The sequence below is a fragment of the Enoplosus armatus genome, chromosome 21, assembly GCF_043641665.1.
Source record: "Enoplosus armatus isolate fEnoArm2 chromosome 21, fEnoArm2.hap1, whole genome shotgun sequence".
Taxonomy (NCBI): domain Eukaryota; kingdom Metazoa; phylum Chordata; class Actinopteri; order Centrarchiformes; family Enoplosidae; genus Enoplosus; species Enoplosus armatus.
Genome location: NC_092200.1, coordinates 12,437,813 through 12,551,411, shown reverse-complemented (window position 1 = coordinate 12,551,411; position 113,599 = coordinate 12,437,813). Strand labels below are relative to the sequence as shown.

General features: G+C 40.9%; 2 protein-coding genes and 1 non-coding gene across 4 annotated transcripts; 2 read left to right on the top strand and 1 right to left on the bottom strand.

Moving 5' to 3' along the window:
* Positions 1-17,746: 17,746 nt before the first annotated feature.
* pex2 (peroxisomal biogenesis factor 2) lies at positions 17,747-25,347 on the bottom strand. Of its 2 annotated transcripts, XM_070928332.1 has the most exons (3): positions 25,316-25,347; positions 18,952-19,394; positions 17,747-18,918 (listed from the first exon to the last, which is right to left on the bottom strand). In XM_070928332.1, exons 1-3 carry the CDS (start codon positions 25,317-25,319, stop codon positions 18,406-18,408), a joined length of 960 nt encoding a protein of 319 aa, XP_070784433.1. In that variant the 5' UTR covers positions 25,320-25,347; the 3' UTR covers positions 17,747-18,405. The 2 variants fall into 2 exon arrangements, with proteins under 2 accessions (XP_070784433.1, XP_070784432.1); XM_070928331.1 differs by having other exon boundaries at positions 17,747-19,394.
* Positions 25,348-25,828: 481 nt separating this feature from the next.
* LOC139304590 (putative uncharacterized protein MYH16) lies at positions 25,829-110,971 on the top strand. Its single transcript, XM_070928523.1, has 27 exons — positions 25,829-26,068; positions 29,181-29,330; positions 39,540-39,610; positions 44,787-44,910; positions 46,596-46,775; positions 47,781-48,071; positions 63,961-64,080; positions 68,738-68,905; positions 70,700-70,870; positions 75,162-75,245; positions 75,619-75,786; positions 75,917-76,000; positions 76,802-76,969; positions 78,961-79,191; positions 79,379-79,609; positions 81,188-81,289; positions 81,546-81,622; positions 81,930-82,074; positions 83,058-83,295; positions 89,035-89,119; positions 91,748-91,859; positions 100,938-101,071; positions 101,320-101,394; positions 102,560-102,653; positions 102,757-102,797; positions 107,306-107,408; positions 110,585-110,971. The coding sequence occupies exons 1-27, from the start codon at positions 25,829-25,831 to the stop codon at positions 110,969-110,971; spliced, it is 4,074 nt and encodes a 1,357-aa protein (XP_070784624.1).
* trnal-uag (transfer RNA leucine (anticodon UAG)) lies at positions 26,105-26,186 on the top strand. The gene has a single exon. It is a non-coding gene; the product is annotated as a tRNA-Leu (tRNA).
* Positions 110,972-113,599: the final 2,628 nt, after the last annotated feature.

Genomic DNA, 113,599 nt, shown 5'->3' with positions numbered 1-113,599 from the left:
ACGATCCAGAACCCTCAAAGAGAATCTCTCTTAGTTTAGATAGGTGTAATTCAGTAGCTTTAAATTCTCAGGTCAGAACATAACATTTCTCATTTGTTAAAGCAGCAACAAGCCTGGGTACACTTGGCTTATAACCAAAACATGTCAAGCTTTATCGGACGCATTTCCTTGATGTGTATAGAGTACCAAGAGACAATATTACTGTTACAGTGGACGATGTGCATATCCTTTTAGTTTTGCCCTACAAAGACAGTATGGTTTTGCCACTGAGGGAATTTAGAATGGTGAAGTAAATGTGTATGATGCCCCTGTGTTTGCCAGTTTGTATTACAACAAGCTGTATCTATTTCCCACCCCCTTTTTTCTTGTAGTATATACTAATCTGTGCCAACTCTTACCCTCTTACTTTTACCTCTGCTCACACCCTTTTCTGAAGAGGTAATAACTCTAGTTTTGATAGACTCTCTCGGATTATGTGAATATAACATTTTTCATTTGTGAATTGCTGTACTGTTACGGTACCTGCTTGTGTCTGGACTATAGTGCACTTATTTTGTTTTTATTTGTCTTTTTATTATTTGAGTAGGCCATTTGTTAATTTAATAGAATTTTTCTGTATGTATGTATGTTTGTGTTTTAATTATTATTTGTGTCTATTGCAGCAGCATATTGGTCCATATTTGTTACAGGATTGATGCCTAACAATCTAGAGACCTATTTAACAATTGGTGCATCCATGAAAGCAGTACTGTATACTTGAAACTGTTAAGGTACAAGTTGGTCACAATGTTAAAAAAGGTATGATCATTTGCTATACGTTTGCAAATATGCTGCTTTAAAAGGGGGACAACAGCATTTTTGTTGTATATTAAAAACATTTTCATGTGCTTGTAGGACTTAAAACAGTGTTACACCTATACACAGCCATTTAGGTGCATAGGTTGACGTCCTCCCATCAATTCTCTGGGCACTTCTGATGATCTACAGTCAAAATCAACATTTTAATTTTTCCATATTTAGTGATTTCAACATTGCAAAGTATTACCTTACAAAGTTTTGCTGCTACTGTGTAATGTTATTTTGCTTGCCATAAATTCCCTCAACTTTCTACCAGACATAATACTGATCCATTAATTGCTTTGCTTTGCTATTTTTTATTTTATATTATTTTGTTATTTTGCTGTGGAACTAAGAATGTGAAAGCTGTCAAAGGGTGTTCAATTTTTTACGAATCACTTTCTAGTTTGGTAATTGAAACCAATGTGATTCATTCCAAAGTAACAGAAGGCTATTTGTATGAAAGAAAAAGGCTTGTGAACAAAGAAAGCTAAGCTGTTGTACATATTCGTAGTTGGCTGTGCATGGTACAAATTTATTAATATGAAGAAATGCAAAAATGTATTGCTTTTGGTATTTCCTATTCTGAGATGAGCAAGTAGCATGTAATGCAACTGTTTGACAGGTTAAATCAAATCATGCTTAGTTATTGTTTCAAACAATGAAATCAAGTAACATTTCCTCTTATGTTTTATTATTGTAAAGGTGTTTTTTTTTTTCAAAGTTTTTTTAATTTTCTGCGTGAGCTTTTTAAATGTCATTATTTGGATTTTTAGTATTTTAACATTTACTTTAATCCTGAAGACACTTTTCGATTGTGTTTCATAAGAGACATCCTGGCCTCCCAAGGTGCAATTCTGCCATTGTACAAACATGAGCGACTGTCCTGATTCCAAAGGCTTTCACAACTCTGGCTTTTTGCCTTCCCCCACTCTGTGGCTCAGCATTATAAGACTGAACTGTCAGCTAGCATCATGTGCTAAGATGTTAGCATCAGACAGGACGCTTTCCACACCAAGGACTGGTAAAAGCTAACAAACCAACAAAAAGGATGGTCCAACAATATAACTGTACATAGATATTGCAACTGCACAGCAGCCAAAAAGAAAAAAAAAAGGACTTTTTAAAAAAAATGGATGGATTGTGTCATGTTTATGGGGACAGCCTTCAAAAGGTTGAAATTGGAATTGTTCTTCTGGATGTCAAAGGGATTTTCATGGCGCAATCATATCCTACACAATATGTACTCTTCAACATCTGGGTTACATAGGAAATGCACCCTGAGGTTTTAATAAGAAGAAGCCCCTATGGCTAAAACTTTAAATAAACTAAACCAAAAATGTTATTGATGTTTTATATATAGAGAGTAGTCGCATTAGTTTTTGTTACTGTACTGTTTGAGGTCTCAACTGTACCGTATCACGGTAATAACATGGTTTTGAAACCTTTTTTTTATTTTGTCACAGACCTGTTGTCATAGTTGAAATGACGTTTATTGTAGATGGTATTTGAACAACTTCTGGAAATAGTTCATCAAGTATGTTTGTTGCTCATTGTTGTGATACATTAAAAACTGTATCTGCAAACCAGTCTGGTCTCATCAAATATTCTTTATTTCATGGTCACTCTTTCATGTTCTAATCACCTAATTATTATTATGAAGTTTCATTACTTTAGCTTTTTACATTTAACTCAATGTTTTACACACACACATCTTTTTCCACAACTTTCAAGTATACCTTTATCATACTGTTAACAAAATATGTATTGTATCGACATCCCTGTAATAATTGTCATTCCAGTCCCTGACGGACTAAAATTTTAAATCATATAATGGGTATTTCCCCTCATTACGCTATTTGTGGTAATCTGACTCTAAACAGATGCAAGGGATTATGTTTGGAAGTGTCTGCTAATCTGGATCTGATCAGGTGCAGCTCTAGACCCCTCCCATTAAAAGGGAAAAGTCCACAATAATAAATCGCATTCATGGATAAACAAACGTACAGCCACAACAGAGAGCAAAGAACATCTGTTATTACCTAAAATTGGTAAGGTTGATCCTCTCATTACAGGTATGTAAACCCATGCTGATGTGCTGAACACAGTGTATACCATTGGCAATTGAAGCATGGCATCAAAGGGCAGAAGTACATTTTAAACCTAGATTTCCGGTTGTATAGACAGATAAATAGATGAGAATTTGTGTTTTGTGCTACCGACTATATACTGCTTTTAAAATTATATTTAGAAGCAAGATGCATGCCAGTGTTAGACTGCAGGGTGACTTTTTAGATGTGAGGTCAACAGATGCTGTCACATTAAAAATTGCACCTCAGGAACACCTCAACACAATACATCACACCCTGCCAGCGAGACATGTCCGCCACCAGTGTCAGGGTCACGGAGAAAGCCGACATTCACAAGTCGTTAAATCCACCTAATGGAATTTCACAAGGGCAGCAAAAATGAAGGGGAAGATGAGGATCTTTTCACTCCTGCAGAATCGGTTGTGTCCTTTATTGTTTCGCTTAACACACTTCAGTGTGCAGTGAAACAACCTCAACATGTAAAAGCCTCAAAAACAGCTTTTTTTCTCCCCCCTTCTGACTTCACTCCTCGCCCTTGACGAATGTGCTAGGCTCACAGGGTGCAACTGTTCTGCTGAATGGCCCTTTCCTGTTGCTCACCCTCAAAGCGCAGGCGGTTGCCGAGGTAGGCCCCCCCCCGACCATATTATGGGATTGAATTGCGTTTGACCTTTGTGGAGAACAATGGCTGAAGGCCTTTCATTTTTCTGGCCTTCACAGTGCCTAGAAGAAGGACCTCTTTACTCTGTGTTTTCACTGTGGTCTGCCAGTAATTCACAAGCAGGATGACAGGGTGATCTATGCACAGTAAATGTGTGTGCGTGTGTGTTTGTGTACACAAGGGTGTGTATATATATATATATATATATATATATATATATATATATAAATATATATATTGTTTGCCAGTTCTGACTGATATCTACTGAAATTACATACATACACACAATACAACCTTAAAAAAAGAACATTTTGATGTGACCGTATTCTGGGGGCCACCCAATTTTGCTACCTAACTGCACTGTCCTAGAATAAAAAGGCCCTCTGAAAAGAAGAGTAGTTCATAGTAGTTCAGACACAGTTTTGCTAAAGAGGCCGCAGCAGTGAGCGGTCTTGCCCTGAATACACGATAAAAGGTTTACTGTAAATTCTAAATGCCGTTTTCTGCAACCCATACATCACTCATGACCATTAGGTTCCACCCTCACTGCACAGCGCACCCTTCTAGCCACAGCTTTCCAGATGATACAGTACAGAGGCTGCAGTTCAGGCAGATCTGCCTTTGAATAGCCTGCAGCCAATGGATTTTCTCTGGATAATACAATGTTTGGGACAGAGAGGCAGGGATTAGTCCAGACGGATACATCCACCACCCCCCACATGCCCAATCTAATTAGACTGGAATCAGTTTAAGATGAAAGCAAGCCCTAGCATCACCGCACTAAATACTGGAATTAGTATTCCCCGCATGGGAATTTAATGACGGAGACTGAAAATCCAATCACATTCACTCCCAGTTTAGCCCCTCATGCATTGGGCCTGGACAATGACGAAACGAAAGAACAACAACAATGATTTGTCTGTCAATAGATATTGACCAACATCACATCTGAGGCCACTTGCGTATTGGCGTTACTATGTTGTCATCATTTAACGAGGATAAACAGCTTATAATCAGATATTTAGTCTGTTTCTGATGTAAACCTTTGTCACATTCTGACTCTTCGAGGGGCCATAACAGGAATGAACTGAGGAAAACAGAGCATGTTTTAGGACAAACACACTTGTAGTTTTGTGTTTCTGTTTATTTACAATAGTTTAAGGTATGAGTTCATCTATGGAATTCAAATCAAAAGTGCATGCGCACATACACACATGTTCCATTCATTCATGTTGTGTTTCTGGCCCTGCAAGAAAAAGTTAACCTGTGTTGTGAAAAAAGAGTGACTTTGCTTGTCCTCGCTCATTTATTCTTCTTCCTTAGAAGGCTGCGTTTGGACATAAAATCCTTTTACAGGCATTGGTGAAGTTAGTTATTAATCAGCTCCTTACATCAAAGCCCTGATTGCTGCATAGGAATAGAAACTGTCAAATTATTGCTATCAGGCAGACAGCATCAGATCCTTTTTAGTTTCTATTATCTTACAGACTTTGAGCCTACATTCGCTGATAAAACAGAACACATTTTTGAAACATTCTCACAGTCTCTTGGCTTTATCTTGCCCTTATTATTATTATTTCTCCACCTAAGTATATGCAGTCAAGGGAACTCTATTTTAAAACCACTAAAATGTGAGTCATATTTCAGCGTCGGGTTGGTGATTAACGGCACAGACCAGAAATACCTCTGGCACCTGGGTTCCATCCAGCACACAATATCTCCTACACCTGCGATTCATCCACCAAAGCATTACACCTGAGAAATCAGGAAACCATTGTCCCCTGTGCACAAATACTCAACATGAAATCTTATTATTTATTGCTGGCTGTATTTGGAGGTATGCACCAAAACAGAACCTGTTGTTTTTCAGCTAACAGGTGTAATGCAACTTTTCAACTCATCCAACAACTGATTCTGCAAAACTTTGCTACTTTTTACCCCCAGGAGGAAATTCAGTGTGCTTTTTTAGTAAATGAGGAGATAAATATTGTTTGCGCAGTTGGCAGCACTGCATCAGTGGGGAAGAGGACACAGCAATAGGAAACAGAAGGCACAATTCTTGTAGTGGTGCATTCTTTAAGATGGGAAATAAACATTAACAGCATTTTCCCTGGATTTTCCCAGGTGTCAACAAATGCCACACACAAACTAACATATGAAAAAGGCAATCAAATTTTTTTCTATATGTCTTTCCTTTGGCCGTCCTGCTTTTAGTGTTTACTGCTGCAATACCTCATTTCTGAGGTACAAAAGGAAAGACGGAAGGTGAGGAAAATGGAGGGGGCAGGAGTACACCTGCCTTATTATTGCCTTGCGGATGAAGGATACAATCACTGCTGGCATTTCTACAAGACACACAGCCAACTAACACGTATTTTAAAGTGAAAGAGAAGGAGGAGGAGGTGTGAGGGAGAAAGGGAGGCAGGCCCGGGAGAGAAAAAAAGAAAAAGAGAGGCCAACAGGCTGATAGAGACGGAGTGTCAGGGACAGAGAGAAAGAAAGAAAGTAGGTGATATAGACAGCAAAATGAGCAAGTGATAGAAGTGAAGTGAGAGTGAGAGCAGGAGAGAAAGAAAAGGAGGGGCGACCTGAGAGAAATCAAACATGGGCTCTGTGCAACAGAGGTACGTCGGCAAACGAGCATGTTATGGCAGCCCGCTGGGACTTCCCCAGCAGATCGTTTGTGCTGTTTCCCAATCTGTTCTGAGGAGCAGCACAGCCCCACATGGGGATGTGTGAAGGCGTCAAGATGGGATTGCTTAAGACAGATGAAACAAGGTGTTTTTTTGATGCCATCTCGAGCGGACAAAAGCCTGATTTCCTGTTTTGCCTGTGACACAAAGGGTGCTGTGTAGTTTGTGAACAGTTCAAGGCTTTTTGTTGTCAGGGCTGTAAATAACTAAACACACGAGAGGTGGAGTTATGGATCCACATGCCAAAAACTGAAAAATATGTGGCACATTTTCTCTCTCTTTTTTTGGGGGCATTTATAATACCTTAACACCTGTAACAAACAAACAATATTACAGTTCTCTCATCAGTTCCTTACATATTTTCTTTCAGTGTGAGAACAACCTGAAAAGTGAATATCCTGGCACACACCCATTTAGCTTTGGACAGCCACGGCTTTCTTTACATTCACTGGACCCCTGAAACAATACCATAGTAACAGAGATCAAAGTGTCAGGCTTCGTAATATTGCTTTACATTTTAAAGGGCGCTGAGCAGCCAGGCTAAGGTTTTTACAAGGCGCACGGAGTCGTTGGGGAAATAAGGGAGCAATGGAGGAGGGAATGAAGGAATTTTAGGGGGTGATGGGATATGTCTCACTCTTTGTTCGTGTACACACACACACACATACACTCCCAAACTAAAATCATACCATGTGCAGTGGAAGAGCAGGCGGTGAGGAAATAGAAGCTAAATATAAAGTGACACGCTGCATTCCCCAGGTCATTCACAGGCCCTGCACCAAATCACAATGCTCCACAGCTCGTCATTTATCACACATGCACACGAGCCTGAGTCTCACGAAGAAAATTATAAAGCAGCCAAATAAGCATGCCTTGTAATTTACAGAATCACTGATGAAGGGATGAGGAGATGCATTGACATCAAATTGGCTCAGATGCTGGGGATTCTAACGGCCCTCTTTGTGTGTCAACTCAGCATCCTGGCAGGGACATTTGTAACAAAAAGCTTTTTTAATGTTTAAATGAAAATTTTAATGAGGCCCTGTGTTCCTTTTCCTTTCGAGTCTTTAAGAGCCCTCTAAATCATTAAAACTTGCTCTTTCTTTGATTTCAAGGTCATTTGAAGAAATAAGGCAGCCTTAAGTGGCCCTCGGACCAAAAGTGGCCTATATGCCAAAGACCGCAAATGAATGTAGCCTAATGCTTTTTAATTTGCATTCATCTTTAAAAACACAGAAGAGCCATCTCTAAGTTATAATAGGCTGAGATGGCAGTTGGAGGCCCTCTAGTCATTAGTAGCAATGCAGCTCCTCTAAAATGAAGGCCTTTCTCATCTTGTTTTAACTTAAGCCCATTACTATAAGGATACATTAGCCCGCTGTCCATTGCCTGTTTGTCTGCACACAATATTTCCGTCGTAGTACGTGTGTGTGTGCGTGCCCACATACAGCATGTTAACATATATGCATAGATTCACCTCCGTTTCCTCCCCATGAGCGGGAACACATGCAACAGCGCTATTCAGCCAACACATGCATGAAAACAAAAAGACGCTAGAAACGGGGACCTTAGGAGGAGACGACATGCATTGTTTGTTTAATCACGTGTTATGAGATGACTCTGTAATTATGTTGTCATCTGCCCGCTTCAACACAGCAAAACTGGGCCGCCACAGCACGCCTTGCTCCTCGCTCATAATTCCACATTTCAAGCTTTAACGGTCAAAAGCGACAAAATGTGTTTTTTTTTCTTCCAGTCTTTCATCTTTATTCCTTTTTTTTATTACAAACACCACTGTGTAGAGATTGAAACTGTGGCTCTTTTTTTCTGCAGTCACATAAAGCCTGTTTGACAGGCACTCTGTGTCAACTCCTAGGGCACATGAGTGTAGGGCAACAGATGAACAGTTTTTACGTACTATATTGAACTGATGAGACAGCAAATAACAGTGTGTCCTATTAAACACAGCAAGACGGGTCTTTCTTATTTTCTCTCATTCCCCCCATCCTTCCCTTTCAATTCTGCTTCATGTTTCCTTCTCCTCCCTGTTCCATTTCCTCGTCCTTCGTTTTCCTCTTTCTTTATCTTCCTCTGTTCTGTGTATGTGTGTCTTTCCCTCTTCCTTCTTCTTTTCCCCTTCTCTCTCTCTCTCTCTCTCTCTCTCTCTCTCTCTCTCTCTCTGTGAGGATAGGTGGTGTGTGTCTGTGAAAAAGTGAACATCTCCAGTGAAATTGGTTTTCTGTGGAGAAACTGATGGATCACTCTGTGTTCCTGACAGGAGAAGGGGATTGTTTATGCCATACGGACAAAAACATGTATACACACATGCATACACACACATATGTAGGGGTGAGAGGACAAGGGGATTGTTTATGCTGGAGCAGAATTAATTTTTATGAGCTGTAGATGGCTGTTTATGGGAAAATACACTTTTAAGCTGGAAGAGATATAATCTAGATTGTAGCATTCCCAACAATGAATTATGGTTTTGGAGGCAACAGCTGCAGCAGCCTTCCTCTTAGCCTTTATTTCCTCAGCACACACACACACACACACACACACACACACAAACACAGATTAGTCGCAAAATGTTACTGCTTTCAAAAACAAATGACTTCATATGCCCGGCAAATCAAGCACATGCATATAAACACACACAGATCATGAGCATCTAACTGTAAACTAGTGAATGGCAGTGAGATGCAGCTGATCTGAAATTGTGAATTTTGCTGCTATGACAAACACACACACACACACACAGACAAAAAACATATGTGAAAGAGCTTGTGCTAAAATGTCATTTGATTATTTATTATATGGATGTAAATAGTAATAAATAGTGCAATGGCAATACAATTTGAGTTTCTCAGTGCTATAATGTGATTCACCGATTTGAATAAGCACTGAAGTTAAACAAAGGATTTATTTCCATTTTCAACCTGAACAGTGTTATTATCATCTATCCTTTAACACCAGCAACCTCTATTACAAGAAGTGAGAAATTATTCCATTACGAGCAATCTCTCCTCCTCCGCAAACACACGCATGCAGTACTACACACCCTCTGTGAATGATGGAGGCGAAGCTTGCTTATGTTATTATTCCAGCATCTCAGGTAGCAATGGCTAACGTGTGCAAACAAAAGGTCTAAATTTCACATCTTCACAGCTCATCAAATACGTGCTTGGATGCACACAAGCTAAGACATCCTCAAGACTAATTACAGGAAATTACAAGACAAGGCTTGCTAGAAAATAAAAGAGGCCTCACTTTTACCATTATGTTCCAACTCTCTCCGCTGACCTCATCTCAGCTTTGCAGTTCCCAAAATGTTTTATCTACTGCTCTGGTTGTCACTCATTTTTTAGAATTATTGGATTTTTAAATAAATGTCATATAATTGTCCTTAATAATGATATACATAAAGACACTGTAGAGTATAAAAACAACTACAAAACAAATTATAATCCAGTTTGGATAAATTTTAATGAAAGCAATTCTGCATTTTAAAGTTTCATTTTGTTTGCGTTGAAACAAAATCTTGTGGATAAAAATAACCAGCAGTTTGCAGGTGTGAACAAGCACTCAAGCATCAATGAACAGATTCATTAGTTTTATATTTTTCCACACTGAAGGAAGTATTGAATGACAGCCAGGAAAACTGTGTCCTGTCCTGTTCATGACTAAATGTGCCACTGTAGTCAGTCTCATGCAAACGACACCCTTTATTTCACCTGGGGTATCATGACTGAACAGGGGTTGAATAAAATACTACAATGAAGATTAGTAATGCTAAACATATAACATCTTGTGCAGTCAACTTGTAGTAATGTGTGTTGGAAATAACAGTTTTTATTCAGAGATTAAATTCATTCCCTGTGTCTCTTTTTTTTTTTGGTTTCCAGTTTTTATCAGCACTCATGCAATAACTCGAGCGGAGATGGAGCAAATGTATTCCACCCATATGTATGAATGAATGAATGAATATGATTACAAAGTCTTGGACCTTCTCAAGGACAAAGTGCTGTGTTCTTCCTGTGTGTGCTTGTTGACAGCCTTGTGTGTGTGTGTGTGTGTGTGTGTGTGTGTGTGTGTGTGTGTGTGTGCGTATCTTTGTATTTGTTGTAATGCATTTTAAAACCGGCTTTCACCTTTGTCCATGTCTCAGTTTAAGGTGTATGCATGCAGCTTTGAATTAGAAATTTGTGAGCGTATTTTTCTTCTCCTTGTCTGTGTGTATGTGTGTGTGTGGGTGTCTTCATGTGCAATTAAAGGTTCAAATAGTGTATGTGTGTGTGCCGAGGCTGGTTGTTGTGGTGTTATGACAATCTACTTCCTCCCACAGTGCACACACCATCTTTTCCTGCTCTCCTCCCTCACCTCCTCAGTGACTGTCACATTCAAATGCAGCCATTTGCAGGTGACGTACCCAGGAAATGCTGTCCTGTAATTGTGTCGCTCTGTCTTCCTGTGGTGAGGTCGCCGGTGGCTTGCCGCCTGCCTGCCTGCAACACACCAGAATTACCAGCTGAGGGAAGAAAGGGGTGAATGGAAGAGAGGAGGGGTACCATTAAAATGCAAAATCACCACTGCGGTGCAGTGCGGTGCCTCGCTCCCTCACTCTTTCTCCGAGGCAGCCATCTTATGATGGAACGAGTATGTGTTTGATGGTGTGTGAATGTGTGTCCATTTGAGTCTGTGTGTGTGTGCGCGCGCATGCATCTATATGTCTGTGTGTTTGATAGAGTGTAGAGTCGAGCTGCGGCGAGGAATGGTGAGATGGCGTGGGGTTGGCAGGAGAGTTTGTGTGTGTGTGATTGTGTGTGTGTGTGTGTGTGTGTGTGTGTGTGTGAGGCAGGGGTGATAAATCAGAGCAAGGTAAAGGCTTTTTAATGCAGCGGACCCCTCTCCCAGCCTCCATCTTCTGTCAGGGCTCAGTAAAAGATGAGAGCCCCCTGGGGAACGGCACTAGCCCGCAGCATAGCAGGACTACGCCGCAGGTCACACACACACATATATAAACGCACACGCACACAGGGGCCTGACGCATAGCCACCGACTAGGCCTTGTGAATGAGTGAATACATGAATAACTGAATGTATTGAATGCATGAATATATAAATAAGGACAGGAGCCACATTTATTGATGACCCCCCCCCCCCCCCCCCCCCCCCCCAAATATATGTGTTTTTCAAATGATTTCCAAATGAATTCCTAAATGATTTATGGCCGGTGATATTGCATTTATATCAGAGAAAATATTTTCGTAGAAAACAGAATGGATATTTGGTTCATTTCTGCCTGTGCTCCTAAGGTCAAACAGAGTCTTTGTCGATGATGTGCCTTGAGTCTTGAAGCGGCCCCAAGTTTCAGGGGGCCGGATATGAAAAATATGTGGAATTTGCCAACATCTGACAATACTTAGTCGGCAATATATCTCCTGTCTGATAGAAAAATGTGTTCTGAATTGCAGATACGCTCTCTTTTCTGGCATACCTTTTTAATTTGACTTTGAGGGAAAACACGCCGGGCTCCTAGATAGACAGGCAGAGATATGACTGCTGAATGTTGTGTAGGCCTTTGTGGATGGGGCAGAGAGGACTCCAGCAGCTTGGCGCAGAAGACAAGCACAAACACTTGAGAACATAATACTTGACAACGAGCCCGGAGTGTCAGTTAGAGGCCCTACAGAGAGAGAGTCTGGCATGTTTGTGAAGAGGATGAAAACAGAGACTATGAAAATGCCAGAGAGCTGATTCTTAGTTAGAATTTCAGATTTCATATATATATATAAGACATAAATTGAGGCCCCAGATTTTCTGATATATATATCATGTTATCTACTTAACTTATTACTTCCCAGAGGAGGCCATTCCACTTTTGCCAAACCACGAAAAATGTGGTTTTATTTAAAGGATTTAGTTGAAATTATGTAAAAAAATTAATAATAATAATTAAAAAAAAAGCATAATGTGAGGCACAGACTAACAGGCACAGGCTGTATGTTGTATATTATGCCACACTATACTTGACCCTGCTCTAACAGGGTCAGTTAGAGTGTGCGTATATATTAATTTGGTGGGTGCTACAGGAATAAGAATGAATAATTTAGTTGACATGGTCCCAGTTGGAACAATCCTCCATCCGTGGCTTAATGCTCTAGATATTAAGCACATGATTTGCCTGAGAGTGAGTGAGAATGGGCTAAAACATCTCTGAAATCATATCTTAACCTCTATCAAAAATTATGGAATCAAATGATAAAAAGACATGGCAGCTGATAATTATTAATTAAGAGCACTACACCAGAGAAAATAGACTCCACCACATACAGAGTATAGTAAGTATAGTACAGTATTAGAGTCTTTGGTAAGGAGGACTTTTGGAAAACAAACTCCACAGTGGAGGTTTAGACCTCATGCAGTACAACAGAACAACATGGTAATCAAAGTTTTGTCATCGGGTTGCAGCTCGGTGTTCACTCAAGAGCTCCAACAATGCGCAGCTCTCCATACAACCTGTGTGTTTGTGGGTTTAGAAACTGCAGTTCGGTTTGTGTACCATACTCTGCGTCGAGATGAGAAGGTTAATGTGCATGTTTGTGTGTGTTTATTATTCTTTCTTGTGCATGTGTGTCTCTGTGCATCTGTTGGACTGAGCAGGTTAATGCTGGTTGACACACGCGGTTCACTGATCTCCTAGAGGAGTCGAGACTCGCAGCAAAAACCTTCACACGCAGGTATCCATGGCAACCACAAAAATTATATTTCTTCCTTCCCCGGCAAGCCGGAGATTCCAAGATGCTGAAATGCACAAATACATTGTCATTACCCGGCAGCCTCATACTTAACAGGGTTAGGCTTTTTCTGCCTGCTGTTCTCATTGTTCAGTGTGTTGCCTACACATGTAATTTAGAAATTCCTCTTGTTACCTTTCCCAGATAGAAACCCCATATTATCTTTACATGCAGGGTCGGCGCTTCTCTCTATGCTCACATGAGGCTGCTTTATTGAAAATTCTTTCCATTCACAGCCATTATTGTGTTTCTGTTTTACATTTACATATTTTTCTTCTCAACTTGGCTCTGAGATTTGAAATATTAGATTTTGCAATGAATTGAAGTAATGGTAGTAAGACTGGCAGGACATTATCAAATATTCATGTCACTTTACATGTGCTCCTGCTTGCATTTGGGTTGCTTGTGTGGATTGAGTGCCTTGTAGTAGCATTGACTGACAGCATTGACTGACTGCATCATCATCATCAACAGTACATATTTATGGATATGAGTCTATAGCATGAGCTCCAACAATATAAAATCTATCTACAAACAATATTGCTGGTGCAAAAAGAAACAAAAACAAAGACTTCTCCATTTTTTGCATGTGATTTAACTTTTAATCAGTACATTATATAACTGGAGAAAAACTGGTGTTCATCTTATGATAATTTTATCATTACAGTATATAGACTATAAAATGCTGCAACTTAAAAAGCCTATGAGAATAATTTTATTTCAAAATGTAATCTCTCAGCTTTTACACCACATGCCAAACATCTTTCTCTAACAATCCTCTTAGAAAGTGCACATGACAACATTGTACCAAAAGGTACTAGTACCAAAGCCAAGCGCATGCCTCCTTTTTCATCTCTTTGAGGGGAAATAGGAATAAGCACATTGTGTCCTGCACCACATTCCTGAACAAGCAGAGGTTCAATCACATTTGCAGAAGTTATCAAAACTTTCAAAGAGCTCAGCTGGCGCCTTAAGCCACAGGAAATTCACTGGGACATCTGGAGGGATGTGTGCAGATTATTGCTCATTTAGTCTGTTCTAGACATCAGTAGGAAGAGGACTGAGATGGCTAAACATACTGGAGGATGCACACACACATACGCACACAAACAGGCTTGGCTTTGGCAGATCTTACCCAAGGCGCACCACAGCACACCTGTGTATAATCCCCCATGATGCCCTCTGGTCGTTTGTCCAATCCCCTCACTACTCCTGCCCTAGCTCATCCAATCAGAGAACAGGTCAGGTAAAGTTTGCTCCCATCTCTTTAGCCCTGTGTTAGTGTAAGAGGAAGTCAAATATAAAATATGTCGAATAACACACTGCTGGTGTGTGTTTGGTGTTCTTATTTGATGTCGTCTCAAATACCTCATGTGTCCAGTAATTTTGCAATGCAATTTAATGTTCAGCCCGAGTGTACTTCTCAGCCTCTGGAAAAACTGAAATATATAATGTGATGTAAAGATGTCAAGACCAGACAGATTGTTTGTAGAATGTTTTAAAAGGGGGATGAACTATATTATATTAATATCAACTATTACAAATAACAGTATGAACACTGGTTGATGAAAATAACCATCCACCAAATTTTGAAAATTGGTTTATAAAAGTGGATAAATAAACAGATATGATATTGAGTTTATATGAATCTCCCCTCCACATCTGTGTCTGTATGCATGCATGCTGTCAGGGAGATCTTTGTGCTGTGGAGGAGGAGGATACAGCCTACATTTAAACTTTTTTAAGTTATACAGGGGCACAACCTTCATCGACGTGTATCATAAGATACAAGACTTTGCAGTGTATTTTTTTGATCTTTGTATCTGCTCTTCCAAACTACACATATTGAGGTGAACATATAGATCCTTTATAGATCCCAAAATTATACTGGGTCTCGAGAACAAAAAGGGAAAGGCCAAATTGTATATATTCCCAAACCAGTGCTGCTCCATCTTTCTCAAGGTGTGAAATGCAACCAGACAAAACCTCAACACCACGATAAAAGCTCAGGAAATTACTTCCTTATTTTAGGTGTGATTGATTGTCCCCCTGACCTGTTAGACTGAAGAGGTGGTTAAGAAGAGGAGGCAGACTAAGATAATTGGGCCCGGTGGTATCCAAAGCCCGGCAGGCGTTGAAAGAACTCTCATAACACAGGTACCTGCAGCGGCTGCAGCCCTGAACTCGAGCACACCTAGGATTTCGCTACCTTGGAGGAATTTTGGTGTTTTATGTTTGGTATGTCTTTTATTGAATAGATGAAATATGAGAGATACTTGTAACTCCTATTGACATATTGGACATGCCACAAAAAAAAAGTATACAGGTGTCAGAAATCCTCCGAGGTGTCAACAAATAAATGGTGCATTTTTTGTTTCATCTTTTCTTGGCATGAAAATAATGTCATTCGCTCTTTGAAAGTGATGTCAGTTGTTCAAAATATCTCCCCATCACAACGGGGATGTAATTCCCTTACCTGTTGAAAAGTAGGTAAAAGCTTACACCATGAGCAAAAGGATCAGAGATGGAATTTTGTTGAAGTGAAAAAGCACAGGTGTTTTTACTCTTTAATTTCATTAGCGATGCATGGGGCTTTTGGAGTCCTTCTAGCCATTTCAAATGAAGAGGTAAAAGCCAGGCATAAGCTTAAATGATAACATTCTTTCTCAGAGAAAAATATGCATGTACGAATCAAAGCTATTGTACTATCCTTATTATTATCTGCAGGCCAAGGGCTCTGTTCCAATTAAAGAATACCACAGATGGACCATTCAACAAGCATGCACACAAACGAACCTGCAATAGGTACAGTAAAGTACCCAGTATTACAGAGCCCAGAGAAGAGCTTTTTACTTTAAAAACTATTTAATCAGGAAAATCAACGCCTCACATCAAAGAAATGGAGATGAGGGACAGGCGGATAAAGAGGCTCATCAAAGAAGGAGATCTAGTTAGGGATTCAACGCCCTAATTCCCTTTCTCTTAAAACCTTCGTCAGAGGGGGCACAGGGCCAATTTGCTCCCTAAATGGCTGCGTGTGAATGTGCAGATTGCTTTGCATAGCCGCTGGGAATCTGGGCTTCTTCCTCTTTTTCTTCTCCACACGGAGCCTGTGAATTAGAAAAGATCCAAAGACAGATAGGCTTAACAGAGCCCCAGCTACCTTCCTTAAGTCCAGAGCCCTGTTCCAACTTCCAACTAATTCAATCCATGGCCTAACTCAATTAATAGACTTTAATGCACTGTTTCTTCTTTATCTTTTTTCCCTTTCCTGGGGATTGGGGACTTCAGTTAGAGTTGTAGAATAATATCTGCAAAAAGGTTTGGATTGTAAGTCTGCCTGAGTGTTGAGACAGTGACATGTCCCAGTGGCATTACGGTTGATCATATATGCATCCTTAATCTCGCTTTCTGGGACTTCCCGTACATTAATGTAATGTAGTGCATAAAATATTGACAAATGGTCTTCTCTGTCTCGGGCTTTATATGCATGGCTATAGGATTCATTAGTCAAAATGTCCTTGCTGTGAGAGAGCACCTCAGAGTATCCACATTATGTTTTTTTATATAATGTCAAAACCAATCATCATCAAGAATTGTAACCCCCACCTCAAGGTGTACATTTTCTTTTAATCCAACAAGGGGCTATTTCAATACTTCTCTATGTGCTTTAAACTGTACAATTCATTAATTTTGGCCTTGCATTACCTCCAAGGACATATACTCTAGCACATAAAGTCTACAGACCTGCGGAAGGTCTGGGAGAAATAAAGATCACATCGGTCAGTAACATAAATAATTTAAGATCCTGGCAGTACTCCTACCCAGTATTCTTCAGGGCATTCATGCACCTCATAAGGACAAATTCTTCATGCTTTATCCTCTCCACTCAACAGAAACATTAACCTCATCTGAGTGCAAATGTGTGTACGTCTTTTCTGAGCTGGTAGATCTGAGACCAGCTATCAGCAATAGGCTTTCTATCACGCCTGCAGTTCCGATTGATCGTCTCGGCAATCAGCAATTAAGCCCTAGTGATCAGAGCTGGAGAGGGGAGGAAGGAGGAGGGAAGGAGAGGTGGGAGGTAGCCCCCCTCCCCATACCACCACCACCACCACCACACCCCACTCCTCTCTTGTCAGCCCAGGAAAGGCTTCACTCAGCTGGGGTGCGTTTGGCCCGGGGCTGGGCTCACTGGTGGAGGTTAACTCCAGAATAAATAAGCATCTTTGGACTCATTACAGGGATTAGAGAGTAATTCGCCTGCGAGGAAGGAGACGACTGCCAGGGTTTTGGTACAGTTTACTACAGTCTTATAGGGGCGAGGGCCCTAGAGATTACAGAGGGAGAGAGAGATGGAAAGGCAGCAAAAGAGAGAAAGGCCAAGGGAAAAGAGAGGCTGGCTGTCAAGTGTGTGCCTGTGTGTGTGTGAGAGAGAGTCAATCCAAGCCCCCGGCTGCCCCCTTGATCTTGAGCATGTTGGGGTGCTGTGAAAACGGATAATAGGAGTTAGAACGACCGGGCCTGTCTAGAGAGAAGTGTGCTGATTGTTATAACTTTCCCTCATCTCTCTCTCCTCCACTTAACTAAATAAACACCCAAGAGGTAGCACTCTATCAATTTTAATGATGTTGAAATACAATTTAGGCACAAAATACACAACAAATGCTAATTTGGCCATGATGAGAGGCATCAGAAATTCCTCCCATTATTTATTCAGCTGACTTTCTGCATTTTTCATCAGAACAAATATTCCCATTTCAACAAACACACACACACACATACACACACATGTGCTAACACACAGCCAATTTGGAGCATAAATCAACACGTTCACTCATCAAATATATGCTCTGTGTGGTTCTCTGTAGTCTGTCCAGTGCACCAAAGACAAATAGTTCTGTCCAAAGTCCAGCCGGAGAAATGAAAGAGACAGAGGATTGTCAATATATGCACACATACATTAAACATAGCAGGTCGATGTGTGTTCAGAAAAGACACAGACATCATAAAGACTGAAGTCCAGTCATAAACTCATACACGACTACCTTGTGAAAAAGGAGGGCTGCTCACAGAACAGGGACTGTTAAACCCCTTTCTTCATGTTTTAATATCATTCCGTCTTTACAAAATATTTTTTTAATACATTTTCATCAAAATGCGGTAAGATATATTTACATAATCACACAAAGGTGGTTAGTCATGAGTCTCTTCACTGCATATGTGTATTCCATTCGTTCAGCTAGAAAGATATGAACCACCATTTTTATTTCAATAAATCCCTGCTATTTCAAAACTAACTGCAGCCATGACAGCTTTTTCATCCCATCACCTGCCAGTCATCTCCACCTCCATCTTGACCGGCTCAGGCAGTCCTGCTTCTGCACCACATTTGGGGCAGGTGAGGTAAGCGTCTGCAATGCTGAGGCTTTTTATGCAGTAGTAGCAGAAAACATGTTGGCAGCCCACTGTATGAGGCATGGTCGGCCACTCCGCGCACAGTCCACACTCTTTCCACACCCCTTGCCCTTCTGTAACTCCCTCCCCATCAGCACCTTCTCCCCCAAAAACAACTGAAGACAGTGTTGCCTTCAGTTTCCTTGTATTGATTAGTGGTAACAGGTAGATGAGGAACTCAGCAAAACCGTGCCAGAGCAGCTCACGGTTCATGTACTGGTAGGTTATGTCCCGGACCACATTGGGCTTGCTGAAAATCGCCCGGGCTCCCACAATCCTTTCAGCCAAGACAGGATGGTGACCTTTCCTTAGGAACACCAGGAAGTTGATGAGACCTGCGAGCTGGGCGATGGTAGAAACGAGGGTCAGGCAATTGCGGAGGCCCTGTTGGAGTAAACCAACGTCTCTTTCAGACACAGGCCCTCCTGAACTCAACCCCAAGCACAGCAGCAGGCTGTGGAAACGCTCCTGGAGCCAGCGTGGCCCTGCGGTTAGCAGGGCCAGACCCAACGTCTGCCTGCGGGACAGACGTCTGTAACGGGAAGACGAGGAAAGGACGTTATGATAACGCAGGCTCAGTAAAGACTGGCCCACAGTGGCGCTGCTGGAATACAATGTAAACCTCCACAGGAGCAGTTGGAGCAGAGCCCTCAGTTCAGGCTCAAGCGGGGTGAGCAGCCCCGGGCGGCAGTTCTGGAAGCACTGGGAGAACTGGGTCCATATCAGCTGCTCAAGGGCTGAGTCTAGCTCGAGGGCATCCAGTTGGCTGATGCGCAAGACCGGGCTCTGCGGGTCAACATCCGATTCTGGACCAGAACTTCCAGCTGTCCTTTTTTGGCTGTCCTCGCTTTCAAAGCCTGCTGGAAAAATACGAACAACAAGATGACATACGTTAATCATGTTTTTCAGTATTGCCATGAGTGGCTCAAAGAAAGGGGCTCAAGAGTCAAGTAAACATGTTTTAAACAAAAGAAACAGGAGAAAAGGCTATCCCCAATGCAAAAACAAAATCCCCCCAAAAAACAACTGAATTCTCCCTAAAACTGGCAAGAATCAAGTCCATAAATGTCTCATGACTTTACATTATTAAATACCTCATTAACGTATAGGCAACACCATACCTGATCTATTAAAGTGATGAACATGAACAAAATATATACAGAGGCACTACTAGTAAAGGACAGCTGGGTTGTTGGGAGGAATGAGGCCCCGGAGGTGAGGCCCATCCTGTTAGGAAGGTTATTTTTTCTTTATACATACGAACGGAAATCACTTTTCACATGTAAAACCCGTCCTTAATGCAACCTTTGAGCTGCGCAATGCAGAGGAGCAGGGGGTCTTAGACTGCTCTCTCCAGTGTATAAACACACACAATCCAACACACACACACACACGCACACACACACACACACACACACACACACACAGGAGGCGAAGCCCAGGGGCTCTTGGTGCCTGCTCCCTCTGGAGATAGGGGTGTGTGTACAAATCACATCACTAGGGATTAGGCTAACGGCACAGTCTCTGGTACACCGTAAACATCTGCCAAATGTGGAACAATTTTCCTCCCCCTAGAGTCGACTCCATATGGGATCTCACCATTGTGACGTCTGGGCTATTTCGCGCTGCATACGTTTCCAAACTGCTCACAGTTCCCCCAGTTTTATCTGCCCTTTCCTCAAATGAAACGCTTAAGAAGTGGGAGACTAACTAACGCAAGGAGAGACAGAGCAAGAGGCCCAGAGAGAGAGAGAGAGAGAGACAGAGAGGCCTTTTTTTGACAGTGGCTTTTGTGTCTCGCTGAACAGGATTTGTCACGAGGCTTTAAAAGAGATTTCAGCCGGGTAAATATGGCAGTTTTGACAGAAAGAGAGAGAGATGATGGTCACTTTAGACGTTTCTCGAGGAGGTAAAAAAAACATTCTAATATGTGGTGGCAATGCTCGGGTTTATTGTGGTGCACAGGACCATCTGCGTATTCATGATGTTTCAATAGAGCCAGGATACACCGTCCAACTAAGTTAGAATTAGCAAATGAATGAAAAAAGAGTGAATTCACGCTGAAGTAAGCAGGTGTGACAAATTCATTGAGCTGTATTTGAAATGCTGCCATGTTTAGTGACTAGAACCTCGCCTGTGACGGAAGTAGAGTTTGGATTAAAAAAAAATAGAGGTAGTCTGAGTGTGTATGGTAACCAATAAACAGGCTCCATTTGTTTAGTTTAATCGGAAAGTTTTTCCTTGATGGGAGAAAATGTGCAGATTATGTGCTTGTGCTTGTGCTTGTGTGTGTGTGTGTGTGTGTGTGTGTGAGACTACGTATGTATGTCAAGGGGAGCCTTGATCTATGCAGCGCTCTAATACAGAGCTAAATTAATCTATCAGTCCATAGTTACACACACAGCCAGGTGGTGGAAATCCCCGTCACAGCAGCAGCCCTCTCGGGAGAGTAAACCCGGCCGGGTCCAATATTCTTTTCAAAGCCTTTTATCGAGCAGTTTACAAGTTATGAATGAATATGTTTTATTTGGGGAAACACGGTATTGACAGCCACCTATCAATAGTAATGTGACTATTGTCAAGGGTCTGTCAATATTAATGTAATTATGATGTAGAGGGATCAGAGGGATGCCGGAGTCGGGGCCAAGTAACATCTCCTGCCCACTGCCATATCAATAGCTGGGATTGCTATTGACAGCTTCCCTTCAGACTTGCAGCACTTGCCAAATATATAACAAGCAGACACTTCAGTCAATGCCGGGCTGCCTATAAAAATTAAGCATTTGAATTTACAGGCCTTTTACCGTGGACAGCTGGAAATCCATGTTCCTTATGTAATAGTCAAAAGTCACAGTCAATGCCAGTGTTTACAGAGCACTGGCACGGTGTGTGTTAGGAGACACACACTACAGAATTTGCACACAAAATATTATACACAGATACAAGCAGACAGACTCTTTCTCTGATGTACTCACTCACACACACACCTGATGAGATATATTGACTCGATTCTCTCGTGGGTCAGCCAACCAACAGACCCAGAGACAAAATGCCCTCTCTTGGAGAGTCGGCAGCTGACAACCAACAGTGTCAGAAAGCAGGTTAGAGAGAAATTCACCTGAAAAGTCTGGGGTCTTGCTTTTCTATCAGAGCTGTATAAAATACTTTTAAATCATCTTCCTTGGAATATTAAAGGGTATTTTGATTCAGGTCAGATGAGTTTTTCTTTTTCCCCTTGTTCCCTTGGCCTGTGCATCTTGTTCAGACAAAGATAGTGCACTGACTAAAGGCTGACTGCCATAGCTTACAGACAACAACAACAACAACAATATCCAATCTAACAGGAAACATGCTGCAACATAGCTTCAAGGCAAAAGGGGCCATGACCAGTGTGAGGAAGGAGAGACGAGGCAACAAAAAGCGTACAGAGCATCAGACTGAAGCCTCGCAGCTGCACCGGGTACACTGGAAACTAGACAACGGGCTATAATGACAGCTACCCAACAGAAAGACGGATAGACAAAGAGATAGACAAAAAAAGACAGACACGTCAGACAACACGTCATGAAACCCCCAGCTGGGAGCTCTGAACTACTGTCTACTGATACAGTGAAGGGGAAAAACTGGGGGCAAAGATAGCTAAGGAGGAAAAATGAGGGAGGGGAAAAATAGATAAGCATGAACCTCTCCCTAGGAGCTGACCTTGAGACTGACGGTCACAATAAAGGAGGAGGGAACATTCCTGAAGCACACGCGGCTCAGTTATACGGAGGTGCGGGCATCCAGGGAATAGCCTATAGACAGAGGAAGAGAAAGCACTTTCTTCTTGACCTTGACTTTGGTGTCTAGGGAGGGGGATGAGGGTGTTTAGGACAGGGGACTAAAGACTGAGGGATGCTGGGAAGGTGGAGTATCTCTGGGGGATTGCGTTTTTGCTTTTTCTGCGGTGGACAAGGGCTCTGAGGCTGCTCACAAGGCTATCATTCCATGCCAGTTGGAAACTGTGTGTCCAAAAGTCTCGATTTAGCTCCTGGCGTGGTGCAGTGCTCAAATTCCTAAGCACTTAGCTATGGTTGTTAGCATAATATACTTGCTGAAATAATGCATAAACGTTCACTTGGCTTTCTATGATGCTTGTAGCGAGAAATAGGCTATGCATTGGCAAAGCATGCTGGATTACAACTTTACATTTTCTTCTCTCGCTCATGTAAATTAATTTGTGTAAAAGCTCTGGTGAATAAAACCTATTTCTCTGAGCACTCCAGTCTCTTTTTTTCTCTCTCTCTCCCACTCCCTCACTTTATTGCCCTTCTTTCGCCAGGAACGAGTGCGGGCCTATTAGCCATGGCCTGCTAATGTCCTCACTATGAAAACGGATGAGAATGTCAGATTTAGAACTTTTAAGAGAGTGATGTCATACAGCAGACCACAGGCATTACGGGGACGCTAAGATTACCCAGGCGGTAACCAGACTAATTGTTATGAGTCTGTTTCATGAAAAATTAATGTGTGCAAATGCACAGAGGGGTCTTCAGGCTGTGTGTGTGTGAGTGTGTGTGTGTCACACACTAATGCTTTATCAAGGCTCTCCTCTTTCTCTAATCACCCAAGACTCCTCCGAGCCATGGGGTGAGGGCCAAGTTAATGCCTGAACACAAAAAAAATACACATCAGTTAGAACAGCACATCTGACACACAAAAAAATGTGCTCTGCTTAATCGGGTTTGCTCAGAAGGTAAATTATTTAAGAGAATTAATTGATTTCATGAGTACGAAGGTTGAGTACGCTAAGGCCGTGTGAGTAATAAGTACAGGGGTTTGCAAAAAAACAACTTAAAAAGTAATGAAACATTTAGAGGGCAGAGAGGCACAATGAATGTGGAAGAAAAAGCGGAACAGCTAATAAATGAGAGAACCGAAGTTGTGTCTTTCTTGGGAGTCAATGAGAGAGCACTGAGGCCTCACCTCATGCAAATAAAATGTGCTATGCTGAGGAATATTTGATCAGCACAATTCTTAGTTCCTCTTTATGCATGAAAACCACGAGCATAATAAAAGTGAAAACATTTTGTCTGTTTTTTAATCTCTGCAACAATTAAAATGTGAGTGGAAAATTTGAAACTGAGGGGAAGCCCAGGAAGTCCAGTAAATCTATGTGAATGGGAAGGCCACTGCAGGATGAGAGATTTAAGAGTTTGCCACAACAGTCAAGGCCACTGTACAGATGCTACTTTTAGGAATTCATCCTTTATATGTATCTGTGAATCAATTTGGGGAATTGGATTGCTGCCGCTACAAATTGCACATGTTGACATGCTATACTTTCATCTGAATTTGGAAGTTAATGCCTTGATTTCCTGCAAAAATAAGGAAAAATGTGCCTTCTGGCAATGTACGTTACGACTAGTGCACTGCAAATATGGAAAAAAAATCTTCTGATACTTAGAGATAGCTGAATATGATGTATAGACTTTTACACATATAATTTAGCACACTGGTGTTTAGAGAATATCAGCTAGCAGCTGGTTTTGTGTCTGCCAATTCCTATCAGTCTATAAAGCTGGTAAGTATGGATTCTAGAGTTGCACTGAAATGACAGTAATAATAATACAATTGAAAATTAACAGATGACATGATAAGATAATCAATGAATTGTTAGTAATGTAGTCATGCCTAATATTTGCTGATTAGAGCCTCTAAAATTGAAATATTTGAAATTTAAAACCTTGGTCAGAAAAAAATATAGCCATTAGTTGTAGCCCTTTTTCTTCATGAAATAGGTCATAGTGTATCTGCAATATAATGTTTTTTGTTTTATGAGTAAAATTATAAAGCTAATCCATCTAGGGTGGAATTCTTTCTGAATAAGCGCACAGATAACCCCACTGCCTTTATCACTTGCCTTCATCTGGAAAACTGTATAAAATGACCTTCTGACCCCAGAGTGAGATCACAGCCCAATTTAACTTCAGTGACTCCCTTAAAAACACACTCATTACACTAAGTGTGTAGCTCCAGAGCCACACGCCTATACTTCAATCTCATGCAATCAGCCGCTCCACATTCACCTCATAATGACATTGTCTCTTAATTTTTTAGCCCATGCCCATCAGTCTTTAACAACAACAAAACCCAAATCTGCCCCATTTTGATAATAAGGCAAGAGCATTATGTGATAATCACAGTGGGGATTAGGTTTTGGCAGAGTGTGCAAGAGCGGTGCAGTCAAAGCCACTGGAAAAGAGAGATATAACTAAGAGACAGATAAGAGTAGAGGAGTGATGATTGGGATGAGAGAAATGAAGTGAGTAGCCTCTTGAAAATCAATAAGATCAACTTTGCCTTGAATCTCAATGTGGAAGGTTTTGATCTCTGGCACTGATTATTTAGAGGAATAATGGAATTATGTGCGGAGCTGTATAACATACTCTTGAAGGAACACGCTCTCACAAGGTTACCATCCAAAGTTGCAGATGGTAAATACACCTGGAGAGGACTCGTGATGAATACCAATCATACCATTCACAACAATTGGACATTTGAATCGTATGCACATCGATAGACATCAACAATCGATTTGATTTTAAATGCAAATATCGCTTTAAAACTAAAACTGTCTAGTGACAGGGACAGCAACAATAATAACATTATACCACGAGCCTTTACGCCGTTCAAAAGAAGCAAACGAGCCGCATTTGAGCTTCCTGCGGACATACCAGGATATGGAAGAAAATAATGCCGACTTGAATGTTCGCTACACAATGAATATAGCTATATTTACCCATTTCTTTTCAGGGGAAAGGTGAACTCAATGTGGTCCAGTACTCCCTGCCTGATACGACGAAAACGATCTATATTTCCGGGTTGTAAAAATGCACCCCGCCTCTTAAGGAAAACTCACCAATTGTGTGTAGGTACGTCACGATTACGACACCAATCTTCAGAATTGGCCAATCACATCACACAGCGACAACGCAGCGGCAAACTGCAGGGGGAAGCGTCGGTCTGTAGAGAAATAATAGTCCCAGCGCAGTCCTCCGTTGTAGTAACGGCACATAGCGACCAAGCTGTTGGTGAAGCCACGGTAATTCACATACAGTAACACAGATAACGTCTAACATGCAGTTAAAATGCATTGCTATACAGTTGTCTAATAATGTAAACTATAAGGCTGTGCAAAGAGTGACATGCCATGATTTTGAGTGTTAGCTAGGTAGCCTTTTTAAGCCTGCGTGGTTTGATTCATAAACGGTGCATGTACTTTATTCGAGCAATGCTGAAAACTTGCACAACCATGAGCCATAAGACAACATCACCAGAGTCAGGGGACAACTCGAAGCTGTCGGGACAGGGAAGTGATACTTTGAACCTGCCCTCTTCCTCAGGCGAAGAAGAGCTGAAAGTTGCCATCCAGGGTCCTGGGACTGAGACAAACAACTTTAGACAGCTTCTAAACGAGTTCAAAGGACTTTACGAGCAGAGGTTGAGATCCGTGGAGCTGGACACAACTGTAACCCGAGAGGAACTGTTGCAGGTGAGTTGTGATGACCTTCAGTAAGTAGGGTCCATCGGTAGCGTGGCCGAGCGGTCTAAGGCGCTGGATTTAGGCTCCAGTCTCTCTGGAGGCGTGGGTTCGAATCCCACCGCTGCCATTATGACCTTAAGGGTGACATTTATGAGTCGTGATACAGTCAAACCTTTGCAAGAGTATGTGAGGTATATGTGGCTTATGTAAATGTGTACCATCCCGAGACACTTCTCTGGAGTGATATTCACATAAAGGACGAGATTATGATGACAGTCAAATATTTACCCCCAGTTAATACTGTAACTTGTAGTGACTAAATTAACACTGAAAGCAAAATGGTCCACATTTTACTGCAGAAACTCTGCAGGGTTCTGGACACTGGGTTACATTCATGGGTCCAGTCAAAAGCATAAATTATGTTAAAAAAACATTATTGAGGACCCCATCCAGACCCAAAGTCTCTACAAGATGTGTAATTTTCTGCAGACATCTATTGTCATTAGGTTATCATCCATCCAATACAAATCAAAGAGCATCCTGTCCACCGTGACTCAGGCATCAGAAGATGACCTCCATCCTGTCAGACAAATGACAGGAGGAAGCGCAGGGGTGCTTTCATAAAGCCGCAGCACTTGTAACAGGTGGCAAATTGCATTATGTTTCCATCTGAGCGGCAGAGATCAGGAACACAGATCCACACTCATATTTAAAAAAGAGAGGTTTCTAATCATCAGGATTGTCATGTGACATCATTTAGCTACAGAATGTAGCCTGTGTGAGCTGGGCTGTGCATCAAAGCAGGGGTAACAAGGTTTCAGAGATGGGTTTCGGTCTGCCGGCCCCAGTCGCGGGCCTGCTTAACAAGGTTATGTGTTTAGAACCCAGGAGCTCCCAAGTCCTAAAGGTTGATGTGCACAGTTAATCATGAAGCTTGTCCATTGAAAACACAGCACTCATTCATCCATGAACCCATTGTAGGTTTAGGATGTTTCCTAACATGTTAGAACACTTCCCAATTAAATAATTCATATAAAAAATAGTTTTTCTTATGCTTTAGGGCAGTGATCATGAATAGCTGCTCCAAAGCTAGAAAACAGTAAACAAACATGCTGTTGAGTTTTATATAACGGATGCATTTTTAGTTCCACACCTTAAAATACAATGTCAACCCTAAAATGTTATCTTAGATACTGTCACATCTACCTTCTTTGTAAGGTTACTCTCCCTGAAGCTATACATCAGTGTTATATTATGCACCAGGGGACGGTATAAACTGCTTGTTGACTTTTTTTGGCTGTAGGGGACAGACGTTTATGAACACAGGCGTACAGGTGCTCCTCTAAGGCAAAATAATTCTGAAATTCAGTGGCACTCCCTTTTATCAGAGCTGCAATCGTTGTACATGTAGGCTATCTGGCTACCTGTACAATCCCTTTACTGAGATAAAAGACTGACCTGAAAGACTGTACTGAAGAACTGTGAGGATTTGATATATTATATTAGTCAGCTGTGGAGCATGTTCAGGTGACCTATTTTTTGTAAACAGTAAAATGTTAAGTTACAAGTTCATTCCTCCAGACACAAAGCACCAACAGGGAACAACACCTTCCTGAGCCTGCCCTAACCCCTGACCAACTACGTACTCTTGCCTGCTCATGAAGTATTCCTTTCTGATAATACAGTTCAGAGGGCATCTATTGTGAGTCCTAGGTGGGCTGCTGTATGAAAGCCAAGAGTATCTGACCTCCTTGTCTGGCAGGGCTAGTTTTATATAGAGGTCTTGGGTTCTGGAAAGTAAAAACAATGTTTTAAATTTCAAAACCAACTCAATACTCCTCATGAAGGTGATGGTTCATGCTGAAAGTAGGGCAATGACAGGAAATTGACCTGTTATTAAACTAAACGTGAAAATTTACCACAATAAGCAGTAAAGCTGCCATAAACCTGATGTAAAGCATAATTCGCTTTGATGATGTTATCTTGGGCTATTACACATCTCAACTTCCCTCACAGGCAAGGTGTTGCTGCTCTGGTTTTGTGAGTCTTACTCTTGATGTTAAAAATGCATATACTACTTGTTGTAGTGGAATGAGAGCTTCTGACCATCAGCGGTAGATTTCACCGTCACCACAATTTTTTTGTCACAAAGTAAAAGAATCACAACCTGCCCTGCAAGACTTTTGACTTCCCATTGCATGTTAAATCAGATTCTTAATCTCAATGTGACTACATTGAGGGTTAAATAAACCTAAAGAAAACATACATTTTCAGATTGTGTTGTCTTGTTTGTCTGGGGAGCTCTCATGTTTCCTTTCTGAGGCCATCGTTGGAGGCATATAGGTCCCTGTTTTTCTGCTCATTCAGTTGTGTGTCAAAGTGACATCTGACATAACTTTGACGGGAAATTATGCATCTCACTTCTGTAATCTGTCAATTTCAAAAACATTGATTTGCCAAGAGGGAGTACTACATTTATAGGTCAGGGAAGATGTCGTACTGTCTTTGCAACTCTGTCTCTTAGGAATTACATTCATATTGCAGTTAATTTGCAATAGTGATTTATGTTCATTGGCAACTTTTGGCCCCGATGTAGGAGGTAGTCAGATGTTCTTATAGCTCAGTGAAAAGTTGCATGTTTGTCAATGATCTGTTTTATTTGCCTAAACATAATCATAAATATATAATAATAATAATAATAATAATAATAATAATAATAATAATAATATATGGATATTGCAGGGAAAACTAATGAAAAAATGTGCCAGTGAAACTTTGGCAGATACTTATGAAGATTGTGTTTATATGTTCATAAAAATGTAATTGTTTTCCCTAAAGCATACAAAGCTATAGAAAATAGTTTTATATCATTGTAATTCTTTGGAAAATGGCTGGATTTTGTTTCTGAGTGACCCAAGTTGTACATCATTTTTGATGCACCAATCATGTGTTTACTGCTCTCTCTTTCTAAACGGTAATTTTAGTTTGTCATTGATTTGACTGACTCAATAAAATAAAACAATTTGTATTATAGAAAGAAAACTGATTGGTTCTACTGTCAGCTTGTTAAAACAGAGCAAATAACCCACTGTTTGATCCTGCTGTGCTGTTGTTCTTGTAGAAGAAAGTAAATTTCCTGCGGTCTTATGTGAATGACCTCGCAGACCAGAACCAGGTGCTGGTTCAGACCATTGAGGAGCTGCAGAAGGAAGCTGACCACAAAGTTTACAACCGGAGAATGAAGCTAGGCATCTCTGATCGTATTTTGGAGGTAAGATTTTACAAATGTTTTTATAGCATTTTGGCTTAATGAAATAGTTGGCCCAAATACAGTATAATTGTTTTCTTTGATATTTCTGTATTTAAACAAATAACCTTTTAAACTGTAATCTTTATGGTATTTATTTCCTTAACAGATATTAATATCACCAGGAGAACCATCTGCAGAAAATACTCTCCCTATGATAAATGGTTTCATTACATAAAGAGCTTTAGTATATTGTTAGAGTCATGTTTCCCAGTATACCGGCAATGGCAAAAATTTTATTGTACATGCAAACACTTGTTCAGGGGCTGATAAAGCACAAGTTTGGAAATTTGGATAGTAATGTATACAGTATGTTTTAGTGCATGGAAACTACAACCTGAAGATACCCACGACTCCCCTTGTGTATGCCCACACATGTATGAAACAAGAGCATGAAATACTTGTAAATGCAAAGGAAAAGTAAAAGAAAAATCGGGCTCAGCTGTCCAGGGGAAACCCAGCAAAGATTTGTAACATGAACTTTGGGTGCAAACCCGATTTATATCCTTTGGATATATACAGATAAATGTACTTACTTACACATTACCTTCCTGTTACCAATCTGCAGTAAGTGGAGCAGCATATGTCAATAGAATGAATGCCTACTCATAAACAGCATCTGTATACAAATATCAAGCATGCATAAACATGACAGTGGTAAGAATTTATTCAAAAGAGAGAAAACAAGAGAGAATAACAGCTCATGGCTTTCTTTTCTATTATGCACCACCATTGTCTCCAAGATCTTTTGTTTGTGTACACTACTCGAGGCCAAGGCCTCTTCGACTTTACAGAATCCAATCAGTGGAGATCACAATGAATATGTTTAACAGTTAAGTCCATGACTCATTGTTTAGACAGAATTATATCATATATAGAATAATGGCAATAGAGAAAAGCAACTAGGACGAGCATGGAGCGGTTCCACAGTTTTCTGTTTTTAAGCATAATGGCAGGAATTCTTTTTTGAGACCTGGTGTGAAAGATACAGCAAACTCTAATAGTAAGCTGCATGTAAACTGTAAAAGGAGTCAAGCAAACAAAGGTCCTCTGTTATTATCTTTTAAGTTTGTGGCCCCCACCATTTTCCGGAGGAAACCACAAATTAGCATTCATTCTTAGTGGACTGGGGGTGGAAAGCTGAGTGCAAATATGCTCTACCAAAGTGTTTTTCTTCTTTTATTTCCAAGATTGCATCAACACAAGGCAGTACTATAAAGACATCGTCATCACTTGATGTAGTGACCTTAAGGTATTGTTCGGTTTTAGTTATGGCCAGGCTTCTGTCAATATTTGCTCTTCTGAGTGGATTTTGCACACAGAAAAGTAATTATGGCTTATTGTGCATCAAGGTACTTATCTGCTATTATAGAGAAGGTCAGAGGGCTAACTGTATGCTCTCTACATTGGTAACAAAGGTCAGTGTAATACAATGCAATACATTCAAAACTGTCGATTTTTTACTTTCATCAATTTAAAACTTAATTTAAATACCAGCATCTACATAGTTTCTGTTCTGTAGAGCTTTGTCAGATGCCTTCACTGAATAGGCTGTATAATACATATGTTTCTCGCAAGCTATGGCACAGTACCTGCCTACTGAATGGTGAGAATGGCCACGATTAGTTTCCAGATGAGTTATTGTCAGTAATGGAATTTTAGGCACTTTATTTATTTGGCTCTGTTGTGCAGATTACAAAAACTCACAGCTAATGGGTAAAAGGTGAAGAAAAAATGTGTAAAACCGACGTTCTCTTAGTTGCCAAGAGTCCTTTAGTTCATCCGGTTGCACATTTTTGTTATTGTTTGTGACAACAACAGCTTCTTTCGGCAGACAAAGAGACACAGCGTGAGGGGACATGATAATTTGTTGCCGTGCCATCGACCCATCTTCTGAGCATTTGAATCTCAATTTTCACCTGTCTTAAACAATGCTCTCACTATCTCTTTATGTTACTTTGTACGTTTTCGAGGTCTAGATTGGTAAACAAATACAAACAAATGGACTGCCTCACTCAACAGTCTATTAGGATAGTCAGGGGACAACAGTGTGTTTCTGCTCTGATGTCCATAATGTGAAATCCAATCAAATGAAGAGCATTTAGAGCTACTTATGGACTGTTCCACCATGTAAACGATGCAATGAGCTCTGTAATAGGAGCTTGGCGAACGTCTGATTGAATCGTAGTGTATGGTCTTGTTGACGTACAATAGGGTTGAACTGTAATGGACACTAAACAGAGTTTGTTTTGTGGTCATAATATCATGAAATCAAAGGCATGTATTGTCTGTTCTAGACTGCTGCAATTAGCCTGTTGTCTATTTATCATCCATAGGCAGACGGATGTAGCATCATCTTGTTCCCTGCATACAATACAAAACTGAATTAAACTGTACTTGGTGAATAATACTGAACATCTGTAACCTGTAGTACCCTTTAAGTGGTTACAGGACAATACCTTAAGTATGTGGAAGATCAAGTCGATGTGGAATAAGGGAATAATTTAAAAACCCATTCAACTTCTCTACTATTAATAGCCAATGGGACACTATTGTCCTCACCTGGCAACCCCCCAATTAGCAATTCTGTGCAAATACTATTTGACCAAGGTCTTCATATTGAGGTTCATGTAAGCTGTAGCAACAAACTGTAACAGCAAAGGATTTCATTCTCTTCAGTAGTGTAGTATTCATTGACACGGGACAGTTTGGATTTAGATGTAGATGCGTATTTGGTGTTTCACTCAGAGAATCTGTATTAGTGTTAGGATGTAGACTTCCAGTCCTTGTGGTGATCTTGTCAGCTAGTGAAAAGATTTTCGGAAAATGCTGAACTTTCTTTGTGTCAATTGGTTACAATAAAAACCAATATTGTGAGGAGTCATTTCCTTCAATCTCGGTCTCTGTAGAAATGTTTTTTTTTCCACTTGCGTTACTCCAGGCAGGTCAAAGGCACCAGTGCAGCTCCAGAACAACTCCTGGAGCTGGCAGGGATTCAGTATCTTGCTTGAAGATACTTTTGTTGGCCAGATGGTTGCCAACTTTCAATGGCAGTTAGAAGATGAATAAAGCCTTTAATTTAAGACGTATAATTAGGAAAGGGAAAATAACCAGTCTCACTCTTAATGTGTCAGTTCATGTCATCATATATTTTTGGTCAGTAGTTGTTTGTCGAACTCTTTTGTCCAGAGATAGTTTGTCTACGGTCGGTCCAAGATTTCTCAACAGTTATTGAAAGAATTTGTTACAAATAATTGAGGATCACTGGTGTAAATTCCTATTTAGGTCACTGTCTGACCTTTTGTCTGTCAGAATTTGAGGTCAGACTTGAACTCTGTTACACAATTCATCCTGCAAAGTTAACCCATGCACAACGTTGATGTTTTCTGTTATCTCTTGGTTCTTTATGTTTGTGTTCAAGTGTTTTTGTGCTTTTTTCAATTGACATGTCTTTGTATATATTTGCAATTTTGCTTTTGTGTGTGTGTGTGCATTATGTGCAGTCTTTCTGTGTGTGTTTGTCTGTTGGGTAGATTTTTTAATTCCCAGAGTTTAGCCCCTGGCCTGCAGGGCAGTATGGGGGACTGTGAAGGCCTGAGGGGGATCAGAGTAGATCAGAACAGATCAGTAGGGATCATTTGGGATCACTGGCCTTCTCTTTGATCCACTCATCCTGTCATCTCACCATTCCCACACAATTTTCAAACTATTACCATACCAGGCATAGTCCAAATGCCCACACGTTAGTAAACAGATTTTTGCGACTCTGTGTCCGTACTCGAGATGTGTGGTATTCTGTTGTGCTGTGGCTTAAATTAGAAGTATCCCATTAGCTATGCTTGTTAGCTTCCATTGTTTGTGAAAGACAGGGTTAAGAAGACCTAATTTTCTTTTGTCTTATTTGTATCTGAGAAGAAACAACTAGGTTATAATAAGTGTCGACTACAAATTTGCTAACTGAGTGCTGGGAAATATCTCCAGCTGTGGAAAGAGTGTTCAATTTTTTTTTGTGTGATTCAAAAAGTGACTGTTTATGACATTCCCCATAAACGACAGAACAGGGGCTATTAAAATCTCAAGGCCCAGGAACCAAATGAGAAAATTGGTCTCATGACTTAATCCATGCTAATGAGAACATAATTTTCCCTGTCATGAGGAGCACCGTGCACAGTAGCACTCTTAAGACCCATTTTGCTTCCTGACTGTAGCTCAACAAACCAGTACATAAAAGATGAAATCAGTAAGTTATGGCGTAGCTGTTGGATGAAAACCTCTTGATCTCCAAGAGAGGAACTTTTCTGCCATCAACAAAACGGCCCTCTTTTCACGGTGACCACAACTTTTTTAATTCATACACACTGCTTCTCAACCACACATACAGATGCATTAAAATGAAGCTTTAAACTGTCTCCATGTCACAGGAGCGACACAAATACATTAGCAATTCAGTGAGGCTAATTCTAATAGCATTATTGATATTAAGAAGAGAATTAGACTGGCTAACCTGTATACTGTTCATGCTTTGGACAAAATGCAAAAAAAGCAGTTGCTCCAAACCTGGCTGACCCTGCAGTGACTGCTCCGCTCAAGTCAGAAGGTGGAAACTCAATTCAGGTCTGCATTAAAAACGGTCTCTGAACTGTGACCTTTATCACCCCCCACACACTCCTCTCTCTCTCTCTCTCTCTCACGCACACACATACATTTGCTTGTGTAGCAGCTGCTCTGAGGGAGAGCGGGAGTGAGAGTGAGAAAGAGAGAGCAGGGGAGGTCAGGGGGTTGCGATGGTTGACTATGCTAATGCTGTTGTTAATGACTTTGCTGTGAGTGATAATTGATCGTCTTCATTACCATATTAACTTCACTGCCCCCACCAGTCCCCGACCCCCTCAAACCCCCAGTCTCTCTCTATGCAGTCATGGATGCCCCTGTTTGATCCTTCAAATAACGAACTAATTAGCTTAATTAAAATCAATAGAGGTGCCAATACCAGGTTAGACATTTCAGGGATGCCGTCTCTATCTGCAGGGAAAGGAATTTTCAGAAAGACAGGATGGATGGCAGGAGGTTAGAGGAGCAATACATAAACAACAGGAAGGGTGGGAAAAGGTGAGGAGCAAGAGGAAGAAAAGCAAGAGAGACAGACAGACAGACAGGGACAGATAGAAGAAAGCGAAGCAGTTATTTGAAAAGAGAGAAGGATATGAACAAAAATAGCGTGAGGTGGGTATGTACAAACAGACAAGGAGGAAGTAAGTGGGATGATAGGAGTTGCAAGTGTAATGACGAGGTAAAATGTAAAAATGAGTGGACAAGGACAAAGACAAGAAAGCATGAGAGAAAGAGAGTGAAAATATCAGAGGAAAGGCGGGAGCCAGAGAGAGGGGATACTAAACGAGAGAGAGAGAGGGCGAAAGAGGTTCCTAATGCTGATTTATGAGTGCTTGACGGTCGTTAGCTGGAATAAATGGCTTGTAGGAGTGGCTGCAGCATTACTCCCTGTACAGGATACTAAGTGCATTGTAAGGTCAGCCATAAGGCCAAACTTACATATGTAGTGCTCTGCCCTTGTAAACCTTTGTTAATATATCAGCCACAGGATGGGACTGTAACTAGTCCATCTGATACACCGAGATGACTCTGGCTCCCTAACCTGTATGGTAATTATTTTATTTCAGTTTTGTTTTAAGGACAGAACTTTTTTATCTATCTTGGACACAAAACTTTAAAGCACCTACTGTGTTTGGTGTGAATATGCCTATTTGCTACAATGTAGTGCTGAAATGATTAGTCAATTAATTGATGAGCAGATGGTCGGAAAGTTAATCTATAACAATTTTATTAATGATTTATAATTTAAGTTCCAGGTTCTCAAATGTGAGGATTTGCTGCTTTCAGAATCAGAATCAGAATCAGAATCAGAAACTGTTAATTGCCAAGTAACATACATTACAGGGAATTTGCCGTGGTCTGATGGTGCTTTAACATATAATCTGACAGACAACATACATGTAAAAATATAAAGGTAAATTTTTGAAATTGAAAAAGCTGAGTATTTACAGGTAGTGTAAAGTGAATATCGGATGTGGACTGTCAGCCAAAACAAGCAATTTGAAGATGTCACTTTGGCCACTGTGACACTGTAATTGGTATTTTCACTTTTCATTTTTCTTTTATAAACTAAACAATTAATTGATGAATTGCAAAAATAGAAGCATTTTAATTGATGATAAAACACATAAAGTTGAAGTTATTTGCAGCCCTGCTACAGTCCATGCTAATGATTTAGCATTTGTTGCTAGCAGTGAAGCAACATAAAAGCACTGCAGCACACCATTTGCTGAATGTAAAAATGCTTCTTCTTTCAATGGACAGAGAGCAGGTTCATAAAAAGAGTTTATTGTGCAAATGTTTTGCATAATCTATAAACCAGGCAGACATCTGCCACTGTGGGTTTGGTATCGCCTCCCCAGGTTATAAGTAAGCTTTATATACATTCTCCCAATCATTCTGCAATGAATCGGGGTGGTAGGGAAATTTCATATTTTAAAGCAACTGCCAGTAGAATTTGTAACATGATAACTTTGTGACCACTTGAGTCCCTTTACAATCAAGTCTTGCATCACTATTGTAAATACGACTCCCGCTGTGCAGATTGCACAGATAGGACGAATATATTTTCAGAAGATGTCGTAAGAAACTGTCCGAATGTAAAATGTAAAATGGAATAAACTTGTGTGGGTATATATATATTCTGTACATTTATATATAGGTTCATCGAGTGCATTTTGATGCCATGCAGTATCTTTTCAATATGGCACAGAGAAAAGCCCTGAATATAAGGCAGCAGATGTGTGTGTTTTCCTGTAGGCTATCATCATAGTTGCATCACTTTACACTCGCATCAAGCTCACACTGGACAAAATTAAAGTCCACATTTTTAGTACACACTTACTCTAAACATGTGAGCTTTGACATAGTAGAACAAGACGCTGGCATGTTCCTTCCAGTCACCATCACAAACTACGAGTCGCATTATCCTATTTTTTTTTTCACTCCTCGCTTTCTGTTGTGATCTCGTGACTCACGCACACACGTTCCTGCTTTTGTTTTTTCTCCTCTGTTGCTTTCAGTTGACCTAGCTCCAGACAAAAGGAATGGAGGGGAGTGGAAAAATGGAATGATTGCGTAAATGGAGGGCTATTTTCAGATAGAAAAGAAACAAGAAAAGCAAAAGTGAGGTGGGGAAGGAAAAAAGAAAAAAAGAACAGGAAAGAGGAGGCGAGGGTGAGGGGCAAGTGGATGAGACAGGAGGAGACAAGAGAATGTGAGAGAGGTTGGAGGCGGGAAACAAAAGAATAGAAATGGAGGGCAAAGGAAAGAAAAAGAGGGACAGTGACAGTGGAGAGAGAAAGTGAACCGATTATGTGAAAGACTGTTGCCACAATAAGTTTTCTTTGTTTCTTCCTATCTTAGTAGAAGTACTGCTGCCATTTCTACTTTTAATACTATGTACTTTGACTACAAGTACTGCTGCAGTATATCTGCCACTATTATTGCCTTTCCTCCGGTGTCTATCAGTGAACAGGCTCATAGTGACAGCTTTTGTGTGACTATTTTCCACATCCCTGCCTCCTCTACTGGAGACTGAGACGTGATCACTTTGGAAGAAGCAGTCCTGCTTGTTATAGACAGAGCACCTTCTGTAACAATGCATTGCATATGCCTGTTCTGTTTGTCTTAAAACAGAGTGAGAAAACGAAGTGATGCAACAGCCGTGTAATGCGCTCTTTGTTTCTCTCACTCTCGTACTTCTTTTTCTCTCACTCATGCACTCTGCTGATTTTGACCATTACTTTAATAGTATATATCCTCACCACCCTTTAATGGTATAGTTGTATTACACATAACAAAAACACACACACACACACACACATATATACGCACAAGCCCTCCCTCTAACAAATGAGTTTACCGTGGTCATAACCTTCACAGGGCTCATTATCATAGATTGCAGGCCTTTTCATAAAGCTGAGACCACTGGTGACGGATTACTAACAGGATGGACACACACACACTGTGATCCGTAATGAGACCTTATTCCGGACACCCAACCCAGCTGCCTGTAAATTGCAGCCGCCACTCTGCCATACATACTTAATCAGCTAATGTTGTTTTATTCCATATTATTAATTTGCCCCTGTTTCTGATTTATCTAAAGCGCTCTGCATCACACCAATATTTTGTCTCCTTTACAGTTCAGAGAGGCAGAGAGAGAGAGAGAGTAAGCCGTGTGCTTATTCATGTACTTAGGGGATTGCATCTGTAATGAATGGACTGGCTGTTTAGGCATACATAAGGCAGCCCACTACTCACCTTAATAATGTAAGCAGGTCGTAACTCCTGCTAACCCAAGGGTATATAAGGCATGCATACACACACACACACACACATATATTGACACTGCCAAACACACACAGCCTACCTATATTAGCCACTGACCTCTGTGTGTGCCAGGTCTTCTCATTGTCACATTGCGGCTGCATTGGAATATGAATGTTTTATGATTGGGGGAGAAAATATTGTGTGTATGCGTAATTGTGTGCCTTTATTTATGTTGTTTTGGGGGACAACTAAGCCCACTTTATTTTGATGAATAAGAGATACTACTAAAGATAATATACACTATAAAATTCAAACAACAGCTGTCTTATAAAAAAAGATCTTCATGCTTCTTGGAAAAGGTTGTACAGTGGAGTCAGGTAGAGGAACTAAACAAGTCTGTCTGTGTTTATCAGTTGTTGTTTCCTGTATTTTAAAGTGGTGTCCTAAAAAGCAACGTGTTCACTTGGCAGACATAAAGGTAGCCAGTCTGCCCGCATCATGCATCAAATATTAACTTCACATATAATGGCTCCATCCGCTCCAGCTCCTCTTTTTTTTGATGCTTTTGTGTGTTCTTGTGTGGTTACTGTTTCACTACCCCATATCCTGCATCCACACATTTGCACACATACACATACTTAACACTTAGCGTATGCATAATTTAAAAACACACACACGCAAGCCCATACTTAAAGCACACACACAAACAGACGCATACACATACATGTGTTGACCTGTGAGTCATTGCTGTCAGCATTGATTTCCTTTTCCCAGAGTGACCCCTGTCACCACAGCGATAGAGTGGCCGATATTTCACCAATACTGCTAGGTCTCTCTCCTTCTTCCAAGCCCCCTTTCTTTTTTCTCTCTCTCTTTGTACTTGCATCTCCCTCTTTACTCTTTTCAACTGCCTGTCCGTCCCTCTTGTCCTTTGTCCCCTTGTGTTTGTTCTCTCTTTTTAATCGTCCTGTGTAATGAAAAAGCTGGGCCCACTGTAGCTGTTTACCTCTCTTTTGCGCTAGGTTCATTTGTATTCTTTCTTTATGTACTTTTTTTGCACAGATACAGTATGAATTGACCTCACAATAACATTGCTGACCTGTATTTCCCACACATCCTCCACAGACCAATGTTCAGTCAGTAAAAGAGACAGAGAGAGACAGGCAGACAGGCTAATGGCCAGGGTTATTTGAGTCCAAGGAGTTGCACTGTATCTGAGAATGAACAGGAGACCACATGTCTTTGCATCTACAAATGTACTATCTCTTCTTCTCAATGTCCTTTCAGAGCAAGTGACTTCCTGTGCTACTATTGCATTAAATATATATTTTTCAATCCCTAAAGAGGAAAGCCAAATTAAGTCATTAGAGTAATCAAATTTCATCTTCGATTCTTTCTTCTGTATTTGAAATTGTCAGCGCTCTCATTAGATAATGTTGATTTGTGCACTTTTGGCCCTGTTTTGAAAACGAGCAGAGCAGAAGCAATTAGTCAGGGGTGACACACTTCACACCTCTGTTCCTGTGTACTGTCAAACTTCATCACAGTTTATAGCACTTGAGAATTGTTTCTCTTTATTGAGTGTCTAATTAATAAATAGTCAAAGTGGTATTATTGTGAATATGTCAGAGTTAGTTATATTTCAGAAACTCAAGTACAGTGTTTTTTCCCATATGATAATGTACTCTGTCATTAAAATTCACTTCAAGCTGCACATTACACAATCTCCTCATGTCCATAGCAAATGAATAATCATTGCTGCAAATGCCCCATGTGTTTCTCTCCCAGATGTCTGAGGTTGATCTGAAGGCTTTGTTGCTGGATGAGCTTGTTGGACCTCCGGCTCACATCCCACACAGGTATGTATAGCCAGACATGCTGTATGGATGACTTCTAATGATTATTAGTTACTCAGCTCTTACTCTTTTTTTCTCAGGAAAAGTTTACTCTTGACTCAAATAACTAATAACTTCTTTATAATATCGCCATGAATTGACCACACACATACACCCAGTGTAGAGAAAGGTAACAGAGTTGGCCTCAGGGACTCTGTCTCTCCTTAGGGAGGTTGAGCTCCTTAGGGAGTCGCTGCAACACCACTGTCCCCATGGCAATATGCAAATCCCCATGTGATATTTCCCACCATGCAGTGCTCCAAGGCCCCTAAAGACCTGTTCCGTTTCTACTTTACACCTTTCTGGAAAGACAGATTTTTCTCTTAAGTTGCACGCATTTTGACAAAACTAATGAAATAAGCATTTTCTGAATCTAAATATTCATGCTCATACATATGTACCTATTCCCGATTTTTCCATCCCAAGATAGACACCCGGACTCACCAGACCAGGGAGAGGTTTGATATGAAAATGACTTGAGTTCTGATAATCTCTATTGCTTGCTGAAGCTAGTTACCTGGTGACAATTTTCAAAATGTTTAGTTTTGGCTGTATGGTAGAGGCCTTTAGCAGTGTGATACATTTGAGAAGGTGACTTTTGTCAGTGAAAACTATCCTGCGAATAAGACAATGAAATGTAACAACCATGCACTTTAATACTACTTATTCACATCAACTATCCATTGAGGTCTTGCCCTGACAACATGTTAAGTAATAGGTCTCTGTCAAATACTACATCGTAAAAGTGGACGTAACTTAAGTGTGATTACATAAAATAAATAAATTGATTTTGAAACATAGGGATGAAATTACTGTCAATATTTGTTTTTTCAGAAGCTGTCATATGAAAAGTAAGAACACATCCAAGTATGGTCGGAAGTAACCAGTCAGTAGTTTGACAGCCTGCAGTGCAGCCAATTAAAGCACCCAGCCAAGCAGGAATTGGTGGTCTGGCACAAAGTGGCACAATTGAGTTTGTGGCTGTACGGGTTTTCTTTGCCATTCCCGCGAAAGGCACTGAAGGGCGTGATGGATCCTCAGTCGGCGTACTCGCTGTCAGAGGCGCGGGGATTTGCATCACACCTTGAGCGTTTTAAATGGCTGCACATATAATAATAATAAAAAAAAATGAAATAAATGAAATGAGTAAATCAGGTCTCATGAAATGAAATGACAGGCAGGTTGAAACAGCGGGTGAGTGTGTGTGTTTCTTGCCACCAGCGTCAACATTAAACACATCAGATTGAAGCCACCCTCCAGGGTAGCATCACTCAGCCAGGTGTGTGTGTGTATGTGTGCGTGTGCATGGTGAAACCTAAGTCTTTTATCTACTTTTCCATTTCCTCTGGTTTTTTGTTTATCTACAGATTTATTTATATATTTCAGCTGAAATGGCGTACAAGAACACACACACACACACACACATTGATCTATCGATGTATTGATGTGTGAGTGGGTGTCAGTTTTTTATTTTCCATCTCCCTCCAATTTTTTAATTATTTTCCCTTAGTATAATCTCCTGCAGAGTTTTTTACACTTGAGTTAACTTGAGTGCTGTTTTCCTTTGCCAAAAGCAGTCAAAAGTTAGTTAGGTAAAAAAGGAGCTTTGACAGAATATCCTGATTCTCATTTGGGAAAGGTAGGAACTTAACTTATTTCACACTCCGGCAGTATCCCTCAGTGTAACTGTTCTAATTCAAAACTCCAAACTTTTCTTTGTTAACAAAAGTGATAAGGTATTAAGGCTTAGGAGACTGGAGATTCATTATTGTTAAATTATTATTTTTCTCATGGCTTTGCTTGTTTTTCTACTGTCCAGCTGTTTTCCTGACAGTCCCCTGAGTCTCCCCTTACCAGTTTCTTCTTTGCAGTGACAGTAGTAGATGCACATTACTTTCTATCTCTGTCCCTATACCCCCCCCCCCCCCCCCCACACACACACACACGCACTTCTCTCCCAGGACAGGAGGAGGATATGTCTCTTTTTCTCCATATTGACTTTCCCAGGTCAGGCTCCTCTTCTCCTATTAGGCCAAGCTAACTGATCAATACGCGGGCCTGGTGGTCTGCTGTGTGGACATGCAGACAGACATACACAGCGGGCCGTGCCCCAGCCAAGTGCCACGCTCATTAACACACACACACACACGTGCAGTACACATAGCTCCCCAATCGCACACTCTCATAAGTAGGTCTGTTTATAAAATTCATAATGATACAACTGACTGTAGAAACTTGTATCTGTACTGTAATAAAAAAGATATTTTAAGATCAATATAATGACTAAATCAATCAATCGTGTATGAATCTATAAATCTCCATCCAGCTGGTTGCTTCTCTGTCAAATATGGAGATGTAACAAACTCCTCCTCTCCTCTGAAACCTTCTCCTCTCTTCTCCTCCCCTGCTGTTTTCCCAGCTGGTGAGTTGTGACATCTGCAGTGCTGCGACATGGATAAGCAGCTGCCAGAGATGGAGGGAGGGAGGGAGGGAAGATGGGAAGGATGGAGAGCCATAGAAGACAGTGCAGGAGGGAAGTGAAGAGGGAGGGGGATGCCTGAGGGAGGGGTGAGGGGCACTGACAACCAGCAACAGTTAGGTGTACAGCAGGGGGAGACAAGATTGTGTGTGCGTGCGCTTGCATAAATGTGTATATGTGCATATCTATGTGTGAGAGTGTGTATCTGTGAATGTACTACTGTATGTGTGCACATGTGCGTGTGTGTGCATGGCAGCGTGCCAGGCGGTGCCATCTGGCTGCTTGACAGAGCTCTTCTCATTAACAGGGAGGTTAATTGCTGTGGCAGCACCCAGGCTGTGTTAAACATCACCCTGGGGACATGGGGGCAACAGACAATCTACATGTTTGCGTACACACACATGTGCAAATGTGTGTGTGTGTTAGTGTGTTTAAGCATAACATGTGGCAGTGGAAAGCCTAAAACTCTTTTCTCAACATAAAATGTTTAACAACAACCTGCAGTACGTTAGCCCTGGCATGTAAAGAGGCCGGCGTAGGTGTGTGTGTGTGCATGTGCATGTACTCTATGCCAGGCTACATGCATGTTTATATTATTCGTATGAATTATGTCTTGTCGCTGTAATGATGTAGAAAGAATTGGGTTTACAGAGCCAATGTCTATAGCCCTGAGGGCAAACACACATACACGCTTACATATATGCACACACACACACACACACACACACACACACACACACACACACACACACACACGCACACACACACACACACACACACAGGGCAGGAGGAAGGGTGGCAATTTGCATGTTATTACTGCATATTCATGACTAATTTTGTTAGCCTTGCCTAATAGGCTTGAGTGACAGCTTGAGATATTGAGAGCCTGCTTTAATATTACACACTCACGGTGATACACGCACACACACACACATGCACACACACACTCTTCAGTCACATTCACTCGCCCTGCTCTCTCTGTCCGCACACTAATCATAACAACACTTATGGCTCTAAATAGGAATTCCCTGTTCATCTGTTGGTTTGACATTGTGTCATTTGTTTAGCACAACTACTGTATTGTGTGTGAGTGTGTGTGTTCATATAGTACAAATATGCATGTATACACACACATATACGCACAGCACTCTAAACCCACCACCCCACTGTGCAGGTGAAAATAGGGATGAAATTGGCTGCAGTTACTTTTCATTCAAAACCATCTTTCGATTTTCAACTTGTTCCCATTTCAGACCATTCGTCTTTAAAGAATCTCTCCTAAATTTGGGGTGATTTAAGTATTTTTCCACCAGACTGACAGGGAAATAAGTTTTGAAAATGCTAATAAATAGACCAAGCTTTTCCCCTCCACCGAAAAGGCCCTAAAATAATAAGAAAAAACCATGTTATAATGCAACTGTCTATCTGTTTGTCTTTTGTAAAAGTTGGGGATTGAAATTTGTGCATTTCTTTAGGGAGAGATCGTCTTTGTCTACACATTTATATACATCTAAAGGCTTCTGTGAATGCTTAGGAGTACACACAGTTTTTGTACATTCTTTTTTAAACAGATTTTCTACGTGAAATGCTCAGCAAAGTGATAATTCGTAACAAAGGAACACTGTAGTTAGAGTGGAATAAAAAAAATCAAGTGAATTGATAGCACAGCAGCACACACACTTTCCCATTCTCTTCTAGAGACAGAAACAGACTATAATCTAAAGTCATTTTTTTCCACACTCTCCTCTGTGGCTTTTACTCCATTTGACTGAAAAGTTTTTTTTTTCCTGAAGTGAAAGATTTAACTCTCAGCGCTCTCTATCCACTCACATGTCACTTTTGTCAAATCTTGCCTTTCCGTCGCTGCTTGGTGCGAACGTGTAGACACGCTTGATCAAATGTGAGTTTAACATTTTTAATCTGCGCAAAGTTTCATCAGAATAACTCATCTCATGAGGCTGGTAAATATGAAATTGTGTGTGTACGTGCATGTGTGTTTGTGAAGAGTACTGCACAGTACCGTGTGATCTGTTTTTTTCTTCTTTTTTTTCCTCCTTCCATCTTGGGTGTGTGACAGCTGTCACTGGTGACTCAGAAAGGTGTCTGGGCAGAGTTAACGTATTTTCACCGCTGGGAAATACACACTCACACACACACACAGACGCATATCAGCTCCAGTTGCTGTCACCTAGCACAAATTTCACCAGGCTCAGCATCTCTTTGCTGCTCTTGAATTAGATTTTTTTTCTGGATCACATTGTATACACACTGCATGCCGTTTCCATAGTGTTCCATACTTATTTTATGTTATAAAGCATTACATGATTTATTTAAGCATCTTCATTAACCATCAAGGTTCATTCAGGGTTCGTTTTGTGATACGTTTCTCATGTTTCTAATTTATAATACAGTAAACCAGCATGAAGACTGGCCTAGAAAAACATTGCCATATGCTAGATCTTTCATGGTGTTTGTCCATAAGCATTTACTGTATTTGGATAATATCATAATAATTAGGCACCTCTGTAATTCAGATCACATTTGTAACTTATTCAATACACATACTGGAAATTGTACCATATATCAGCAGTTGATCATGTTTTTCTTGTAATTCTTTGTCATCTAACATCCTCCTTTTCTCTCTCTGTCTTTCTGCTATAGTGCCGGTTCCTTGGTCAAGATTGCATCTGAGTTAGAAGACCTGAAAATCCAGTTGCAAACCAAGGACATGGTCATCTCTGATCTGGAGAGGAAGCTCAGAGAGAGTTTCCAGCTAAAGCAAAAGGTAATCACCTGGACTGGTCCTCTATTTGAGCTTATTACGAAGGATAAACTCAAGATCAAGATCATCTGTCCAGTCTTAAAACTAGTGAAAAAAAGTGAACATATATTCCTATTGGTTAAGATAATACGCATTCTCTCCTCTGTTTCTCAAATTTAATTGAATGCAGTATATTGCATACACCCACATGTATTTGGACTGACATCCCTCATTTTAACGTGTTGTCACAGGTTTCAAGGTACTTCCTAAAATAAGTAAGCCTGCAATGTAAACTAAGACATTGAATCTTATCGTTTTAGCAGAATGTTTCCACCACACTTCTAAGACTGCCTACACAATTAAATTACTTGTTAAGGTGATTTTTTTGCAGCGTGCTTGTTATTGTTTAGAAGGCTGTCTGAGAGGCAGAGAAGTCTTTTTTTTTTTTACGATATTGGTTTGGCAGCTGTGCTAGAAGCGCTCCATGTGCAGCCAGGTTTAACAGGAAGCTGAGGCGTGTGTGATGAATTACCAGCATATCTCAGAGCCCTGGGTAACAAACATGGCGTTGCCGGCCGGGATTAAAAGGGAGAGTTTTTTATGGCCTTCCCACACCTCCTTACAGGGTGTCACTAAATTATACCCACTGCTGTTTTACTGTCTTCTGTGGCTTACGGTTAAGACACGTAAACACACACAGGCTTGCAGAAATGAACACGCACATGCACACACACACACACACACATACATTTTGTGGTAAACCCGGCTTGTTGGTTGTTTATGTGTGTGTTGGCTGGTTACTGTTTATTTATGCTGCTTGTGAGTTGACTCATTTGCACTGCCACTAATTAGTGGTTTGTGTGATTACAGAGCCTTAGAGAAACAAGTAGAGTAAGTGGAGCTTGTTTTGTTAATCACATTTTCAACAAATGTTGATATATTTCTTTAATTCTGCTTGTGTGTCTGTTTAACTGGTACGTCTGCAATGCAGATGTACAGATAGATCTGCTGTCACAGACTCTCTCGCTCTCTCTCACACACACACACACGCACACATACACACACACACACACACAGCCAGGATAAAGATGATTGCCACAGAATTTCATCTTTGTTTCTTAGCAATAATGTATGAACTGAATAAGTTTACCAGAATCTGACACCTGTGAGGCCCAATTAAAACAACTGCATATCCTTAACAATGAAAACAATACATGTATTTAATTCCTTTGAATTTGTCAGTGTGGAATGTTTTCATGCGTAATGATACGTGAATCACTAACATTGCAGTGTTTCCTTTACATAACCCATACCACTGTCATCATTATTTTATAGTGGTTCATGTTTTCCTCTGCTTGATCTCCTCTGTACAGTCTGACATCACCATAAATCACAAGGATTTAAGACATAAACTTCTGTTTTACTTGGAGAGGACTAAATATAAACATTTTAATAAATTACACTTATGCTAGATGACAATCTTCCATAATTACAGAGTTCTATTTTAAAATGAGATATTAACAATTCATATAAAAATGTATATGAAATGCTACTGTTTTGTTAGATAGCTTCATATGCATGCATGACATTTGTGAAGAAGTAATTAACACATTTCTGAAACGCAGCATGAAGATAATTAGTCACACTCACTGAAAATAAATTTCTTCCTTTGAAAGAATCTTTAATATTTGAACTCCTTCGTTGCCCAGACTGCAACGCAGGCGCTGGGGAGTAGTGAGAGGCTGGTGCACCTGCAGAGCGAGCTCTCTTGTCTGCAGCAGATCCAGAAAGACAGCTCGAAGGAGATTGCTGAAAAAGACATCTGCATCACCAAACTGCAAGTGAACATTCAGTTGCTGCAACAAGAGGGGGCCGACACACATGCTCAGGTGGGCACAGAGTAGTGGAAGAAGTATTTAAAGTACCAATGCAAAAATGTAGAAATATTCCATGACAAGTAAAAGTCCCGCCTTTACAATCCTACTAAAGTACAAAAGTATTATCAGCAAAATATACTTAGAGTATCAAAAATAAAAGTAGTTATTCTGCAGTAAAATGTCCCCTATGACTGATTTATTATTATAAATTACATCACTAGATTATCAATACTGATGCATCCATATGTAAGCAGCATTTTTGTCATTTGTTGTTGATCAAGGTGGAGCTACTTTTAACTACTTTATATACAGTTAGGAAGTTTAGTCCAGTGGTTCCCAACCCAGGGGTTTCTGGGGTTATTTTTTGAGTTACTGAAATGAAACCATGTAAGAAGTTTAGAGGGGAAATATTTTTTTGATGAAACTGCTAACTCATTGACAGCTGAAATGTTATAAGGGTCCCCAACTAAACACTGATTTTATGAGGTCACAAGTCAAAAGGTTTGGAAACCACTGGTTTAATATTCAAAATGTTGCATTAAAAGAAAATATTTATGTAAAATCTTGACCTGGAAAGTAACTAGTAACTACACCTGTCAAATACATGTAGTGGAGTAAAAAGTTCCCTCTGGAATGTAGCGGAGCAGAAGTATAATGTAGTTTAAAATGGAAATACTCAAGTAAAGTACAGCATTTAAGTAAATGTATTTACTTTCCACCACTGATTAGTTGGGATTCCTTTTTGTACACGTATGCTTCCACATGCACAGTAGATACTGTACATGAAAAATAGGTTATAATGTAAACATAAGTGCACTCACTTGCTGTCAATCAGTTACTTCAGATGTCTTTTTTTAACCTCTTTTCTCCGTAGCTGTCTTACCAGATGCTGCCTTGCAATGGGCCTTTTGATGTTTCCGATTAGTTTTTAGATTAAGTGACTGCTACCTCATTTGTTTTACAGAGTGCAGAGATGTGACTGCCTGCACATTTTTCTTTTTTTCTGTCTGACTTCAGCTTTCCCAGCTGAGCGTGAGAGCGAGGGAGCTTCAGGAGGAGTTGAAGACAAAAGAGGAGGAATGGAGGCAAAGAGAAGAGGAGCGGAGACTGAATTATGAAAAGGAGCATCGAAAAGCAGACGAGAGGAGAGGGCAGGAGCAACAGAAGAGAGAGGAGGAGTGGGTGAAGAAAGTGGAGGAGGAGAAGAGGAGGGAAGAAGAGTTGAAGAGGGGGATTGAGGAGGAGAGAAAGGCCCATGCTCAAGCCATTAGAAAGTGGGCTGAGAAGGCAGCTATTTTGAATTCTGAGGTGAGTATATTAATGTACTAAGTAGATATAATTGACTCACTTCATTGCGTTCCCTCATTTTAATTCTCATGTATGAAATGATGCTTCTTTTGAAAATAGTGAGGATACGTACCTCCAAATCAAAGAATTGAAACCAAGGCAAAATATCACACATAATAACCTTCATCCACAATTAATAGATGACTTTTACCTTTTTGTCTTTTTAGGCGCTAATTGACAACTTTTAGTCATATTTTGTAAGATGAAGTTTTATTAATTGAGTGGTTTTAGTATGTTTACTTGCAGCAGTACAGACGACAACATATTTACACGCATGCATGTACACGCACTTACACAGAAAAAACAAAAACAAAACACTTAACCTTAATTCAGACCTCAGACACTCTCCCCTTTCCTATACCCCCCCCCCATCCTGCCATCTCGCCACAACCGCCCCAAATTAATCTGCAAAATATTGATTTGAGGAGCAAGGGGGTGGGGGGTGGGGGCGCACGATTGCGGCCACATATTAATATGAACGGGCCGCTCTTCGTCTCTCCTCTATACTTTAAGATCCTCATATCTTCATAATTGATTAATGTTCCTTTGTGAAGTGGGGATGAATAATACATTAGTGGGCCTGCTGCACCCTCAGGCTGATGAGAAAATGTTTAATTTCAGTAAATGTAGCGCTCCCGCTCTCTTTCTCTCTCTTTCATTTTCCCTCTCTGGTTATTTGTGAGTGTTGGAGTGTGTTTGTGAGTTTTCACTTGTGAGCTGAAGACTAGAGGAGTGCTGTTGATTTGCTTTTTTTGTGTTTACTGCCGGCTTGAAGCGCATGTTAAGCATCGCAAACAAAAGGCAGCATCTGCATTTGCAAACATGAATGAATAAATTGGTGAAATGAGCTCAGTATTGTTCCATTTCCATTAACTGATATAACTGCAGGAGCTGTGTCACTTTACAAGCTGTTTGCCTTTCAAAAAAAGGAATCACCCCTTTGGACATTTTTGCACATTGCATCAGAATGCACTGTGAACATCAGCTGCTACATTATCCATCAGCAATCAGTGCAAACATGCAAATGTGCCATAAACCCACCTGATGGGGACAAGTAGCCTCTTCAGCAGTCTGGAAAGGTGCCGGGAGGGTGACATATGTCAGTTGCTGTGACTGGCACAGCCTGGCTCGGCTCAGCTCATCTGGTTAACAATGCTAATTATGCTAAACAGAAGCCTAATGATGATGATTAGGGATTTAAGAGCTGCTGCATAGCAAGCTTGGTGTGTGTGTGTATGGGGTGTCTGGCACCTGATGGTGAGCATCTGTGTGTAGAATAGATAAATGATGAAGTGAACACACACACACACACACACACACACACACACACACACACACACACACCAACAGTTCTCACTTCATGCCTACTTAGCTTTGCTTCATTTTCATTTGAACTTGTGCCAGTGATGAAGGGGATCTATACACATGCTCAGCTTCATACATACACACAGAGCACTAATTGAATAAATAATACTTATCTGTTAACAAGCATCCTAATTAGTTATGCTAATCAGCCTAGATAACCCAATTAATCTCATAGAGTGAGGCAGGGAGGGCTCTTCTTTGTGTTTATATGTGGGTGTGGATTTATATGCCTGAGAGCATATCAGAGACACTCAAGAAAACACATTTGCCTAATTAGTTTTCAATGACATAGACAAGCATTTATGTTTTTTCATGTCCTTATTGTTCTGCTTTTGAATGCAAGGTAATAGGCTTTCCACACCAAGGAAATAAGCGGTATTGAATTCGTGTAAACAGTGTTTTCCGACATGCATATGCATTCATACATATTTCTGTCTGCCCTCTGCCAGCCTGTCTCTCAGTTAGATCCACATGGACATGTATATTTTTACAACTATTATGGTAGTTTAAACAGTGTGTATTTGTTCAGAGAAAGTCGGCCTGTTCCATTAGTTTATGTCCTTGGAAATACAATTTGGCCTCAAGTTCTCTCCGTTTATTTAAAACCTTCAGTCAGCGTTCCCATCCTAATAGTGAGCAGTGTTTCCTCTCGTTTAGCTTCACCACTCATTATCCGGGCCACGAGGAAGAGACGGTGTTTAGAGAGGCGAGGCAGAGAGACTTGGAGTGGGACAGAGGGAGATAGGAAGAGGGAGGGGAGAAAATGAGTAAAACGCCAGAGCAAAGTAGAAAGAGAAAGACAGAGGGAATGAATGAGTGACTGAAAGAGGGAGAATGTAGATTTTCTTTGAACCTGACCACAGCTTCTGGTGCTTCTAATGAATGGTGAGGAGAGAGAAGGGAGGGAGACACCCAGACAAGACTGTCTTTGTTGTGCCTATGCAAGAGAGACTAGAGAGAGGGAGAACACAACAGATAACAGGAAGTCTCCCAGATTTGTGGTGTCGCAAACCGCCTACCCCAAGACAACTGCATGCTCTGGCTTTTAATTAATAGTCAGCTTAAGTTTCTGTGTGCGCCTTTGAGTGTATGTTTGTAATTACGTGTGTGTATATCTGTTTGCCTCTGTGGCATGTGCCTGTGCGCCTGTGTTTAGGCATGCAGTTTATCATGTGGAGTTTGTAGATGAGAATTAGCTTTGACAGAGTAGTGCTCATCTGCTTCTCTGGTTTGGTCTGCACGGCTGTCAGGGAGCGAGCTTCAATTAAAATACAGCGTCAGAATTACTTGACATGATGAGTTAGAGCTGCATTGTGTGTTGGAGCGCAGACAAGCAATTGAGATGTTTTCTCATCTTAAGGCATACAACCACCTTTCAGCTGCATGCTATCTGTATGTTATTTTTTCATTTATTTGTAATGCCCTTGGTTTCCTTTCTTTTTTTTTTTTTAAACAGTGGCTATCCTCAGAATTGTCTTAAGGTGTTTTAAGAAACACTGTACCCAACATTAGCAGTAGGTCATGGCACCTTTGCTAATGTGCTAATAGCATTCACTGTGGTGAGCTAAACTGCGGGGCTTAACATCCAAAGCCTGCACTTTTGTAATGGGAAGACCAAACTCTGGATGCTACTCTGTGCAGTGCAGGTCTTGAATGGGGGTGAGGTGCTAATATTAGCTTATGCTCACATCAGCTGAGTCATCTCCTCTGTGTCCTTGGCTTATTAACTGATTTAAGACTGATTAGATCAGTCTTGCACAAACATGCGCTGGCACGCATACACACATACACACCAAATTTGAATATCAAAATGGAATTGCTTGACCAGTGGAAACTAGATTAAATCAAAACGTTTGCATCAAGGTGTAGCTAAAAGCGATGACATTGCATATTTTTAATGCACCGTGCGGCATTTAAAACCATTTATGACATTATCTAAAGCTCATGTTATGCAAACACATTTTGCAAGTCAAAGCTACTTATGTTGAGAATACGTGATGCTCCTCTTTTTCCTTTGCCTTGACTTGACTTCATGAGATCATCAGCATAGGTATTGATTTTGCACTCCATTTGATGGAGTTTTAGTGAGCTAACGTGTATACCTCTTCCGTAATAACAGGCCACAGTAACAAAATAAGGATGTCGCTATGTGCTTTTCATCAAAAGCTACAGATAAACATACCTCAGATATGTTGATAGGACTTAGGTAAGAGATTAAAAGAAATCTTTACACCTTGCATTTTTAGAGGACAGTGTTCACCCATTTACCACAGCACTGTTTTTTTTCAGCCTCCTACCTGTTAAAGTGTCTCTTCATCTAGCTTCTTCAAGGTTATGTAAACAGATTGGCCATTGCTCTGCTCCCAACAAAAGCTGCAAATAGTGCTTCTTCTCTCTAGTCTTTAGGAACTGTCAAGAGACTGCACTGTTGCTACCAGGTCAAATCTCCTGACAACCTAACAGCATAGTAGGTGATGTAAGTTTGGCCTAGAAACCTCCCACATCCCTATTCTTCCTTTGAAAAATCATTTCTATTGTGTCATTGTTGTGGTTGATGTGAGAACCCATTGCACTCCTGTTTCTTCCTATTTGAATGTGTTGCTCACTTCTACTGTGAGCTATTTGATCAGCTCAGAACATGATGTTACACTTTCAGATAGTTGCTCTGGTAAACAAGAGAAAGTTGTTTTGCTATCTGTTCGAGTTTGAAAGTAGAGTGTCATTTTCACTTAGTACTTTTCATGTTAGATGTAAGGTGGTGAAGAGTACGCAGCCAATGTAAAATGTGTACGTTTGTGTGTGCTCATGCACAGGGCCGAGTGTTTCTACCTCTCTTTATGTGTGTGTCTGTGACAGTTTCCTCTCAAGATGTTAATTCCTCTCCTCCCTGTTGTTGTCATGCTTACACCAGCAGTGTCTGCACCAGGGAGACGAAGACATATTGGTGTTAATGAAAAGCCCTCCTAAACTCTCCTCCCCGCATGAATGTTTAAACATGCTTGTCATAACATTCGTTCGCTCACAGATGACAGCTAGCATCTGCAGCTGCCTTGCTCGCCCTCAATATTTTATCATACCATCTCCCCTAACCCCACACTAGCACAATGGATGTCTGTTAGCAAACTGAATTATAATGACTCAAAACAGGCCGTGTTCAGACTCACTGCCAGCACAGGCCATACATAATGGATTCAGCAACACCACAGGTCTCATAATGGTACAATTAGTCAATCTTAAATATGAAAGAACGAGAGAGAGGCCAAATGAGGGAAATGTGGTTATACATAAAGGGCAAGAAAAACAGAAAAAGAGAGGGATAAACAAAGATGATGAGAGAAAAGAAAGACAGAAAGAAGAAGAAAGGAGAATAGCAAAACAGAAAGCTGGGGGGGTGGGGGTGTGTAAAGAAAGAAAAGAAAATAAAAGAAGGAAAAGAACAAAGAAGCAAAGAAAGAAAGAGAGATATCCTTATGTCCATATACAGTATGCTATTCAGAAGTCCCACAACACTGCAGGTCAGCAGTTGTGACCTTGGTGGTTTTGACAGAAGTGGTTCACCATGGTAACGGTTGGTCTGCAACCCTCAGAACACCCCCGCACCCCTCATCTCTCCCCAACCTCCCTTACTGCCTCTCTGCCAATTTGATTGGACGCACAATTGAAATGTCATGCCTCAGCAACACACATGCACACGCACCAGATCAACCAGACTGAAACAGTGGGATGAAAGAAAACACAGAGCGTTTTGTATAAGTCACAATGAGAGAAACCAGAGACAAAAGTAACACACTAAGAGGGGAGAAGGGTTTTAGTTGAGCTTTATATCACGGTAGTCTTTCAGATAGCAGGAAAAAGTGGGGTTAACATTGTGTGGTGGACAAGGAGACCTAGGCACAGAGCATCAAAGCAGAGAGGCTTGTCATAGCTGCTGAATACAGAATCAAATGAATATTAACGTGGAACCAATTACCTCAGGGAAATGTTGTCTGTAGGTTAGCTTTACTAACGCATGTGTCTCACCTTTAGCAAAGTAGAAACAGTGGGGGAGAAAGCCTGGAGGGTGGACAGCACTGATATATTCGTTTTCCCCCTAACAAGCTTGTCTACCCCTGCTAAAATAGAATTGTCCACGACACAGCTCCGCCCCTCCCCTCTCCTCATTTCACCTCAATGCAAACTGCAATTTTTTTTTATGAATTATAGAGAGAATATATGATACAATTCTTCAACAATGCCTATGGCTAAGAGGGAGTTAATATTGGCGCCATGCCTGACAACATTGTTTGTTTGCAAACATTTGATAAGCAACTACAATTATTGCTACAATATTGGCTCAAGTTTTTTTTTTTCCATATCAAGCGCAGTTAAATGATAGAACTTTTGAACATAACATAAGCCAATAAATAAAAATGGGCTTTTAAAGTCCCTTAGGAGCAAATTTCATTTCATTTTCAACAATTAAAAAAGTCCCCCTTCTTTCCCTGTATGCAGCAGATTTGAGGCTCTGTGGTGGTAACATGTATACTACCTTGTTGTGTGAGCAGCTTAGCACAGTGCAGCACTGATCTGTGCAGGTCTCTAGCTGCTGCTGATCTGCATAAGTGACTGTGCCACACTTAAAGCCACTGGCTCCTTAAAGCCCCTTCTAAATCAGTGTTAAAGCCTTGATAATAGACCTCACTGACCAATTGATTGGCCTTCATATGTTTACAGCTCACTTTAATTGCCTCAAAAATACCATTTATCAGCCATGTGTGTCCATGTATGTATGTATGTGTGTGTGCAAGCATGCCTGTCCATCGACAAAAAGGCCTATTGATTTATCAGCATCGGGATTTGTCCCGTTCACCGTACATAAAACCCCTGCGTATGTGCTGTTCAAAATGGGAAATGGCCCCATCGATTCCCTTAAGTTGGAGCCCAAATGCTAAAGATTTTTGGATAAGCTTTCTCATTATTTAAGCTGAAATCAATAGGGGAGAGCATGGGTCTAATGAATGAACGGGCCACAGATCAGATGGGGTGTGCTCATCCCTGGCCTGTCCTGGTCGATCTGTGTGGGTGCATGTGAGTTTGTGCGTGAGAGAGAGAGAGAGAGGGAGAGACAGAAAGAGAGAGAGAAAGAACCTGACTATTTGTACATCACAAACCTTTTTCTTTGGCACTCTGTAGGTCCATCTGTGTGTCCAACATTGTGCCTGAACTGTGACAAAAACACATGATTTTTCGTTTTAATTATTTGTTATTGTTATTATTGAGCCGTTTCCCATCACACACTCTCTGTCTCGCTGTAGTTGAAGGTCAGCAGGAAGCAGGTGGAGCGACAGAACAGGGAACTGTCAGAGTTTCACCAGAAGGAGGAGACGCTTCTCTCTGAGGTATGGAAAACACGAGAAAAAAAAAACATTCTCTGCATTCATGTGTGTCACTGTTGTCTTTACATTCATTTAGCTGTGGTTCCCCACTCATCCTTAGCTTGAAAAGTGACTCCACAGCCCGAAAAATGTAAATGCAATGAAAATTCGTCGACTGGCCTCATCTGGCCTCATAAGTCCCAGTTTCCCCATGGGGGTCAGAGTAGTTTGATCTTATCTTTTTGCTCAGACCACATCCAAGTGGGAATACATTACAAAATAAAATGTATACAGCAGCAATACCTACTACAAGTGGAGTAAAGATTTAAAAAACGAAATGACTCCTGATACTCAACATCTACAAATGAAATCTAGATTAAACATAAATCTACATGGGGATAGAATATGCATGCGGCTGTATGTGTCAGCCAGCCAGATGTAGACAAATACACACACACACACACACACACACACACACATACACACACACACACACATACAAAGAGCCTACCCCGCCCAACCACAACCCCTTTGGCTGACTTTTTGGTTTTTCCACTTTCCATTCTTTCCACTCTGAAATATCAAAACGATACAGAGTGGTGTATCTCTAGGAAATTGTCTTTGGCTGAACATGCAGACTCTGCCTTTCAGGGTACATTTACCAGACAACTGCTGAGAGTTTCACTTTGTGGTTTGGCCAACTCATGGAATTAACTACATTAATTAGCTACAGCTGATATTGCAGACAGTTGTCATTTCAGCTGGTGAAACCGACACTCAGAAATTAAAAATGAGAAGCCTGCAGACAATCGAAGATAATAAATTCATAACATCAGCATCATTGAATACATGTGAAGTGGGATACTTAACAACTATTGAGTGGATTTCTGCCATGTGGCTTCAAATAAGAAGAACAATGAGTAATTTGTGCATATCAACAATATCAACAAAGAAGGCGACTCTGGAGTGCAAATATCACTAACAGCCTAATTTTTAAATAGTAAACTCCCTGTCCCTTCCCCTCACTCCCCTCTAAGGTGTCCCGCCTTTTCAACTCATAAATATGGAAGGCGAAAGATGATGAGATTCACGGACAAGAAAGGAATCAAAATCTATTGTTGCGTGTCCTTTTCCCCGTGTAAAGTTTGGATTAAATGTCACACATTAGCATGTGAACTTTTAAATGAGCTTGTTTGCTCTCCGCGGTGTGGGGCATGTAAATACCCATCTTGAGTATGGAATGGGGATTGCTTTGTGGAGGGGGGGGTTCACGAGAATTGGGAAGTGTAGTGTGCATATTTGAGTGTTACACCGGCAATTAGGCCACAGCGAGGGACCGGAGTACCAAACAGCTCTATTGACTGGTTGCGTCTGGCTGGTGTTCCACACCTGAAGTGGCAGATAGTGGCAGATGGGAAAGCTCCCTGATGGCTATGGCTTCTGGTGATTTGAGGGAGGGAGATGATTGACAGGCACTCCCAAAATGAGATGATTGACATGCACTGTCAAAATGAATCTACTCACGGGCAAATTCAGGTGTGAGTGGAAAGAATTGTGTGTAATACACATGGATATGGAGTGTAACACTGAGACACTGACCATCAAAGATTTCACATATCAGCTGCCTAAAGTATACTTCTGCGCTATTGTTCTATTCTATTTTTAGTATTTAACTTCCAGAGATTCATCTATAAAAACAGGCATATAGCAATGACTATATTTAAAATATAAATATGTCCATGAATCAGTTTTGTTTAAAAAGAAGTCAGACAGAACCTCGTGTTTCTGAGCTCACAGTGTGTCATGATGATGCACATGTGTGTTTGCATTTGATAGTAACCAAACACCATTCTATATTTGCACGTTTTTTTTCATTGACTTTGATTCTCTTTGTTTTAGAATGTGAGGCTGCTTATTTATTGACATAATTTCCTCTCAGTGACGGGCTTGTGTCTGTAAAACACATTAAAATCATAATGCAATCTTTGCTAACCCAGGAGCAACGTTATTGTTCTATTATACTCACCGAACAACAGCATCCCAGCCAGTTTATCAATCCAATATCTCATAATGTGCTCTCTGCCTGGTCATTTTGAATATAAAAAGATCTCACACTGTTATTGTACCATATTTCCTATATTTAGTATTAATCTCTTGTTCTGACATGCATCTGACACATCCAATATGATATTTGATTAGTTGTTGGAGGGTTTTTTTGTTTATTTTTTTTTTCATAGTCTCCAGGTGATATTGGATACATGTGCAGAGCTGGTATTATGTTGGCTGGGTATAAAAATGATTTAGTGTGTACTCAGCACGCAGTGTCATTGACTAGCTTTAATTTCACTGCAAGGGTGGGCTTTATTACTCTGCTACTCGCTGAATGTGTGTGTGTGTGTGAGAGAGAGAGAGAGGGAGAGAGAAGGAGAGAGAGAACGAATGTTTCTGTGCATATATATTTGTGTGTTTTCATGCTCGCTGGTGTAGCAGCTTGCCACACCTGTTCACACACATGCACTTGTGCATATCTCTGTATATCTCTCCATGCCTGCTGTACATCCAGCATCTTCAGCATGTAATTACCATTCAATGGAAGAATCAACTAAACCAACACGTGGAACAGCTCTCACATCACACTCAGGCCAAACTGGTGGTCCCAGTGCAAGAAACAGAGGGGCTCCACTTTGCCGTGACAAACCTTACTTCTGATCAAATGCTACAGAGCCATAATCATGTTTGTGCCACTGAATTCTTTAACCTTTCTGTGACCCTGCTGAATGCCAGCGGCCCAATCATAGAACCTAATTGAATCTGCTCGGCGGCGCCCCCCCGACTGATGAAAAAATAAAATTGGAGGTGAAAAATGAATACAGCAGCAGAGAGAGAGAGAGAGAGAGAGAGAGAGAGAGAGAGAGAGAGGGAGGTGATGCTGGTGGTGGAGGGGGGTTCGCACTACAGTTTTATAAATACACAGATGTGCTCACAAACACACACCCAGACACGTACACACAGTCATACCTTTTTCAATCCCGCAGGAGAATGGGGAGTGGAAAATGACAGAGAGAGAGAAAGGGAAGGAGGGAGCGAGAGAGAGGTTGGGCCCAGGTTTCTCATTACCCCCTCGGCCCATTCGGAGGATATTCCTATAAGATAATCTGATTTATTTGCAATTTTCCTTTAAGCGGCTTAGTGTTTACCTCCAAGATTAATATTTTTCTCTGTTATTAATATCAGACTGTAATTAGGAGTGATGTGTCTCGCCCTGCACAGTTCTGTGGCCGCCAGGCAGCTAGCTAGATGAAACTCTTGCTGCGACTCTGTGATCCTGTTTTCACAAGACAAAAAAAGAGAGAAAAGGGATGGAAGTTTTAAAAGGAGGCAAGAGGCTGCAGGGTGGGGATGTAGAATTACAATTGTGGCATACCTGTCTTTGTGTTTACGGGTGTGTGTGTGGGTGCAGGACTGTACGAATATGCGAGTGTGTATTTCTTTAGTTTATGTGCGCGTGTGTGACAGTGTGATGGTCCCCTCTGATTGATAAGGTGTCTGTGCCGGCTGCAGATTGCTCTTGCTGATTGCTTCTGAGAGCTCCAGCTGATTTATAATCAGAGCAGGATGAAGGATTGAGCTGTGGATTGCTTATCTGTTTAGCCCCCTCACAACATAAACTGACAAATTATCATGTTGAACACACACACACACACACACACAGACACACACACACGCAAGCACGTGAAAGAAAAAAAAAACGTAATAACGTGGACCTTCTTATTAAACACACACAGACACACTATCACATCAATATAATTTTGCAGACAGACACACACACACACACACACACACACACACACACTCCGGTGGTCACACAGAACATAGACAGGTTTATTCATCAGCACAGTCACATTTTCATGATTGCCCAAAAGAGTGCAATCAGTCTCATTTGTTTACATGTCAGTATCAGATATATGTAAGTCAAGGTAAGTTGCAATTAACTTGTTTTATGCACTGAGAGTTTTGATTTTGTCCTTACTGAAGAATTATTTGGAAGATTCCGCACCATGTGGATGTTCTTCTTTTTGGGGTTTTTTTACACACATTTCCTTGCTGCGTATTTTACCTGATATTTAACTGCTTTTCTGTATGCAGAATCACATCCCTAATATCTGCACCGTGGGAATAGTGGCTAAAACACCTCAGACAAACTAACAAATACACATACTTTTATTCTACCAGGTGAAGAGATTAGGATTGTGTTTAAAATATTATATTCATATAGTATACCTAAAGTAGGTGTTTGTTGTTTTCAATAAAGAGGCTGGCACATTATGTGAGACTAATTCCACTTGGCAAGCTAGAGTACAAGCCAGCAGGTTTAAATGCTGACAGGTTTAGTATGCCCTATGGCACTGTGACAGTTCTGTGTGTGTGTGTGTGTCTCTGCGTCTTTCTGTCTTTCCCTCCCTTCCCATTCTTACCTGTCTGTCTGATTATCTGTTACTTTCTCTCTTTTCACCGCAGTTGTTTGTAAATGCACAGTGACAGAATCACGAAAGGAACACAAACACACAAAGTACAGGAGCACTTGGCATACACAGACACACACACACACTGACGAATGGCAGCAATTAGATGGGGAAACCAAGCATGTGAGGACAGAGGAGCGCTGAGGGGCTGCAGCCGCTGTATGGAACGTGTGTGTGCGTGCATGTTGTACATGTGGGTGTGCATTTGGAAGGTTTTTATCCTTCTAATGCACCATCCATCTGTCTAAATATCAACACTATCTCGTACGTCACCTGACAGTGGCTGTGGGGGGTGCAGTATGTTGTGGGGTGTTTGCAATCAAGGACCAAATAAGAAAGGACTGAACTACAACATTATCACTTTGCAAAAGTTAATTTCTTAAGGGGACTAAAGCTGGAACAGAATTGCTTTTGTATTTGGCAGCAGACACACTTACTGTACAAAAACATTAGGAAATGGTACAGACAGAAAAGAACAGAAATGCTTGTAATTTCTGTTTTCTCTTGCTCCTGTTCCATGTTGACACTGAGGCCTTGAGTTTTCTCAGCTCCTCTACTCGTCCTCCCATCGGGAGAATAACCTTCTTACTCCAGTCAGAGCAGCAGCCACTTCTCATCTTCCCTCTTAATGTGAGAATTCATCTTTTCAAGAAATTCTTCACAGCACCCTGTCTTCTCCAAATCAATGACATCTGTTCACTCCAATTGCTATCTAATAAACAAATATCTATCCTTACCAAGCTCTGTATCTTTCCTAGGATTTTCCTGCTTTTATTGAACATTTCAATGGCTTTTTACTTACACGTTGTCACAGACATAATGCACAGGTAATATGGTCTTGTCTCATGCAGGAAGCCTTTCTTTTAGCTCCTATTTCATATTTTTTAGTGCTAAATGAGATGGCATTGCCGGATTGCACATTTGAAAGTCACTATTCGTAATATACAATAGTCAAGTAATAAAACAAAGCCAAGACAAGCCAGATTTATTTATATAAAAAGATTAAGAGACATTGTAAAAACACTTTAATCAAGGTACGGCAGCAGTGTGTGCATAACACTCATCTTAAAACAAACTCATATTGACAACACCGGTGATTTGTTTCCCAGGCTTCACAGATGTGAATAGGGCTACATTGAATCCAACTTTCCCAAAACATATCATGTGTCTGTCCGTTTTTTTTTTATTCCAAGTATTTGTGGAAGGTGTGATGCGTGTGAGAGCACATTTGTGTGGGGTTGTGTTATTAACGGTTTTGCCTTCATGCCAACTTTTTAGCGCGTCTGATTTATTCTCTCCTGTGTGGGATTGTGCGGATTTAACAAGCAGGTGTATGTGTGTGCGTGTGTGTGTAGATTTGTATTTATGACCAGTGGAGATGTGTGTTAGAAGCAGCTACTGATGAATTACTTCACTTCTGATTGCTTACATCACAAATCATCCCTATATTATAACCCTTCTCATGCAAATAAGCGCCACAGTGTGCGTGAGTGTCTGTGTGTGTGTGTGAGAGAGAAAGAGAGAGAGAGAGAGAGAGAGGGTATGGATATGTGCCTACAAAATAATGCAAGCTGTTATTTACATATAAACTAAATGTACACTGTGAGTTCATATATGTAGCCCATGTATAGTATCTGTGTGTGTGTATTATGAATGAGTATGTGTGTGTGTGTGTGTGTGTGTGTGTGTGTGTGTGTGTGTGGTAACCCTGTATCGCTGGCGAGCTCATTTCTCTCAGAAATCAAAGTTAAATGGGTCATCTATCATGAGAATATGTGACTGGGACACTTGTCTCTGCCACGTGTGTGTGTGTGTGTGTGTGTGTGTGTGTGTGTGTGTGCGCAAATATGCACACAAATGCAAGGTATGTGGTGCAAGGGCAGCCTATGTGTGCTTCTGCAGCTGTGTGCACCCTCTTGCTTGTGTGCAAGTGTCTGCGTGTGTGTGCATGTGTGTATGTGGTGGCCTCTTGTCTTTGCCTGCTCTATGATTAATGGTTTACATTGGGCTGTTCAGCCATGCATGTTTCTTGGTTTATCGTTTTATGCTGTCTCCAATTAAAGCTCCATAACTTGAGTGATGGCTTCACGGCAGTGTCCATCAATAGAGGCCATCAGTGGCCTTATGCATTCAGGATATGGAAGCCACACACTAAGTAATATCCTCTTGTGTCAGAGCCAGTGGGCAGTCTGTGTGTGTGAATATGCAGATGTCTGTGTGTGTGTGTGTGTACACATAGAGTGAAAAATATTGATTTTAACTGATCTAACCAATAACCCTTTCAAGTAAAATCTTATCTTAACACAAATGGAATAAATTGTCAGAGGGGTAAAGTACTACTACTACTACTTTTTAATCTAATCAATATCAATCAGCAAGTAAGCAATCAATTAATCGTTCTGAACAAGTGGAATCTTCTCATCTCAATGGCTGTTTCTTTTTTTTGACATTATAAGGACAGCACAACTAAAAGTCGTTATACAGGAATAATTTATTGCAGTGTGTGCATGCATACAGAATTTAGCATCTTTGTGTCACCGTGTGTGTGTGTGTGTGTGTGTGTGTGTGTGTGTGTGTGTGTGTGTGTGTGTGTGTGTGTGTGTGTGGAGGCCTGTCTGTGCCAGGAAAGTGGTGGGCGATACATACATCTGGACACGCCAGCTCGTTCATGCGTGCACCACACAGGCATGCACGCGCCATGCAATATCATTTTACGCAATATTATTTCTCATATAGCTGTAATAACATTAGGCCGATATGTTGATTATACTGTTGGCAAACAGCAGCCCGCTGATTGGGTTAGCATATTACCTTATATCACATCTCTCCATTCATCCCTGTGTTTTTTTTTTTATTGCCCTCATTTTTCCAAATCACTTCCCCAGTTTCCAGGGCGAGGTTCCAGGCTATGCAAGCAGGTGATGTGGAGTAATATGTTGATAGGAAGGCACAACAATGCGAGAGAGGAAAAGCTATAAACCTGAGAGCAGCTGTTGTAGGACAAAGCCTGGTGATAGGATGGAAAAGTGTTAACTTGTGTGCAAATACAGGGGTTTATAAATATTTAATCACTGACAAAAACACAAATGGGTGCACACACAGGTTGTGCGTGTGATGGTTTCTGGTCAGCATGTGTTTTGAATGAAGGATAGAGTAAAGGGTGTGCGGGTTGGTAAAGAAGAAATAGGGTGTGATTTAGTGAAGACCCAAAAGTAGGGGGCTAGGGAGGTGGAATGCAGAGAGCTATTTCAGAGTGGGCTACTCAAATTGTTCGACAGAATGAGATTTCATTTGCAGCGGGGACACTGAGTGATGACACCCCGTGGTGTGTGTCTGTGTGTGTGTTTGTGTCCACATGTGTGCACACGTTAATGGCTGAGTGAGTATTTGCACACACACAATGATATATATATACGTATATATGTATATATACTGTACATTGTACAAACTGCAGGATTGCTGTTTCCTCTCTCTACGTCAGTTACCTCTTTAACATCAGTCTCTAAGTAGTAGAGCTCGGTGGCAAAAATCACTAAGAAAAAAAACACTACAGCGGTATAGATTCACCTGTCCTCTCATTCTCCCTGGCCAACGTGCACACAAAAAAATACATATACACTCAAACACAGACTTCATTATTAACTAGCAGGAAACAAACCCCACACAAAACACCACAGGCAATATTTATGGTATGGTGAAACAGAGACTTTTGTTGCTGCTGTCAAGATAGGAAATTTCACTGCAAATTACTAATGGTGTTATTCGATATTTGTACCACATGTGCAGGTAATGATTTAGCCATGCGTACTGTACAGTCGGACACACAGGCAGTAAATGGAAAAAAGATAACAATAACAATAACTCACATCAGCCGTCCCTAATATACAGGCTGCTACACCGTGTCATGGCTATATGACACTTGGAGAAAAATGAACTGTGGTTGTCTGGAAATTAAAAAAAAAGGACTAATTTAATATTCAACAGTGGCTGAAGGGGCTGGGGGAAGGGAGAGGCGGACCTATGGATGGGGGAGGGAGTGAAGGCAATGAAGACGGAGGAAATTAATCAGTGGTATCATCTCCACGGGAGTTTAGCTAACCACCGACCTCAGCGCTTTATCAGCTTATGAGGGAGCTTCCACTGTAGCTGCTGCCATAACAAACCAAACCCACCAAATGACCATACACTTCCACACAAAGACACACACTCACACATCAGACTTACAAGCCCATCACCTTCAGACATACCACGTGTCATCAGAAGTCTCACTCTGCTATGTTTGCATGTGTTTGTGTATGAGCGTGCATGTGTAGACTCAAGCAAAATGTACAGTAGGTATAGTGCATACTGTCCCTCCTTATGTGTATGGACAATATCTGTATTGTCTATTGTGTGTGTGCAGAGTGAGAAAATCAAATCAAGGTAACAATGTCTCTTGTCTTCTCATGAGGATAATTTGCTCATAACTGATTCTTTGTCAATTTTCACAATAGAGCATCTTTACATGGAGGTAATACACAAGCAAAGAAGTGAGCTAGCTGAAAATGCCACAGCTCTGTCTACATTTGAATGACCGTGAAAGAATACGAACCATTGACTGTGTTCCAGGCCGAGGCCAAAATGGTGTCTTTGAGGGGCGAGCTCAGCGCCTTATATGATAGAAGGATGGAGGAGAAAGAGGCGAGGATGAACCGACTAACTGAAGAGCTGAATGCAGTGCGACAAAAGGTAAGATTGTGTAAGAAGTGTTTCCAATGCTTTTGTTGTTTATATAAAATCTAATGATTTTATGTTAGATAGTACAAATTCTAAAATGAATGTGTCCTGTTTTTAGACTGGCAAAAGTATTATTGCTGCTTACTTGATAGTAATATGAATGTGAATGTAGACTGCCAAGTACTGGACCAGTAGACAAAGACAAACTCAGTACTTTTCACATGCAGCTCAGAGCTTTTTTTGTCAAACATTCAAGTACATGATTGTATAATATTGAAAATCTTTGGAGCAAATTAAAAATTGTATTGCATTGTGAAACTTTGGCTTTTAGTTGACCCCTGGGATTCTGTTAATTTGACTATGCTATCATAGTGCTTCAATCACTTTTTCACCCTCTTATTTTATACCCTTTCAATTATACAGATTACCAATGCAGCTAGAGCTTATTGCACTTTTGATCTAAAAGCACACCGGCCCATTGAAGCACAAGCACTGGCAGAAATACGCGCACAAACACACAAGTACACACCACTTGATCTGCATACCATTATGCTTTTGATCAAATGCCAAGGTTTTGCTGAGAAAGACATCAGAGTCAAATGGAGTGAACATGTACACAACACCTGTAGGATTTGTGCGTGTGTGCGTGTGTGTGTGTGTGTGTGTGTGTGCCCGTGAGAGAGGCAGCTGTGAAATCTGCACCTGTTTAATTGAATTAGCCTCGTTAATGTATTCACACCGGCTGCCAAAAAAGCCCGGCTTTAACGAGCTTGTTAGACCAATTAGTTAATTAATTGTCTGTATAGCAGCGGCTTCCCAAAGAGCTGCGTCTTCATTATCTGATGGCTGCCGCCTGTTGGATCATTGAATGAGAGCTGATAATGTATTGCTGTCACACTGCACTCGTGTGTGTGTGTGTGTGTGTGTGTGCTTGTGTGTCTCTCCAAATGCCACATATTCCTACATATTTGGGTGTATATATATATATATATATATATATATATATATGGGTTCTTTTGGGTGCAAACGTGTAGAGACACGGGTACGGATGCTTGTGTATATGTGTATTTACCTGTGCGTGTGTGGTATACTCAGAATATGGCGGCCAATATCAGTGTGCATATTGCAGTGAAAGGTTATGTGGGGGCCGTCACTCCCACAGGTAAAGACAGAGCAGTCCTCCTAGCCACTTTCTAATCTCTCTTTTATTAGAAGTTAATATCTCGCCTGCTCTTTCTCACTCCACACTCCCATCTGCTTAGAAATGGCCCCGCTCCATCTTTTTAATTCAATTATATTAGCCACCCTCTCTCTCTCTCTCTCTCTGTGCCCATAACTCTGCAACTCACATCTCTCTCTCACACTCACACTCTCTTTCTCTCTCTGTCTCTTCCCATCTCACCCCTCCTTCCTTTGTCCTCAAATGTTCCATTTCTATTCGTAATCCTAGATGGAGGATAGACTTTGGCCAATCAAGGATTTGTGCAAGCCGCTCTCCCTTTCTCCTCTCCTCCGCCTTGGTGGCAAAAACATATGATGGCTAGGAGGAGAGAATAAAGGGAAGGAGACAGGAGGGGGAGGTGGAGGAGGGGAGGACCCCAAGGGTGAAACTTTAATTGCTAAAGTAATGAGACTTGATCAGATTGAGGTTTCTCTCTCAATAGGGACTCTACTAATATGAAAGTCCAGGGCTTAAGCTCTAATTTGAAATAAAATCACAAATCTGATATTCATTCTCCAGGACTTCCAGCCAAGGTCCTATACTCCCCCACTGGAGAATTAAGACTTTACACAGACCACATGGGGACCTATAATCATCTCTGATGGTGGCAGATTTGGAGATGATAAATATCACTGTAATGTATTAATTATGTAACAATATTATGGAGTTCTGAAAGTCAGTGCCGTAAAGACCTTGGGCTATAGGAGGGATTTTGACAAACACTGTGATCTTTAACCAGCTGCCTCATGGATAGATAGCAGTGACCATACTGTGGGTGGAATTGGGAAAAATTCATATGACTTAGTCTGACTATGACAGACTACAATTGCAAAAAGTTACAGATTACAGATTATCACTATTTGATCTTCAAGAACCAACATAAGAGTGACCAGGTCATTTAGAGGCTCTTACAGCCCCGAATATACTGTAACATTGGTGATAATACTCAAGACATGATATAGCAAAATACTGTATGTCACCAGCTACGTTCCAGGAATAAAATCGCAATCAGAAAAGTTTAAGTACCCATATTACTAGTTATTTTACATTGCCCTATTTGTTGTCCTGCAGGCACTTGGCCATGGGAGAATCCAGGCTGCCACTGACACCTTAATTCACAGCTGAGATGTCAAAACCTAACTCAATATCTGAGGCTGCACACCATGCAGATACCAACATAAAATTTCGCATTCTTAAAGTGGTAGACCTGCTTAATGGTTGACCAGAGTATTCTAAACACCCGCTCTCTCCATATTGCTTTTCACATGACATATTTGCTAAATACTGTCTCATGAAGTAACAGGGAGAAGTTGAGAATGGTCAGTTAAAATTTGAAACAGGGCCACAAAACATACTGTAGAAATTAAATTAACCAATTGTGTAGTTTACCTGACACATCCAAATACAAACATGATTTGATTTTTGACAAAAAGTTATTATTTGAAAATGGCTGTTTGGGGTTTATTTTTATGTGTAGGCCTATGTGAATGTGTATGCATCTTACCTGCCCCGCATGGCTTTCAGTTTAGCAAAATACTTAAAACGATTCTGTTAGTCTTTCATTCTTTACAGAAACAATGTCTAAGTTTGGCCCTCACAGAGTTGCCCTGCTTTCTTGTGAGTATTTGCACTCACTGAGCTCAGAACTGGCAGTACCTTAGACCCTGCTGGTACCTTAGACCTATTTTCTAGATACACATCCTCAAGTATATGCTTTGCACACATGTTAAACACATAATAATATGGATTGATGGTGGCAATTGTAGAATCTTTTTATGTAATATTTGGATATACTGTATAATATGTCTATTGCATATGAAATATCATTTGTGTTTTATAGCATGAATTGTAGTCATAAGTAAGTACAGTAAAACAGTTACAGTAGCTGAATTTAGGAGATATCAGTGCTCTAACTTGGTTTAATTAAAATGCCTAGAAAATGTGCTCTTTTGCTTCATAATCATTTTTCATCTGAAATCCCTCTTGCACTATAGATGGATTAACATAAAGAAGATCTTTTGCCCACTTACGTAATGTTGAACTTGGCTGAAGCACTGAAATTCACACGTTATTGTTTCAATTTTGTAAAACTTATTTTATTTCCCAATAGTCACACTAAAATTGGTGCAATATCCAGATAAAAGAGTAATTTTAATTCAGTGTCGGGCTGCCCCATTGCTTATAATTGTTGCCATCCATTAGCCATGCTCTAGATGAGTTAACTGCATAAATGACCACCTTTTGCTCACTGTTACAATACGTTGGATGATATATGTACTGAATAGTCTGGAGAGCTCGCTGAAGGGGGCAGAGGTGGGCTGTATCAGTGCCAAGACACAAGTCCAAAACCACAGTCTGCTGTTAGAGGAGGTGACGGAAGAGCTAGAGAGAGGTCAGAAGTTAAGAAGGATGCTGCACTGTAGGTACCCACTGTGTGTGTGTGTGTGTGTGTTTGAGTCTATATTGTGCGTGGTTATATCTGCGCATGGCCTTCCTGTCTCACCAATCTTAAATCATCTGATATGCAAGGGTGTGTACTTGTGCGCGCATGTGTGGAGAAAAGTGTGTATGCCTGTTTATATATAAAAGTGTTTGTGTGTGTTTGTATGTGTGCTGACTGTCTGCGGAGCCTCCTTACTAATCTAACACAGGGCTCATTTCACACAGTGCTAATGAATAGGGGCTTTGATTTGGCTAGGGGTTCTGAACCACAGGCCCACACACACTCACATTCATGCATGGGGTGAGGAGTTCAGCCACTGTCTGCTTCCTTAGAAATAATCAGTCTCTTTCCCCCAATAATTACTAAAGCACTAATTTGTGTACACTAACACACAGCAACAATTTTGTTTTAGTTTTCAGGTACACATAAATAATCTTTGCGTGTTTTATTCCATCTTACTGAAAAATAATGGTGCCCTAGGTGATGAGGTACAATTTAAATTTGTGAGGTTGATGACAAGAATAATGATGTGTCAGTATTATGTGTTACTGTACATTTCAAATAACAATGGTTAGACTAGAGTTTTGACATTTGTCAAACGAAATATCGGAGACTAATAGACCTCGCACAAAACATGATAAAGCTGTTGTTTTCACATTAAATTATCTTTAGTACATCTGCCAACAACATTGTTGGGCAGCCTTCCCACAGTAATCAGTTAGAACTGGTACTCTAGAGATCTGGTTGCACACAAGAGACTATTACAAGATCTTTGGCACAAGATGTTTTCTTGTACTTATTCAATGGTTTCTAATGCGTACAAGAAAACAAAAATTTGTAAAAGAAAATCAACACTTTTGTTTGCCCTTTTGGTGTTTGCATAGACACAAGGCAGGTAGAATCTATATAAGTTGTATATATGTATGTACCCTACAGACGGTTCTGTTTTCTGTGTGTGTGTGTGTGTGTGTGTGTGTGTGTGTGTGTGTGTGTGTGTGTGTTAGATGAAAGCGAGAGAGGAGCATGTGAGGCATCTGGACCAGGATGCGGTTAGTTTGCGAGCCACACAGGACTCTCTGAAGAGAACCTTGGCTATGAAGGAGAAACACACACAGCAGCTGGTCCAAGACAACTCACAGCTCAAAGGAAGCCTGGCTTCACTGCAGAGCAAAGTAGGTAACACACTCTCTCTCATACACACACACACACACAGACACAGGAGGGGTGCTCTTCTTAAATAAGGAACAGAATTGGGCAACCTTCTCTAAATCAAATCCAGTCAGGTACATCGGGGAATTCTCCTCATTTTTTACTTCCTTCACAGTTAATCATCCGTCCTTCTTCCCCTCCTCCTCTGCCTTCCCCCTCTCGCCCTCTCTCCATATTTAATAACTCATCGCCACCATCTTAGCTCCGCAGAGGGTTAGCTCGTTGTACAATAAAGAACCATGTTCGTATGAATATCACTTAGCCAAGAGAGGGGCTGAGAGTGGGGGAGGGGTTAATTCTCTTTATTTTGTCCATTCATTAGTTTTCCTCAGACCATTCTTTCTTGCTTTCTTTATTTCTCTCTTTCTTATCTTTCTTTTTCCCTCTCATCTCCCCCGTCCAGTCTGGCCCTCGCCCCAATGAGAACCATTGGTAATGTATGGGAACATTAAAGAGTCATACGCGTGATGAATGGAATGGCCTTTAGGTTTCTCCCGTTGTCCTTTTCCCATTCTTTCTTTTCATTCTCTCCCTGTCTCTGTCTCACTCACATTGTATTTCTCTCTCCCTCTGTCCCTCTTTTCCTCCTCCACTCGCCCCTCTAGGTATATCAGAGCGGCGTGTGGTAGTGATGTGTTTTAGGCTTAAATTAACCCATTTGCTGTGTCCTTGACCAAACCCAGTCATTCATCTGCTACCAGTGTTTCAGTGGTGCGGGTGCCCGCCAGCCAACTAAACGAAGCATATTCAATATAAAAGCATGTCAGTTACTTGACTTAGGGAATACTTGAAATACCTGAAACAGATTCTGACTTCATGCCCTCACTTTTCTAACACTAACTTGATTTCTCTGTTAGCATATTGACATCGCTTGTGTATTCTGGAGGTGGCAGCCGTTTCAGTGTGATCATTGTAATTTCATTTTCAAGTGCTGGAGCTCACTTTGCATACTTTCAATGTCACAGGTCCGGTGGTTTATTGTCTGTTTTTCTTTTTCTTTTACTGATCTAAAGGTTGTTCATATCAGAATCCAAATTAATTTGGGCACACAAGGAGTTACAGTTATACAGTTAATACTGTTACAGTTGTACAGTGAGTGCACGGTTGACTCGAAGCTGATGGACACAACTAAACAGTAGCTCACATACAGTGTACTACTATTTATACCTTTACAGTGTTATTCGTGACACATAAGATATTTGGCCATTATTTGGGTGTACATAGAATAGTACAGTAGCCCAGTGAAACATCTAGAGTGAGGAAGTTGCTTTAAAGAAATGTGGTGTTTTTAATAAAAGAGTATTGTTTCTGTTGGTCTGATGGGGAGCAGATAGAACAAGGACCACAGCTCTCTGTGAGCCTTGTTTCAAGGTTAAAGAAGCAGTAGTCTACAGTTAGTGTCCTACAACTTTATGATGTGTAGTCAAGCAGTTTTATTGGTCCTGAGTCAAAGCAGTGGCTGTAGGGTTTCCCAGCCTGGCACAGAGCCTTTATGATGTTCCTTTTCACTGCTATGGAGACAGAGCGGAGGCAAACGTCCCTAAATTATACTCTCATCCACCTCTTCTCCTGCTTGTATCTTGTTGGAACGGTTCACCCATTGTTCTCCTCATGTGTCTGTCCTCCTCAGCTCTCTCTCCAGCTGTCTGCCTGCCTTTGACTGTCCCTCTCTCAGCCTTCGGAGAAGGTTCAAACCAGACATACTGTGCTTATTCGTCATCTCTCTCCCCTTCTTTCTATCTCTGCTCACCCCTCAGTTACAAACGAGTGAGTGCATGTTGAGTGACATCAGTCAAACCCTGGATCAGACCAAATCCAGCCTGAACACGGAGAGACAGCAGAGGCAGCAGATCCAGGACCAGTTGCACCATGCAAACAAAGACCTGCAGCAGGAAGTGACGCATGTGCGTCGCACCACTGAAAAGAAGGTAACTGGTTTCTTCCTCAAGGTCTTCATTCAAAAGTTGAATTATAAATTCTTACAAAACCTTGCTTGTCCAACTTTGCAGTTTTATTGTAACACTTGACAATGTGCGTTTCACTCCTCTGTTGTTGGACATGTATTATTGACACTGACACATTATTAGTGAATTCTCTTGCTCACAAGGTCAAGAAACATTTTCTTCTCAAAGTGGACAATGTCAGGGAAAAAAATGGTTAAACTGAAAATACGCAATTTCTACAGGATGGAGATTAAATATAATATTCACTTTAATGTAATGCATTGTCTTTCCCCACAATGGGGCTGATAAGAAGGGTCGCTCAGGTGAGGGATTCATTTAAATATTCAATTTTCAAATGTAATATTCACTGTGACAGGCATTGTCTATTTCTACAATGGTGCTGATAATAAGGTTTTAGATAATGGGTAATGGGATGTTCTGATATTTAGAGCCTTATTAAAAACACACACTTTTGATGAAGACAGACTTGACAAAAATTTGGATTATTCTGCTAAAATGGCTTTTTTTTTTTTCAGCTAGGACTTCAGTAAAACACACGTTCATACCTGTATGCTATATTTCTTTTTAGATATTTTTATCATCTGCCCTTTCTGTGATGTACCAGCAACATATGTTAATACTTAGTGGTTTGTATTTAACCTTCAATAAACCAGGTTGGAAAGACACTTTTCACTAAGCCATTGGTGAATTTCAAGGGCTTGGATTTGTAAAAAAGCACACGAGGTTCAGTCCTTTTCACTGGCAAGCCTCTTCACTGACAATACACATTTCAGAATATTTTTAGGGTTAGGGTTAAGGTCAGTATTTTGTTGGCTATCACTTAGGCTATTGTTACAACAGTCTCCCTGTTTATAGAGTGCAAATTTAAAAGACCACATGCTCTATAGCTCATGTTATAGGTCAGCGGCTTTGGTACTGAAAAATAACATATTTTAATTAAGAGCATAATTTTAACCTCTTGTAATTCACTGGCGTGGAGTAATTCAGTTGTCTGCCTGCAGGATGGAAGCAAACTGCTAAATTGGGATTTCACTTGTAGTGTAGGATAAGTTAATATCATATACAACTGTGTGAGATGTTTGTTTGTGCATGTGTGTTTGGTTGTGAATGAACAGTGTATGCTATTAGCTATAATGTATGTCTGTGTGGGTGTGTACACATGTGTATAAATGTGTGTGTGAGGTTGTGTCTTTCATGTTTGGATTGGCTTAGTCAACGGATGGACCATTACACTCTGTCCAGAGATCTGGTTTCTGCTCCACATCTGGCCCTGCTTTATGCACCAAAACTGTTCTTTCTCTGATCTATTACAAGCTCTCTCTCTCTCTCTCTCTCTCTCTCTCTCTCTCTCTCTCTCTCTCTCTCTCTCTCTCTCTCTCTCTCTCTCTCACACACACACACACACACACACACACACACTTAGAGCTTTGCATTCACTCATGCGCACTTCATCCCGTCATTGTATGGACGGCGGTGGTAGTAGGTGTGTGTAAAAGAGAATGGGTGTGCCTGCTCCCACTTGAATATAAGTGAAACTGAGAGAACTTTGCGTTAAGTATTTTCCTCTGCAGCTCTAAATGTCCTAACATTAGCACAGCTGAACAAATACTGTCAACACTCTCCTTCATCCCAAATGTACTGTGCTGATTCACTCTCCCCCCCCAACCACCACCACCACTTAGACTTCTTTGCTCAGAAGAATAGGAAAGCAGTTTGCCTTTTCTGTAGAGAATGAGTTGTCCTCTCACTTGGTTTTTTTTTTTTGTAGATCTAATCACTGAAACTGCTGCGAAGTAGAGGAGTGGAAGCACTGGTCTGACTTGAGTCCTGGGGATTATAGAGACCACTCGACGTCTGTATCTTTGGGCATGAGTTAACATTTCTTTATTTAGAAGATTAATTCTGTGAGGGGCAATTTAACGACATCCGTCTAATCAGTGGTAAATAGCTTTTTCCACACAGGCCCAGATAGGCATTAAGCCTGCATTTCACATGAACAATGGTACATTCCATACTTACATTATGATGTGGTGCGTACTTTACAGCTGGAAGTTAAAAAACATTGTTTTTATTATATTTTATGAATGAATAGCTGTTTTTTTCCTCGTTATCATTTGATAACTTTCTTGACGGGACCGTTGAAATAATACCAGGCCAAATACTGATTTTGATATTCAGAACATACAGTCCAGTTGCGGTCCACTGTTGATTGTTTTGTGGAGAACACAACAAAGTGAAGTGAGAAGTGAGAAAGCAAGCAAGAATGAGAGGAGACAGAAGGAATGGTACAGTGGAAGGTAAGCAGCATTGTGGAAGGTTGTTCAAGCCTTCAAGGTTGGACTTGGACAAACATTGGTCCTGCTCACAATGCTTTACAACCATCAGAATAGCTTTCTGATTTTCTCTTTCCCTGCTTTCTCTCTTGATCTCGCTTATTGCTCATTTCTTTTCTTGCCTTGCCACTTGTCTCTTTCTTCCCCCCCCCCCCCCCCCCCCCCCCCCCGTCGCCACCCCCCCCACCCCCAACTGTTCAAATATTATTTCTCCCCCTCCTGTCGTCCTCTCCCCCTTTTTTCCTCCCTCTCTTTATCTTGTCATTGCCTGTCAGTAGGGATTCTATCTTGCGCTGAGTGTTGTGTGCGTGTGTATCTGTGAACACATTGAGACTGAGATACACTTAAGAGCTCATTGATTTAAAAATACCTTCGATATTGGAGGTCCCCTCCTGCAGATTCGTTCAGAAGCTTATCACACACACATAGACATCCACGTAGAGATATGCATAAACCAAAGCTCCACTCCAAAGTTTCTCCTTAAACTTTGTGATTGACCTAGTTAGCGTTGCGTTTTGACAAGTTGTCTGTTTTGACACGACATCCTCCGGTGTTTATCAACATCCATTCTGCCTATCACACGCTCACATTGGGAATTCATGCACACACACACACACACACACACACATACTCAAAGATAAATCAAGCTAAGATTTAAAAATTGGCACGAAGTAAGTGTTGTGCTTGCTATGGGTAAGTGGAATGACTTGCATTTGTAACATGAATAAAAGCCCTGGTCATTTTTTTGTGTGCACAAATGTGTTTGTTCTATTTTATCTGATGCCTATGGAATGCAAAACACAACCTGTATTCTTCCTGTCCAGGAAGAATTATATGAGTGTTTACATGAGAGCTCATTTGTGATTTAGCTGCTACGTGCATGGCAGTGTGTATGCAGGGTGTTTTTTTTTTTCTTCCTCCCCTTGCCGTAGCTCAGGTTTAGTGTGTTTAGCGAGCCTGGCCGCTGACAGCCAGAGGTGAGAGGTCAAAGAGCCAAGTTAACTCCATCAATCCCCCCGGACAGTTACAAACGAGCCCTCAACTCTGGTCAAAACAATCCCTGGATCATGCAGGGCGGACAGGAGGTTGGGAGGGATGGAGAAACAGAGAGCGAGGATTCAACTCATTTGACATGAAGCACTCTTATGTGTATATATAAATCCAAAGTGGAAACTATGTCTGCATCAAATGTGTATACCAGTAATAAATGTGCAGTGCAAATTCAATTAAATTAGATTGCATTTCTCCATTATTTATTTATTTTTTACATTGTGGAGTAACACAAGGCTGTGGTCTTATCCCTATCTTATTCAGTATATACAGAAAATTAACTCACCTATATATATTACCCCAGTGCCGTGACATTGGAGACCTATTCGGCTAAAAAAACCCAGCACACAACGGCAAATACCTGGCCATTTCGACTGACCTCAAACAGAGAAAAACCTTAACAAGATATAGACGCGGTGGCAGACAGAAGAGAAGTCAAAAACATTTCCCCAGCAAACTTGTGTGGAATCACACCCACATGAAAGCGTGTGCAGACATGCACACACAAAGACAACATTTGGCAGAGCACTGAAGTGGGTAATTAGGGAAGGTCACCAAGGAAACAGACAAACACAAGCAATTGTCAGACATACCGTATACACAAGAGAAGCATAAACAACCGCTTCTCTGTACGTGGCGGCATCCGCCACCATTACCTTAAACACAAACATGAAAACAAGACTGGAATATTTTATCTGAAGTTTTGTTGACAGCGTTCTCCTCCTTCCTGAGATACAGTTTGTGTTGCCAATGATTCAAGGAGATCCTCAATATATTGTTACTTTGTCATCAAAAAGACTATCTCTGTTTTGCAATTAAAAAGAGCATTGTCCAACGTCCTTAAACCATAGAAATGTGTTTTTATATTCCAGATTCAGAAGAGGGAGATTAAGATGTGCGCGCTGGTGAAGGAGCTCACAAAGAGTAAGAAGCAGCACTCTGAATGTCAGAAAGAGGTAAAAACAATGACTTCATTATTCACCAGATTATTTTTAATGCTCGTGATTCATATTAATGTTAACTGTGTTAAAAGAACATTTGCTTGTTGATTCCACTATCAAATAAAAAGAGTTACTGTTTTATTTGATAATGGAAACCAAATTAGAATCAATTTAATTACTCTTTTCTTGTGTTGTATGTTAGATAATGTTGAGTGAGTTTTGTGATCCTGGACTTAATATTATTTTATTACATTTACTTATTACGGTGTTATTTAAAGTTAATTATGATTTTTTTAAATTCTTTTGCTGCCCTAATGTGGATGGGTGTGGGTGTACTGTTAGATTGTAGCACTGATTTAGTGGCTTAGCTTTATTGCATATTTCCCAGTTTCTCCGAAGAGAGATGGCTTCGGAGAAACTGTGCGCGGAAAGGGATGAGCTGAGAGCCAAGATGGAGGACCGGAGCAGAGAGTTAATCCACCTCAACCGGACCAAAGAGAGACTGGAGGCTGACTTGGCTCTGAGCCATGAGAAAGTCCACACTTCACACCTGGAGGTCCATCTCTCTCTGCCTCTGTGTGCATGTGGTCACGCTATTAACCAACTATTTAACCAAAGGAACACAAAAATGCCAACATACGCAATTCATTTAAATGTACTTTTAAGTGTATTTGCTGTGTGTTTAGGTTCTAAGCAGAAATCAGTTAATTCTGCAGTTAAGAGCTGAAATGAAGACAGCTGAACATATGCATCACAGGACACAGGAGGAGGTGTGGTGGCTTGTGATTGTATCACTTTTCCTATGATTTATATCTATTTATGTCCTTATCAGGGCTTTCAGATTGCATTTCTTATTATCTGTTTTCTGATTATTTGTGTGTGGTGTGAGTATATTTTCAGATTATAATATTGCAATTTTGACAGATTTCACTGAACACAGTACAATTTATAAAAGATCATACTTGTACATTTTAATATTGCAAATTTTGCATTAGGTGCGTTTCATGAGAAATAGTTTGAGTTTTTCATATTTGCCTCTTTTTTTGGGTTTAAAATTTGTCTCAGGGCTTAAATTCAGTTCTAGGTGGTGCTACAAGGGTCTCAAACCTGTCTTACTATTTTTTGGTTTTTCCTTTCATATGCTGAGGCTAGGTTGAGTGAGCACCCTTGTGTTTTGCTTTTTTCCCAACAATGACCTGCTTTACACCCACAGAGTTGCACACATCCACTCAAGGGAAGTGCCCAAACCAGCAGCACTGCTCTACTGTTGGCTACTGAGCAGCTCCATTAGAGCAGTGGGAGGCGTAGCACCTTGCTCAAATGCTCCTCGAAAGTTGGAGCTAAGGAAAGGGGAATCGTTACTCATTCATGTCTGCTGTGCCCACATTTCCCAGCTGGTCCTGAGACTAAACTGGGAAACTCTCTGACTCAAGCTTGATTCCCTCACTTTTAGGCTCCTGCCGCCCCCTCGCTGTCTTTACTGTCTGTCTGTGTGTGCTTTGTATGCCTACATAAAGTTATCAATTTTCATCCTTTTCAGTTTTCCTCACTTTCACTGTCTTCTTGCTCAGGTGGCAGCACTGGAGGGTGAGGTAAGACACTTGAAACACAAGGTCAGAGGACAGCAGGAAGAGGCCTGTCACTTAAACGAAAAGCTCAGAGATATCGAGCTCCTTAAAGACCAGAAGGAGAAAGAACAACAGCAGCTACACAATCAGCTCCATATTGGTCAGCAACAGGTAAGGAAGGACTCCTCTCCTCTCCTCTTCACCTTTGCGCATCTCCACCTCCCCTACAGGTGAAATCTCTGGTGAAATCTATGGATCAGTTGAACTCTGACCTGGAAGCTGTGAAACAGGCTCATGAGATTGATGCGGAACGCTGGAGCCAGAGGAGTGTCCTGCTTCACAGTCGACTGAAGCAGAACAATTCTGACCTCAGCCAAACACAGAGCAAGCTGAAGGATCGAGAGTCAGAGGTCACGAAGCTCAAGGACAGTTTAAGTCAGCAGCACATAGCCACAGAGAAGAGAGCAAGAGTATTTTATGTGTTCAGTTGTCAATCGGTTGAACCATGATTCTACAGCAAAACAATCTATGCTGTTAATCCAGTGGACAGTGTAAAATAAAATCAGATGCGTTTATCCATTTGAGTGCAAGTGATCTAAATCACAGCAGACAATCAAGTAGTCAGAGTCTTCTGCCAGGAACAACAAACTGACCGGTTTGCAGCAGACAAGCTTTATTTTGCAGTCAACTTACATATATCGCCATCTACATCATCTGAATTAACAAACAAGACAAGATGACCCCTCTGTTTGTCAACCTCTCACATCCAATTAGACCCAAACATGAATACAGAGAGGGAAAGACACACCAAGAGATCCAAAAAAAGAATAACGTTATTATCAACCAAGGGTCGACTTGGGTAGTCATGTGACAGCCGCGAATACTCAAATGGCAGGCCAAATGAGGGTCAAAGCGATGTGTTTTCCATCATATCTAATGAGGGTTGTTTGTTTCCCCAAAGCACAAGCTCCTGATTATGGTCACAAGAAAGCCATGGTGTTCCCATTAAGCCTTGTTATAAGGCCTTTCATCCAGCGACGGAAAGAAACGCTAAATCCACCATTAGTGTTTGGACTGCAGGGTAGTGAATACATTACAGGGAAAGAAATACTATCACAGAGAGCAAGTAAGATATACAGCTATAATAGGTAAAGTTGGCATATGACACCTTAGTTTATATTGTGTGTGTGTGTGTGTGTGTGTTTCAAAGTGTGACTTTAAAACTGTTACCTTAGGTAACCTTGGCTAAAACATTTGCCATCACACTCGAATAGTCAATGGTTTTAAACACACACACGCACATACACCTACACAGGTTGTTCAGTTTTTGAGTCTAAAGTAGAGAATGGAGGTTGATGGTGCCCCTCCATCCTCTCCTCTCCTCTCCTCTTCTCTCCTCTGGTTTGTGTCTCTTTCTTCCTTTGCATGAGCAAGTTTTCCACGCAGCCATGCTGCCTCCTACCCAGTGTTAGTCCTAGATGGGCCCAGCTAATCCCTGGTTAAACCAAGCTGCGGCGAACCACTGAAATCTAACTAGTTGGCTGTCATTAGTTGTAAACCCTCATGTTCTGATCCAGATTACAGCGGGATTAACGTGGATGAACTCAAGCTGAGTGTTAGAGCAGGTTTAACTTTCTCAACCTCTCCGCTTGAAAGGTGAGCTACGGTAGGATTGCTTGTGTAACACCGGGATTAAGCTGGGTTTCACTTCCTGGGTTCCCCTTTCATTATGAGCGAGGTTACTGTAGAGCAGCACAGTATGTTATACCATGTCAGACAAACTAGCATATGTCTATTTTTCCATTTCTTGAAGGCACATTTAGTCACGATGAAGCATCATGTCAAGTATACTTTTTTATTTTGTGGCATTATGATAATGATGATGGTTCATGTCTTCTTCTTCATGTGTGCATACATTAAGGCTTCCTACTACTTTATTCATAAGTTACTTGTAACACATCAATAGGTAACACTCCACACTTTCACACTTGGCAGCTCTTCAGTAAATCTTCTCAAGAGCACCTATACATGAGGGGAGTCAAAATGCTTCTCTCAGTGTTTTGGTCACTACCAAACCTTCAGGCTACAGATGTTCCATTTTACATAAAGCACAATGGTTTCTCTTCAACATTTGTGCTTCATTTGGCTCTGTTTGCTTTAAGGTCGAGACATTTGAAGGAGAGCTAAAGAAGCAGGAGGTTGAGATGAAGCGTCTTCATCAGCAGCTTAAAGGAGCCAAGGAGGAGCTGAAAGATGCCAGTTTGCAAGCCCAGGAGCAGAAGGAAACTGTAGCCATTTTTAAACAAAAGTACACAGCAGCACTAGAGAAGGTGCATAGGGTGCAAGGGCAGGTGGAAGTTTTGGAAGAAGAACTACAGTATTCTCAGCAACAGGTAGGTCATAGTTTACAGTAAAACAGTATATTACCATTATTGCATTTTGCTTGCCCACTGCCTCTAAAGAGATTTCATCAGCTTATACTTACTTAGTTTATACATACTTACTTATACTTATTCTACATACATATTTTGCAGTCCTGTGAGTTTACCATTGCCTTATTCACTATGTTTAATTTGGCAGCTAAGAGAGTCTCAATTAGCAACTAATTCAGTGAAAGAAGAGCTAACGGAGATGGTGCAGCGGCACCAGGAAAAGGTTGGCCAATGGGAGAACTCACAGGAGGCTCTTGACCAGTTGACGGATGAGCTCCAGGCCAATCAGAATCTACTGAGGGAGAGTCACCAAAATATGGACCATATTAAAGGCCTGATAGGATCCCTGCAGCAGCAGATGGACACGCTCAAACAGCAGGTCAGGACAAACACTTACACATCAGCATATGTAGACACAACAATAAGACAGGCATAAATCCAGACACAAATATACATGTTACTCATGATTGTGTAATATTCCTCTTACGACAACATTTAAAACAGCTGAAAACTGTGTATTTCATTGTACAGGTTAATTTCCTTTAATAATGCCATGTAAGAATGAGGCTGCTTCGGAGATGATCAGTGGAAATATAGGCAGGTGACATGATCAGACCGGTAGCCATTGGGGGCAGTCTTTCATTTCAAAATAGGAACCAAGTATTTTTTAAGGATGCAGTTTTTATGTATGAGTGTTTAGATTAATTCAAATGGATGTCTTTGTTTTTGTCTTTGCTCCCAGGTGTTGTGTGTGTACATGCAGGGGTATATTCTTTTGTGTGCATGTGACTTTGCACACACGTGTATGTGTGTGCGCAAGTGTGCGCTTGTGCACTGACGTGTGTCACTTAATCTTTTCTCCTTTTTCTTTCTGTTTTATATTTACTACATCAGGCAACAAATGAATCATCTTTATTACGGAGAAATTTAATTTGGATGAACTTAACTGCTGCCGCCAAGGTCAGATGGGCAGAATGTCATTTTAATCCAATCAACTTTAATCTGTTGGTTATAAAAGAGTTAGGCTGTTGAAGAATGGCTGTATCTCAGGCCCTTTATTACACTGGCTAATGACTTTGATTGTGAGGCGCCTATCAAGAGGTTAGGAGTTCTTATGGAGCTTCACGTCCTGCTAATTCTGTACCTCATGCCACTGTTGGGCTCAGCTAACCCTAAAATCACTAATGTCTTCACTCCCTGTTTACAAGAAAATCTAAATTGAAATTAAAATGAATATGAATATAAAATATGAAAATATAAAATCAGTGTGTTAAAGTTACAGCATTTCATATTCAAGCACAAATGGAAAAACAAGCGGAAACTTACATAGTAGCTCGAGTATAGTATCTTAATGCTATCTGCTATTCTAGTCCATTTGTATTCTGACCACCGAATATTTCACTATAACGTAAAGATGGACACTAGAAGACAAGTAAAATTTCCCCTCCTTTCCTACAAAGATGTCTACTTTTGAATTAGTTGCATAATTTCCCTATATAAAGGACAGCAGCTAATAGACTAAGATTGAGGGTAGTGATACATTAAGCAGTACATTTAGAAAACACAATGAGCTACATGGTCTTTTTTTTTTTTCAAGCAGGCCAAGGCCATGTGTCGCTGTGCTCTGCGATGCAACAAATCAATTCACAAATGAGTGCAATACATAATGATGTGTTTCCTTAGTGGCACATCAGTGTCATTGTCATTTATTAGTAAACCAAAATGCATATAATCTGTTGAAATACTATTCATTACAAATGAACCCCTTTGTGACTTTGCTTTTTAAGTCATTTTGGTTTCTGTTTCAGATCAGTTGTTTGCATTTTGGTGGTTACATTTTCAGACTAAAATCAGCCTTCCAAAACACAAGTAATATTTCAATATGTTAGATCTTTGAAAAATGAACTATGTTTCTCCATTCTCTCCACCTATTTCACTGGCTCCCTCCACCAAAAAGAAACTGATGTTGGAGTGTGATCTACGGCTATATCAACAGAGTCATTCTCATTCTGACGAGGAGTATCTCAGCCTGCTAAGACACAGACAGCAGCTACAGAAGGTGAGGTCATGGATGGATTATCATCAAACTAAACCATCGGAATTTATCCTGTAGAGTACTTACACATTTGGAGATAACAATTGAGAGGTGAAATTTGTTTACGTTCTATTTGTGTTAAAAAATAACACAGATAATCTGTATACAGAGTTAGACTTAAAGTTAGTTTCAGATTTACATTGACAATGAAGCTGCATTCCAGCACCCACATTTTGTGTGTGTGTGTGTGTGTGTGTGTGTGTGTGTGTGTGTGTTTCAGTGCTGTACTGAGCAGGTTGAGCGCCTTGCGGAGTGTGAAAAGGCTATTCTTCAGATGAAGTCAGGGCTGGAGAGACAGTAATAACTGAGTCTATAAAACTCTCATTCTCCTCTGCTGATCCTGGTTCCTGTCCTTGTCTCTCCTCTCATGCCCTTCCCATCTGCCTCCACCCCATACTCTCTCTCATTGTCTTAACACTTGCCAAAAGGCACACAGTTACACACTATATGCTACTTGGAAAATTTAACATAATCTATTCAAATAATCTGTCTTATTTTTTTTTCTTGTTGCAGACATTTTTTCTTTCACTGTCTTCATTGGTACTAAGCATGCCTTACACAGCAGTTCGGACAGTCCAGTCACTCTTTGCTCTCCTCCCCATAGAACCCAGGAAATGGTGGATCTGAAGCAAAGTCTTGTTGCGTCCCACCATACACACATGAGCAATCACAGCCAGATGGAACAGGAAGTGATGCGTCTGAAAAAGGAAGTTACATGCTTAGAGCTTGAGCTGGCAGACACCCAAGAGGTATTAAAGTAATGTGTATCTGCTGACCTGTCCTCTAATATAGAGACAACCATATTATTTTGACCTTTTCCCCCTCTACTTTTGAATTCAAACGCCTCATCCATTGACCTAAAATGTTGCCTGTGTAGGCATCTCAGGTTAAGAACACGAGCTGGAGATTCAATTCAAGTTCTCAAAGAGGGGTACTCAACCCACCTCCACCGGCACCACACACCCACCACTCGTGCGATTGTCCCGTGATTGCCTGGCAGAAACAAATTGCCTCGCCATTAATTAAAGCACCAAACGTGCCAAGGCTGGTGAAATTGACTCCAATTAAGAGCTCAATGGGACACTAAATATTCAAATTACTCAAAGTGGTGACTGTAGCCTGGCAGAGTGCCAACATTGCTGGCAGTCATAGACACATCATTCGTGTGTGTGTGTGTGTGTGTGTGTGTGTGTGTAGCCTTGTATGTGTAGGTGGAAGTGGGAATGTTTGATTTTACACATTCATTTGTGTGTCCCCTGACACATACAAGCGATAGACCTTTCATTCTTACCAAGATCATATGCATGCACACACACGTTTATTCTCACAAAACACACACACACACACATAGGCAACTGTAGTATATTCTCCTCTTGCCGTCAGGTCTTGTCCATTAATCCAGCCTACTTCCCTGTGGAATATCACATAATGATATACATACATAATTATATACAACAATAATATATATAATATGATAATTATATATATATATTTTTTTTTTTTTTTCTCTACTTGTATGGCGAGGGAATTATGTTTTTTTTTTATTTTAGGCAAATGTAAGCAGGAAAGCAAAATCAAATAATGAAGTGGTCACTCATTACACATTTTAGGCTCCTTTCAATGGCAAGTGTGAAGTGCATTCCAGACACAATCTAGCAAGATGCTTTATCTGAACAGGTGTGAAGGCATGAAAACACAGTCACTTCTTCACTATTCCTCTCGGCCCATGCAGGAACATATGGCACTTCTCAGACAGTCAGAGGAGGAGCTGAAGGAGGCCAGACGGGAGGCTGCGAGGAGGAGCAGCGAGGTGGATCTACAGAGAGGAGAGGTGCAGAGACTTCAGGAGGAGTTACAGGAGGAGGAGGAGAGGATGAGGAGTGCCGTCCGAGAGAAACAGAGTCTGAGCAGTCACACCAGGCAGTTGAGCCAAGAGCTGGAGGAGCTACGCAGCAAGCACCAAGTGACAGGTAGCAATCAGTCAATAAATCCATCAGTTACTCATTTCATCCATCCATCTGTCCACTTGTCCATCAACAAACAACCACATACACATATACAGTGTGCATACATACAGTTTTCTATTCACCAGCTAAATCATTTATTAGTAACCGGTCACACAAGGATTGAGATTTGACCTCACTTCACTGCTTGATTCACTAGTTGCTCTGCTTTTCTTGTTTGAACTTTTGGGCAATGCTGTCCATCAGAGGCATATAGCATGCTGTAGGGGCCTTTTGTTGCAGAACCAGCCACACGTTGTTAGCTCAATCAGTTAGCTCAAATTAGCCAGCAGTGGTACAGCAATGTGGTGATTCCGTTGCTGGCTGTCTGCACGCAGTGTTAACTCAGACACACACACACACACACACACACTGTAGATAGAGGTTTGATTTAATGGCGCATTGCTTTAGCTGTATGGTAATGATCTGGTTTATGTGTGTGTGCGTGCGTGCGTGCGTGTGTGCGTGCGTGCGTGTGTGCGCGCGCACGACGCTGGCCTTTGTAGTAGTGTGTCAGTGCAGGAATGGTGATGGCTCGGTCTCTCTGGGTACAGAAATGTCTCATTAAGAATTAACGTACACATCTACGGTCACGCCAGGCAAACACCTCGCATACACACACACGCACACAGCCATTTCTCCCAACTCCCACTGCTTTAATTAGCACATACACACTCGCTCTCCGAGGTACAAATACACACACACACACTCACCTATTGTCCGCAGAGAGATGAATCTGAGGTCTCTCTCTGTGGCAGACAGTGGCTGGCTTGCTCGGTGAACACTGCTCATTAACAAGATAGAGACAGAAGGACAACGCTGTGTAGCTTGGCCTTTTGTCTGTGATCAAAACGCATTCCCTCAACTATACGCTCCACACAAAACCACATATTATTCAGCTTTTACCTTCTGCAAATACAATCCAGAAGCGTAGAGCCTATTGTAATGACTTAAGAAGAATAAAGATGCATTATTATAACAAAGAGGGCATTGTTTACCTGGATATAGCAGTGGCCTGAATAGACTGGGTGAGGAGTCAGCTTGAGAAATTACTGTCATGAACAAAAGGCCTTTTTATTAACATGAAGCCCTTGTCTGTGTCTTTTCTGTATAATGGAAACATTGCCTTGAGTGGTGATGATTCTTTTTGTAGCTTGATAACAGTAGATCTGGTCTAGGATGGAGTGGATTGTGAAAATGAACAAGTTAGAATGCTGAAGACATATGGAAATACACAAAGAGGTATGCAGTTAAATAATGAGGAGCAAACCAAGGTGAATTTCCATCAAAACCACATATTTAAGCCCATTAGTTTATTAAATTATATTATATTATTATTATTATTATTATTACGTTTTCGGGTTGTCCCTCCATATGCCGGTCCCATTCTCGTGAACATGATATCTCAGGAACACTTTGAGGGAACTTCTTCAAATTTGGCATAAATGTCAACTTGGACACAATGATTTACTGATCAGAATTTAGTTGTCAAAGGTCAAGGTCACTGTGACCTCACAGAACACTGGAATCATACATATGTATCATCAATATAGTGATAACTACCCAGAAAATACACTTTATACCTTTTATTCAGTTCTTTCCAAGTATTCAACACATATATTATCATTATATATAGATGTGTGGTGACATGTTACCTGAATCCTACAATTAACTGACCGTATAAATGACTGTAACTGTTGGGATGAGATGGATATTATATTAAAAGGTCTCTGTGGCCGGATAGAGGGAATGTCAAAGGAGGAAAGAAACAGAGGACTGAAGGATGAGTTGAGAACCAGAGGAGTGTCATATGGATGAGATTGAAGCGTCTGAAGGCAGCTGGATTCAATCAGACTGTGGCAGGAGAGGATGAAGAGACGGGAAAGAAGGGGGTGATTAAAAAGGAGAGAAAAAAAGTCCTTAAACTTGGCATATGACTGTATGTGTCAAATTTACTGTCACTCTTTGACAGCATGCATTTTCTGTATGATTCTCAGCTCAGTAGATATTCCGCTTCTTACAAAATAGTGAGTCCAGACAGTAAATCACACAGCACTTAATAAACTGCATATGGTGCTAAGAGAATGCCAGTGTGTGCTCAATACCTTGATGTAGACGATGTAGCACTTATAGTATATATAGGTAATTTGAACTGAATTGACAACTAATTTGTGGCATGATTTTTGAAACTCTAAGACACTTAAACAGACAACAAATAGAAAGGTGTAGATAAGTAAAGATTGTGTTACTAATCAGGAAACAGTATGCAGTATATTCTAAATGGCTGGTTAATTGTTTTTATAGCACCTAACTGTGAAATTCAAGCAGGGATGGATGTTTACAATATTCAAATATGGCTGATAGTGTCATCTTACAGCTTAAATAAGATGTGTTGTAAGGTTGGCCGTAATGTGAAATAAATGTGATGCTGTGTGACAGCAAATGAAATAACAGCATAAACAAAAACACAATATCCATATTTCCACACTTCCACAAAAACATAAATGTGATATTACCACCCCTCTGTGCTGCTGATGTGCATCTGCCTAAAGATGATGAAATCATTATTGTGTGCGCACAAGTGTGTGCGTATGTATGCGTGTGTGTGTGTGTGTGCTGCTATTCAATCTGGATCCCTGGACGCACACGTGCACAAGCCTCTCTCCTCCAATTCACCTCTATTACTAGCTATAATCCCATTTCACACTCTATCGATCCCCAAAACTGTTGTTCACCGGAACCAGCAGCAAACACTGGCATTTATCCCCATCATTTCACCACCATTGTTCTTTATTACACAAAGAAGCCCCCCTTTGTCTCAGAGCAAACTCAGCCCTGCTGAAATATGAATTATAAATGTATGGCTAATAAAAGAGAAGGGGGGGTATATGGGGAGAGAGATAGAGATAGAGAGAAGTGGTTGGTAGAAACATCAGAGAAAATGACTCCTTTACAAGAGTCTATTGATCAGTTTCTATCAAAGGGGGATGTCAGACATGAGATTACCTGGCAGTTTGAGCATTAGGTGCCGTGTGTTATAGCCCCGGGCCCTTGTACCGCTGCCAGAGGATTGTAAATAAAGCGGAGAGGAGAGAGCAAGAGGGGAGTGTGTTGTGGGGTGTATATGTGTGTGTGTGTGTGTGTGAGTTTTTGATTCTACGTGTGTGTGTGTGTGTGTGTGTGTGTGTGTGTATGTGTGTGTGTGTGTGAGAGAGTTTTTGATTCTACGTGTGTCTGTGTGTGTGTGTTAGTCTTTGTCTTTATGAGTGTTCACTGTTGTGTGCATACGTTTTTTTTTTTTTTTTTTCTTGTGGTGTATTTGTGTGCATGACGGTGTGCGGCTGTGTGCCTGCACCTTTTGGCTTATACCCAAAAGCAGTGTTGCAAGCCCATGAAACTTCAGAAAGAGAGAGAAAGAGTCTTGGGAGGCTTTGGGACGTCTCTCGGGAGCACCTCAGCCCGCTACGAATCCCCCAACAAAGCCAAAGGAAGCTCCTATGAAGCCTTATGAAGCTTTTATGAGGGCCAGGCAGGGCCCAGCGTAGCCCCAACCACTGATTCAGGGTTAGCCGGGTTTTCGTCCTTCTCATGTTAAAGGTTAGCTGTGAGAGCGGGGTAATCTGACCGCAGATCTGTGATTATAGGCTGATGCTGTATGATGGGCTTTGAAGCTCGTATGAAGGCATTGAGAGGGAGAGATCGGGAGAGTGTTAGATTATGGACTAATGTCACACCTTAAGTTGTGAAGCCAGTATAAAAGGGTCAAGAAAGTGCGAGAGTGAGGAACCGAAGATCTTAGATCGAGGACTAATGTCATAACTTAACTTGTGAAGCCACTAAAAACAGGTTGTGAAAGACCCCAGACCTTAGAATATGGACTGCCGTTCCACCCTAAGCTATTAAGAAGAATTGATTGTCGAGAAATCCACAATCCTCTGCAGATCCTCGTTTAATGTGGAAAATTTTGGCAGTATTTGGTCATCAATCCCTTCTAAGCTAAATATACCACCTTATCTAGTTGTCTAAGGTAAACAGCTGGTGTATGTCTCTATGTGTGCCGTTTGTCCTCTACTTTTGTGTGTCTATCTGTTTTTATATTTCTAGAAATGATAAGTTACAGAGAAACTGCATTTTTATGCGTGTGTTTCAGCTGTGTGTGTGTTTTGGTGCAAATAGTAGTGTTTGTGTAAACGGTCAGTCTATGCAGCTAATTGCTCTCTCTATGGCCTCCCCTGGTGGGAGGTGTCACTGAGGTCACCTCAAAACTAATGCCTTGAATATTAATTTGATCCCCATCAAGTTTTCACATCTGTGCTTTATTGATTATTGAGATTCATAGCAAACTTTCACCTTGAGGTTCAGTAAAGTAGCCAAGGTAGGGAATAAGCACATACACACACACAAATAAAAAGTGTTTGTGCATCGTAAAATATTTAGCAATTCCTGTTGCCGCTTCAATTTTCCTAGGGCTTCAGTTTGAACAGTTTGGATGCTGCAAAACCATAAATTAATCATAGTTTTATTAAATGTATTTTTTCTTTTCTCTATTTCTTCCTTTCTGGTATTGGTTTTAGCCTCCTCCTATTCAGTCTGTCCCACCGCTGCCAACACAGCATGGTGCGTGGCCCTAAAAGCATTACAGCAATACTTTAAACATTTCTCTATTTTTATTTCACACACTCAAATACACATGCACACCCACAAAGTCAAGGTCCGTCCTGTAAATATTGAACACGCACACACACACACACACACACACACACACACACACACACACACATACTCAGCAGTGCACACCTCTACATATTCAGTGCACACACCTTCTCAATATTCACTAGCCTTGGCCACCGATGGTTGACAGTTTATGTTATATTCAATGAATACTGAATTTAGTGAAAAGGTTTTAAGAGCTATGAAGAAACATTGACTCACAAAACAGCATACAGAACGGGGGGGAGGGGGCAAATCCTAAATTTTAAATTCTAACTAAAAAGGGCCTGCGAAAGCAAACCTAACCAAGGAACCTGACCAGTGGTTTATTATGCTAAACTACTAAGTATAGGACAATGGGGTTTTATTGCATGTAGACGGAGGAGACGGCTGAAAAGGGAATGTGATTGAAGGGATGCAGTCAGGAGCATGAGCACAAGTGGCCTGCTCAAGGTAAAGAGTGCCATCTATTGACAGAGTCGGGGAGCGCTTCTTTTGTCTCTCAACAAAAGGGCTACTGCAGCATAAGCAGTGCAATACTTTCACTCCTTCCTTCTCTGCTTCTGAAAGGCATTCAGTGGCTCCTCTGTGGCAGAGTTCTTCGTTTTTGCTTTGAAGTTGCCTCACAGTTCATATTTTACCACTCATGCTGAACTTGATGAGAATCAATAATCACCTCTATGTATGCAATGTTTTGTAAATCATTCTATTAACCCTGGTCTGCTGGAACATGTGAAATACTGTGTTAATCTTTACTTACTTTCTGTATTTCTCTATTTGAATACATTAAAAAACAAACTCAACTCAGCCTCCAGAGCTATCTGGTACAACTTTATTTATATCTCATTTGGAATTTGTCTTTTTTTTCTGTCATATGGCCATTTTGAATTAGACCCGCTTGCGAATGAATCTTAACCAACAATGTCTGAAGTGAACTGTTGCTCTTTATCTCACACTTTTCTTCCTCTGTCTCTCCTCTCTCTCTCTCCCGCTCAGTGGAGGAGTTGGCAGCCCGTGCAGAGGAGGCGAGGCGGATGGAGGGGTGCCTGAATGAGGGAAAGCTAGCAGAGGAGAAAATAAGGTAAGAAGGGAGAGAGAGGGAAAGAAGCTTCCCCTCTTATCCCGTTTCCCATCGTCCCCTGTGTAAGCTCAGTAATCAAAAACATTTAGCTTTTTTACGCGCGGCATACAGTAGGCTGTTTAACTGAACATGTGTTGAACAGAACAGCCCTAAGCTCTAAATACGTACACTGTTTAAGAGAGTCTACAAAGCAAAATGCCTAACTTCTATCGTACATTGTATTATTGTTTCTGAAGATTTGTATATCCCAATGTGTCAACTGAAGATGGCTCTTCTGCTCTGTATATTTCTGTTCCTCAGTGAATCCAACAGAAAAATGAAAGTGTGTATTGATGGGACACGGTAGGTAAGCAGATGTTAGGTCGCGGAGTTCAGAGTTCAGAGGCGAGACCCCTGGTTGACCCGTGTGTGTCACCAAAGCTGCGGTGATGACATCAGCAAGCATGTATCACCCAGTAGAGTGTGTGTGTGTGTGTGTGTGTGTGTGTGTGTGTTTGTGCACACATAGTTGCGGTTGTGGCTTTGGCTTCGACATGACCTCACTGCAACGGTCTCCGTCTTAGGGAGTTTCTTGGTTAAGTCGAGCCATGGAACATTTTCATCGTCAACCGACAATTTAAAACTCGGCATGGAGACTTTATAGGTTACATTCTGAATTATTACATTTTATTACATTTAAACCAATTTTAGGTAGTGAATGGTAAAACAATCGCTGTGTCTGCATATTATATCCATTTGCAGAATCATGCTGTTTACTGTTAACCCAGTATTATCTAATAACTGCAAAGACATGAAAGGTTTTTAAGCAACAACACCATACTAATGGCTTCCATCTGTGCTGTGGGAAATCCCCTCCTTTCTCCACAGGATGCCTCCTCTATTTCTTTCCTTTCTCTCTCCCACTCTGTTCATCCTATCATGTGTTCTCTCCATGGACCAATCTATCAGGCGTTTTCTTTCCTTTTTGTTTTGGCTGCTCTGCTTCTGCTTCAGCTTTTACTACCACTGAGTTACTCTATTTGTTTTTACGTTCAGTGCTGAAACATTTAGTTAATTAATCTGTGTGTTGAGACACAGATATTTATTTTTAGATCATTTATCTGGGTAATATATTTGAGAATTTATATATTAAATCTTTTGTTGATTATTTACTGTACTTGAGTTTTTTACTAAAACAAAAAAGGTTGCAAGGAGTTTGAGATGCTGATCATTAAGTTTGCAGTGTCCCAGTCCAGCTGTGGATCTTTGTTCCATGTCAGCGCTCCTCATTTTCCGCAATTTTATACTGTCCACTGTCTGATAAAGATGCAAAGATTAAAAATAGCTTAAAAAATACCTACAATTATTTGTCAATTAGTAGATCTACAGAAAATTAATTAACAACAATTTTGATTAATAATTTAAGTCATTTCTTTTAAAGTAAAAATGCCAAACATTCTGGAGTCAGCTTCTCGAATGTGAATATGAAAGTAAATTGAAAGTAAATTAAACAAAACATGTAATTTCAACAAATCATTTTGGGTTCTGGGAAACTGTGATAGACAGTTTTCACTGTTTTCCGGCATATTATAAAATGAAGTGATTGATCATTTAACCGAGAAAACAATTGGCAGGTTAATCGATAATAAAAACAATTGATAGTTGCAGCCTTAAAAAAGTGGGATCTAGGAACTTGTGATAGGCAATTATTTTGTGTTTTGGGTATGATGTGTAGAGTGAGAGGGGTAAATATTGAACTGAGCATTCGTTTTTGGTATTTTTTTTTAGATATATAGATATAGATATAGATATATTAAGATTTTTTAGTCAATTTAACACAAATGCCAATAAAAACTACATGCTGACTTTGTGGTGTTTCCCTGCATAGTCATTCTTGTTTTAACTGTAAAATCCATAATATACCAACTTCAGTTTACTGTCCCAAAACTTTTGCCTATACCAGGCCCAAATATTATCTATTCATAAACTTGTAATTTTTCATTTTCATATTTGCCTTTAGAGGTGTGGGTCAAGAGTGGGGGCGGTTTGTTTTGGTCTGTGTGTGTGTGTGTGTGTGTGTGTGTGTGTGTGTGTGTGTGTGTGTGTGTGTGTGTGTGTGGAGGGGGTTGGTGGGGTTGTTTAGGCTCACTGAGCGGCCGAAGCGAGGCTGTGGAGGGAGGTTTGTGGAAATGGTAATCATTTGTCGTATTGATCTCGCTGTAGCCAGGGCAGCTGGCACACACAAACTCACTCGCACACATGTACACACACACTTGCAGACACTAACTGACTCACATACACACAGACGCACAGTTGCGTGGCAGGAATAGACCCCTTCATATTGATCCCCTTCACATTCCCTTAGCTCGGCTGCCACACACACACACACACACACGCATACTCTCGCTTTCCGGGCCCACGTTAAACACGCCCACAGATCTGGATTTTCAGAAAACATAATATTGGAATTTAATACTTTAAATGTGTTTGTTTTTAGGAGTGTTAATGGTAATAATGAATGTGAAATGTGAAAAGATTGACATGAGTTTTTAAAGTTATTGGGGTGACTAAAATACAGTGACTTTTTTTAATAATAAAGACCTTATTCTGTTATGGCAATAAGTTCAATTGTTTTGTTTGTGTGCGCAGGTCAATGGTTGTGAGGCTGGAGACAGAGGTGGCAGAGCTCAGGAGGGATCTTCAGCAGGCTGTCGATCACAAACTCAAGGCAGAGGGAGAGAAACAGGATGCACTGGATCAGGTAAACAAATACACACCAGACCTGAGTGACATGGCCTCTGCAAATTATTGGGAGTGTTTGTTTAAATTGGCTTGGAGCACAGTGCAGTTGAGGTTGTTTGTCACCTGAACCATAAGTATACTGTCTGTACTCACAGAAAGCTATGCCAGTTTTACCACTTGTTGTCATTTACATGTAATTATCTAATCCTTCTGCCAGTCAGCGTATTGATTTCTGAGCCAGGACTAATGTACTACATAAACACAAATACTCATACACATATGGTAAGGTTTCCTCTCTTCTCCTTTTCTCCCATGCCCTTCAAGGTCTTCCTCCCCTCTCCTTCCCTCCTCTTCTCTCTCCCTGCACCCCCCCCCACCCCCCTTTACCTTTTTGATGATTAGTGGCATATATCCGGTGCTAGAGCCCGGATTATCTTGTCCAAGAGAAGGAGGGGTGCATGCGGGACCTAAACCTGGCAAGGTGATTTGGAGCGTTAATTCCTGGGTGTAATATTCCCTGATATTCCCTAATGTTCTGGCTGGGAACGTGGGGGGGAGGGGGTCTCAGGGGAGAGCGGTTGTCAGAGCTGAGCCTCCGCTGTACAAAGGCAGAATGGATAATTAAGGGTAAAGCCAGGACGGGGAAGTGATGTTCATTTAGATTCGACAAACTTTGAATTCCGTCTTAAGCTTCCGTGCTCAGTGGCGCTCTCTTGGATCCTGATTTTGCATTTTGTTCAAATTGTTCGTAAAGTTACTCCTTTTCTTTCTCCATTTTCTGCCTGTTTCTTTCTTTTTCTCTCTCTGTTCTCCTGTTCTCTGTCCCTTTCTTTTGTCCTCACTCTTTATTTCATACGTGCTTTCCTGTCTTCCTCTTTCTCCATTTCCTTCTCTTTCACTCACTCTTCCTCACCTTACTCTTTTTTTCACTATGTCCTTGTGAATAATGCAGCCCACATAGCGTGGCCCTCCTTTTTTTCTCTTAACATTAGTGCACCAGGGTTTGACAATAGTGATTGCCCAGGGCCAGTAAGACACTGACTTAGGCCAATTGATTAGTCAGTCAGTAGCCAAGCCGGTGCTCGCGAAGTATTCTTCATCTATTTCTCAAGTGTTGAAAATCCTTTCATCTCTTTTCTCAGTTGTACAATTTCTGATCAAACATATTGCAGGACATGTCACAGTTAGTCCTGGGTCTATCAAGTCAGAGCCCTGCATGAAGAAGACATGGCAATGGCTACCGGTGTATGCATTATCAAGCATAAAGTAAAGGTCTGTTTGTTTTGTGTTGGAAGTAACAGTTTCCTTGGGCTGAAATAGGGGGTGGTTAAACTGTTGGTATATGGTATATGGTTGCAATCAATGTCACAATATTAAGGTTTCTGGTATTGAGATAATTTACAATATGGCAAAAATGTATATATTATATAAAATAATCAACTTCATGATCAATACAATAAACTGTGTACCACCGTTATGCATTGCATCAGTCAAAACTCTTCAGGCACGTAAAACTTGAATAATCCATTTTGGTATTTTAATTACAACTTGCTCTGAATAATTCATTTGGATAACTTATATTTGTTTTTAAATGACAACATGATGTGATCATATCATCACAATACAATTTCACTGACAGTCAGTAAACTATGATATTGAGATATCACTCAGCCCTACGCTAAAACTTCAATTTCCAGCTCAAGTTTCCTCATTCTTAAAGAAATTAAAGAAACTTTAATATTTTGGGAAGAGTGAGAAGATCCATACCACTCTCATATCCGCTCAATAAGAGTTTTTTCGTCACGATGAGATTGTCAGGCAACCACCACAGACTCTAGGAAGTCACTGCTCCCGGCCATGAAATAGTCCTGTTACCTTCAGACAGAGCCAGGCTAGCTTTTCCCCCTGCTTCCAGTCTTAAAGGCTGTGGCCTTATATTTAACGGACAAATATGAGAGCGTTATTGATCTTCTCATCTAACTCTTGGCAAGAAAGTGAATAAGCATGTTTTCCAAAATGTCAAACTATTCCTCAAAACATATGCTTGCCTGTAACAACAGCCAGCCGCATTTAGTCACTATGACAGAAAAGCAGTGCGACCGATCAGGTGTTAATGGGTTGGCAGACTAGATGAATTCAGAAATGTATCAGTGTCAGTCATGGACTTGGCTGATTGCTATCTAAGAAAAGCGTGAGTGAGTTCTGAAGACTCAGTGTGGGTTACATGTATGGAGAATGAACACAGTGTTTAAAGTACAACAAAGGCCATTTGATCTTTTTAAAGCTGTTAAAATCATTATATTTCTGTTTTTAAATGACTCAATCAATCAATATTGAATAACTTTTTGTTAATTTTATGCCTGCATTTGTAGTGTGTACTGTTTTTGAGTTTGTGCATGTCCTTATCCATATGTCTTCACATTTCACACACAATCCTTCACATTTCCCCATTACATTCTTGCTGTTTTCAATCATCTCAACAACAGACAAGCTTTTCAATGAATTTGACTCCAAACAGTGTTTAAACACCAGTGTGATGGCCGTTCTGACTATGACTCCTTCATTAGGTCCCAATCTCTGTTATTGACCAGCAGAAGATGAATTATCCGCTGGTGAAAAAAATCAAAGGGTCTGAAATGGTAAATGGTACACTACAGTGGCCTATAGAGGAAATCTATATTACAAATTGCCTTGGTGCACAGTAGCTGAACCTCAGATAGCTCTGTCTCTCTGTGTGTATATGTCTCTGTATGCATAGTGTGTGTGTGTGTGTGTATGTGTGCTTTTAGGATATTTGTGTTACACACACAGTCTTGTTTGTGTTTTCTGGGTCTGTTTAGTGTTTCTTTTCTGATATGAAGAAAAGGATTTGCATGTTATCTGCCAGTCAATTTTTGGGCTTGCATATATGCCGCTCAGCACACCCACACACACACACACTTCACTCGATCCCGTCCCTCTGCATGAGTCCAGTTCAAATGCGAGTCTTGGTAAACATAAGGCATGTTTTTGTGACTGATCAGATCGTCCTTCTTCCTCACTCACTCTCTCTGCCACACACACACACAATCACAGTCATTAGTGTGTTTACCTCAACTTCTTTTAGCATGGAGTAAAGACTTCAAACTGTTTTAATGAGAATTTGCAGAGAAGTTTTCAGATAGCAAAAGTTTATGAGCATGTTTTCCTTCCCATAACCTTTTCTTAGTTGCCCAGAAACTGTTGATGCCATCCTATAGATATACAATTAGACAGTAGCTTTTAATCACGCTGAGTCAGCGGAGTGCTTGCCTGGTGATTAGAGAGACAAGCCTGGACCCTTGAGCAAGACAATGAATCACAAAAAAGTTTGCTGTTTTATTCTCCACAGTAGTTGGACGTGGAGGTAGGCAAAGCAAAAAGTCTGTCGCTCCAGTTTCCTCTCGACTCCAGCAGTGATAGACAGAAATCTAGCTGCCTAACGCTGCTGTTATCCAATCATTTTAGGGTAAGACACGCAAATGTACATCCTCACCTGTAAGTGTGTTTGTCTGTTATTTGAAATGTGGCTGTGTGGGTGAACTTTGCAAACATTGTGTGTAGTATTTTCATTTTGGTGATGCTAGAGAGAGTTTGGTCTTATCTGCTTATTGATCTCCCTCATTATACCTGATAGAAGCCCCAAGCCTGGCCTAATTAGCTCAGAATGACCCGCACTAGATCTCCGTTTTTACTCACACACATGCAGGTTTGATGATGGAGAAATGAGGACAGACAAATGAAGCTTATTTGTTTAGTTGATGGATAAAGAGAAGTGGTCCAATTGTCTGGCTGTTTAACCATGGAATGGACTTCGTATTTGTTCAATGTGTGTTTGCATGTGTGTCCTTTTGTCCCATCACGCTCAAACACAGCTCATTAAGCTACAGTCCTGTAATTCATTTGAGAGATGGTGCCAGTTGAGCAGACAAACTGACTATTTTTCTCATGTTGTCTCCATAACTTTCCGTGTCCTTCCCTGCTGTCACACTGTCTTTCTTCACTGAAGAAGGCCATATGTCTGTGTTTCTGTGCATGGAGGCTGCATGCAAGGGTTCACGGGAGGGGCATGATAATTTTGATTTAGCTCAAGAAAGAAGAGAAATAGGTACATAGATATTTAAAAGTTGTTTTTCATTCTTAGGTCATGTTTAGTTTAGTTTAGTTTTTTTGATCCAGTTTTTTAAAAGGTGTTTTACTGAAACCCTTTTCTGAAAGTTCTCAAATATGTATTTACCCTGTTAGTTTTAGCAAGATACCAAGGCAACTTCATATCAGTTAGTCAAAGTTCTGGCTCTTCACTTTTATATAACGTGTGTGTGTGTGTGTGTGTGTGTGTGTGTGTATGTGTGTGTGTGTGTGTGTGTGTGTGTGTGTGTGTGTGTGTGTGTGTGTGCAACCTTGGCCAACTCTTGAAAACTGAGTGGAAATGAGTCTTTGCAAATCACACCTGCAACTGATTTAACAGAGTCTAATTTATAAAAGTAAGTGAGAATGCTCTTATTGTAATTACTCAAGGCTACTTTTTAATTGTCTCACTAGCTGTAATTTTTATTCTACTAAAATCCTCTCCACAGCGGTGTAATGTCACTCTATTCAAAGTCATACTCAATCTCAGAACTAAAGACTAGTTAGCTGAAATTGATACGATTAATAACATAAAAATGGAAATGTATGGAAATGGAAATGTAGGACAGATTTGAGATTCTTTTTGTAAATATTATGTCCCACATCTCATATAAAGGCTTCTGTGCCAGAGAACATGTACTGTAACATTATACCACAAGTGTGTAGTATGACGCTCAATCTAACCCACTGCTAGCTTCACTGTACTGTGAAGTGAACTGAGGGCCTCTAAAAAGAGATTGGCCTTGGCACATTTTTTTGTGTGCAGAAATAGTTTCCTGCAAATCAATCATATAGGAGAAAATAACTCATTATAAATAAACACCTCCCACCACTACATGCTATTTTATATTCCAACATTTTATTAAGGTGCTGAAAAACAATTAAGGAAAAGCAATGTGCATACTGTATTTTACAGTCATTTGCAACAGGGCTGGCAGTGTTTTTTTCAAACTCTTGCTGCATCAGCTCATCACTAAACAATACAGCAACAATAAAAACCTAAAATTGTTCTTTCGTGTTGCTGCTGTCAGCTAAGCACTGTTGCAGGCTTGTCACCTGGACAGCTAAACATTGGCCACTCTCACATCCAGGAAACATTTATAGAAGCTGCAATATTATGATTTAATCTAGAAACTGTCTGATCAAAGCCTAAGAAAAATAGATTACAAATCTGAGCAAGCGTTCTATGCCAGCTTTCTGTGTTTGGCAGTTCCTGACATTCAGTGATATGGACACATTTCAAGGATCCCTACTAGATGGGGGAACTTGGTTGGGAGCTGGGAAGTGGTTTAGAAACTTCTACCAAGGCTGGTAATGTAGTTGTGTTCATGCAGGCTAGATGCAAGATAGGGGACTTCAATAATGGCAGCCACTGATAAACAACCCAGCAGCGTGCGTAGGAGAGTGTGTGATGAAAGGACTCGGGCAAAGGAGTCAGGCCATGCAGCAGCAGATGAAGGTAATTAAAGAAGCCATCATCAGCATCATTAATATGCTACATCTGCTGTGGCCCACTGACTAGTCTAATGGAGAACATGTCATCATCGTCACCATTAGGGATAGTGGGACACACATAAACACACGCACACACAGTCTTAATGTTGGGTCACGCCATGATTATCACCATTAAGCCTAGAGTGAGAAGACCTGCTTAGGAAACCTCATTCTCTCCTGCCATCGTACACGCACGCATACAGTACACACACACACACACACACTCACACACGCCTGTAGATCTTTAATTCAGACCCTGTGAGTGATAAGTATGCATATTTAAGTGATGTCAGGCCTGTTGGGTCTTTTAATTAGACAGAATGAATGAATGTTTTATAAAAACGTGTTTAACAATAAATGTGTTCATTAATTTGATGAGAGGATGTGCTCTGATGAGCTGAGTGGAACAGAGTAATGGCTCGTATTCAGCTCTGGCGGTTTGATGGCGATGGAAGCAACAACTAGGCTCTCTGTTTCTGATTTTTCCCCCTCATCTTCATGCTCCTCTCTTCACCCAGTAAGTCAGCTTTGAGTTATGTTTGTCCCTCGACCTTGGACAGTTAGGTCTGTTTTAGTGAAAATGTACTTTTGTCCTGGACAGCTAATGTGCAATGTGATACCAGTCCACAGCTCCCATGGAGAATAGAAAAGATGGAAAATCCATTAACTGCAGAAGTCCCCACAATCTTTTTTCTTTTCTTTTTTCTCTGTCTGCAGGTATGCTTGTTTGTCATGAAAGTTCAATCAGATGTATAAGTTCTGAAAAAGATCGTGCAAGTCCACAAACTCCATCTAGTATCTATTGTCAATGAAAAGTGTGGGCTGTGGACTGGACAACTCTGCCTTATTTGGAATAAACTATCAAAATGATAAATACTCCTGCAGTCGTCGTAAAGATTCCAAATCCTTCACCAGCACTGCAGTAGTCAACTCATATTCTCTAGCACATAGACCTGAAAGGACCAGTGGTATCGCCAAACTTGGTTATAAGTGTGTCCCAAATGCATTTTGTTGCCCCTTTTAGCCCCCATCATCTGCTAAAATATTTTTGCAACAAAACCAATCTAAATGTTAAGCAGGTATGCTACTTTACTCCTCCCCCCTCGCAATCACACCTCTTTTGTCCCTTTTCTCTAAATGTCCCTCCCTCTCTCTCTCTCTCTCTCTCTCTCTCTCTCCCTCTCTCTCTCCCTCCCTCTCTCTCTCTCTCTCTCACACACACCCTTTCACTGCCTCCTTTGACACTGGTGGAAACAGAGTGATGGTCCTAATTTAGTCCTAATCACAACATCAGACTTGAGCTACGATTTACATCCCTCCACCAGCCAAGCCAGTCAGACAGTCAGGAGGGAGATGTTAATGTGAGACCACAGGTAATTACTGTCATTACAGCGCGCCACAGATCCTGCCAGTGTGTGCATGTGTGTGTGTGTGTGTGTGTGTGTGTGTGTATGTATGTGATATGAAAATTAACGTGTTGTTTTGGCCAGAACTTCCTTCACGTGAAGATGTGTCGATGCACGAGACGAAACAGGAATGAAATCACAAACAACAGGGGACTCACGTTGTTGTTAAATGCAATTACAATTGAATCTCTGACTCAATTTACTCTTCAAAATTGAATGGTTTGCTTGATGTAATTTCATTGCTTCCCTTTTCCCTCTTCATTGCTTTATTTTTTGGAATGCAGCCCTACCTTAATCTAAATGTAATTAAAAGTGTAATTCTTCATTGTGTTATGAAATTTGAATCATTGATTATGTGTCACCGTCATCTTCACAACTTCCTGTCACATCTTAGCCTTTTCATTTGTGTTGCTGAAGGATCTTCTTGCACCTTTATCGTTTCACATTATTGTGACAAATGGGATGTTGCCCAAGTCACATGTGCCGCACACTTTGTAAATATTAGACAAAGTCAAACCTTTCTGTTTTCCTGTTGACCAGAACCTGACTTTACTGAGAGTACTGGAACTGTAATGCAGTGTATTTTAGGTTAAGTATGCAATGAATATCTCCAGCACGTTGGCTCACTTAGCAGTTTTCCATTTTGCAGCAGATTTTAATATTAGATTGCACATTTTGCAGCAAAAGAACACAAGCAAAACCTGTGACGTTGTTTGGCATGACTTCCTCTCAAAGAATATGTAACAAAACTGACTGCTGAACGTTTAAACTGGCTGCCCACTCTGTAGGCCAGGGCTGATGTAGTGCAAACATTAAAGACTAGCTTCTCTTAGATAAAGCTGTAAATAACTGACTTCAGGCAACTTAAAGCATGTTATTTTCACTTTAACCTTGAGGTGCACACGCAGTAGTCCTGTAACCCATTTGGGTGTGACCCATAGGAGTTATATATATAGACACACTGTTCAATCAGGAATGATTTGTCATAATCACTTTTTTGATTACTCCAGCATACTTTTTTTTTTTCATTCAGCTCTGCATCAACATGCCTTATTATCTGTGTTACATTTAACTGTGGTGTTTTCCAGATAAACATCAACAGGAAAGTATTTTGGTGGTTTTCATAAAGCACATACAGACACACACACACATGCACACAGTACATGATTCAACTCACACAGCAGTTGATATTTTGACATTTTGGGTTAATCATATGACATTTTTGGATACTTAAATCATGGCCCACATATTGGAAACTTTTTTTCATGTTTGCCCAGGTCTTTGTGGGAAGATGGGATGGTATATCAAGGTGTTTCCATGGCGATAAGGGTAATGTGTCAGGGTCCCTAGAGTTTAGGCCTGGAAAGGTCCTGACTGATAAGCAGAATGAAAAAGTCAGCAGTTTGGCCAGTGCCATCCCATCCCTGTTTTCACCCCTCACCCGTCTTCTCCCCTCTCCAATCTTGTCTCCAGTCTGTTTCTGCTCTCCCCCATCCGCCATCTTTCCTCCTTTGCACCTGCTTAATACCTCACCCTGCTATTTATACCTGCGTCTGCAAATGCCATCTCTTTCATCCCCCATTATTCTCCATTTACCTAATTTCTTTCTTGTGTTGCTATTATGCTCAATTTTTGACATTTATTTTCACCCTGTCCTTGCTTCCTATCTATTAGACCCTCACTTATCCCTTTTTTTTACCTTCCTTTATTTCACACCTTTGGTGTGAGTTTGTGTGTGTGTGTGTGTGTGTGTGTGTGTGTGTGTGTGTGTAGAGTTAGAGAGGGACTAAGTGTTGAAAGGCAGTGTTAGATGTTAATACTTTGAAAGAAAGTAATATTTTTTAAGCTGCAAACATCTGTTTTAACTAAAGTACATTAAAACAACGATGGAGTGAATGTTGGAATCCAGTCAGAGAATACATGAGGGGTTTTTAAAGTCAGGAAAATGTGAAAAAAAAAACAACTATGCACAGCATTTTACATTGTTGCCATTTAAAATGTTGTCATGGCGTCTTATGTTGTGATAGATAATATCTGATTGTGTATTGTAGGTGGACACACTCCGCTCGGAGCTGGAGGGGACACGGTCTGACAATGCAAACCTTCGCCATGAGAGCCAGCTGGTCATGACTAATGTCGACTGTTGGATCACTGAACAAAAGTATGACCACACTTACACTGTGATGTGTGTGTTTTTTAAATAATAAATCATTACATTTGCTTATTAAAAGCAACTTATGAGTATTTCCTGTATGTTTTTTATTGATTTGCAGTGTATTTTTCCATGTTTTTTTACATTTTTCCCACTGTTAAGTTCATAACCATTGATTAATTGTTAAAGAAACACTACTACTGTTCTGCATTTAATGTCCTCGTACATAGTGTAGTTTTAAAGTTCATCATTAGATTTCAAGTCTTGTCTTTTCCTCTCAGGGCTTCCAAAGAGAGCCTCACTGCCCAGATGAAGGCCCAAAACAAGGTGCTGATCATCGTCACTGAAGAGAAAGAGTGAGTATTTATCTCAGTGTGAGATTTTTCACTTCACTAGTTTATCAATGAATAATTTTTTTGTTTGTGTGTGTGCGTCTGTGTGTCCGTCTCCATCCTGTGCAACATTTTCATTTACTAAAGATGGGGGAAAAACAGCTCAGCTAACCGCTACACCTGCAAACTGGGTCACATTTCCCACCAGAAGACTTTGTGATTATAGTGCTCGTGTGTGTGCATATACAGTGTGTGTGTGTGTGTGTGTGTGTGTGTGTGTGTGTGTGTGTGTGTTTTTTATGTGTAGTATGTGTGTGGAGTGATTCAAGTGGACTTTCCGATATACTCGCACATGACCTGTCATTCTGCATGTCTGCATCATCATGACTCACACACACACACACACACACACACACACACACACACACACACACGTACACACAGACATGGGCGTGACATATTCCTCTTTGCAGAGATCAAAGCGGTCTAGCCGTCTTCTGTCATCTCACCCCCCTGCGGTGCCATACCTCCCTCAGCCCCTCCCAGCAGCACCACAACCATCTGTGTGTGCTGTTCCCTCTCTCTCCCTCTTAACTTACACTGAGTGTTTGTTTGTGTGTGTTTTGGTCTTATGTTTTTGTTATGGTAACCTGTAGCAATGGTAACAGCCTTTATGCACCTGGAGCACACGGACCACGTGAAGTTGTGTTTCAAAAAACATTTCCTCCTTATACTCAGCACCTTCCTTGAATATACAGAAACGTGATATTTCTGCTTCCCCCCTGTTAAATAATACTATTGCATGCTTCTGATTTGTAGTATAGCAGCACAATAAACATCTGAATAACAATTTGTTTTAATACTTCTGGATACTGAAAATTGTTGGCATAACAAAATACTGAAATAAGTAGCAGCAAGGGTAAGTGATAAATGACTGCGGAAATATAGCATTTCATTATAATGGATCATGATATATTTGTGTGTCAGAAATAATGTCTAGGCTGCTAGTTAAAGGCTGTTCTGGATGCAGAGAAACACAGACACCATTTCAGTTGTGTGGCAGAATATTTTGTTATAATAACAAAATAATAATATGTTAACAAGACTCTCTTGATGATATTAGGTGTCTGTCCTTCTACGTGTCGGCTTCTCTATGTATATGTCTCTGTTTAACTCTGTCTCTTGTCAGACATCTTCAGGAGGCTCATGACACATTGGAGGCGGAGGTAAAGAGACTGAAAGAAGTGGCGCATGAGAAGGAGAGAGACATGGAACGCTTCAAGGTGAACAAGTACAGAGTGGAAAAGCAATAAACTACAAACAGGGAGAGACAAAAGAGAGTTGATCACAAACAGATTCATGTTTTTCATTTTGTATTATTTGCAGGCCCAGATCCGAGACCAGTGCATCCGGCGAGACAAGAGAGCGTGAGTCATCTGTGTGTGTGTGTGAGTGTGTGTGACCGTACATGTAAGTGCATACATTTGTGTGTGCATCCACCAACTGATCAGAGTTTTAGCATTCACATCCAACAAAAGCGTTGCCCACCATGTTTCGCTCTTTCACACACAATCTAGCCCGAACAAAGCTGATGATGATAATAACAGCTGGAGTGCCAAGTTGTGAATGAAACACCCCGTGGGCCTAGCCACCTGTGTGTACCCGTGTGTGTGTGTGTGTGTGTGTGTGTGTGTGCGCGTGTCATGTCTCTTCTTCAATCTGAATACGTTATTCATGCTGGGACTTTAACAATGATTACACTCCAATCAAGGGCCCATCCTCTCCTGCTTGCCACCCCCATGGCTGTCAAATAGCATTCATCAATAGAGAGGAGATACATTTATTATGTTCATTAAGGCAATTAAAATGAATGTGGCACAGATGGGATTGGGCGTGGGATGGAAGTGAGAAAGGAGGGTGTGTGCGTGTGGAAGAGGGTGTTTGTGGGGGCACCTGCCTGCAGCAGTGCTCCCTATACCCCCAGTGTGACCCCCTAAGGTCTCCCTCATTAACAACCCCCCCTCTTACACACATCACCCCGTTTTACGCACATGCACACACTCATGTTGCACCCCTCCCCTAACGAACCACCAGGCTCTGTTTCCAAAACGGATCAGATTTGTTTTGACTGGGGTAGGTTTCCAATGCTATTCAAAGCTGTCAGTCATTTTAATGATATCATTAAGGGGCCGCGACAGAAAGATGAATCGCTTTTCTTTGTCTTTCCCTCATAATTGCGAATGAGCAAGAGAGAGGGACAGAGCGAGAGAGGCAGTTCATATAGATGTATGCATAAGAGGGGTTTTGATTGAGCGAATATAATAACATGGAACGAGATAAAAACAATGAATGAAAGCCTCTTCCATAGCGTCTCCTCATCCATTCTCTCCCCTTTTCTTTATTATGAGGATTCCTAATTTATTTCATTTCATTATTGTACCCCCCCCCCCCCCCCAACACACACACACACACCTACCCAAAATGCCATATGTATGAAAATCCTACATCTATAAGGCAACAGATATGTCATGATATTTGCATGGCAGCCATATACATTCAGTGTATAAATCTCATTACTGGTGGCAAAGGGGATATCTTCACTGCCACTATCACTGACAGCAATCAACACGGCGTGACGGTTTTGTCATTAGATATGCCTTTATTAAAGAAATGTATTATGATTACATGGCCTTCTGTGCCAAAGCAGCTGGAGTGTCATGGCTTCACAAGGCGGATGGCATTTTTTACGAGTGAGGCCCACAGAAAGGTGAGGAAAATAGGAATGAAGAAGACAGAAATTTAGATTGATAAAAGATAAAAAGGCCTCTGTTATATAAAGTTAGAAAAGTTGATCTCAGCTTTGCATTTAGTAGCAGTTCTGGGGCTTTCAGTCATATCACATAACCTTCCTCAAGCAGATGGAGTTGCCCAGTTGTTGGAATTGTAGATATTGAAATATACATTTTTTCTGAGCACCTTAGGGACTTCTTACAAGCTGAGGTACAAAGTTCATTCTTATATCTTTGAAACACCTAAAAGAACAAAAGTTCTGAAAATTGTATTGAGAATACAAAAGAGGAACAATACTCATAAGCCTGAATAGCTAAAATCTGTTGCAGTGAAGTAATCAATCAACAACCCTGTCAAAAGCCCACAGATCACGATCATGTTGTTCAATGTCTCTGTAAAAACCTTCTCCAGGGTGCACCTGTATGTGTAGCATGGTGTGTTTTCCAAACCAAGGATGCTTGTCCCACCTTTCAACTCCCTGTTTTCCCTTACAATGCAAAAACGGCTCCTGTTTGGAATGTTTGCTCTGAAATCCAAATGGCATGCAAAATGCAAATGTCTTAGTGTGTTTCTCAACAGCAATACTATATACTCCAGTCTCAAATTAATTAAATGATCTGTTATCAAAATCTTTCACATTTCACCTCAAATTATCTCAGATAGCATCTGTAAATATTAAAATACCACTGCACACTGAAATGCACTAAGTGGTGGAAGCAGAGATTGTTGCTGTTTGCTGTGACTGTCTGACACAGCCCATGTGGGGGAAGCGCTCATAAAGCATCAGGCTTCATCAGTCGCACCACTTACAATGTGCTTCCAATTAAGAGCACCCAGTGATCACAGCAGAGGATTTGTACAAACACAGAGAGCCTAAGTGACAGAGAAACAGAGAGAGGAGATAAGAAGGAGGCCGTGTGAGAAGACAGTCAAGTCTTGCATAAAATTTGAGATGAGAGCAGTAAATAAGAAAGATGGGAGCGAGATTGGAGCAAGAGAGGAACCATGTAGTTTATTGCCTGGTTTAGAGAGCATGGCAGCTTGGCTTTGACACTAATGACTGTGATTATACACACACTGATTGGGTTAGGCCGCTAATTACACACATCCATATTTGCGTGTAAACACAGGAACACATGTTTACACAGGCGCCATGCCAAGTGCTCAGCGCATCGCTGCCTTCTCACGTCGGGTGCATAAATCTCACACAGTTGTCTCAGCGGCGGTGATGTTTCATGATCTGCTGAAGACCACATTACAATCCAGGAAAGAGTTTAAATCATGGGTAGAATCTGTGGAGATGTGGCGCTTTGGATTTTATAGAGTTGGCCTGTGCTTAAAGTTTATGCCTCCTGTTTTTTCCTTCGCCGTAGCAATGGCATCTTTTAAAAGGCATGTAGAATTTAAAAGATCAAAGGAAATGTCAGCATGTCGTCTTATTAATGTTCTTTGTATCATCCTTATAGTGTGAAATTAAAATATTTGGAGGGGTCAGTTGCAATTACGTTCAGTTTATGAATGTCATTTTCGGGAAATGAGGTTTCTTTTAAAAAAAATCTTACGTTGGCCAAGTTTAATTAGTTAGTTGGTTAATAAGCAGTGATTCAGATTATATTCTGCCAGCTGGCGTATGTATGGGATTTTTTTTCATATGAACTCTCCTGATTCCTTTTCTGTTTTTACATATTTGGGCAAATTTATCAAAAGAAAAAAAAAATATATATATACAGTGTCTAAAATATATATGTGTATATTGTGTCTTCATCACTCATTTATGACTAAAACAGTGGTTGTCTGAGTGTAGCACATGCACAGATATTGCACATCAGTGCTTCATTGTAACTGGTTTTGTTTTTCTTCTTTTATTGTTTAGAAAATGGTTTCATTCAGTGTTTTGGCTGTGTACTGTAACTCAAGGTAGCATCATTATCATAGAAAAATCAAAACCAAGAGAGAAATCCCTGTCAAGAGATTGTGGGGATAGTACAGTGCATAGCGTTTTTATGCAGTGGTGTTACTGTCACTATTGTTTATGTTGTTGTTGTTATTGTCTCTTGGTCGAGTTTTACCATAGATGGTCACAAATACAAGGGAGCTGAATTGTTTCCCTAATGAATCTCAAACTTTTCACATAAAAATGTCAGTTCACATATTAGCATCTCCCTCAAGTGTCTCCTCAGATCTTAAATGTTTTAAGTTACGGCTAATGTGTGTGTTTGTGTCTGTGTGTGTGTGTGTGTGTGTGTGTGTGTGTGTGTGTGTGTGTGTGTGTCTCAGCTCACCCACATCTCCAGGAACAATAATGCCATTTATTAGTGTTCCGATGAGCATGCGCGTCTTCTCAACTGAAACAAAACGGGACGTCTTCCCATCCGCTGCTCTGATAGAAAATCCCAGCTTGCTCTTTTACAAGAAAATTAACATTGGGGAGGTACAGTGGTACTTTAATGGGCTAAGAAGTCTTCAATAAAGTATTTAGATGTTTTTTTCCGAATGCTAACTGGACAGGTTCACTGGGGCATGAAAGAAAGAGCGTAAAGCGGGGGCAGCAAGCTCTTCAGCCCGTACAGAGCACCATTATCCACCGTCGTTAATTTAATAGACATTCCTTAAGTCAGCCCTGGGTCTGAAGATAGCAGACCCTAACATTTGTTTGTTATTTCCCAAAACGTTTTTAATAAACAGTTAAAATCTTAAATGGCTTCTTGTACTCTTAATGTTCCCTGGTTGCGGTTGCGTTCGTTTTGTTTTTGTACTTTTTTTTTTTCCAGTCTTGTATGCGCTTTCATATATAATTTAATGATTTCTGGAACCCATTTGCTCACCCATCTTTGAGTTTAGTAATAAGTTATAATGAAGATGGTTATAATGAAGATGATGTACGCCAACTTCTGTATGCCCCAGATTTCGAGGACATTTTTGATTGAAACTGTTTTGTCTTGCAAATGCATATCAGTGTACAAACAAATACTAGAGTTTAAAAGTTTACTTAGACTTATTACACTATTTATGGTACACATGAGCCAGTCTCAAGCAGCAGTTGGAAAGTAAAGTTTTTATTATTCTGTTTTCTCAAACTACCACAGGTGCTAAGATTTACTGTAGACACGTCAAAGTAAATTTCTCATATACGTTTGTGTTACAGCATGGAAAAGCAGGGTTGTGTGGCTCTAAACATCAGCAAAGTCGAGGACATGCAGACCAGACTGCGAAGCAACCTGGAGGCCATCAGAATGCTAAATCAACAAGTAAGAGTGCACACACACACACACACACACACACACACACACACACACACACACACACCAGGTCCTGGCAGTCCTTTTACCTGACAGATACAAACACACACCCACACCCTGGCCCACCTGCTGTTGAGCTCACACAGAAGAGGAAGCTTTCATGCGTCCAACTTCAAACACACACGCGCACTTACACACAGACATCCATTTCCTCTTCCAACGATAAAAGTGAAAAGTCGGCAGCGGGGTGGGGATGTGTGTGAGGTGCGGGGAAGGGGGGACAAATCGTATCGGGAAAAAGCAGTGACGTTTCTTTCCACTGGTAAATGATTTCCCTTTCATGAGACTGAGAGAGGGATGTATATCAATACAGCCGTGCTGATCTCTCCATGACAGCGTAGGGAAATGGCCCGCTGTGATAAAACAATGTGGAGGAAAAAACACAGAGGAATATTCTGAGGAAAAGCTGACATTTTTTACTGTGTTGAACTTCACAAGAGTCAACAAATCACCAAAGGAGAGACGAATCAAAAGTACTCCTCAGCCCCCTCAGTTCTCCAAACTCCAAGGCCTGGGGAACGGCTCACCCGACTTTTGTTAGTCTGCGGAATGGCCCGCTGATTGACGGGGTGCGACGAAAGCTCGTACTTGTTGAAGTTTTAATGTTGTTGGGTTTTTTTTCCCAGTCAAAAGAAAATGGCATTAGCTGCATGTATGAGACAGAGGGAGGTGGAGCAGAGGAAGAGACAGACACAGAGAAAGAGAGAGGTGTTGTTTAACAGGTCAGGTGTGTAATAGCACCTCTCTTAATCTCTAGTGTGAATCATTACACACATCGATCCAACATGGACAGTCTACACACACACAAACATACAAACACAGTTGGAAAGGATAGGATATAGACAGTCCATTTACACAAGGCTATTCCCTTCACTGTCCACTGGACACACACACAGACTCGTGTACACACTTGCACACACATACTGATATCAGTAAAGAAGCTGAATGGAATGTCTCAGTTTATCTATGTGCAAGGTGTTGGGTTATAAATCAGGTCTGTGTCTCTGCTTTGGATCAGTCTCATTTACTCAGAGTCACAAACCGGTTTAGTGCCGTTGCTTTCTCACTCACCCACAGGCGCTTATTAACACTCGCTATACAACACACACGCGCATGATTTCCACCCGACTGTCAAACTAATTTCATGCAAACTTTTTGAAATGTCACACAAAATTAGACGCGAATTAAGTGATTTTCCATCAACTGGGATGAAGATGAACATCAGCGGAAAAAAACTGAGATTCTTTCAAGACATGATTAGCATTAGGCAGGCTGTTACTGTGCTTCAGTGTCAGCTAATGTCCAGGTTGTTTCATGCTTTCATGCAAAGATGAAAAAGGGATGCATGAGGCAATACTGCAGTACGACTACAAGCAGCTGCAGGGAGCGATGGATCGAAAGGTATTGTTTCCAAATTTCAAAAACGTCTTGTTTTCGGTGGGCAGATCATCCTACGCCAGCGGAGCCAAAATAACCACATTAAAAAACTTTTTTGCCAAATGAGAAGAAATTTTCTCAGAGTTCGCTCCCTCTATTCAGCTTTTCAAGCTCAGTAATTTTCATAATTTTTATTGAAATACTTGAATGGAAACCCCGGCTTTGCAAGCGAAAAAGTGCAAACACACTCATGCGCCAGCAACAAAGCACCCCCTCCGTGTCTTTCTGTCTGTCTCTTTCTTTCTTTCTCCCCCCCACTTATACACATCCTTTTCATCCAAACATATGAACCCACAGTATGTGAAGGTTGAGGAGACAAGCTGTGATTTTTAATTTCACCCCCCTCCCTTGCAATTAGGAAAGCGTCCAGAGCAACCAAAGACGAGGAAAATTAAGCAGGTCCCCTTGAACATACGCTTAATTATAAATGTCAACCTCAGTGTTTTTCATCTAGAAATTCTATTGCTTTTGGCAGAACATAAAATTAACACGTTGTAGGATGTTTGCCTGCTGAAGATAGTAAATAGACTTTAAGCGTCTTAGGATAGTTTTGACATACCAACATGTCATTGGCTCTGCGAGGGTTAAGCCTAAGACCTTGCTATTTCTAGTCATCAGATGTAATACATTTGTGTGTGTGCGTGTGTGTGTGTGTGTGTGTGTGAGTGAGTGATGTCTGGAAGGGTAATGTTAGCAGAACCGACCGGAAATGTGTCTGTCTCATCTCCGTTTGTGTTTTTCTCTCTACCTAACACACACACACATATGCACACACATGGCCAGACATGTCGATGTGACATCATTCTTTAACCGCAGCTTTCACACAGACACACACACACACACACACACACACAAAAAAAAAACAGATGTGCAACTGTCATTACCCGACGTGTCTCTTTGCCTCTCCATCCTTTAATTTCTTATTTTACTCTTCCTCATTGCTAAAAATATGTTATTTCAAATCTTTTATTCTCTTTTATCTGCCTTATTACAATTTTTTCGACTGGCACATTTTGCATATAATTACCACGCTGTACAACAAATGTAAATGCTTTTTATTTTTTTTGCATTTAGAGCCACTTTTTAACTCACACTCCTCCCTGCCTTTACCCAAATGTCCTTGTCAAAAAATAAAACACCCTCAATTTAGCTAGTCTGTAATTGTGTTTCAGGGAGCCCAATCATGTTCTGACGATGTGCGATTTGTTTTGTGTCACGGATGATTTTGTGTCAAACCGACCTCTAATGATCGCTGAAATTGGTTGTTTTCATGTAGAAATTTACACCGTCGCATGACTCCCACTTGCAACCATTTCAAACTGTGAGCACAATGCTCTCCTGAAAACCCCCCTCGCAATTTTCCTTTGCATTTCCGTTTCAACAGGCTTGAAAGTAACTGTGAAAGATGAATTAAGCACATAATGAGATGTCAGCTACTTCATCAACTTGATAGCTGTTGACTTTTGATGGTTGATATTTATTGCTAACTTCAAATTATTTTTTAATTTGGTTGATTTAAGTGTGATGTTTCTGCTTCCTTGAAACTTCCCCTAAAATTGTCCCTCTTCCCTGCTCCCTCAGTCTGTCACACATGAAGGTTCTCTTTCAAAAATATTCTTCTTCTCTTTGTCTGTTCGTCTTCTTCTCTGCATATGTCTCTCTCAATGTCTCCTTCTTTCTCTCTCCAGTTAAACACCCTCAGCGGGGAGAATAAGAGGTTGCGTAGGCAGCTGGAGGAGGAGAGTTCCATGCGTAGACAAGTGGAGCAACTGCTCCCTCCTCCTCCCACCTCCCAGCAGTGCTCCTCCGTCCACCTCCCCCTCTCCCTCAGTGCCCGCCCATCTCCTCCTTCCTCCTCCCTACCCTCATCCCTCCGCCTCCCTCATCCCTTGAGCCTGGACACGGTGACAGGGGACATTGACAGGATTCTAACCCAAACCAAGCTGAGCGGAGCTGGACTAGAGAGACCAGGTGAGTCCCAGGCTCTGGGTGACACGTTCTGGACTAGGCCGACTGCCTCTGCCTCTCTGGAAGATGCTTGGTCTGGGAGGACAAGGAGGGATCTGACCAAATGAAACCCCCTGAAGACTTTGACCTGTCATGACTTTTCGACCTCCAGTTCCTCACCAGGGAGTGCGCTCGGTATGAGGTTAATGTCCTGCAGGTCAAAGTCAAGTCCCAGGGTGCTTTGTGCCTGAGGGGGGCTCCAGAACCAGTGAATGATGGAATTTCCTCAAATCGTCAAAAATCAACTTGAAAATATCTCTACTACTATGCCATGAAGACATTTATTCCAAGAACATATTCATTCATTCATTTTTAGATTTAAAACTCTAACCATTTTAAAAGCAAGTGATTGCATCCTCATAATGTTGCAATGCTCTGAGCAGTGGCAGCTTATATAAGCAATTACTTCTTCAAATGATGATCTTGTTTTGCAACAAAACTGTAGCACTAAGCACTAAAATATTTTTTGTGTCTGCACTTATTTGAAAAGTCCAGCAGTTCTGATGAACTATAATGAATTGAATTCAACTTAAATAGGCAAATGAACAGAACGAGTGACTAACTGCAAATTATTTAGTGTTGATGAATGTGTTGTCACACTGGAGAAGAGTCTTGCTTTGGATAAATGAGGGACGGCTCATCATCAGTATCCACAGACATACCTCATATGTTGATGTGAACGGCTGTAACACAGGCTCTGATTACGCTGCAGCTGTGCACCATGTGTCCTGCATCTACTGTGGCGAATGTGGCCTCGTGTCTTTATGTGTGAGTACATTATGTGTCTGCATGCTCCTGTCTCTCTGTAAGTGCCCGTGGGTGAGTGTGTGCTTGTGTGTGACTGAGTATATTAGATGTTTATTATCGTAGACGGGTTTTTTTTTATATTTAGTTTTATACTTGAAGAACTATTTATTGATTTTTCTCTGTTGCTGTGTTTGAGCCCCCCTGTGTTGTAAAGGCGAAAAAATAAAAAAATCAGATACATTTGTAAGCGGTCGTACATTTCCCCCCCCCCGTTTTTATTTCATCAGTCAATATGCCAGCAATATCTTATTTCTACCAGGTGGATGTATGTGACAGCAGGCTAGCTATGCTACCTGTTAACATTGAATAATTAGGTATTCTTACAGTTTTACATGACTGCTGAGACAAACAAAGACCTGTTTACACAGGTAACAGCATTGCTCGGCAGCAAAACTATTAAATAAATTATCTGAAATGTGGTTTTGAAGTAGGGATGACGGTACAGTCACGCCATATTGACCTGCTGGCTTTCCATGAGTGTCTACAGGTGACTCACGGCTCTTTTTATATGTTTAGAGGAGTTGAACAAGAGCACTGCTCATTCACACGAGCAAAGGAAAAGAAGCATGCAAATATCTGAACTCAAACAGAAGAAGCACTATTATACTGTGATAATGAGAGCTCTGGGGAAAGCAGGTCTCCGACCACAATTGGCTTCCTCATCTTGCCATTCTGTCTCACTGTCTCCCTCCACCTGTTCCCCACATTCCCCCACCTGTCTTCCAAACCCCCTTTTTTTTAATCCTTCATTGGTTCTGTACATACACTACATAGCTGTTGTATAGCCGGTCAGGATGTCGTACATTTTAATGATTTCAAGCAGAGCTGCATGTCCTTGTTAGCTTGGTTTTCCTCATTTGCCATGTCACACTCAAAAATACCCTTCTTTTATGTGCAAACACACATGCGTGCACCCACTTACACATCCACACGTCATTTATATTCTTTCACAAACACGCACACACACTTACACAAACGGCACAGTCATTAAAAATGAAACCACAGGCTTTTTGAAAACTCCCAGGACTGAGGGAAAAGTCAGCGGCGCAGCGGTGAAAAGAGTCCCCCTGGAAACAATGAGGAGAATGATCATTTGTTGTTCTTGAAAACCCGGTGAGGTTTCACAGAGGTTAAGCTTCCCTTTGATGTGTTTTTAACTCGTTTCAGCTCTGTGGAGGGATTAGTCAGCCTCTCTCACACACAAACACAAATGCACACGTTCACACACACACACACACAAGCACATACAGGCTCTTAATTTCCACACCATGAGCTCTTCTCTCACAAAGGCGGAAAGCACAGAACAGGCTTCTTCCTAACCTAATTTCATCAAATGAGAGTGGGTGGTACTTCACCGCTGTATGTGTGGTCCCTTGGAAATCTGTGGTAAACCAGCAAAATATTGCAAGTCAGTATTTTCTTTTTATCCCAAATTAGCGTGAGGCTGTTTGTGAACAGTGTGAGCCCTCAACCACCAGAGAGACGGAGAACGAGACAGAATAGCTGTTGATCATCACAGCACTCATTACAGTGTTTACGAGGCATTATTTGATCCCTATTTCAAGATACAAATGATTGGGGTGCTTGTGCCAGTGATGTGTGTTTGTGTGTTTGTGTGTGTGTGTGTGTGTGTGTGTGTGTGTGTGTTATCAGCTCCAGCCTGGGCTTCCCTGTAGGTCTCTGTGTGGTTGCCCATGCTAATAATCTCTCAAAAAACTTGCGTTCCTAGTCCATGTCGTAAACAGCTCTGCAGCAAATAGTGTTTGCAGATTCCTAGTGTTCGTTTTAACCAACTTGGAGTACCAGATGAGTGGAGATAGATTTTCTCTACCATCATATAACTAGTCCATACATGTCGTATTCTGTGAACATAAAATGCATCAGTTTAC

Excerpts from the sequence above, each read along its gene's own strand:
- LOC139304590 (XM_070928523.1), top strand. The coding sequence starts at position 25,829 with ATGAGCCATAAGACAACATCACCAGAGTCAGGGGACAACTCGAAGCTG. Across the intron at positions 79,192-79,378 it reads TACAGTATTCTCAGCAACAG|CTAAGAGAGTCTCAATTAGC; the intron begins GTAGGTCATAGT and ends TTAATTTGGCAG. Across the intron at positions 83,296-89,034 it reads CAGCAAGCACCAAGTGACAG|TGGAGGAGTTGGCAGCCCGT; the intron begins GTAGCAATCAGT and ends TCTCCCGCTCAG.